This window comes from Amphiura filiformis, chromosome 20 (assembly GCF_039555335.1).
Source record: "Amphiura filiformis chromosome 20, Afil_fr2py, whole genome shotgun sequence".
Classification (NCBI taxonomy): Eukaryota; Metazoa; Echinodermata; class Ophiuroidea; order Amphilepidida; family Amphiuridae; genus Amphiura; species Amphiura filiformis.
Window position 1 is genome coordinate 7364227 of NC_092647.1, and position 144179 is coordinate 7508405.

At 36.8% G+C, this 144179-nt stretch overlaps 3 protein-coding genes and 3 non-coding genes across 6 annotated transcripts; 4 read left to right on the plus strand and 2 right to left on the minus strand.

The window, feature by feature from the left end:
• The first annotated feature begins 35604 nt into the window (after positions 1 to 35604).
• On the plus strand, positions 35605 to 46986 carry LOC140141773 (methyltransferase-like protein 27). Its single transcript, XM_072163641.1, has 6 exons — positions 35605 to 35725; positions 40461 to 40633; positions 41889 to 42014; positions 42442 to 42580; positions 46010 to 46108; positions 46802 to 46986. The coding sequence occupies exons 2-6, from the start codon at positions 40487 to 40489 to the stop codon at positions 46984 to 46986; spliced, it is 696 nt and encodes a 231-aa protein (XP_072019742.1). The 5' UTR covers positions 35605 to 35725; positions 40461 to 40486.
• A 540-nt stretch (positions 46987 to 47526) lies between these two features.
• Positions 47527 to 70956, minus strand: LOC140141772 (uncharacterized). The gene is made up of 9 exons (XM_072163639.1): positions 70739 to 70956; positions 66592 to 66705; positions 66273 to 66431; positions 64237 to 64373; positions 59981 to 60080; positions 54008 to 54108; positions 49769 to 49959; positions 48411 to 48551; positions 47527 to 47642 (listed from the first exon to the last, which is right to left on the minus strand). The coding sequence occupies exons 1-9, from the start codon at positions 70847 to 70849 to the stop codon at positions 47527 to 47529; spliced, it is 1170 nt and encodes a 389-aa protein (XP_072019740.1). The 5' UTR covers positions 70850 to 70956.
• Positions 70957 to 72589: 1633 nt separating this feature from the next.
• On the minus strand, positions 72590 to 120935 carry LOC140141766 (transient receptor potential cation channel subfamily M member 2-like). Its single transcript, XM_072163634.1, has 24 exons — positions 120504 to 120935; positions 115479 to 115608; positions 106401 to 106584; positions 102258 to 102436; positions 101143 to 101320; positions 100294 to 100477; positions 97949 to 98193; positions 97459 to 97580; positions 96690 to 96824; positions 96426 to 96491; positions 96056 to 96152; positions 95416 to 95626; positions 94146 to 94371; positions 93619 to 93705; positions 85972 to 86123; positions 85519 to 85651; positions 84931 to 85062; positions 83288 to 83390; positions 82638 to 82786; positions 82132 to 82309; positions 81367 to 81493; positions 79417 to 79649; positions 76778 to 76974; positions 72590 to 76498 (listed from the first exon to the last, which is right to left on the minus strand). Exons 1-24 carry the CDS (start codon positions 120542 to 120544, stop codon positions 76145 to 76147), a joined length of 3843 nt encoding a protein of 1280 aa, XP_072019735.1. The 5' UTR covers positions 120545 to 120935; the 3' UTR covers positions 72590 to 76144.
• Positions 109222 to 109293, plus strand: Trnaq-uug (transfer RNA glutamine (anticodon UUG)). The gene has a single exon. It is a non-coding gene; the product is annotated as a tRNA-Gln (tRNA).
• Positions 109925 to 109996, plus strand: Trnaq-uug (transfer RNA glutamine (anticodon UUG)). The gene has a single exon. It is a non-coding gene; the product is annotated as a tRNA-Gln (tRNA).
• On the plus strand, positions 110258 to 110329 carry Trnaq-uug (transfer RNA glutamine (anticodon UUG)). The gene has a single exon. It is a non-coding gene; the product is annotated as a tRNA-Gln (tRNA).
• Positions 120936 to 144179: the final 23244 nt, after the last annotated feature.

Here is a 144179-nt window from a genome sequence, read left to right on the forward strand (position 1 = left end):
TATTCTTTGATGTTTTCCCCTTTTTGGGGGCACCATATAGGCATGACTTTGTGAAAAGCTTCTAATTTCACTCTTACTAGATTTACTCCGCAATTGTTTTTTTCTCTTTCCACTGATCACACGCTTCGGTGCCAGTGCTTTTATTTTGTTTTGTTTTTATAAACAACTACTCCGCAATTGTTTTGCTAAAATTATGCCCAGCTCAGAAATAAAAACACAATATGCTTGGATTTCATTTTATTATTGTTTTCTGATATGCACGGGATAAAATGGTGTGCGTATATTCTTTGTTTAAAATACAAAATTAATGGACTTATTAAAACACCAAATAAACCGCGACCTTTGATATGGCTTAAACCAGTTTACCGCCTCTTATAACCCGATAGACAGTGACCCACACTATGAACCACAATAGCCTAATCTCAATGGCATAATCCAATAACCTCAATTAAACAATCATAGTGCAAAATTTGACCTAAGTTGCAGAGTGTGAGTTTTTGTACCTAAAGTTTCAAAGTCATTCAATGAATGTACAAATGTATTGGGGTTAAAGAACCGTGTGCTGATAGATGCGCATGTTGTGGATCCCAGTGCAAGTTGACCATTAAGATAAGCAAACATTGCTGGGTAGATAACAGCTTTAATACCAACAAGAAATCATCACCACTGCCTATGCATTATTTTTTTGATGACCTTCAAGATATGATGGCTATCAGAAACCCGGGATCAGAAACAGAGATAAGGTTGTTTATTCTACCAGAAGTATTGAGGCAGATATGAAATATGCTGGGTATGTTTTTTATTTGTGGATGCAATGTGCAGTAATCAACCAAATTTGGCGAATGATTCAATTTTAGTCCAGATTGATACCAAACACATTAAAGTTTGGTACATTTTAATGAAAATATGATATTTTCTTTTGAATTAATGCTGGGCCAAATGTTCTTCTTACCAACAAGACAGCAATGAAATCATCACCACTGTTCGAAGTTTTGTAATATTAATAGTCAATAGTCGTTATCAGGTGTTGCAATGATTTACATTTGCAGACCTGCTGGATACCAGCACAGAACGGGATATGTTAGATTGATAATCAGTCCCAGAACAACGCCAAATATGGATTAAAAGACCCTTGACCTTGGATGTACAACAGCATGTTATGATCTAATGGGAAACTGTGCACATCAACAAACACCATTTCTATCAAAAAGGCAACAGCCGATATAATTTGAAACCACATAAATTACTAGAGTTGGTTCTTCTCTTGGATTTGGACCAAGCTTTAGAATATCGACTGTTGCGTTTTGAAATAAAACAAACCAGAAATGTATCACCCATTGTAAAAGATATGGCACATGTACCGAATACATGTACATACATTGGCTGACCTTGTGGATTTCCTGGCCCAGCCATGCTAACCACATAAGGAGATTATACGATTAACCTAGTGCAGCTATTGTCATAGCAGGGTATTATTATGTAATACTCCTGATCCATATTTGGCGCTCTCTTAAACTGATAATAAATCCATTGTTCATAGGGATGTCAATTTAGATAATATTACATCCCGAATTGAAATGTTTATGAATGATATAATTAAGATCTTAAACATCAATATTGTCTTTTCATGATCATGTTACATAATTTTGTAATGACAAGTTCTTTGAATGCTAGTAACTTTTTGTGTGTGGCACAACTAACCGGGTGGGAAATATCGGTATTATTGGTTAACCCTATTCTATTACCCCTACAAAAGTGGTATATTTGAGTGGTGTGGAGGTATCATATTAACTACTGCATTGCAGTGTTATTGGTTGGGTAAAAACCAATAAGTGGCATACCATTGGCAAGCTTGGACTTTAAGCTTTTAGAAAAACAAGTTTAATATTTAATTATGTAAATTTTATGCAAATTAGCTCATGAATAACTAATGAGCTCATAGCCAAATATGATGAAAAAATCATTTCGATTTACATTTTTGAAGTGTATGAGTACATCAATGTGGTATTTTTATGCAGTTTTACATACACTGCCGTGTTTCTACATATAATAAAAAGAAATCCGAGTTACTTTGGACCATATTTAAAAAGTTTATGGACATTTTTAGGCTATTTTTAGGGCAAAATTGGGCCTAAAAATGGTTAAAATATGCAGGTTTCCAACATTTTAAACCATTTTAATGGTAGTTATATTAGGAAAAAAGGTGTTTTGTTGATAGAGAAGTGATAAATTATCAAAACTGTTCCAAAGATAAGACCTCATTTGTGTAAATAATTTGTTTACATGCATATTAAGCTATTTCGTGCCATATGGCACGAAATTGGCAGGGGGTACCACTAATACTAGGAAATACTCAAGTTTTTTCATGTTGAAAGCTGAATTAAAAAATGGGTGCTAAATAAATCAGATGAAAAATAAAGTTTTAGGCCCTAACTATGACCTTTTCCAGTTTTAGTTTTTTAACAAATAAAAACTAAACATTGGTAAATGGCAAAAGACAAAAAAGGCAAAAAGATCGAATAAATTTAGAGTTATGTATAGGCCTAAGCTGTAGGAGTTATGATATTGTTATGAACATTATGGACATAGGCGTAGATTCCGGGGGTGGGATAAATCTCCAATATTTTGATATGGGTTTCTGACCAAATTAACATCATATTTGGCCATTTTAGCCCAAAAAGTAGGAGTCATGTAGACCCATTTATATAGACACATTTTTCAAATCAGCTTTCAACATGAAAATTCCCGGTCACAGTATTTTCCAGTATATCTGGTGGTATTTATCAATACTTTTCCACCCGGTTAATCAATTATTCCACACACAAATAATTATTATCATTCCATGTACTTGTTAATGTAAAATTATGAAACATGATCTTCATCTATGGCGTTGTCTTTTTAAAGATAGTTCTTGTTACTTTTTAATGCTAAGAATCTTTTTAGATATATCAAATTGTAGAATCTTTATTTAGACTTTCAGTGTATCGAGGATGTTACAGAGGATGTATAGATGTGTCGAGGATGTTACGTTTATGAACAAAACGTTACGTTTGTATTTTCAACATTGTTAATCATTGCTAGTGTATGTTAACAAATGAAAGTTCTGTAATTTTTTTAAATTCTTCAATGCTACAAAAATGCAAGTATTCTTTTGGATATCATCAAATTGTAAATTTCTAGTCAGATTTTCAGTGTGTTAACAACTGTATCAAAGACGTTACATTCATGTACAAAACATTAACGTTCTTATCTTGTAAACATTGTATACCCATAGCTACTTTTATGAAGAATGAATGTGCTGTAATTGTTTTTTATCCTTCATTTCTATTTGATTTTCAGTGTATTAGCAAGTAGATGATGTATATGTATCACAGACGTTATACATAAAAAATTTACATTTTCTTTTTGTCAACATAGGCGTAGATCCCGGGTGGGGGACAACCCCACCCCACCCCCATATTATGCCAGGGTGGAGCTTACTTATTTGTGTCTTCTATACTATTCATCATATACCCCTGCATAATGAAATTCAACAATATTCAATATCCAACGCAATATCCTCACTACAAAATAGGCCCCCAAAACAGAACTCATAATAGCAAATCGCCACGAAAGCTTCATTCCAATTTATTTCATCCAAAACGGTCCTGTCACACACCTTCCCCAATCAAACACATTTCTCTTGCATTTGATCATCTTCTACTCTTCCCTAAAAAATCATTATAAAACCAAATCTACACACCATGGAATTCATTATATCACGTCCAAGCTCGCATCGGGCGCCCCGTTCCTTTTTTAAAAGCTTTTAAAGGAATTTTTTATTTGTCTACAATCATCTTCTTTGTATTGCCACAGATATAACAATGGAAGTGACTAGATGACGAGACGACCCATTGGGATAATCATGGAAGAAAGAAATAAGAAGGAACCACAACGACTTCGATCGGCCAACTTTTAATCCGCTTATTTATTGACGCATGAAAAGAAAAGCTATCAATGGTACTTCCTTTCATGTATAGTCCATTTACCGCGATCGATGCTTGGCGAAATCATTACTGAAAAAAACCCCATCCACGAACAACAAACGCTACCGGAAGTAAGATTCTGGAATTTCTTCGATGCTTTGAGCATGCATAGTACAGTCAGCAACCTTGACAACTGATTCTTTTGTTCTGCTTAGTCGCGCTAAAAATCGATCGATACATGTTAAAATCAGCACAATTCAGAGATATACCTTTTTGCTATGAAATTTATTTTCTCGGTCAAATATAAAGAAATTTTTTTTTCTTCAGTAATGTCAGTTAAAAACTTGGTGCTTGGATATACATTTTTTTAAAATCCTGGTGTTAAAATTAAGCATCAAATTGTGTCTTTTAGTGTGATATTTTTGATTTTTATAGGCCTTGAGTTCGCCCGCGAGCTTTTTACGGAATCCGTTTTTTAGCGTCTCAAACTAATATAGTTTGCTAAAGAAAGATATTTCCCACCTCTGTAAGGCACATCGTGTGGGTCTATATATTATAGTTTTGTCAGAATTTCCGTTTTATTTTACCCTATTTCCTTCATGCTCCGAAAATGTCAAACTCAGTACTTTTATCTCGAGCGCAACCAGCAGAAATAGTCGATATTTCCATTGTTGTCATCCAGGTCAATTTTCCATTGAAAAGCAAAGATTGCCCGACGAGCGATTTGGTAGCCCAAATCCCCAATTGGGTGTTCTGGTAAATGAGGTGAATTTTAAAAATTTGCTCCCGTGATAGCCTGCAATTTCAATTTATATGGATTCCATGATTATGAAAATCATTTTGTCTGTCTGTTTGTTTGTTTACCTAGGTATTAAGAGACGCACGCTTGAGGTCCATGGGAAAATCCACGGTCCAAACCTTGAAAAATTAGCGTGTTATTATAGGGGATTTTAATCTTCTGTCCCTCCTATCTCCAGGTGAATTTTGTATGAATTGTGTATGTAGGGAAACTTTGGGGTGGTACTTAACACACTTTTTTTTCCTTAAGGTTATTTAATAGGTTTTATAAACTTCCATGTTTAACCTGGTATTGTTTTGGCTGCTTCATTAGGGCCTATGACTTTCGATGGGTTTCCAAAAGCAGTTTCAAACAAACACAAACAAAAGGCACCATACCCAGTCACCTTCATGACAATTGAAACACTACGTCAAGTATTAACATCCAAGTTACTCTGTTTTTAGGTTTTAAGTTAACATTGATAATGAATGGTTATAAGGCACAATCTCTTCTGATGAGGAACTCAAAGCGCGTAAAGCACGAAATTTAGAAACAAACATAAAAACAATCAATTTACAAAGATTGGTTTTAAGCTGGCGTTTAAATAACGAAAGTCTGGGCCGTTACTAGGGTTATTTGGAATTGCTTGATCATAAAACATACAGCGTAATATTTATGTTTTGTAAATGAAAGTTTTGTTTAAAATATTGTCCAATTGCATGTAAGATTGTTGGGCAAAGTTGTTTTTTAGGAGAAGCAAATTTCAACACATTGTTCCGATGATCACGGTGATGATGAAATCAAATAACTAATCACTCACGTGATAAAAGATCCTCATCGTGCTATAAACATGATCAGTAGGAGCGCTATAGGCCTGGAAATTTCTTTGCTATATTGAAGTTCTGGCAACACTGTAGCCAAGCCGGTATTCCTCCACAATGCTAGTATTAGCCTTAGATTTCACGCGTTGATTTTGAAAAATGGTGAAATCAAAACGGAAATTCTGACAAAACTATGATATATCGCTCACAGTGATGTGCGTTAGAAAGTTCGGAAAACTGCTTCATTAGCGAACTATATTACTTTGAAAAGCTAAAAGGTAAATACAAAAAAAGGCTCGCGGGCAGAGTTTAAGCCTATCAAAATCGAAAATCTTACACGAAATGACTGAATTTCACGCCTAAGTTTAACACTAGGATTTGAAAAAAAAATACAGTATCAAGCACTTCAATTGTTCCTGACATTTACTGAAAAAATGAAAATGATTGCTTTTCATTTGGCCGAGAAAATTAATTTTACATTGAAAAGGTGTAACTCAAAATTTAGCTCATTTCAACACCAAATTCGATCGTTTGTATTGCCTCATTAAATGACTGAGTGAGCCTTGCATAACAAAAGAATCGGTTGTCCAGGTTGCTAACTGAGTAGCTTTATTTCGGGGTTTACAGTCAAACTGTTTTGTCGATCGTTTTGTGTAGAAAATGTACTTTAAAACATCGAAAAGTTCATCAAAATCGGCCGGATTTTTGCTGAGTTTCATCTTTATCAAATAAGGTAAGATTTTGGTGACTTCATTACGTAAATTTTCGATGAAAAATAGATGTAATGTTCTTAAATAATTCAAAATGTTCCGGTTGAGTCCGATACATGAAACCTGATTAATTTAATAGCTTACAAGTGTATAATCGTAACTAGCTAACTCGTTTCAGTGCCAAAGACTGCCAACTCTGAGAAAAAAGTCATCAAAGTTCGGGAAAATTGGGCAAAATGGAAGATAGAGATGAAGGGCGCCATCTTGTTGTCAAGTCAAACCTTCCCAGCATGCAATGTTGTGTTTTTTTTCGGAAAATTACGGTGTCGCCGAATCGATTCGATCACGCACGGAAATTACCGACAATGACCGATGATATCACGTCACCAGAGAAAATCCTGTAGTGTGCTTGCACGGAAGGTCATTAGTTCAAATCATCTTCTAGACACGCTCCAGGAGACATGCAAATGTTCCACATACACTTGGAATATGTGAAATCGATCAATCAATCAAGTTCTCAGTTTCAAGTTACCAACAATCAATGATAAACCAATGAATCATGGAATATTACTAATTACTTACTAATCTTCCAAATAAATAAATAAGTCAGTAAATAAACAAATAAATAAATAAATACGCATAGGACCCGTAAATAAATACATAATGCGGAATGCAGTTAGTATAATTTAGTTACTAAATTCCAAACATTATATTATTTATAATTTTCTGCTAATATCCGCACCTATTCAATAATGGGTATTTCACTACATAGTCAAACTGCTGTGTGCCCTGACGGATTATGTATTGACCAGTTGCTAAACCAATCAGTCTTTTATCTGTATGCTTTATAACCATGATAACAGATTAAGAGTCTTTAACAAGTTCGGTCATTGGCGGCTTGCTGATAGGTTCTGGCATTATACAAAGAGATATCTCATGTAGCGCCAATCACAGCACATGTTTGATAATGGGCAACCAAAGTATCCATAATAGTATAGCATAGGCGCTGACGCAAGCTTTCATGCGGGAAATATGAAGACACTCTCGCTTGTCGTGCCCTTTTTTGAGATATTGATACGGCGCTAAAGGCTACAGCTTTTCCAGACACAGCGACGAACCCTATAGGAGCCCTGCATGAAATTATCGATTGGCTCCAAACAAAGGATTTGTACCGGACGGGTGTACTTCACCGTAGTTATGGCGGAGTGCAGTCCATTCAATCAAATGTTGTCATCAACCTATTTGATCGTAAATTTGTGAATATTCTCAGTCATCCAGGTAGATAAACATAATAAAATGAATATTAAATCTGTTCATCTGGACTTACTAACGCATTGGTTTCGTTATGTGGACGATACTCTTGTGAAGCTAAAGAAAAGCGAACAAGCCCCCTTCTTTGAACACATTAACGCTGTTGATGAGAACATCAGGTTCACGCAGGAAGGTTTACATGACAACAAACTCCCATTTTTGGATTGTTTGGTCACAGTTGAGAACAATGGCTCGTTAAAAACCACAGTGTACAGGAAATCCACTCATACGGACCAATACCTGTTGTTCGATTCGCACCATCCGCTCATTCACAAACTCGGGGTAATTAAAACCCTATTTCATCGTGCAGAAAAAATCCCATCTACCGAGGAGGCTAAGTTGGAAGAACGTAATCACCTCAAAGCTGCGTTAGGTACTTGTGGGTACCAGAACTGGACATTTGAGAAAGCTCTCAAACCTCGCGAGAAATCAAAATCCATCTCGTTTGATTCCTCTGCCACAAGGAGCACTCGTCCAAGGAACATTACCATGGAGTTTCGGAGAAGCTTAAGCGAATATTCGGGAAACACAACATCCCCGTCTCCTTGAAACCGGGCAATACTTTGAGAGAGAAACTAGTGCATCCCAAGGACAACCCCCCCGCAATAAACAAAGTAATATTGTTTATGCTATCCAGTGCAAAGACTCTGACCGTGAGGACTCATATATAGGGGAGACTAAACAACCCTTGCACAAGCGTATGTATCAGCACCGTAGACCCAGTTCTACAGGTTTGAACGATTCTGCAGTTTACACGCACCTCAAATTTGCCAATCATTCATTTGAGGACAAGGATGTGCTAGTGCTCGACAGAGAACATAAGTGGTTTGAAAGAGGGGTTAAGGAGGCAATACATGTCCGGCGGGAGGAACCTTCGCTTAACAGAGGAGGGGGACTTCGCCACAACCTGTCAAGGACCTACGACGCAGCAATCCGGAAACTACCCCGGCGACTCTCCTGTGACGTCATACCACCAAGTGTGTCACAGATCAATAATCAACAACCTGATCAGTCAGCCTGATGATGCGTCTTAGATGAGACGCGATACTGTCGCTATCAAAAAAAGTAAGTCCAGATGAACAGATTTAATATTCATTTTACTATTTGATCGTAGTGCAGGGTTATGTGTGGGGACGAACTGTCACGGTAGATTGCAATCATGCTTTTGTTGAATGCATTTGAGTAGTCCGCCATATTTACGGGATGATACGTCACATGCAAGGCCTCTATATACAGAGGTAAGTTATCATCTTGTTACAAGGAATTCAAAGTAATTTTATTATCAATAGACCCACGTAGAGAAATACGACATCTATCGTGAGCCAACCTGCATTCTGTTGCCTGCTAAGGCCGACGATCAGATCAAAATTCTAAAAGAAGCATGACCAGAAATCCGTCTTAAAGAAGCATGAAGTAAGCTTTACGCATTGAAAATTAGAGTCACGCGGTAGCATGACCAGCAAGTTTTAAAAAAACGACTGAAAAAGAAGAATAAACAGATGCACCGCGGGACTATATTTACACGAAACAAAACGCTATTGTTCTATGATATTTTTCGCTGGGTACAAAATATATCTAAAACCATGCTAAATCTTATTTACTGTCCAAAGTGTAATATTTTAATAACTCATTAATTCAAAAAGCCTTACACCAATCTTAGAGTCAATCCGCGGTATTTCATAGCCAAAATTAGTGGCAAATCATATATAGCTAATCATACTGATATCCAGAATCTTTCGACACTGCTACAGCCATACATGGCTGTCACTGGCGCACTACTTTTTGAGATTTACTTTCAAATATACCCTAGCATTTTCCTAGATACCCTACATACAAATTCTGGATCCCATTCGCCAAAATCATCTTAATAAATACTCCACTTTCACACGTCTGTTACGAATTGGGTTGGGCATTTTGTACAAGTTTCTCACCCTCTGGTTTGGCACCATTTATTTTCAGGAACACTGCCCTCATTTTAAATTGGAGGGAAATTTAAATTGGGTTGTCAAGAGAGGGCGACAAAATTTAGTTGGGAATTGGCAATCAATTTTTGGAATCAATATTTTGCACCTGTTTTTTCCCTTTGTGTGCTTGATGGGAGTTCTTAGACAATTTGATTTTTCTCATCAGTCTGAGTTTTGCCAGCCATGCATGCAGATCTAAAGGTAAAGAGTGGTGCATTATTACTTGAGTGATTTTTGGGTATATGGAGAAATGAATTATTTTTGATATGGGTAAAGCTTTGGCTGTTTAATGTTTGACACATGTTGTTTTAACATGACTTGTGGCCTGGATTTTGTTTTTCTTGATGGACAAGATTTTTGGGCACTCCGAGGACAGTTTTGTTGATGAGTTTGTAATTTTTCTTGAGCTGTCGTTGTTCTGGAGATTGCTGATGACGCCACAGCAGTTTCGAGCAATGGTTGTTCTTTGTTGCTGAGAGTAAGAAAATTGAATTCTCAGTTTTAAATTTTTTTTGAGCCGTCGTTGTTCTTGAGATAGCTGATAATTGGCAGCAGTTTCGAACAAGGGTGGTTCTTTGTAGCTGAGAATGAGAAAATTGTATTCTCGGTTTTAAATTTTGTTTTCTTGAGCCGTCGTTGTTCTGGAGATTGCTGATGACGCCACAGCAGTTTCGAGCAATGGTTGTTCTTTGTTGCTAAGAATGAGGAAATTATATTCTCAGTTTTAAAATTTTATATTTTTCTAGAGCCGTCGTTGTTCTTGAGATAGCTGATAATTGGCAGCAGTTTCGAGCAATGGTTGTTCTTTGTAGCTGAGAATGAGAAAATTGTATTCTCGGTTTTAAATTTTGTTTTTCTTGAGCTGTTGTTGTTCGGAGATTGCTGATGTAACTGGCAGCAGTTTCGAACAATAGCTGTTCGTTGTATCTGGGAATGAGAAAATTGTATTCTCAGTTTTCAAATTTATTTTCATTCATTTCTCCAGAGACTAAAATTACTCAGGGTGTTGAGTTGGCAAATTTGTGGGGCAAATTTAGGCTTGAAAACAAATTTTTGCCTGGCAAAATTAACTGGGCGTGGCAGGTCTAAGCTTGCAAAATTTATTTGCCTAGTAAAATCTGGGCGTGTCAAGTCCAATTAAATTTTTGATTTCCATCAGTTAAATCTTCCCTATGTATTTCACAATTTGTTTGTGTTTTTGGGTTTTCATTCATGCACGTTTAACACATTGAAGGTTACAGCCGGGGGCGGTTGCCGTGTCCTTTGTGAATGATGCGTTTATGCAGTCTCACAATTTTTCTTAGGTTAAAGCGCAACTTGCATTTTTTAAAGTTCCCTGTGTATGCAAATTCCTCAAATCTGGCGCGCGGAAATTTCTTTCCGAGGCCGTGGTTTTGCACCTAATCTGACGAAGACTTGGGTTGTCAAACCGGGCTGGCTGGTTGGGATTTGGGTCCTGGGAGCGGGCTTAAAACCTTCAGTGTTTATTGTTGAGAGCATGTAAATGAAAACTAGGAATGCAATCGGTTTGGAAATTAGGTCGCAATCTATTATTTTGTTTTTATTGTCGCGTTTCATCAAAGATATGTTTAAAAGGACAAATATTTATTGAAATCTCATGTTTAGGCCTTAGTTAAATTTTTGGGGATGTTAAAATTTAGGGTATCAAAATTTCAGGCTGGGAGCTGAGTATGGCTTTCATTTATGACTACCCTACTTGAGATGTTTTCTAAATTTTTGTCTTGCTGGTTTTCGTGGAAATTTTTGTATGCACAGGTTCAGTAAAATTCGTCCTTAGTGGATTTTTTTGGGACTCTATAAAAGGAGTCTATGCTTTTTATTGACCTGTTCATATTTTATGGTTTCCTTGAGAGCTGGCAATTTTCGGGACAGAATAACGAAAAGTACTCAATATTGGAAGTCATGAATGAAAGTCTTAATGAAAGGTTTTTAGGGTGGTTTAGGTTCCGTGCAAATTTGGGTCTGCAGTACGTACTTGATCTGGCGATAACTGAGTCGTTTTTGGTCCGATGTTGCACTTCATTTTATTCTGGGTCCCATTTCTTCTCTGCTCGGAGTTAGACCACAGATTAGTTACACAATATGGGTGGTGGCAGCGCTCGGGAGCTGTGGCAGGACTCCCACCGGTATTTAGTTAGGGCGTTAGTGTTTGTGATTTCATTTGGCTGTACGTTTAGTGAATTACGTTTTTTGGGGTAACGTTAAGCCCCAGTTTTTAATGATTTCCAATTCTCTTGGGGCTGGAAAAACTTCTCGAGGCCAGTAGCGGTAGTAACGCTGCGCGGTGTTTATTTTTATTATTTAGTGTTAAGGAAAGACGCCATTTTGGATTTTAGTTGGGGCCCAGGATAGGATTGGGGTGCAATTCATCGGATTTGGAGCGATTTACTTGGCCAGATTTGGTACTGATCTGCAGGCGCGATTTTGCAGGGGATTTAGATATAAATTTAAATGGGGGTTTTATAGGTTCATCATTTATTTGCTTGCATGAGATTTCAACTAAATATCTTGATATAAAAATAGTGCAATTCATTTAATAAAGATTTCGCTGCATAAAAAAATGTCTTCAGTGCAGTATACAGACATTAATAAATTATCTGTTTTCCTTTAAAATAAAATGTGCAATATTTTAAAATGAGATTTTGATGCTTGTAAAATGAAAGGAAAGTGCAGAAATATAAATTAAAATGATTTTTGCCATTATTTCTTGTTTCATATTGATTTTTATTTGTTGTTAATTAGGCCACAAAATTCCCTCCCCTCTTCAAAGCTCTTCAATTTTTGAGGGACTTGTCCATTTTATTTCATTCATCCCCTTTTTGTCGGCCACGCTACCCACGGCCAGGGAATTGTCGGACTTCGTCGCAAGTCCGACTTTTAATCGATTTTCCCAAATCCCTGGTCTGTGACACGTCGTTATATCGGGACGTCCCCGTGGCGAAACGGTTAAGGCCATGGACTTCTAATCCATTTATGAATTTTTGCTCAAGTTCGAAACTTCCCACCACTTTTTTTTAAATGTTTTATTAACCAACTTATTGTCATAAATGAAGAATAACACCATTCGAATATCCATTGCTATTGTGATATTATATTTTTTTCCATCAAACAAACATGTTTGATTTTTTATACACATTTAGGCCTAGGCCTAGGGCCTACTTTCACCATCCAAATGCTTTCATCATGCCTGACTATCATGACATCTTCGTCATTTAAAACACATTTATCTGTTCACAGTTCAGACTGAAATTATATTTGGAATACATATTATAAATTCTCTCAAATTAAAATCACAAACCGCGAAAGATCGCCAACAACTGCCGCTGAATATTGATATCCAACTAGATTGCCCCGCAGGGCTACAAAGAATCACACACCACGAAATATGGATATCCAACAAGCTTAAACTATAAATTAGCTCCCGATAGAGGGCAGGGCTTGATAAGGGAAATTAAAATCACAAACCGCGAAAGATCGCCGACAACCGCCGCTTAATAGGGATATCCAACTAGATTGCCCCGCAGGGCTACAAAGAACCACAAACCGCGAAATTTGGATATCCAACTAGATTGCCCGCAGGCCTATCGATTATAAAGAACCACAAACCGCGAAATATGGATATCCAACAAATTAAGACCACAAACCGCGAAAGATCGCCAACAACTGCCGCTCAATATTGATATCCAACTAGATTGCCCCGCAGGGCTATAAAGAACCACAAACCGCGAAATTTGGAAATGCAACTAGATTGCCCCACAGGGCTACAAAGAACCACAAACCACGAAATATGGATATCTAACAAGCTTAAACTATAAATTCTCATAAATTAAAATCACAAACCGCGAAAGATCGCCAACAACTGCCGCTGAATATTGATATCAAGCTACATTTCCCGCAGCGCTATAAAGAACCACAAACCGCGAAATTTGGATATGCAACTAGATTGCCCCATAGGGCTGCAAAGAACCACAAACCACGAAATATGGATATCTAACAAGCTATAAATTAGCTCCCGATAGAGGGCAGGGCTTGATAAGGGAAATTAAAATCACAAACCGCGAAAGATCGCCGACAACCGCCGCTTAATAGGGATATCCAACTAGATTGCCCCGCAGGGCTACAAAGAATCACAAACCGCGAAATTTGGATATCCAACTAGATTGCCCGCAGGCCTATCGATTATAAAGAACCACAAACTGCGAATTATGGATATCCAACAAATTAAGACCACAAACCGCGAAAGATCGCCAACAACTGCCGCTCAATATTGATATCCAACTAGATTGCCCCGCAGGGCTATAAAGAACCACAAACCGCGAAATTTGGAAATGCAACTAGATTGCCCCACGGGGCTACAAAGAACCACAAACCACGAAATATGGATATCTAACAAGCTTAAACTATAAATTCTCATAAATTAAAATCACAAACCGCGAAAGATCGCCAACAACTGCCGCTGAATATTGATATCAAGCTAGATTTCCCCACAGGGCTATAAAGAACCCCAAACCGCGAACAACTGCCGCTGAATATTGATATCAAGCTAGATTTCCCGCAGCGCTATAAAGAACCACAAACCGCGAAATTTGGAAATGCAACTAGATTGCCCCACAGGGCTACAAAGAACCACAAACCACGAAATATGGATATCTAACAAGCTTAAACTATAAATTCTCATAAATTAAAATCCCAAACCGCGAAAGATCGCCAACAACTGCCGCTGAATATTGATATCAAGCTAGATTTCCCCACAGGGCTATAAAGAACCACAAACCGCGAAATTTGGATACCCAACTAGATTGCCCCGGGGCTACAAAGAATCACACACCACGAAATATGGATATCCAACAAGCTTAAACTATAAATTAGCTCCCGATAGAGGGCAGGGCTTGATAAGGGAAATTAAAATCACAAACCGCGAAAGATCGCCGACAACTACCGCTTAATAGGGATATCCAACTAGGGCTACAAAGAACCACAAACCGCGAAATTTGGATATCCAACTAGATTGCCCGCAGGCCTATCGATTATAAAGAACCACAAACCGCGAAATATGGATATCTAACAAATTAAGACCACAAACCGCGAAAGATCATCGCCAACAACTGCCGCTCAATGTTGATGTCCAACTAGATTACCCGCAGCGCTATAAAGAACCACAAACCGCGAAATTTGGATATGCAACTAGATTGCCTTATAGGGCTGCAAAGAACCACAAACCACGAAATATGGATATCTAACAAGCTATAAATTAGCTCCCGATAGAGGGCAGGGCTTAATAGGAATATCCAACTAGGTTGCCCCGAAGGGCTACAAAGAACTACAAACCGCGAAATTCGGATAGCCAAGTAGATTACCCCGCAGGGCTACAAAGAACCACAAACATTAAAACACGATTATCTTGCCTAGTCGGGGCATTTAGTATAGGCTTAAATATATGCGCATTTACCAGTTCCGACTTGAAGTAGGCCTAAATCGGACTTACTCTCTGTGTCTCTCTGGCATTGTCAACATTGGGTGCGTGTTGTTCATATTTATATTTTCTTTACATATTTACGTAGCCTTGAATAATTAAAGTATACTAGTATTAAAATGTAGAAAATTAACTGCGTCGACATTTAATGAAGAAAGCAAACACGTAGCAGAATAATTATAATGTCGTAATAGAATATTTACGACATTACATTCTTTTACGACATTATAATTATTCTTCTACGTGTTTGCTTTTTTCAGTATTAAAATGTATATTGATCATTGTATACGCCTCTTAACATTACAGTCACGCGTGACGAGCAAGTTTTAAAAATAAACGACTGATAAAATTTTGTTTAATTGGGGCCTATTTATTGTCATGAATCAAGAATAGCAACTTCAAACATCTATTTTTCGTTTTATGGAGCACTTCGTAACCGGATGGCTTTCCAAGCTTGGAGCTGCTTGGCTACATTCATAAAAAGAAAAGAAATCTATCAAAAAAACGTTGACAACGTAAAGAAATCAGCAAGTTTAAAAAAAACCACCTCTGCTCACTTTTTGAAATTTGGTCCCATTTTGAACACCAACAGCAAATCGGTGTTTTTATTTTATTTCAACAGAATACAGCGTTTCCAACAAGATTACAAGCCTACTTGTTATTCGTTTAATTCAATCATTAATCATGATTATTATAAATAATAGGATATTGGCTTACCATGCAAGAACAAGATAATAACCTTTCAGATCGTTCAAGAAAGCTTACAAATTAATATCGCATCTACGCATTAAAGATACATAACACTTCTGGAATGTTTAAAATTTATATAAATATGTTTAAATCAGTACCTTTTACAAATGGGACCAAGTTTCAAAAAGTGAGCCGAGGTGGGTTTTTTTAAACTTGCTGATTTCTTTACGTTGTCAACGTTTTTTTGTTAGATACCACATTACATTCACAAAATCTATAATATTAGTAAATCACCAAAGCGAATGGTAACGTAGGTATGTGGAAAAGAACAGCATTGACAATAACAAAGTATGTGCCCAAAGATTAGATTTGAGGAAATAAGACGTTTAAAATTGATATTCCGCAAAAAACAACTTAAGCGATGAGTTCCTTCGAACGAGAAAGATTTGGCCTAGAAAAAAATTGACGACATGCAATGACTGTGCCTGCTCTGCGAGAAGGGACTATAAACATTATCAATGCACAGAACGTATACTGTTGTTGTTCACAGAAAAAACTAAGTATTAAAATTAAGTATTACAAATTTAATGGTTTTTAAACATATGGATAAAATCAGCCGCTTTTTTTTATATATATTATGCAATATGCTATAGTTATTATAGTTTCAGTTGGATGAAATATTAAAAGCAAACGCATAGTAACAATACTGTGTGACGCTTTGTTCCCCAAATGAGAACTATAGTGTGTATATTGTTATGCAGCATTGTTATTCGTTTGGATTACCCCAAGGCTCACCTTAGAGCAGGCGACAGGACATTTACTTTATGTGCTATCACGGGAATGGAATAAACTTCCCATCACAATAAGACAATCCTCTTCCATCGCGAGTTTTAAAAAGTCAAAAGTCTTTTCCATGATGTGTTTTACTTTGTTGATCTGTATATTTTATGACTTGTATTATATAAATTTCAGGTTTGCACTCTATAATATTATTTATTTAAGGCTTTTGCTTTGTGTACCTTATAATGTTTTTATTTTTACTTTGTAAGCGCTATAAGCTTGTCATAAGGAACAGCGCACCAAAAGTTTTCTGTTCTATTATGTTATGTTATTTTAGATCTCGAACAAACTCAAGGCGGATACCATAGATTGATAAACACACAGATTGTAATTGTCCATGCCTGTGCCCTCTAAGCCGGTACAGCGTTCAGACCTGGCGATCGCTCATCATACACGCGAAGTTTCTTTTGTGTACTCTCGCGCTATTTTTGAGTTAGCTCCACAGAATTAAAGGTCCGTAACCCGATCGACAGCATCATCCCCCCGATTTTTTTCATTGTTGATGAGGTTTTGGTATCACATAATAGATATTATATACTTCATTAATATATTCTTGTTCATTGATTGGTTAAAGGCCCTTTCAGTGATTTCACAGGAACATTAAAAAAATGGAAATTTGTCAGAGTTGCTTAGAAATAAAGAATAAGTCTACAGAATTTCATTAAACCACTTTTCCCCTGAATACATCGACAAATTAGTCAAAAAACAGACGTTTTAGAAAGGTTTTCTACTTCAACTCAGATCGACTCGAGAAAATCGAGATTTTCGTACAGTGCGCCACCAATCGACTGGAAAAACTTCCTAGTCCAGTGTTTCTAACACGGGGAAGTAGAGTCTAAATTGATTTAAAACAGACGCTTAATTTTTGTAGTAGAAAACAAAATAAGCAATTAAACATGTTAAAGGTCACCGAGGCAAACTAACGGTCAATTCAAATATGAAAAACAGTTAAAATTGTGTATTTTGTTTAAAATAGTAGCTACTGATGTAATAAGTAGTAGAAACAATACGCAACGCGTGTTGGTACGTGGAGAGTGAGCTTCTTTCGATCTCGAGTCGGACTTTTTGTACTGTCAGTATCAAAAGTCCAGAATCATGCAAATGCTTTATTTTGTCTAAAATACACGGCTTTCGACCGAACCACTAGCAGGCTATGTTAGCACATCTATGCCAATTACAAAGGTACCAAAATCTGAATTTTGATGATTTTTACGATCGTCCGGATGAGCAAATCACTGAATGGGCCTTTAAAAGTGGATCACATGACCAAAAATAGTTTTACCATCAGTACTCCTATCCGTAAATAGTACCTCTAAGCCGTAAATAGTATTTTCAATGTCCCGGATGAGCCGTAATTAGTACCTCCAAGCCGTTAATAGTACTTTTGACCATGCCTTCCGCGTGCGCGCATTCGATGCGACGGAACAGTTCACGCACGCGAACCTGCCATAGCGTGATGTCGCGCTGCTGTAATTGGTTAGCCCAATTTTAGCCTATTCGATTTTTTTGAAGGGCAAAATATAGGTTGTGCTTAAATTGGTCGTGCTGTTCACTCAGGATAGAAGCTGGAGAGTCAAAACGTCAAATAATTTTCTTTTAACCAATCAATGAACAAAGAACATATTAATGAAGTATATAAAACAAATATATACTGCCTTTATTCGAAGTTCTGGTTAAAACTATGGTCCCTCGTTGAGATCAATTAATACTATTTTCCTTCGGGGCTGCGCCCCTCAGGAAAATAGTACTATTGATCCCACCTCGGGCCCATAGTTTTAACCAGAACCTCTCATGGCAGTATATATTTGTATACTATTTTCTCATTACTATCCTGAAATTTGACGCTCCAAGTCGATGTATTTCCGGAGAAATCATGAATCACAGCGGTTTTTACAGGTATACCAGTTTGTAAACAATGGTAAATACTTTGGATTTCTGGAAGGGAATTATGAACGAAATATATCAGTCACCGCAACAGCTACTTTGGTTTCGCGTCATACACATTCTGTGAAAAAAGCGAACCACACTAACTGCTGAGGAGACGGTGCGCCGTATATAGTTATGAAAACGGCAACAGTAAGTCTGGTGTGCTCAATTGACTAGCGCGTTTGTTTTTTACCCGAGAGGTACCCGGTTCAAAACCTGGTCTCGGAAGGTTTTTTTTCCTCTCCATTTTACCCAAACTTTTTTTTATATTCATTTGAAATGTACATATTGCAAGGGGAAATATATTTTGTTTCCTTTTTTTCTGAAACGGTACGAAAAAAACACATTTTCCGTTCAATACGGGCCGGGCATTGTACAGCATGTCAGCATTCGTCATTGGGTCATTCCATATGAAATCAAGGAGTCGCCCCACCTGACCCCCTCAGATTTGCTTTATATTTTAGTCATATGTTGTACCTGTAAAAAATTAAAAACCTGCAAATTTGAGGTCTGTAGCTCTTACGGATTTTCTGTGGCAGCCATTTAAAGTTGGAGTAGGGGGTCTAAATTTGGACCCAAAAGTTGCCCTTTAAATAAATTTCATCTTTGGGAGTCTGTGCCTTCTTTATAAAAAGAAAGAGAAGTCTGAAACTTTGTATACACACTAACTGCATGCCCAATTTGTCAAAAAATAAAAAATAAAAAAATTCTGTAATTGCGCGTTGTGTCACAGGGTCATTAAATATGCAAGAAAAAATGTAATATTTTGTAAACTGGCAAGTTTAGCCCCCTAAATTCACATTCTTGGTCAGATTAATTATTTTTTGTTGTCACTGATGCTATATATAGGATAAATACAATGCATATCCAAAAAAATTGAGGTCACAACTCATTTACATTTCGAACAGCGCCCTCGAAGATGAAATTTATTGCAAATTCAACATTTTCAGGGGCCCAAAGTCGATGTGGTCCACCTTCAAAATTTATAAAACATCACTTTTATATTTTTTTTTTCTCTTTTCCACTGAGCACATACTTCGGTGCCAGTGCTTTTATTTTTTGTTTTTATATACAAAAGAACAATTAAGAAAAATCACAAAAAATCACAAAGAATTACAAACGCAGCATTAATTACAAAGTGTTACTACATTTTAAACTTAAACAAAATACAAGAGCATACTCAAAAAATCATGTTATCTGAAAACCAGTCTTTAAAAATCAAATAAGATACAGTACATGTACTTACATGCGTGGTACCAAAAGAAAAATTAAAAATCAAACCTCCATTTTTTAAAATGGGCAGAAAGTTTTCCCCTTTTTTGGCAATAAAATACTCGGTTTCTCTGTTGTTTTTAATAAAAGCCTTACAGCTCAAAAAATTAAGCTTCTTTTTTTGAAATTTGCAAACATAAATATAATATTTTATACATAAAATTAAGTATGTAATGAAATTATCTTTACTAGTCCCAAAGATCATATCAAAATTTGAAATGGAAAAATTAATATCGTGTTTATCTTGAATAATTTGAACAAAGTTATCCCAAATAGGTTTAACATGCTCACATTCACAAAAGATGTGAATGATTGATTCAGGAAATTTATCACAAAAATCACAAAGTGGGGAATCTTTCCGCTTAATTTTGAATAAAAAATCATTAAAAGCAATTGCCTTATGGAAAACTTTGAAATAAAAGGAACGGAGCCTTGTATCGATAGAACATTTAAAGTTACGTAAATGAATTTCTTCCCAGTCCGTTTCTTCATGGCCATTATCATCAGAATCTTTTTCAACAACAGTTTCCCAAAAATCAATACGACTCTGTGGCATTATAGTGCCTGTCAAAATAGAATAAGAAAACCTTGGAACCTTTTGAGCCTGAAGAAGACCAGAAATAATATCATCAAAGATGTTAACATTATCAGCATTTGAACCCCGAAGCCACGAACTGGGAATACATTTCATGAGAAAATTATATTTCCTTCTGTCTTGATTTGAAATACCGAAGTCCAAAACCAATTCTTCAAACAATTTACTACCTGGTAAGTGAGGATCTAAAAGTCGTTAATATACACAATACCCATGTCACACCACTCATCATAACAAAAATACTTCTTGGTCTTGGACCTAATATTTCTATTGTACCAAAGACATTGATTAAAACCCATGTCAGAAAAATTCTTATTATAAGTTTGTTGACAGGCCCTGTCACGATAAACATACCAAGTCCTGAGAGAGTCAGCTAATTGAGTACAATCAAGTTTATTAAGGAGACTCTCAGGAGCATATGATTTCCATAATAAATCACCATACTGCTGATCCATTTTTGTGAGCTCAATTTTTTTCCAAAAATTATTAAAATCATTATCAAGAAGTAATTTAACCCAAGCCATTTTTTGAAACATCACTTTTATATAACTACTAGTCTTAAATTACAACTTTGCTAAGTCCCAGTAATTGTATAGGTTGACTTCATATAAAATGACAAGCCCAAATTTGACCATTTTCTTATGATTGCATGTAGTGCAAATTTTCCGAATTCGGAAGGCTTGAAAGTCAAATTTGTCACAATATTAAAAATAAATGATTAGATGAGTAGTTATTGGCCCTATTTACTTTTATTTCCATTTCATTTTCAATATATACAGATTTTCTATGGTAGCCATTTACAGTTGGAGTAGGGTGATCTAAATTTGGACCCAAAAGTTGCCCTTTGAATAAATTTCATCTCTTTTTTTGGGAGCCTGTACCTTCCTAATAAAAAGAGAGAGAGGTCTGAAACTTTGTATACACACTAATTGCATGTCCAATTTGTCAACAAGTAAAAAAAATGTCTGTAATTGCTCGTTGTGTCACAGGGTCATTAAATATGCAAAAAAAATGTAATGTTTTGTATACTGGCAAGTTTGGCCCCCTAAATTCACATTTTTTGTCAGATTAATTGTTTTTGTTGTCACTGATGCGATATATAGGACAAATACAATGCATATCCAAGACATTGAGGTGACCATTTATTTACATTTCCAACAGGGCCCTCGCGAAGATGAAAATTAATGCAAATTCACCATTTTCAGGGGGCCCAAAGTCGATGTGGTCAACCTTCAAAATTTATAAAACATCACTTTTATATGACTACCAGTCTTAAATTGCAACTTTGCTCAATCCCAGTAATTTTATAGATTGACTTCATATAAAACGACAAGCCCAAAGTTGACCATTTTCTTATGATTGCATGTACTGCAAATGTGCCGAATTCGGACGGTTTAAAAGTCAAAATGGCCACAATATTGAAAATAAATGACTAGATGCATAGTTATTGGCCCTATTTCCATTTTATTTTCAATATTGGGGCCAATTTGACTTTCAAGCCTTCCGAATTCGGCACATTTGCACTACATGCAATCATAAGAAAATGGTCAACTTTGGGCTTATCATTTTATATGAAGTCAACCTATACAATTACTGGGACTTAGCAAAGTTGTAATTTAAGACTAGTAGTTATATAAAAGTGATGTTTTATAAATTTTGAAGGTGGACTACATCGACTTTGGGCCCCTGAAAATGTTGAATTTGCAATAAATTTCATCTTCGTGAGGGCGCTGTTCGAAATGTAAATGAGTTGTGACCTCAATTTTTTGGATATGCATTGTATAAATCCTATATATAGCATCAGTGACAACAAAAGATTATTAATCTGACAAAAATGTGAATTTAGGGGGGCTAAACTTGCCAGTTTACAAAACATTACATTTTTTCTTGCATATTTAATGACCCCGTGACACAACACGCAATTACAGAATTTTTTATTTTTTATTTTTTGACAAATTGGGCATGCAGTTAGTGTGTACACAAAGTTTCAGACCTCTCTCTCATTTTATAAAGAAGGCACAGCCTCCCAAAGATGAAATTTGTTTAAAAGGCAACTTTTGGGTCCAAATTTAGACCCCCTACTCCAACTTTAAATGGCTGCCACAGAAAATCCGTAAGAGATACAGACCTCAAATTTGCAGGTTTTAATATTTTTACAGGTACAACATATGACTAAAATATAAAGCAAATCTGAGGGGGTCAGGTGGGGCGACTCCTTGATTTCATATGGAGTGACCCCATTGCCTGCCCAGAATGCAATTCACGTATACCAAGGTATTGGATTGCAAATTTGGCTATTTATTCACATTTACGCTGAAAATGCTCTCGTTTTTTCACAAAGCAGCATAAAGGAGGCGATATTTATTATTATTATGTAATTTTAAAGACAATCCATATCCAAAACCAATAGGGTTACCCCCCCTTTAAGGATAGAGAATCGGGACTCGACCGCCATCTTGATACAGGCATGGAGCAAAAATTGGGGGTATTCGGTTTCCATCGGAATGCACTCGAGGCATTCGTTCTCATGTAAGCGCGACATACATGGATGAAGGACGCACTTGCTGCGACCTGCACGCGAGTACCAAGACGCTTCAGATGAAACGCAGAATTGTTTTCGTTCGTCTCCGCGCACCGTCGGCAAGGACCCGAATATCCCCAATTTTCTCCCCATAGCTGCCGGCGCGATTGTATGTGGCGGTATAGGGAGTCCCGGTTCTCTGTCTTTAATTCTGTGGTTAGCTCACGCAAACTTGACTTAGCGTCGACCCCTACAGGCAACATGCTTTCTTTCCGCGGTATGGCGGATACATGTGTCATTACCTAGCTGGGGGGTTTACACCCCCCAGCTAGGTATTGTAATCGTTCGGGTTCTTCCGCTGGCAACAAACCACTGTAATCTTCCCGTTTTCTTCCGCTGGCAACTAAGTGAAATTGCACATGTTTTTGTACTTTATGCACCAAACCCTCTATCTTTTTAACCAAATATCCCACAGAGTTGTGCGATATGTCAAACTTTTCCTCTGGTCATAAGGAACAAAAAAGTCAGTGGTCACATCCCTGTAGGATCATTGGTTAATGAGATATAGTCACTTTTTTGTACTTTATGCACCAAACCCTCTATCTTTTTAACCAAATATCCCACAGAGTCGTGCGATATGTCAAACTTTTCCTCTGGTCATAAAGAACGAAAAAGTCAGTGGTCACATCGCTGTTGGATCATTGGTTAATGAGATATAGTCACTTTTTTGTACTTTGTGTACTTAACCCTCTATCTTTTTAACCAAATATCCCACAGAGTTGTGCGATATGTCAAACTTTTCCTCTGGTCATAAGGAACAAAAGTCAGTGGTCACATCTCTGTAGGATCATTGGTTAATGAGATATAGTCACTTTTTGTACTTTGTGTACTTACCCTCTATCTTTTTAACCAAATATCCCACAGAGTCGTGCGATATGTCAAACTTTTCCTCTGGTCATAAAGAACGAAAAAGTCAGTGGTCACATCTCTGTAGGATCATTGGTTAATGAGATATAGTGACTTTTTGTACTTTGTGTACTTAACCCACGATCTTTTTAACCAAATATCCCACAGAGTTGTGCGATATGTCAAACTTTTCCTCTGGTCATAAGGAACAAAAAAGTCAGTGGTCACATCTCTGTAGGATCATTGGTTAATGAGATATAGTCACTTTTTTGTACTTTATGCACCAAACCCTCTATCTTTTTATCCAAATATCCCACAGAGTCGTGCGATATGTCAAACTTTTCCTCTGGTCATAAAGAACGAAAAAGTCAGTGGTCACATCTCTGTAGGATCATTGGTTAATGAGATATAGTCACTTTTTTGTACTTTGTGTACTTAACCCTCTATCTTTTTAACCAAATATCCCACAGAGTTGTGCGATATGTCAAACTTTTCCTCTGGTCATAAGGAACAAAAAAGTCAGCGGTCACATCTCTGTAGGATCATTGGTTAATGAGATATAGTCACTTTTTTGTACTTTATGCACCAAACCCTCTATCTTTTTAACCAAATATCCCACAGAGTCGTGCGATATGTCAAACTTTTCCTCTGGTCATAAAGAACAAAAAAGTTAGTGGTCACATCTCTGTAGGATCATTGGTAAATTAGATATAGTCACTTTTTGGTACTTTGTGTACTTAACAATCTATTTTTTTAACCAAATATCCCACAGAGTCGTGCGATATGTCAAACTTTTCCTCTGGTCATAAAGAACAAAACAGTCAGTGCTCACATCTCTGTAGGATCATTGATTAATGAGATATAGCACTTTGTGCATTTAACCCTCTATCTTGTTAACCAAATATACCACAGAGTCGTGCGATATCTGATATGTCAAACTTTACCTCTAGTACGTGAAGACGGCCTGATTGGCGCGAGGTTCATATCGGTGCGTATGCACCAAATATGTATCTTGTAAACCTTAATAAGTTTTGCCTTGCCTTGCTTCGTAATCCTGTTTGGGCTGGACAAAATTTTTTTCCACTTTTCCCCAGTTTCCCCTAGGTATTTCGTCTTTAAGTTTACTGATATACAGGGATTGAATACGAGTGTCACGGCCCTGGTTAGTGTGCATTCAAATCAGAGATCCCTGTTCAAGGCCATCTTACTTAGCCGTCGGAAATGATTGCAAATTACACATTTGTAATCATTTTGACCACAAAATATGATGTGAAAACACAGGTAAGCAATGAGAACAAGTCCTCAAACATTTGAAATTTGTAGCTTACTACAACCTGATGATGTACTCATCCCAGGCAAACCTTAGTTAACACATTTGGTAGGCAGCCAAATTCGCCGACAAAATGCAAATCAAGGGGTGACACTAAATTCACGGTTGTTCTATTAGCAACGCAAAATCTATGAAAAATTCAGCTGGTTTACTAGCTAGAAAGTGAGGCCAGTTATCGATCCGTTATAGCTCGTTATGAATAATTCATGTTCGACCCCTTGGATCATGTTAATTGAGTTTCGCAAATAACAACGTTGTTAGTTTTGCGAACTTTGCCTGTTTAATGAGAGTATAGCGCGGCCCCAATACATCTGGGCACAAACCAGGCGAAAACGATCCAGTTTAATGAAATGGCGGACGGGTATTCCCATCAGGCACCAGTGATATGTTTTTTCAAAGAAAGTCTACTAATTTGATATGAAATGACATTTTGCAATTTGCAAAGTCAAAATTAGGACTTGCTGGCAATAATATGAAGGAAATATGTGACAGAGGCAATGTGGGAAATACAAGTAGTATTTAAGTTATAATAACCTTTGATACCCGACCTGACCTTCCATCATGGCGCCTTATTCGTCTTATGTATTTCTATTATGCTCTCAAGTAAAATAAAATACCAATCTGCACTGAGTAGACAATGTTACTTGGCTCCCAGCATGAATTATTGATTTTATAAGGAGGTAAAGAAATGCACAGTGTATGTGCATGATGTGCAAGCATACTCCAAATATTTACGGTAAATCTGAATAGTGGTCACATGTTGAAATATCATGTGTTCGGGAAATCACGTGGCAACATTTTAAGATTTCAGGCTTGTTTACTAGTTAATTGCCATTTGTACTCTTTATTATTTATCTTTGTTAATTAACATATATTTTAAATGCTGATAAATCGTGGTTGGCTGCCCATGATATCTGTTAAATTCAATGTTTTATGAATATAATTCTACCACGCAGAGGGGGTCACGCAGCAGAATTTCACATCACCTGACTTAGCTAGATTTCGAAGCTCTGCTTTTCAAATTCATGTAAATTTCAAAGTTTATAAATTTAATATATTTAATATGATACTAATTTTTTGTCATAACCAACTGGTACACGAAATATACTAGCTTATTACCTATACAGAAAGGTGATTATCAGCCTTCACTCAGCAAATTGACATGCCTGGCATATGCAGCCATTCTCCGTCTGGGTAACATGACTGTCGCCCTCAATACGTCTGGGCACAAATTTAAATAACAATACGCTATTTACATATCAATGTGGCCTCATGCTAATTAAAGCTGCCCCATCCAGGAGTTCATCTATGTGCATATTTACATAGAAATTTACAACAACTGGCCGAAGAAGGAAACCTACATAAATATGTTTTCTATACTTCACTTGACCCAAATATATGATTTTTATGGTGATAAGACAATGGCACAAGGAATTTTAGAGGGATTTTGATAGCAGTTCCATTTAAAAAAAAGCTGCTATCATAATGAGACTAAGATCTAGAAACACCCCGAAATGCCGTTTTGGGGAATTTTGCTAGCTGAATCTTTTTTGATGAAAGTCAATCTTTGACAAGATGTAACTTTGCTACGGAAAGTGCTATGAAAAAAGGTTTTCAGTTTTGGCTTTGTTTACTCAAGAGCAGGGTTAGCGGTGACCTGCTGAGTCCAGGGGTCCAAATTGGCAAATAAAGGGGTCCAGGCATCTAATTCTACACAGACGTACAAAATTAAGGGTTCCAAATCACGGGGACCTGCCAAATCAAGGAGTCCTGGACCCCAAGACCCCTTAAAACGCTACCCCTGCTCAAGAGCTTTAATTTGATATATAAAATGATGCAGTTTGATGGCAAATTTGAATTCACCTAGCATACCTAATATACCATGTACATGTCAGATGTACGGTATATTGTATTGGCAAATATCCATAAAAGCGTTCATTATAAAATTATTTTGATAAATTGTCACATTTTATGCCATGTATTAATATCCTTAAAAGTAACCGGTGGATTTGCGAACAATTTGTCGACATAAATGACCTTCGCGGAAAAACGGTAGCCCAAAATGGGTTATATTTGGTAATATGCAGACGAATGGTCAAATTAATAAAAAAATACCTGTGATAAATTTATCTGTTCAAATTGTCGCACTCCGAGTGACATATGGTATATTTGCAACCCTACTGTGGATTTGCAATTGACCTGGGGAACATATTGGAACATTTTGCACGGGTCAGCTCAAAAGACATCACTAAGTTCTGGGGCCAAATCTTAGAATTGCGTTATCTGGACATCTGTAAGAGGTACAGGGCTCAAACTCGGTGACAACTCATGACCAGGGGTGAATTATGGAACATCTTGCAGGGTCTGGTCAAAGGTCATCTGGGTCAAATCTTAGAATTGCATTTTCTGGACATCTGTGAGGAGTACAGGACTCAAAACTCGGTGACAACAAACCTCATGACAGGGGAACATTTTTGGAACATTTTGCAGGGGTCAGATACCTCCACAACACCAACATGCCCCAGCTAGGTTTGTGGTCTATGACCACCATTTGCCTCTAGTTTACTTTATGATACGATTAATAAGTTTGGACATTATTTTAGTATATTTTGAGGCCAGTTTGCGTTTGCGCTAAGCTAAGGAAAATCAAAGATTTTAAATTCGAAAATACAAGTCGGACAAAGTGTCCATTTGTAGCAATTAAATCCATCACAGCTGCGTGACTGCAGACTGTGCCGATGCATATGGACTTAATCATGGTTCATGCTTCTTCAGTGCATGAATGTAGCTTTAGTTTTTTTTTTATCTTTTTATTCTTTGCCAAAGATTATGAACAGTAATTGAATAAGTAAAAACTGTCCTGAAGATGTTCTTGTCATTTAAATTTAGGTAAAATTAAAGTAAACCGGCTCACTATCTTGGCAGCTTTATTTTAATGCTCTATGTAGTGATTTAAATGTCTGAATAAACAATTAATTGACCTTTTCGGTAAATCCCATAAGCCTTTGCGAGTACACATGAGATCTCGTCATTTTACGTAACGGCGATCTACGCCGATACGCACATCGTTTATGGAACATCGTCACTGCGCATTTCAAGTCGGTACGTCAAATGACGAGTTTTTTTTTTTTTTTATCTTTAACCTCAAAGAGGTGCGGCAAATTGCCTTTATTTCTTTGTTATTATCTCTTTTCCATATATCCTTATTATATCATAATTAATACATAATATCATGCTTCACTTGACATTACTCATATTATTATCATACAATATTTTTGATTTGGAATTTCATATTCAATACATCATGTTATCATTTTACAGGCCTATACATATTGGGCCTATATGTATTATTATCATACAATATTTTTTGATTGGGATTTCATGTTCAATACATTATGTTATCATTTTACAGGCCTATACATATAGGGCCTATATGTATATTATTATCATACAATATTTTTGATTGGGATTTCATGTTCAATACATCATGTTATCATCTTACAGGCCTACATTGGGCCTACATGTATTATTATCATACAATATTTTTTGATTGGGATTTCATGTTTAATACCTCATGTTATCATCTTACAGGCCTATTCATAATGGGCCTACATGTATTATTATCATACAATATTTTTTTGATTGGGATTACATGTTCAATACACCCATGTTATCATTTTACAGGTCTATACATATTAGAACCTCATAGTTTAAGACAAGATTACATAACATTCCAGTACACTTTACCGTACTGCCAACCATTTGAATCAATGTCGATTCTTAACTTTCTTTTCGTGTTTGAAATTATTTGGTCAATGTTTTTAATTTCTTGAATAAATAAACTCGAAATTGGAATGATTTTTTTCGTATCATTATATATGATTTTTGATTTATAAATTGAATAAGCGCCTAAAATAATCAAAGTATTTGATAAATTGTATTCAGATTTGTCAATATGCCATCCACAAATAACTTTTTCTAAACATATATTAAACACTCTAATATTTTGAATATGGCATATAAAGGCGGAAAATTGCTTCCAAAACGATTTATTTTTTGAACATGTTATAAAGAAATGTTCATAGTTGTCAGTACAATTACAAAAGTCACAAATATCAATGTCACTAAGTTTCCATTTGTGGAGATTTCTTCTACATGGAATGAGATTATAAAGAACATTGAATTGAAAATGCCCTAATTTATTAATCAGTCTATTTCGGATTTTAAATAAAAAGATTTTATTCCACGGCTTGTCTACAACATTTAATTGTTTATCCCAGTATTGGATGCAAACCGGTTTCTCGAAACATGTACTTAAAATATTATATATTTCTTTTGTTTTTAGTAAGGAAATGTGTTTAACTTTCTTGTTTTTTAACTCAACTAATGAACTGGGAATTCTCTCACAAGAATCTAACCTTTTTTCCTTAATTTGTAACTTCCAAGTTTTTGGGATTGCCTCAATTATTTTGTGAAGGTTAAATATATTCATAGGGCTTACAACCATTCGTGATAACTCTTTTAAATTTAGAAATCTGTCTTCTACTATAATATCTTTCAAATAAATAATACCGGCATTGATCCACTCTTTGAATAATAATATTTTACCTTTACATTTCACATGGCTATTTCCCCACAAAATTGTGTTTGTATTAACATTAGAATCTTTCATCTTGTTTCCCTGCATATAATACCAAGCTTCCAATACATCTTTGTAGAAAAGTGGAAAATCCTTGTACACCATGTTTTTTACATCAGCACTCTTACAATTAAATTCAAGTACTAACGATAGCCCACCAAGTGGTTCAAACCAGTACTTTGATATTCTTTTCCAAATCGCATTGTCATTTCCATCTAACATTCTAGATACCCATTTTATTTTAAGTGCCTGTACTTGATGTTCAAGATTGATCATTTTCATCCCACCTTGCTCCATGCAACCAGTAATAGTTTTTCTCTTTACTTTTTCTGTACCTGAACCCCAAAGGAAGGTAAATATGTGTTTATTAACTGTTTTTAAAACGTAATCAGGGACATGTATACAACTAGCATTGTACAATATTTGTGAAATACCTACTGATTTAATAATATTGACTTTACCGTAATATGTCAACTTTCTGGCTTTCCAACAATTCAGTAATTTTTCTAATTTTTTCAATTTTGGTTCCCAATTGAGTTCCTCGACTTTTTTTTTATTTTTACCAAAATATATTCCAAGGCATTTTACTGGATCTTCCGTCCATTTGATCTCTTTATTTAAACCAGGTGGTTTGTTTTTGCCCAGCCATATAGCTTCTGTTTTTTCTTATTCATTATAACACCAGATACAGAACTAAATCTTTCTATTTCTTTCATGACATTGTTTGCAGAAACCATGTCATTAACAAAACCGTAGTGTCGTCAGCTAATTGGACAATTTTAATTTGCAATTCTAGATCATTATTAAATGTGACACCTTTTATATTATCGTTATTTCTAATGCATGTTGACATATATTCAGCAGCCATAATAAATAACAAAGCTGAAAGAGGACATCCTTGACGAATACCTCTGTGTAGTTTAAACGACTTTGATAGCCACCCATTCATAGAAATGCAACTATTTATATTGGCATATATGGTTTTAACCCAATTTAAAAATTGTACCCCAAAACCAAACCTTTCAAGACACGTTAACAAGAAGTTAATTTCTAACGAATCGAAAGCTTTTGAAAATCAATAAAGAGAACAGCACATTCATTATCCATTTCGTTGCAATATTCAATAACATCTTCAATCATTCTTATGTTTTGACCAATAAATCTACCCTTAACATAACCACATTGATCAACACTAATTATTTTGTTCAGGACATTTTGAACACGTGATGCCAATACTTTAGTACATATCTTATAGTCATAATTTAACAGAGATATTGGACGAAAATTATCTAAATTATTTTTTTCACCCTTTTTGTAAAGTAAATTGATTATCCCTCTTCTTTGAGAAAAAGACATTTCACCATTTTCAAAACCTTCATTTAATGAATCAGTTACCATTACTTTAATATCCTCCCAGAAACATTTGTAGAATTTCTGAAGTTAAACCGTCACTTCCAGGAGACCGGTTTATTTTTAACTGTTGGACAGCTTTTGTACACTCATTTACAGTTATCATACCTTCACATATATCTGATTCTTCATTTGTCAATGTTTCTACACGAATATTATTGACATACGAGTCAATATCTTCATCTTTAATTTCCTTTGACTTATACAAATTACTGTAATATTCTACTGTCTCATTGAGTATATCATCTATATTCGTAATACTTTTACCATTTTTCGACTTAAGCTCCGTAATTGAATTTTTGACTACTCTATGTTTTTCAAGGCCCATAAAGTATTTTGAATTGGTTTCACCCTCTTCATACCATTTTACTCTAGCTCTAATAATTGCCCCTTTGGTAATTTCTTTGTATCTTTTTTCTAGTTTTGCTTTGGCTTCAATATATTCATTTTTGTATAAATTAGCATCTTTGTCCATTTTATTTTCGAATAGTTGAACATCTTTTTCTAATTTTTCCAGAAGATTGTTTTTACATTTGGACTTTTTCTTACAATAATCAATAGTGAAATCTCTTATTTTTCTTTTACACAACTCCCATGTTAGTTGTTTGGACAATTGCTGTCGTTCACCGTCCTTCTGGCATTTACTTATTACCTGTCTTAGATCTTGTTTGTAATTTTGGTCTTCAGTGAGTGATGAATTGAATTTCCAGTAACCAGGACCTGATTTTATTGTTTTAATTTTCAATTTCAATGAGATCCCATATCAAAAAATGAGACCTTTTCGGATAACTTCCCGATAGTCACCGGGTAGACACCGGCAAATTTCACATGCAAATTAGATAGGTAGCGGGTGACTACCCGATAAATTTTGGGAAACAATAGTGGATACCTTTCAGGTAATAGGTACCGGATGACTACCTGATGACTGTTTTGGGAAACTAGCGGGTAACCACCCGATGACTTTTTTGGGGAACTAGCGGATAACTACCCGATAACTTTTCGGGGACCTAGCGGATAACTTTTGGTGACGATATACCTGGTGACCTCTTTTGAGACTTCCCGTTGACCTTTTGGGGAATGCAGAAATACTAATTCATGCATGCACAAATTTATTAGGCAATTTAGCTTATTATTTGAATTGTAGATTTTGGAGAAATATAACTCTGCAGTCATGGCAGTTGAGCTTGTGCTATCTTGCTTTAAGAAACTTGAAAGTGTACAATGTAATTTTAAATATTCCTGATTTAATTTAATTGGTTCACTGCCGTTCACACCTTTATAAGGTACAAAACCAAATTGTTATGATATTAGCATATATTACAGTACCTACATGTGATCACATCACTGACACAGCATAATCATTTTCATATCAAATATTATAATTTATTTACAACAAATAGCTTAACATAAAGCTGATCAGTTAATTGACACATTAGCTGATGATTAGTAATTTAATTGACATTAATTTACTGTCAAAATCATGTATGATTTACTAGAAAAGATATAAACTAAAACATTCAAATGTGTCATATATTAGGTACATCAGTGTATAAAGACTGCATCAATACAAATCATTTCATACAAATTTTCCTACCTGCATTATCATATGAAATCAAGCATTCAATGCTTTATAATTCCTACAGCATGTTCCAGATTAATTAGTAAACATCTTGTAATGTCCTACATGTAAATCCATACATTTTGGACCACAAATAACTTGAATATTATGCACAAATATATTCCAACTGCCAACAGCTAGCTACTCCATTATTTGAATTCATTCAGTGACCTTTGACCATGCATAAGGACTACCATATACCCACCCACACATTCTTAAGATGCTTAATGCTATTTTCAAGGTCAAATTAAAAGCGGATAACCACCGGGTAACTCCTGCAAAGAATATAAGTTTCTGGGAACCTTCTGGGTAACTCGTTTGAAATATTTGAGTTTTTGGGAGACTTCCGGATGTCTACCCGAAAACTTTTGGATAACTTCATTAGGTATCCGCAAGGTATCCGCTAGCGGGCACTTTCGGATAACTCTGGAAAAGGTACCCGAAAGGTTTCTGATGACCACCGAATGGTCATCGGGTGGTCATCGGGAAACTTTTCTTTTTGCTATGGGATTGCGTTATGATCTGATTTTATGGAGGGTCTAATATCAGTTTTCTCAACATATTCTTGTAATCTTGTAGAAATTAACCAATAATCTAATCTTGAAGCTATACCTAGTGATAACTGACGCCAGGTAAATTGCCTTTTTTTTTTTTTTTTTTTCTCCATATATCTAAAAGCTTCAAACGCTTAATCATTTTTTGCAAGTATTTACATTGTTCATAGTTTCCTTTGACACCTTTAGTATCTTTAATTTTATTTTGAACGCAATTAAAATCGCCTCCAACAATCAAAGCATATTTTGCATGTCTTCTAATCCAGTGAAATGTCTTTTTTGAAAAACATATCTTTATACATCTTTTTTGTTGGCGCATACAAATTAACCAGTGTAAATTTCTTATTTTCTATAGACATATTAACTAAAATTCTTCTACCATCATCTGTTACACATATTTTTTCTATTGCAATATCAAGCTTACTTTTATATAGTATTGTAACACCTTTGCTTCTATTGGTTCCAAAAGAACTAATTATTTCCATGTTCCATTCTTTGGATATAATATTTTCCAAGTTTTTATCAAGATATGTTTCCTGAAGGAAGCAAATATCGGTTTCTTGATTTTTTAACCACTTATATAAAATGTTACGTTTTTCTTTATTTCGTAACCCCCTAACATTTAGGGATACAAAGTGTACGTAATTTCTATTCATAGGTATTAGAGTTTATTCACATTTGATCAACATTACATCTTTTAACACAACTACTTTCTTTTTCCTTTTGATCTTGATCCTCTGTTCCTTCTCTTTGATGGTTACTTTTGCTTTTCTGCTTTCTCTTCTCACCTATCTGGGTAGGCGACGGAGTCACTGCGCTCATACTTGTGTCTTCATATACAGATTCATCTGACTGCGAATCATCTGACGAGTCAGACTCGTCTCTAATGCTAGGGTTCTTAGTAAACTCCAGTTTGCCAGCTCTTAGTTTTAAAAGTCCTTGTTGTTGCTTTGGACGAACTGACACGTTCTCTGCCGTCTTTAACACAGAAGGTGATAACTGTGTTTCTTGTTCTGAATGTAGCTTTAGTGATTTCCTGAGCCCCAAGTGCAAGTTTAATTAGGAAATTGTTATTTGCGTGTAAATTGGGACAAAAATGTGAGTTTAGATTAGATTTATTTTAAGGTTAGCAATTACATCGACAATGATCGAGCACTAGCTAGGACTAAAAATAAAACAAGAACTGTCTTTACAAATGACAACGCCATGGATAAAAGACCATGTTTCATAATTTTATTGACGTACTTGGATTGCTAATAATTTTCTGTGTGTGGCACAACCAGTCGGGTGGGAAATGTCGGTATTTATTGGTAATTACCACCAATGACATACTAGGAAATACTAAAATATTTTCATGTTGAAAGTTGAATTAAAAAATGTGTTCTAAATAGGTCTACATACAAAGGCGATTTGCGGGCACGCTCGCAGCACAACCATAAAAAACATTGACGTCACTAGCGAACTTGAGATCCAGGTGAACAAAACAATATGAATATCAAGAATAAAGGGGGTCATAAAAGGTTTCAACCAGGGCAAAGGGCACAGTGTCATCGCCCCGATATCTTCATGGCAGAAATCGCCATGGTAGGTTGAATCCACAGCCACGCATGGCCATTTTGGTCTGACCTGTTTCATAGTTTTGAGGCACATAATGAGCCGAGGGACATCCGACTAAGGCTACTGACAATAGCCTGGTAATTGGCCTCTCTGTGTGTGAGTGAGCACGTATACGCCATGAGCCCATCTGGTTTTAGACAGCCTACGCTGCGCTATAGTTTTTGAGCTCAATACGCATGGTTCTTTCTCAATAAGCAAGTTAACGACTATCAGTATCATATCCTTTCAACACGTATGTTCAAGTACAAGGAAAAAAATATGGCTTCTTTAGAATAAAAAATTACGGGAGATATTCATCATTTTCTATCCCGGTATCCAAAGATTTATTGTCTGAATATCAAATCGTGCATAGCACATTCACGTGTATCGATCCCGTGTATTCATTTTAGTGCTACAATGTAATTATTAATCAGGCGATGTCAGTGTGCAGGGGTCATGGAAACTCCCATTAGTCATCGACACATTTGAATCCCCAACAAAATTACAGCCCTGGCCCCTGGCTTTAATAAAATAATCATCTGAAAATTATACTGTAGTAGCAACTCATTATAATCAAGCAACAGTCATAATGTTTACATGAAAATTATATTGTAGTAGTGACTCATACAGTCAAGCAACAGTCATAATGTTCGCATGGTTTCCCATGCATGTAATTCCCACACAACATTGAAAAGTTGAATTCCCGTGATGAAGTACGTGTTGATTGCCGTTTTATTCAGTACAGAGTAGCAGTGGAACGAATTCGACACCAAGCAAAATTCACAGTAAGTGTACTATTAACTCGGCTTTATAGGATTATACTTTGGCGTTATTCTTGCAACGTGAATGCTTCTATTTCGATTTCATAGTGGGATAAACTTGTAGGTGAAACTGATACAAACATTTTATTTGTTTCTCAAAATAAACTGTAAAATAGAAGTTTAAAACGATATCGACGGTTCACACCGTCATCGTCCCTATATCTTCGTGTCAAAAATTGCCGTGATAGTACGATGAATCCTCACGTTTTTCAACAGCTACGCATGGTGATTTTGTTCGAGATAGGCCGAGCGACTCAGGCTAAGCATACAATGTGAGATTTTGAGAGTCTGCCACACTGTTTCTATTCTATGTTTTTACGATTTTCGCATGATCAGTATATGGCTGGCCGTAACCGCCACAACGTGGAGCTGCTACGCGTAGCTTACTTTTCGCTTCGCGGAGCTAAAATCATATTGTTGAATGTTGTTGACTTTAAAATAATCATGATGCAGTCATGTCTACAGTAGAATTCACCACGACCTTTGAAGGACTTAAACCCCATTAAAAGCTATTAAACCAAGATAACACTCAATGAAAACAGCTCAACTATGTTACATCAGATCTTCTCTGGTTAAATACACACTGCACTTGTGTCTGTTTTACCTGTGCAGTGAGCAATGAGCTGGTATTATAGTTTCAGTTGGGTGAATGATTATAAAGCGAACGCAAGATAACAATACTGTGTGGGCTTTTGTTTACGAAATGAGACAATAGTCTGCTTATTGTTAACCAGCGTTCTTGAAAATGAGAAGCATAATGGTTTGCAGACTTAACACGGTTTAGAAATAATTTCTTCATATATTTTGGTGTTATCTGTCGTTTACATATCCTTCCTAAAACACAAAAGTACCAATATTTCCAAACACCTAAATTAGCTAAAAATTTAGGACATGTTACAAAACTATATTTTCTAGAATTTCGGAGAATACTTTAAATATTGGCCGGTTATTTTTTACACAGTGACGTCAACTAGGCAATGGCCTATACTTCTAACATACACTATTTGTAGAGGTCACGCGTCAATGGTGAGCGCACTGAGTATTGTGTATAGGAAAACGGACAGTAACTAGTACAGTATGTATGGCCTACTAGTATATAAAGTAAATCCGAACTGGTTTGCTGAAGATCGAATTCCGCAGGCCACGCCGCGCAAGTTGTACAAATTAGCTCCCGGCGATACACTGCAGATCGCAGAATTGTGTGTATGGTTTACCACCACTCTGCCTAGCTATGTAGTTATGTACAATACTGTATGAGTTTCTTATGAGTGCATGTCCATCTTAATAATAAGTCGGTTCGTACTTTTCATAAACTACTTTTTGAATCATAACTTTCGTGACCGAGGATATCTTGCAACTACGTGAAGCTCGTCTGGCAAATTCTTAATGAATAACTTCGCTTCACGTAATGAGTAAGTCGTACTTGATTGGTCAGTTTTACCTCCGAGTAATGAAAAACTCTAACATGATTGGTCAATTTAGTTCCACGGAGCAAAAAGTCAGCTACGCGTAGCAGCTCCACGTTGTGGCTGTTGCGGCCTACCATATCAGTATCCCATATGATATTTCTATTGCAAGAAAATTTTATTTGTTGTCAGGTAAATCACAGGTTTCGTTTGAATGTACTAACTGGAAATTAAATTAACTAATTAGTGAGGACCGGTATTTTGCTGTGGATATGTTTAACTGCAATTTTGATGTAAACAATTTGAAATCCACTGTAAAAATTGTGATAATATTCAACTCTTTGAGAAAATAATTATATAAAGGAATGCATGTAAAACCCAGGTGCAATACAATGTACATTATTGACACACTATCACTCTCTTTATCTACGTCAATAATAGAATAATCGATTTCAATCGAATTGAATACATTGCTCCATTTTGAGTTTGTAGTTGACTACTGAGCGACCTAAGCGATCGATTGCTAGCCAATCAGATAGAACTCCTTTTCTTGCGTTCGGTGAAATACCACTCGCCCGTCGCTCACCAACGGAGTATTACATTTATATTTATCGTATAGGACGTCGACACTGTGCGGTTGAGAGCCAGAAATCCTTAACTCACAATCACCTGCTCCAACAAAATGAGCATAAAGTCGCCAGGGCACTATAGAAGATACAGTATCCCTCTTAACCAATCAATATACACCAGGCACAAAAAGAAACTCGTCAGTTATATTCATCCTTACTGTTCAACAACTTGATAGTTTTAGATTGTTCTGAAATATACATTTTGTTAATTGGACATTGATTTCTCATTTGACACCATGTTCGTGAAAAACGAACATGAATTGACCAAGATATGCGCCTCCAAAGCCTCAAACCCCAAAATCAAAAGTTGCATTTTCAACGATTTTCAATGGGAACGTTGTATTGCACACAAGCACCACTGGCCAATCAATAAAGAACACAGTGTAACAGGCACAATTGAATCGTTAAAATTGCAACTTTTCATTTTGGGGTTTGAGAGTTTGGGGCGCATATCTTGGTCAATTCTTGCTCCATGTTCACGAACAGGGTATCAAATGAGAAAGAAAAGTCCAATTAACAAAATGTATATTTCAGAATAATTCAAAATTATCAAGTTATTGAACAGCAAGAGTGAATATAACTGACGAGTTTCTTTTTGTGCCTGGTGTACATTGTCATTGGCAGACTGTGTGAGGGAGCGGAACCAGTTCAGATATGATAAAGAGAGATTTTTGATGGTATTATCCCAGAAAAAAATATAAGCTTTAGTAGTGGCCAGGAGAGGTCGCCCTGCACTAAAACGTTCACGCGGTACCGATGCATTGAACCATAGATGTCAAATAAAGGCTGATCACTCGCTCTTGTAAGATAAGTATCTTTGAAAAGAGCGGTATTGTATTCAATCTAATTTTGCTGACATACACAGGTGATTAGTGCAATCTGCTTGTTGTGCAGGGCGGTCAATTCAAAAATCGTATTCATCTATTGCTATGGTAGTTAATCCGATTATGTCATCACTTCGACGGCGTATCAGGAGGGTGAAAGTGCATAGGAACAATGCCGGAAACTACGTCACGCTATTGTTCGACCTAGGCTACATTCGACATTGCAAAAGGGGCCACTATTGTAATTGTATAGGTGCTATAAACAAAATCGATTCATGTCCTTAATCCCATGTACCAGAATCGATGGAAGGCCATTATATGACCTCTAATAACCTAATGACTTTGACGGAAGCAATTTTTACTGCAAAAAGTAGAAGATAGAGGGGAGAAGAGATTGTGTGGTGTGTGTGTGTGGGGGGGTGGTTGGAGGGCAAGGGGATATGGGCCGGGAGAGAGAGAAACAGATGAGAGAGAGTATTGGAAGTGAAAGAGAAGGGAGAGGAGAGCTCGTGATGAAGATTATCATCTCCATGCATCGTTTATGTTTCATACAAACAAACAAATCCCCCCCACCCGCCCCATCCTTCAATATACGCGCATGTATAGTGATTTCTAGGCCTAGAACTCGTGAGTGTAATATGCCACCTACCTTCGACAGAGAGCATCAACTGTCGTCCGCGGGATAGATTTCTGATATCAATCATGATAATAATTATGTTAGCACAATAGGCTATTGTATACTTCTGGTTATATACCCTATACTGTGTCCTCCCAGCATAATAGTGTTATGATTGCAGACCAGATCAGCTCTACTTTTTAATCCCTTGATTTTTGGTTTCTGAACAAAAGAGAAACCAAAACTAAAGATTTGAAATGAGGGACTGTGATATGGAATAGCATGGATAAAGGAATCAGGATATGGCAATAGCTAATTAGCATGTGTCCATATTCTTATGCAAATAGCGTATTAGAATATTAAAATGATGTCGTGACCTTGCTAGAAGGCGCCAATGACGTCTGCAGAGAGAGCTTGACTCGAATTCTATATTGGGTTAAATGATAGAACAATCGAGTATGCACATGACAATTAACTACGTGTAAACCAGCCACCGTGAATCTTAAAATACTGCAGGTTGGCCCCAGTGCTGTTCACTCCCAGACACGCCACTGTAACCTTAGTGTGACCTCAGTCAAACATTTTTGGTTCATTTGTCCTTATAAAATCAATAATTCATGTCAAAAGCCTAATACCATTATATGTGATTAGTGAAGATTAATATTTTTAACAGGACAATGAGGAGGACATGAATGTAAACACACAGACAAATACGGCGACATAATGCAAGGTCACGTGCTGTATATCACACTGTTTTGTGACTTCACTTGTGTATTTCATATCTTATACCTGCCATGCATTTCCTTCGTATTATTGACAGTAAGTCCATATTTCGACATTACGACGCGACATTACTATAGCAAAAAGACCTTCCCTTATCAAATTATAATATAAATTATCATAGTAGTTGACCCCATTTCCGCCCGTCGTGACCGCGATTGAGGGCGTTTTTACTCTCTTCAACAGGTACGATTGGCAAAACGTACGACACCTTTATGTGGTGACCTCAATCTCATGGGCCGAATAAGAGTTGGTGTGAATTATTCATAACCGATCGTTAACTTGCCTCAACTTGTTGAAGGAAGCCAACCAAATTTGCCATAGGTTTGCATGGCTTTAAACAAAAACCGTGAATTTAGTGCCACCCACCTAGGAATCACGAAACTATTAAAAATGAAATGATGACAAAGATTATATTTTTTGTTTTGTTTGCTATTTATTTAGTTGACATTTATATTTAAAATAACAAAATGGCCGCTGAAGCATCCATCGATACCGACAAACGTCGTCCTGAAATAGTTCGGAGGGTTCGGACTGGCCTGACTGAAATCGGGAGGAATGGCACCCAAGAACAACTCATTAAATTTTATAATGATAATGCTGACGATTACAAAGAGGTATGTGTTACCATGGTTTCTGAAAATAACTTCTATACATGATGCAGTCATGTCTACAGTAGAATTCACCACGACCTTTGCAGGACTTAAACCCCATTAAAAGCTATTAAACCAAGATAACACTCATTGAAAACAGCTGAACTGATTAAATCAGATCTTCTCTGGTTTTGCACATGTGTCTGTTTTATATGTGCAGTATTGCAATGAGCTGGTATTATAGCTTCAGTTGGGTAACTGATTATAAAGGAAACGCAAGGAAACAATGGTATGTGGACCTTTGTTCACGAAATGAGACAATGGTCTGCTTTTTGTTAACCAGCATTCTTGAAAATGAGCAACATAATGATTGTTGACTTAACACAGTTTGGAAATAATTTCTTCATATTTTTTGTGTTATCTGTCGTTTACATATCCTTCCTAAAACACAAAAGTGCGACTATTTCCAAACACCTAAATTAGCTAAAAATTTAGGACATGTTACAAAACTATATTTTCTAGAATACTTTAAATGTAGCTTGTACTGTTTTTTTGTGGCATCCTTCTGAACTGAGCGGTCCGTTACCAATATTTTCGGTCAAATCTCCATTCAATTAACACAGGGAGTTGGCTAGCTATGAGCTAGCTATGCCTTGCCCTCACTCATATTTTACGAAAGTGCGACTATTTCTGAACATCTAACCTAGCTGTAATTTTAGGTCATGTTAGAGAAATATATTTGCTAGAAGTTTGGAGAATACTTTAAATATTGGCCGGTTATTTTTCACACAGTGATGTTAACTAGGCAAATGCATATACTTCTAACATACACTATTTGTAAAGGTCGCGCGTCAATGGTGAGAGCACTGTGTATTGTGTATAGGAAAACGGGCAGTAACTGCAGTATGACCATAAATGGACGTTAGATGGTTTACCTGCAGTCTTGCACGATGTTTTCGTAGTATTTCTATGCCTCTAAGTTCAATTGTACAATTGCACAATACCGGGCGATGTCCGGGTATACATATTGTTATTGTAAAGGCCTACCAAAGAGTGGTTGTAAACTCTCTTGGGTTCGGGGGTTTTGGTGAATTTTGGTGAAGTTTATGCACCAAGGCCTTTTCTCCTTAGACCTTCTAAAGTAACTCGGACATCTCAATACTCGCATGTAATTCACATTACGAATAATTTCGAACTCAATGGGTATATTCCCGTTTTTAGAACCATACCGACAGAAAACAGATAATTAAAATCTTTATTTGGTTTCTGCCTTTTGCAGGCAATTGAAATGGTAAATTACGACGAAGGCGCCCGTGCCCTGGTAACAGCATTGGCTGAACTGTTGCCAAACAAAGACGCAAGAATTTTAGATGTAGCTGCCGGCTCAGGATTCGTTGGAAGAGAGGCAAGTTGTTACCCTGGTAACTAAGAAAACTACACAGAAACCGGTGTTTATAATATGGGATTTTATTTCCCGCGTGATTTTCTTGTTATTTCTCTATTTGAAACAATTCCACTTTGTCGACTTTCAACGGCCTTATAATTATTTAATTCATAGGTGAATATAATTAAACCCAAAACCTATGATACGATGAAACTGAAATTAGAAAATAAACAGGTAATATATATATAAGATAATGACTAATAAAATAATATAGCATGGAGGAACGCGCTGCAACATTACTAGAGAAGTGAACTGCCAACAAGCACATAACAGAGACACATGAAGACATCATGCTTAGGTCTTCATTCGCTGCATGCAGTGGATTGGCAATGGCTGAAAAAGCTTAGCAATAAATATAGCGTGTATTTTATCTATTAAACCATTACAGCTTCGAAAACAGGGCTACGATAATATAGACGCACTTGATCCTGCAAAGAACATGCTTGATCTTGCCAAGGCCGAGGGCCTCTACAGAAATTACATAGTCGACTCCATTAATGTGAATAGAACAAACAGTCTCAAGGACAGTAAGTAAAATGTTTATTCAAAACACATAGAGGTATTATGTGAAATCACAGTAGCAATGGCTCAACAATGCAGTGTTAAGGTTTATAGCAACTACAGTATTTTAAACTGTTGCGATTTGGTAGTTCAGAACATCTTGCGAATGGTAGTGAGCTTTGGCAAAAAATGCATTGATCATTTCATCAGGAAAGTTGAGAAAGATTTCATCATGTTCATAGCAAGTATGTAGAAGAATTCAAATGTCACAGATATACTCTAGTAGGTCCTCTGGTTCTTGAGTTATGTTGTAAAGAGGACTGAAACAACAACACTTTTGTAAAACGTACATAACTTATTCACAACAATAAATCAAGCAAGTTTTCAAAGTATATGATTTGCAGAATGAACTTTTGCAAAACATCAAAGTGTTAATTTTCAATAATATATTGAATTAGATAATGAAAATCGATTTTTGTCTACTTTGACCAACAATAGATCGTGAAGCCTTAAGGGGGTACTACACCCCTGCCCAATTTTGTGCCTATTTTTGCATTTTTCTCAAAAATTATAGCGGATTGGTGACAAGTAAGATATGTATATTATAGGGGCAAGGACTACAAGTACTGCACTGGAAATTTTATTTCAGCACAGACAACAGTTGTGGAGTTACAGTCAAAAATGAGGGAAAACCAATATTTGATCAATAAATCAATAACTACTTGCCTTGAGTTGCTGAAATTTCAGTGCAGTAGTTGTAGTCTTTGCCCCTATAATATACATATCTTACCTGTAACCAATGCGCTATAATTTTGAGAAAAATGCAAAAATAGGCACAAAATTGGCCAGGGTGTAGTACCCCTTAAAGTATTTGAAAGCTCCGTCGGCTGTGTTGCCATGACAAGCGTCTACGGGACGACAGGTAACCTTCCGGTCAGCTATTGTTGTCACACAGTAATCCGTTGACCGCTATCCTGTCAATCGACATCTAATTGATCGATTGATCCAATATTGATATTATGGAGTACCCGCGGCGCCCTGTGATGCAGCAGGCACAGGCCGGGTAGAACCTAATTTGTCGGACGCTAGCATTGTAGTAGCGCACTGTGTCTAATAATAATAAATTAATATTAATAATACAAAATATTCTGATCATGTGGATTTTTCTTTCTTGTTTTATTTCTTATCATAATTGCTTTTCTATTTGTTAGGCCCACACTTTATTTTCTTCTTTCTCCCTTTCATTTTCTTTATTCTTCTCATCAGGAGATTTTTTCCCTTTTCTTCAAAATTATGTAGTTCTTTTCGTTCTTATTCTAATCTTTTTCTATTTATTCATTTCTTTGTACGCATTTGCATTTTTTCTTCATATTTCTCTATTCATATTAGCGTATACAATAATGCCTGAAAAAAGGAGGAGGCCTTTTTTTATTTCTTGTTCTGAGAAATAGTCCAATAATAATAATATTATATTATTATTATTATTATTATATATGTTGGATATGATGATACCAAATAAATAAATCTGAATCTGAATATTGAATTGCATTTTTTTTCACTTAGTTAATTTTCTATTAAATTTTTGTATTTCATTTCATTTAATTCAATTCAATTCAATTCAATTCATTTTAATTTAATTTAATTTAATTTAATTTTATTTTATTTTGTGTGTGTTTTATTTCAATTTCGATTTTATTTTTTTACAAGGATTAGGGCGGGCATATATAGAGCTATATACATAATTCTATTAATTCTAATGTTTATTTTCTTTTTAATTATTAATTAATTAAATTTATTTATTTTTATTTTTTATTATCAATTTATTTATCAATTTATTTATTTATTATTTTATTTCCTCTCGTTTCTTTCTTGTTTCTTTTCTTTCTTTTTTTTCCCCTCCAACTATTTTGACATATAGTCGGCCCGGCGGCAGCCGACACGTGCTGCTTGCGGACATGACATACTGGTTTGCGATCGATACCTATCATCAATGCATCGTGACCCCGACTTCCGATCGATGTCATTGAGTGGATAACGGTCACATGCACGGAGAGGGAACAATAGCGTGAGTGTTTGATTGACAAGGTTTCCTGTCATGATGCAGTCATGTCTACAGTAGAATTCATCTCGACCTTTGCAGGACTTAACCCCATTAAAAGCTATTAAACCAAGATAACACTCATTGAAACAGCTCAACTGATTAAATCGGATCTTCTCTGGTTGTGCACAAGTGTCTGTTTTCATGTGCGATATCGCAATAAAGCTGGTATTCATAGCTTCAGTTGGGTAACCGATTATAAAGGAAACGAAAGGAAACAATGGTATGTGTGGTTTTGTTCACGAAATGAGACAATGGCGTGCTTTTTGTAAACCAGCATTCTTGAAAATGAGCAGCATAATGATTGTTGACTTAACGGTTTGGAAATAATTTCTTCATATTTTTGGTGTTATCTGTCGTTTACATATCCTTCCTAAAACACAAAAGTGCGACCCTCTCCAAACATCTAAATTAGCTAAAAATTTAGGACATGTTACAAAACTTTTTTGTACCGTTTTTTGTGGCATCCTTCAGAAGTGAGCGGTCCGATACCAATATTTTCGGTCAAATCTCCATTCAATTAACACGGGAGTTGGCTAGCTATGCCTTGCCCTCACTCATATTTTACAAAAGTGCGACTATTTCTGAACATCTAACGTAGCTGTAATTTTAGGTCATGTTAGAGAAATATATTTGCTAGAAGTTTGGAGAATAGCTAAAATATTTGCTGGTTATTTTTCACACAGTGATGTTAACTAGGCAAGTGCCCATTCTTACAACGTACATCATTTGTAGAGGTCACGCGTCAATGGTGAGAGCACTGTGTATTGTGTATAGGAAAACGGACAGTAACTGCAGTATGTCGTCCCGTAGTGTTTTTCTTTTTTGTAGTCTTTTTTGAAAATGTCCGAAATCTTCAATGATGTTCTTCATCAGTCAACTTTTCAATAAAGCGTAAACACCTTGAATGGGTTGTTGCCCAGTTTAGTACTAGTACTAGTAATATAGTTATCCATAAACGTACATTTGTCGTCTCTTTAACAAAATTCAAGCTTGCGCTAACTAAATCTATGGCAAAATTCATATAAAAAACTGGCACCCAAAGTCTACTTTTAAAATGTAGGTGGAATATCACTTCAACCTATCAATCATTCATATTTATGTGAGTCATGGGCTTTTCGAAAAAAAAAAGGATCAATATTCGGCCTGTTTTAACATAAGGCATATTTACTCCCGGGTATTTACTGTCAGAAAATCAACAAAATTCTTATTCGATCACCCACGTATCTTCTATTGTTTTGTATTGTAGACAATTTATCGTCAACAAGAGTGATTATGCATTTCTCAATATGGTGTAGGTGTATTTATGTATAGCCAGGTTGGTAAATGGTATTTTGCATTTTGAATGTTTATACAGATATATACGACGGTCTCTGTATAGGAGGTACTGTGACACTGATGAATGGACACATAACAGTGGAGTGTTTGCCAGAACTTATAAGAATAACTAAAAAAGGTACTAATGCCTATCAATCCTGTTCTCAATCAAAATGATTAAGACATTAATATTCTATAACGGAAATGACGAAAATAACAACATGACTGTGTGATTTTTGATGTGAAAATGGGGAAGGGGTTTGTTTTCAATCAAAAAACCACGTAATTCATGCTTGATAATTATTTTCCTAACATAAGGCATAATGTTGTATAATTGCCGGTGTTGTTAAAGTTTCTAGGCTTTGTTGACATGCATCGTGCCTTCAGGAAAGAAAGATTCTTATTACAACGATCTAACTTTTTAGACGTTTTTTATGTTTGAGGGTACAACATTAATCATAAGCTGCGCTGTTTTAAGCGCCGTGTTCAGAGACGCAATCATCACGACACTCGTAAACAAACCATGCTCGAGTTTGATTGACAGATGACGTCACACGGAAACTAGTCCTTTTAATTTTGTCTTTCATTATAGTATACGTCCCAGATTGAACAAATATGATTTTTGTTGCCAGTAGTCAGACCTTTAGAAAAAATGGTATTGAACAGTGAATAAAGCCACTTCACTTAAACAATAATAGATCAAAAAGAATAATTACAAGGAACAAAAGTTTGATAAAACAATTGAATAAAACATTAACATCTGTCCTCAAAACTGATCATACATGTACTGATCTGCTTAATGAAATAATTTCTTCGCTTCTTGTTTTAACAGGTGGGATAATAATTTTCAACATTGCAGACCACCATCGCAAAACTCCTGAAGGATTTCAAGATGATTCATTGGCGGGAATGTTTCAGGCTTTCGTAGACAACGGAGAGTGGTCAAAATGGGATACATTCAGAGCTCCTTATCGAGACGACGAAGATTGCACCATATTTAGGATCATTTTATCATAATAATTCCTCAAGCTTTATTATCGTCACAAAAATATACATCAAAATCAATTAAATTACACTTTCAAACTGATGAGATAAAACTTCTTTATACATACAGATAATCTTGCTGAAACGAACGAAGCCTGTGTTTCAGTTGTTTGAGATCATAGTTTAATCACCAGGCGCGCTTGTACAGTTGTATGTGATTAGTGCTTAACTTAACCACTCATCCCACATTTAAACCCTGCGAGGCTTCACAGTGGTAATTGTTTTTGGCTTAAATTGTACACCATTTCAAATCAATGTTTGAAATACCGATGCCTTTTAACACTAGAATTTAGACATTAAGCAAACTAAAGTATATCATTCCTCGAAGTCTCCAGAAATCCAATCATAATGATCATGAGAATGATGAATAACGTTAAAATACATTGATAAAAAGGATAAATAAATTTATATACTGTAAAATTAAAATTAAATAATCTAGATACATGATCAAAATGCGGTCATGGTCAATGCCTTTTTAAGTATGACAAATAAAACTATGCGACACTATAATCTTCATTGCACTTGAAACGGTACATCGTCGGACAGTTCCATCCAGTTGTGTATGTTTTTGGTTGTGTTTTGCTTGATCACGGAGTCCATACGACCGTCAAATAGACCAAATATACCACCTGTTTGGAAGAGTGAGCAAGAATATCCGTAGCTTTATCGGGAGCTTTATACAAAGTGCGTTTAGTTAATCTATTGAATTAGCCATTACCTTTGTTTCAGAGGCACATTTTATATTAAAGGTCAATACATACAATACATTTAATAATATACTTTGTATTATCTCCTCTCAAGAACCTGTACATTACATAACGCACTTGCTCAATAAGGGACCGTTCACAAACACTTGTAAGGGGGGCCTGGAAAAATTGAGTTTATATGCTTTTTTTTGGGGTTGACACATAATTTTCATGTCAAAAGGGGGGCCTGAAATTTTTGAGGTCTGTAAGGGGCCCCGAAAAATTTCGCGATGAAATTTTTTTGCATCAGGCCCCCCCCCTTACAAGTGTTTGTGAACGGTCCCTAAGTATTTGACGGGATTCCGTCAATACCGTATTTTTTGTCGCGTCACAGACTGTTTATCCCCTCTACTGCCGCATCACGGGTTGTATGGTTAAGTGGCTGTGATCCTCGGCCACACGGCTTCATGGCTTTGACCAGCGCCCGTTTATATTGGTAATTGATATGACTGAATAGCTCAGATGGCAGAGCACTGGACTCGCAATCCAGAAGTCGCCGGTTCATTTTATTTCTCCCCTAGTTCTTCGGTGCTTTTATTTACATAGATAAACATGATACAGACAATGTAAAAGAAAGGGGAGACAAGCAAAGGTTTTAGGACTCGTATGTTTTAAGGAAGCGGCATTTTGATTATTTAGAAGAGCACCTACCAGTATGCATGAAGAGTATCTTGTTGCCTTGAAACCTTCCTGGATTCTCTTGAAGTTGTTGAACTAAGCTGAATGCAGCCTTTCCTGCATATGTTGCATCTAATACAATGCCCGTTGATTCGGTGACATTATAAAGAAATTCTGTCATGATAATAAGAAATAAAAAATGTTACGTCAGTGATTATTCTCTTCATCCTCATCAGTTAAATCGTAGCAATTCACAATTTTGATCTCTACATGACCTTTGACCTTGGAGGACCTCTGCTAGTATTTGCCCAATCATAGCCATTTTCATTCAAATCGTGTATATGACCCCCTGTCATATCCTTGAAACCCACAGAGGAGAAAGAAACAGAGCGCGTACAACCAGTCAAAGTCCCCGTGTATTATATGATGTCAGTTCTCGCATATTCATGAGGGCCGATTTTTCGATCGTGCCGTGTCTAACAATCACACCAGCGCTGCGTGCCTTCGCGTATACGCGATAGAGCGTTGCGTACTTTTGCGATTACGCGATAGACCGTGAAAATACGCAGTAATTGTGTAGCAGTCTCGCCTGTCGCATTTCATGGAACAATCGGCCATCATTATCGGGTGATGCTGAGACTTTGACTGGTGGTACGGACTCTGTTTTCTTTCTCCTCTGTGTTGAAACCCCACTTGACCCTTCCCATGTATTTTGACCGACCTTTGAGCACACAAAAACACAATTAATTTGACTTATTTATCGGAAAGTTTCCTGAAATACGTATCTTGGGCTCCCTAAACAGCATTACTTTAGGAATTATGGTGTAAATTTTTCTGATTTTAAAAACACTTAGAACCAAGATTTCTCGATGGCGTTAAACTTTTTGAAAATATTACAGTAAAGATCTGTCAAGTTCAAGGCCATCTACATCAATGGAAAACACCCATCAATCGACCTCAATGAACTAAGAACATGATTACGACCCACTGTTTGGTGCAAGCGACTCTTGATCAATATTTTCACATCATTTTCAGTGGCGTACCGTGGCCGCCCCAACCCCGGGGGGCTGAAGAAGAAACAATTTTGCCGCCCCTTCCTTAACAGCCCGAAAAGGTTGACCCAACGGTCGTGAAAAAAAAAAAAAAAAGATTTTAGGCGCTAGCGCCCTAAAAGCAACCTTTTTTCAAATTTTTTTACGCTTTTTCAATTTTTTGCGCCCTTTTTTCTTTGCTAATTCGTTTTGCCGCCCCCTTCGTTTTTGCCGCCCCTCTTTTTGCCGCCCCTTCTTCTTCCGCCGCCCCTTCGTTTTTGCCACCCCCTGCTTTGACCCCGGGGGGCTGGCGCCCCAAAGCCCCCCCCCCCAAAAAAAAAATACGCGCATGATTTTCACCTAATTCTTTCTGTTCGGAAACAGTAAATCCCAAACCACGTGCGTCCTCTACGATATAAATTATATCTTGTGCATTAACAGGTCCAGCGGAAGGTGACTGGGTCGACTTGCGTAGTCCTAATTCTTCTAACAGTCGATTAACCTCGTAAATTAAATGCGGTCCGTCATGTGCCACACAAAAACCATGAATTCTGTGGATAAAATGCGAAAAGAGGTCAAAAAACAATAATTTGACATTTTGTATTTCCTTACCTATGTGCTGCTGACAAAATACGCAAAAAAGAGGGGGTGGTTACAAAGTTGTCAGATTCTAAGCAAAACCAATTCCAAAAATGGCAAAAATTCTACAACAGGCTTCTATGGAAAAAAATATCAAAATGTTGTTTAGAATCGTTCATTGAATTTGGATTATTATTTGGGAGTAAAAGATAAGACAGCAATCTTTTATTATTTTTATTACTTATAATCTTTATTCAGGGTAGGCCCGAATCAGCTAACCGCTGGTCTTACCCGGGGCCCTGCAATAATACATATATACAAATTTAAAACAACATAGCATAAAATATTTAACTTCAACCACCATATCAACATAACATATCAACCATATTATAACAACAATATAATAAACTCAATACAGTGAGGCAACCTGCATAAGCACCACACAAAATATTAATTAGTGCTGTTTAAAGTGATGTCTCTTATACATCTCCTTAAAAGAAAGCAAATTTAGAGAATTTCTAACACATAGATCAATATGGTTCCATACTTTAACACCACTATGACTAAAAGAATGTTTAAAACACTCGATATCATAACCATTATTGAGTGGTGGAAGAGCTAGCTGACCAGAAGTAGCTTGTCTAGTATTACGATCATGGTTATCACTTACAAAATTGAACTTCTTAGATAAGTACTGCGGTGCTAGATTATGCAGAGATTTATATACCATAAGTGCTTTAAAATACTGATTGCGGACTGAAAGCCGCTCCCATCTAAGTTCATTAAACATGTAATCCGAAGGAGTGAAAAGTCAACACCTAAAATAATTCGCGCACACCGTTTCTGTAATACATCAAGTTTAGCAGTGTCATTTTTAAAGCGACCATACCAAGCTATGTTACAGTAATCAAAATGTGGCTGGACTAAAGCTTTGTAAAGAACATTAAGAGTGTTTATATCCAAGTAAGGTTTTACACGACGTAAAAGAGCAATCTTACAAAAACCTTTTGGATAACGTTCTTAACTTGCTTATGCCAATTCAATTCATTGTCAATTAAAACACCCAAACATTTCATATTATGTACACTTTCAAGTTCACAACCATTAATCATAACAGAAAAATCATTTCTTTGCACATTCTTAAGTTTAGCACCTGTACCGAGTAACATAATCTTAGTTTTGTCAGTGTTGAGAATTAATTTATTATTGTGCAACCACACCATAAGGGCGTCAATATCAGAACTTAATTTGTTAGAAATGTCACTGACATTATCACCATCAACAGACAAAGTGGTGTCATCAGCGTACATAGAAATGCTACCATGCTTAATTACATCACACATATTATTGATAAAAATTATAAACAACAAAGGACCGAGTATACTGCCCTGAGGAACACCAGTATTGACAGCGAGTGACTCAGAAATGGACCCTTTAAAAGAAACTTGTTGCGTCCTATCCGTTAAATAGGACCTAAACCACTTAACAGTGTTCTCGGTAGAACCAATGCCGTGCAATTTATTTAACAAAATATCGTGATTGACCGTGTCGAAAGCCTTACGAAGATCTATAAAGGCGACTCCAGTCAGTTTACCTGAGTTCATATTACCAAGCCAACCATCAATCATATCAGTGAGAGAAGTTTCAGTGGAGTGAAATGGTCTAAAACCTGATTGATGCTGATTAATTAGGTTATGCTCACTGAGATAAGAGTAAACATGCTTATGAACTGCCTTTTCAATTATCTTACTAACACATGATAAAATGGAAATTGGCCGATAGTTGTTGGTGTTATTCAAATCGCCCACTTTATGAAGAGGCACAACTTTAGCAGCCTTCCAAGCATTTGGAAAAATACCTGTACACAAAGACATATTCATTATGTAGGTTAGACTGTCTACAATGACAGGCCTGGCAAGTTTAAGTAATTTACAACTAATATCATCAAGACCAGTTGCCTTCTTAGTATTCATACTAAGAATTTCATTGTTAACAAACTCACGAGTAATATATGGTAAATTGAGTTTAGGTATTATTACCTCAATGTCATCCCCACAGTCTGAAATATCATCAATATTATTAACACAATTTGTATTTACATCATGGACTTCAACATTATCTTCAACATTATCAATCAATTCATTAGCAATATTGGCAAAGTAAGTATTAAAACCATTACACATGTCATCATTAGAAGACAAAACTTTACCATCTACAATAACAATAGATGACGGGTTTGCAGATGATTTAGATGGAAGGATATCATTCAATGCTTTCCACAGTTTATTAGAATTACCAGCACCTTGACTTACAGTATGATTAAAATACTGCTTTTTAGAAGATCTTAACATTGCAGTTACTTTATTACGGCAAACCTTGTATGCATCCCAGTCTGATTTTTCACCAGACCGTACAGCTTTTCGATGCAAAAAGTCACGGGTTGACAAAAATCTTTGGTTTTTTACCACAAAATAGTGAGATTTGAAGAGAAAATATTATCACTTTTCTAATTATTTGAAAGTTGTTTACATCAAGTGACAGTGCGAATCGCGGGAAAATTGAACGCGTATCAAACCTCGCGTATTGCTCTGCGTAGAATGTGCAATCAGAGCACATTATTTCAAATAAAGTGCTTTCACGTGTCGCGTTTTGACAAATCAAGCTGAATTTATACTCGATCGCCGAGCGATTGCGATGTTACGCTTTTGGAAAGCGATGAGCAATCGTCGAATTTTGCGATGCATCGCCCGTCGCTTTTGCATTTATACTTTATCACGGCGATAGTGATTGCAGACGACAATTAAAATATTCTAAATGCCACAAAATACATTTTTTAAACATCAGTTGCTGTCAATAATTATTGTTTTGAATGAATTCATAACCAAAAGTTAATAATCGAGAAAGGTAAATTAATCAGCAAAATAATAGATCCAGTTGGCTGTATATGATTGTTTGACGCATTCACGTGTCAAGCGATATCGCTGGGAAGTTGAGATTTTTTCAACTTGCAAATGCGACGTCGTTTTTGCCTCAGCGATTTGAATTGATTGATCGGCGCGGCGCGACGCTCTGGAAATGTAAGTAAACACTGAGCATGCGTGAGAATCGCTTTTCATAAAAGCGATCGAGTATAAATTCAGCTTCACACTGCGTAATATTCAATTATAGGTCATCCTAGTGCCAGTCTCACTACACAATTGAAGACTTAAAGGGCATGTCTATTGCAAAAACAAGTTTATATTTATTCGAAGAGAATAATTATTACATTACAAGTTGACACTCGTTGCAATTTTTTTATGCGTATTTCTCCTGAAAAAAAAGAAAGAAATTGTGTGGGTAAAGTTCGGGCTCACACGTGTTCTTCCCCGTTTGAAGCGAAATTACTTTTCAAGGCAGCTGGCTGATGACGTAAGTAAATGAAGCGGACACTATGTCATGCTCTCATTTACTTGTGTGACACAATCACAATCACTTTGACAAGTTTGACATTAGCAACAATGAGTAATTTGTACTATTATTGACCATAACAATGCTGTATAACAATATGCAGACTATTGTTCTCATTTGGGAAACAAAGGTCAAATCTGTCTCGTTCGAAGGAACTCACCGCTTAAGTTGGTTTTTGCGGAATATCAATTTTAAACGTCTTATTTTCTCAAAAAGAGTCATTTTCATTGTCCTCATAATATTAGCTTGCCAATGATATGATGTTGTTCGAGCAATATATGACCTTCAAGGTTAGCAACTAGGCTATTTTAAACTGTTACGATTTGGTAGCGAGTGTGTAGAAGAATTCAAATATCACAGATATACTTTTGTAGGTCCTGTGGTTCTTGAGTTATGTTGTAAAGAGGGCTGTAAGTTTTCAAAGTGTATGATTTGCAGAATGAACTTTTGCAAAACATCAAAGTGTTATTTTTCAATAATATATTGATTTAGATAATGAAAATCGAATGGCTGAAAACACTCAGTCACCTGTTGTTATAGCTTAATTTATTGTCACATTCCAATTTCACTTACCTAACCTTTGACCCGGTCAGATAATTACCTATGGCAAGACCTGCTACGTTCCCGGCGCTCCCAACACCTACGGCTATGTCACTATATTTGTCAAATAAACCCTAGGAATGAAAAAATTATGCGATTGTATAAAATTTAAGCGTTCCTAACATGATGTGGAATATAGCAAACATGATTCGACCTTTGCAGTACTTAAACCTGGTTAACAGGAAATTACTCCAGCAAAATCAATCGATAAAGTCTAGCTCATCCTCCACATTGAATGACGGTGAGTGTTCGGGTATTTATATGCTTGATAGAATTAAACCGTCTGACTAGACTATGCCATAGTCGATTTTATTAATCTTGATGAACGCATTCAGTTGAACTCGAAATTATACTAATATTTATTACATCAAAATACTAGTATAAAATGGTTATGAAAGAGTTTATATAATTATATTTGTGACAGTAAAAGTAAAGTATACGTAGGCTTATATTATTGAATGCAACATATCATAATGGCATAACTATAATGGCACTTCAATACTGAACAATTCTAATTTTAGAATCTGCCAGTTTATTATCCGAGTTAAAAATCGACTATGGACTTTTACTTTTAAGCAGAACTTTACCCCGGGACTACGTCCTCTGAAACACACTGTCGATCATACTTGTTTATCAATCAAATCTAACCACAAGACTAAGCATGGTGGCACAATACGCGCTAGATGCATAGGTTCATCGACCAACTTTCGCGCCAGCACAAAAGCGCCGCATTCCATAGATAGTTGTGTACCATGTATAGTTAATGGTAATGGTACGTGTCGGGAGGATTTTTAAAAACAATAACGAGATCTGGGCGACCAATCACAAGCAAGATTCATTTAAAGATGCATTACATCATGACCAATTTTAGTTAGGCAAGAAATTGGCCTAACTCTCCATAGAGTCCCGTGTTAAAAATGTTAACCGCAGGTCAAAGTCAGTAGTCCACTTGGGAAGCTAACAAACAGGGAGTGCGGCGACTAAAAAGATCAGATGTGAAAATCTATCAATTGTGCACAAATAATTGAATCAGAGTTTTAAGCTTAAATGTAATAGCCAGAGTATGCACAATTGGCAAGTGGACTACGGAGAAGTCTACCGTCTGACCAGCTAGTATTCTCCTCCGCCGTCAGTGTGATTCCAGTCACTCTACATACCGTGTTGGGAAGGTGGCGGAGACTAAAACTGTATTGACGAACACGCATGCGTTAAAAATGATGTAGCCTAGGTCGAACAATAGCGTGACGTAGTTCCAAACATTGCCCCTATGAACAGGCACCCTCCTGATGACATGTGGCCCTTTGGGTATCACTGTCGCTAAAGGAATCCGATAGCAACGTTTGCAAATTACTTATGGGATCTGAATACAAGGAATGTCCTATCCTGATAATATCAAATAATTTTGATTTTTTGACATTCGCGATATAATACAAATTTTGTGGCAAATTATTGAAAATTCACATTTTTCATATTTTTGAGAGTCCTCGAAGTAAAGTTTATAAATCTAATGATGTATACTTTTTGTAGGTCTACTAAACATTTTTAGGTCTTTTGGGGATAAAAATGTGTATCTTCAATACGAAAGGTCAAACTTTCCAAATGATGGACGGTTTTTTTCTCCCAGCTACATACACCTTAAGGTTATACACAATTTTGCCATTTTCAGAAGCAAAATGGGATGCACGTAGCCCCTTTAAACTTATCTATTTCTGGAAATAAATATCGGAGAGAGAAAAACGCAAACTACGTCTAAAAGCTGAAAGTGTAAGGGTCATTATTATGCTTGAATTTTCCACTTGGCTCAAAATGAAATGTACTTTTCAAACATTTCAATTTTTTTTCAATATCCGGAGCATCAAGATTTTTAGGAACACGGCCATAATTTCTCATTGGAAGTGGCGATTTTGTTGGGAACTTCGACGCACATTACAAACAAGTCAATAAAAGAATGTGCATATTCATTCTTGATATTGGTTGTCTCGATTTTTATGTAAGCTTAAAATGTTAGCCGAATTTGAAGTAAAATGGCCTCCACTTGTATGTCGTTTTGTAACCAGTAATAATAATTCCGTGCAAGATTTCATAGACAAAATTCTGACCTACATTATTTCTATAAACCCTCCTCTGCATGCAGGTGCTATTTAAATTTTTATTTCGATAGCAGAAAATTGAGATATTTGCTATTTTTCCGACTCGCTGCTGCCAAATTGTCTAGTTTCGCGATAAAAAGATACAGCGAAATCAATTTTTTTTCGAACCATTTCACCTCGTTTCGGCTTGTGCTTTGAAGTACAAACTTCAAAATTGATATAGTGATTCTATATTTCAAGCTGCGTCATACTGTGTTTTTCTTACCTCTGATTGTCGCTGCTCAAGGCCAAAATTCGAAATTTTTTGGACAGAAGTGACACTCTCATTTTTTTTTTAAACACGTTGTTTACGTACGACGGGCTGTATTTGCCTGATTCCTTTCGTCACAAAGTGGTGTTGCCGAGTTTGGATTTTAAGATATTTAGGTATTTTCTAGCTTAACATCTAGCGCCAATGCTGCGCTTGCAACAGGTAGATATTTAGAAATCCATTTAAGGTATGGGTATGGGTATGGAAAGTGGGGATACCAAAAAATTGGCATATGCCTATATATAGGCTATATGCAAAGGGATGGGGCATTTTGGCAGGCCAAGGGGAGGGGCCACAAAATTTGGCAGTCCAGGGGGTGCGGACAAGCGATTTTCGGCTGGCCGAGATGGGAGGCAAGCGATTTTTAGCGAGTCGCTTGGAAATGTTGGCTTATAATTAGTAGGCTAATACCGGTACTGATTGCACAGCCTTTCGAGAAAGCAATTTTTTGGCAAGCCGGGGCCGGGCAGATCGAAAGGAAGAATGACTTTACCTAGCACACATTAAAGGGGCATTTCGTGATCCACAGCCTCATACAACCCCATAGGCCTACGTCCTTTCTCACAAGTTAAGATTTTTATACCAGTCATCCTGCTCTGGCCACATGTTTAGGCATTTTCACGCAGATCAATTCATTAAGCAATGGAAAATATTGCCAAATTTGAATTTCGTTTTAAAAGCCTAGTCCCCATTAAAAAAAACAACACTAATTTTGGGGGATTAAAAAAGTTCTGTAAAATGAAACATAAGGCTGCCTCAATCCTAATTATTCATTTAATAGGCCAGGCCTTCATTTCTGAAAATAGCGGGAGCTCAGTTAGTCACTCTCCTATGTGTATAGGCCTACTGAGGAGCTTGACAAGGAGCTCAATTATATAATATCAATATTAAACCATAGGATTTTCAAGAAGTGAGCAGCTCAATAAATGCCATTGGTAAAATTATTGGGCCTACGATTTTTATATTTTATTTGACTGTGATCCGTTTTTCTATAGGCTATATACATGCCTACACTGTATATATAGGCCTACCTTTAAAATTTCTAAAATTGGCGGAATTGAACAAGCTCTAAGTTTCTCATACGTCCAGCATAACCAAGGGCAACGGGGGGGGTGGGAAAGCCCTCTAGCTATGGCCATACCCGTAGTGGCGGAACCAGAATTTTTTCGCGGGGCATGGGGCCCGGGGAAGTGAATTTGAGACGGGGCACTTATTGCACTTGAAATTGCCGCAAAAAGTGGAAAATTACATAATTGTGGGATTTTGCCTAAAAACTGGATGGGAAAGAAAAAATATTGGGGGAAATACTGCCCCCCCCCCCTAGCGGCGCCACTGCATATCCATCCATGATGCTAGAATGACGGAAGTTCTGGCGCTGAAATTCAATTTCAATATCACGAGTTTTTATCAGGGATTTTACCAAGGGAAGGCGATAGGTGTAGGATTTTGCTGATATACCAGGCAACACGAGAAAGGTGTGGCTAAATAAGGGAGTGTTCATTATAAATATTTTCCATTATCATACTTTTGACGCCGAGAGCATAATTATTTGAAGCGTACATCGTGTCAGTCACATGGTCACATTATTTTCTGTTGAAAGAGAAACGCACATGTCTCTGATTAGCTCGGGGATTAGCTACTGCGCGCTGCGTGCTGGTCTGTTGTTGTCGAGTGGAAATGGTAAATTTATGAATGAACTTCCGCAACTTTGCAACATCATCACGCAGCGGCGTAGCTGGGATTTTTTCCAGGAGGGGCAAGACTGTAGGCCCTATGGGGCGGGGCCCAAATCCACCAAATTTCCCACTGGGGGCGGGGGCCCAAATAGACAATTTTTTTTTTTTTTTTGGTAGGCCTATTGAGCTGTATTTCATATCGTTTGGATTCGCCATCTCTCTGCCCCTCCTCTCACCCTCTCTTTTTTTCCTCTTCCCCCCCTCTTTCCCTCTTTTTTTTCTTTGCACTAGGGGCGGGGGCCCAAATAGGCATTTTTTGCAATTGCCCCCCCCCCCGGCAGCTACGCTACTGTCATCACGGTAGACATACGCGGTAGGCCTACAAGCAAGGCTGTCAACTCTCACGCATTAGGTCACTTTCTCACGGTCTCACGCCAAGGTAGTATAATCTCACGCCTAGGTAATAAATCTCACGCAAAAAGCTGGAAAATGAGTAAAATCTCACACATCGTCATGAATAATTTGTTGCTCCTAGAGAGGATAGGGGTTGATATTTTTAGCAGGGTACAATTTGTCTTGTTTTTTGACGTTGAAGTTCCAGATTCTTTTTTTTATATGTTATTATTCATTTATTTATTTATACCCCGGATTTATACCCTGTACGTGGGGAAAAGTACACACGGCAGCTACAGAGAAACCACGAAAAACTCCTGTGAAGTGCATGAAAATGCCCCGAAAATGTGCCAACCGAAACACCCGAACAGGAAGATAAAATAAAAAATAAAAACCCAAAAACCCAGGAAATTTCCCGAAATAAGTTCCAAATTCTTTGTCCCCCACTAAAATATATTATGAACACTCCCTTATGAAGTCTGCCCTCTTCCGGCTATTCTGGTAGTAGGCGTTGACAATTACCTTCATATTTTTGAAGCATGTTTGAACCCGATTTGTTCTCTATTCACATTTTTAACGTTGCAAGTAACATTTCAAGACCTCTATTTGTGACAGGTATTTAATTATCTTGCTAGAGATGTGCCTAAAGTTGAAATTCAATATAATTCGAGAGATATAAAGTTGTTGAATATCAGTTTAACACCATGGATCATATGGGCGTCTTATATGAACGATTACGATAACTAGGCAAAAATGGCTGGGATACAGGTTGTGTAAATACTACATAAATATTCATGAACTATACAGATTCCATTCTTCTCTAATAATAAAGATGTCAATCACTCTCCTAGACGACAGTTGCTTGGCGCTTGTAAACAAATCGAATAATAGTGCTTGATAACAGCTAAAAAAGTAGGCTAAAAACACATTTTCACACATTTTTTTCCGGATTTTTTTAATTTCACATGATAAGTAGACATATTTTCTTACGTATAAGGTAATAATATATTTTTTCTGGAGGTAAAGCCCTTCAACACTTTGTTTAACCTTAAGTACATATCATTTGATGCATAAAATTTACTTCGAGGACTGTTAAATGTCAAAAATATAAATTTTAAACAATTGGATATAAAATTTGTATTATATCACGAATTTAAAAAAGAATCAAAATTATTTGATATCAGAAGGACATGCCTCGTATCCAGAATGTAATTTTGGTGTGTCTGATGAAGATGTGCTCTCATGTCCCACAAAAAATACCGTGTTTTAGATTCTTCTATGTATATTGATAGTACAGAGAAGTTTAGATACACTCTCCACATATGTTTTCTTATTAAGCATTACAGTTGATCTGCCTTTGTTGGCAGCGAGAACAAGAATGCATGAATCTGTGTAATAAAAGCTTGAAAAGTAGGCATATGACGCGGATTGTGTCCATCCTTAAACATCAATAGAATTAAACTTAAAAACCACCTACCTGGTCCATGAGTTCCCTAAACCCTTCTATGCAGCCGAATACTCCTATTGACGTCGAACCACCCATATCAATTGGATACGCATCCACTTTTTTGTCTTTTCTGAGAAATTAAAGATATGACATAAGTATAGAACATTTGCAGTACACCATTGTACACAGTGTTGGGCGATATTATATTTATTTATAACATTTGGCACAAGGCCATGCAGATCCAATATTGATTACACAATAAATTGAAGGATTGCCCTTACATTAAAATCAGAACATTACAAGAAAATACATATAATCAATACAGAATAAAATAAAACAAAAACTAAATTATGTGAACTGGTTAGAGGAGGAGGCAAACGGATAAAATGATCTCTGGGACAAAGAAAGCCGGCGGAAAGGAACTTGAACAGCGTGGGAATTGAGGTTTCGTAGACCGGGTCTGGGAAGAGACTGGAAAGGGTTGGGATAAGAACAAAGATTGGCAAAGATTTTAAATAAGTGACACAGAGAAGCAACATCACGACGCTTACTAAGAAGAGGCAGGTCGGAATCCAATAGAAGATCCTCATGGGAGAGGTTCCAAGACTGAAGAATGACACGACAGGCGAATCTTTGAGTAGACTCAAGACGGTTGGTAAGGGTTATATTCAGAGGATGCCAAGTAGTACAACCATACTCCAGAATGGGGCGAACCAAGGCCAAGTACAAAGAACGACGGATGCTGAAGGGGGCTGATTGGAATGATCTATGAATGAAGCCGATGAATTTGCGAGCTTTTCTGCATATGTGATCAATGTGAAGATTCCAGGAAAGCTTGCCAGACAGCGAGACACCAAGAAATTTCGCAGATGACACACGTTCAATAGGCAGGCTGTTAAGAGTGAGATTGAGATCCGGAAAAGGGTCCTTCTTAGTGGAGATGACCATGGCTTTTGTTTTAGAGGAATTGACAGAAAGGTGATTAAGGGAGAACCAAGAATGGATGGAATCAATGTCGGATTGGAAATCAACCAAGTCATCAGGAGCAGAGATAGGCTTGAAGAGAGTAGTATCATCTGCATACAGAACAAGAGAACTGTTTAAAGAAAAGGAAGAAAGACACAAGTCATTAAACAAGAAATAACAGAGGCCCCAGGACAGAGCCCTGGGGAACTTCAGAAAGCACAGGAACAGATTGTGAGTCCACACCACGGATAGCAACCAACTGGGACCTGTTGGTCAGGTAAGACCTGAACCAAGAGAGGAGTGGACCGGAAATACCAACAGCTCTGAGTTTATGGAGCAGAGGGCTGTGGGGGACGCGGTCAAAGGCTTTGGATAGATCAAAAAGAGCCATGGCGATGCTTTTGCGATCCTCTAGGCGATTGTACTATTCATAGAAAGCAGTTGAGAGTGCTTCCGTGGTGGAAGACTTGGGTAATAAACCAAACTGTCTGTTAGTGAGAATATTATTGCTGATGAGGTGCTGCAGAACTTGACTATGAATAACCTTTTCCAGAAGCTTACTGCAAATTGGTTGCACATGATGCAGTCATGGTCCATGGCAAAGGCGATTCGACCTTTGTGGCATTAAACCCAGTTAACAGGAAAGTAATCCAGTAAATCGATTCAGTAAAGCAAATAAGCTCATGCATTCGATCACTAACGGCAACAAGCTTCGGTCGATTACCCCAGCTGCAGCGTGTGTAAACTCTAATTTGCATAGAGGCTGTACGTGAAATTATTGATTGGCTCCAAACAAAGGATTTGAACCGGTGCACGTAATCATGGCGCAGTGCAGTCCATTCAATCAAATGTTGTCATCAACCTATTTGATCGCAGTGCATTGTTATGTGTGTGAGACGAACTGTCGCGGTTGATTGCAATCAAACAAACGATGTCTTATGTATTACTTTGTTCTGTGATGAAAATCGTGATGTTTTATTCAATCACTCTTAAAAAATGTATTTCTTTTGTAGGCCTATTACTTTGTTTTGTGATGAAAATCGTGATGTTTTATTTCATCACGCTTTAAAACAAACGATTTCTCATGTATTACTTTGTTTCGTGATGACAATTTTGATGTTTTATTTCATCACTCACGAAAAATTGATTTCTTATGTATTACTTTGTTTCGGGATGAAAATCGTGATGTTTTATTTCATCATCACGCTCTGAAACAAACGATTTCTTATGCATTATATTTGTTTTGTGATGAAAATCGTGATGTTTTATTTCATCACGCTCTAAACAATAATTATAGTTACATGCATTTCAAGAAAAAAATCTTATTAAAACGGTAGGCCCTATGTTGTTTAGAAAAAATGTAGAAAGTGATGATGATGATGATGTCGATGATGATGATGATGATGATGATGATGATGATGATGATGATGATGATGATGTCTCCAAAAGTGTCCCGGTTTGTTTTTCTTGCCCTAAATCGTGCGTATCTATTAATAAGGCACTTCAATAATCAATAATCAGTCCCGTGACGGCCTCCACTAACTAGCTACTAACTTGGGTTTATGGGCGCTGATATTTCATGTTCACTGTCACTTATTTATCAGAAAAGTGCGACCATTTGTCAATCACCTACAGTACCCAATTTCGGCATACTATATAAGAAACTCATCATGATGATTGCCAGAGAATAGTTAAAATGTAGCTTGTACCGTTTTTTTGTGGCATCCTTCAGAAGTGAGCGGTCCGATACCAATATTTTCGGTCAAATCTCCATTCAATTAACACGGGGAGTTGGCTAGCTATGCCTTGCCCTCACTCATATTTTACAAAAGTGCGACTATTTCTGAACATCTAACCTAGCTGTAATTTTAGGTCATGTTAGAGAAATATATTTGCTAGAAGTTTGGAGAATAGCTAACATATTGGCTGGTTATTTTTCACACAGTGATGTTAACTAGGCAAGTGCCCATTCTTCCAACGTAGATCATTTGTAGGGGTCACGCGTCAATGGTGAGAGCACTGTGTATTGTGTATAGGAAAACGGAAATTTGTTTCTGATCATTTTGTATTTGGCATAGATTTCATCATATTTGTTTTGTTTTTTCTATTTTCTGAAAAGAATATATGTTTCTTGCGACACATTTTTCGCAAGTCCCCATTTAACCAAGGTGGATTTTTTGATTTACACGAGACGGTCTTTTGAGGGACACATTCAGTGATATTAAACGTCAATGAAAAAAGAATGGAAATTATTCCATGCACTATCAACATCCTCCCCTTTGGTGAGTTGGTAAGTGGACAATATATAATTGGCCTTTTCCTAGTCGGCTTTGCTGTATTGCCAGATTTTGCGGCATACAACGTCGGGTTTGGTTAGCTGAATATCAAGACTGCAGTGAATAACAGAATGATAACAAGCACCAACAGATGAAGGTAATTGACATTGGTAATCAAATCAGGATCATTACAATATATGTGATCAATGAGAGAGGGAGTACTGTTGGGTGAGTGAACGTTATCTGACCTGTAAAGGCCTATAAATCATTTTTGAGACAGGCTGTAGCATGAACACGATAGAGTGCCGAGTAGCAATTCACTATAAACCCTCCCTATTCTGGTGTATGAAGCGCTTCAGGCGATTCACCGTGCGCGAGTAGCGATCAAGCTTTTGTATCAACAGAGGGCGGTGTTACTGATTTTTTTAGCAGCAGAAAGTTTGTACTTGGATTTTATTCAGCAATGTCATCGCCCCCGATATCTTCATGGCAGAAATCGCCATGGTAGGTTGAATCCACAGCCACGCATGGCCATTTTGTTCCGACCTGTTTAATAGTTTTGAGACGCATAATGAGCCGAGGGACATCCGACTAAGGCTACTGACAATAGCCTGATAACTGACTCTGTGTGTGAGTGAGCATATATACGCCATGAGGTCATCTGCTTTTAGATTGCTTCCACGAGTGGCCTACAGCGCACTCTAGTTCGGCACAGAATTTTTGTCAGTTTTTGAGCTCAGTACGCACGCTTCTTTCTCAATACGCAAGCTAACGACTATCATATCCATTCAACACATATGTTCAAGTGCAAGGGAAAAAAATGGCTTCTTTAGAAGAAAAAATTACGGGAGATATTCATCATTTTCTACCCCGGTATCCAAAGATTTATCGTCTGAATATCAAATCGTGCATTGCACATTCACGTGTATCGATCCCGGGTATTGAATTTAGTGTCTCTGCTGTACCAAGTAATTATTAACCAGGCAATGTCGGTCATGTTGGTGTGTGCCGTATGCCGTGATCACAACAATGATAAATACTAACTTTAATTTATCAGCAAGCTGTTGTATCCGTGGAAGTAATTCTGTATAGATGTCAGCTTTATGAGGGGCCAGGTAAACTTTTGCTCCAGCCATTCGGTATAAAAGCGTATTTCCGGTGCACGGTACTTCATCAGGATTCTGAAATAAAACATGTGCAATCATTTTAATTAAAATTACAAAGACTTTTAGTCACAACACACCAGTTCCGTTTGGTGCGGATGGGACCGAGTTATGGCCGTCGGCCGAATGAAATCTAACCATACCTTAGCTTGTTGATTTGTCTACACGACTGAGCAGTTTTAAAATCTCTATTATGTGTGCCGCACAGCCGTCCGCGGCCGGTACGCGTAATTTTATTCTGCAACCATAACAGGACGCAATACGAAAACGCATAGTAGGCCTGCCCTACATACATGTAAATATGAGGCTAGAGTTTGTTTCCATTATTATTTCCTCTTTCTTAATAAAATAAAAAGAAATTTTGTAGAATTAAAATTCTACAACGGTTTAGCTGGGGTTCGAACCCACAATATATGGATTCATAGTCCACTGCCTACACCACTGTGCTATGAGTCGTTGAGCCAGAAAGGTATTTGTTTATCATACTTATTGATTACGGGATAAAGTGCATACACACAATATACTATTAGTATATTGTGTGTATGGTCTATTACTAGTATAATAAATACGTATCATACTGCAGTTACTGTCCATTTTCCTATACATAATACACAGTACTCTCACCATTGACGCGTGACCTCTACAAACAGTGCATGTTATAGCCTATGGGCATTAATAATAAAATAATAATAGTTAAAAATAACCGGCCAATATTTAAAGTATTCTCTGAAATTCTAGAAAATATAGTTTTGTAACATGTCCTAAGTATTTAGCTAATTTAGGTGTTTGGAAATATTCGCACTTTGGTGTATTAGGAAGGATATGTAAACGACAGATAACACCAAAAAATATGAAGAAATTATTTCCAAACCGTGTTAAGTCTGCAACGATTATGTTTCTCATTTTCAAGAATGCTGGTTAACAATAAGCAGACTATTGTCTCATTTCGTAAACAAAAGCCCGTTTGCTTTATAATCTTTCACCCAACTGAAACTATAATACCAGCTCATTGCTCATTGCACAGGTAAAACAGAAACATGTGTAGTTATCTTGGCTTAATAGCTTTTAATGGGCCCGGGGGTCACTCACTACTTAACTTGCTACGTACCCGTGTCCAAGAAAAACGTCTAAAGGGTATGTTTTTCACCACACAACGTCATCGACGTCTTTTTGAAAAAGGGGTACTTTTTCAGAAGGCATCGCCATTTAGAGGTCCTTTTTCAGCCAAATCCTTAGACGTTTAGGGTTAGTAATATTATTGTTTGAGTGAGTTTGCACTAATTTGATAAAAATCACCACTTTTTAATTGATTCTTGTTACTTTTGTGCATGTTTTCTTCAGGATCTATATGTCTGCAACATCAAAAAGACACCTTGAGTATCAAATTAGCTCATTTCCCTGTTTACGCCACTTAGGGTATCAATATAGATATTTCTCAGTTGACGCCATTTAGGGTATGGTTTTTGCATGTGCTACGCGGGTGCTACACCATTTAGGATAGGATTTTGCATGTGTTTCGCCATTAAGGGGTGCAATTTGGTTATGTGAAAATTCGCCATTAAGGGTGCATTTCAGAGGTGTTCGGACGCGGGTGGGAGGCACTTTTGTGTGAGAGTGACCCCCCCCCCCCCCGGGAATGGGTTAATGGGGTTTTTAAAGTCCTGCAAAGGTCGTGGTGAATTCTACTGTAGACATGACTGCATCATGTATAATCTCCTAATCCTAACCCTAACCCTAAACCCTAACCCTAACCCTAAACCCTAACACTTACCCTAACCCTAAACCCTAACCCTAAGACTCTAACAATAATGAACGTTGCCTCGGACTATGCGGTTAGTAATATATTGCGCCTTTTTCTTCAGATAAACAATTCTTATATGTTTTTCAAAAGTTGAAACTGACTTTTGTTATACTAACCGATGTCGGCGATCTGACAATGAGATGCGCCTGGAGACCAAGTCTACGGCATGCCAAGGCAGTACATCGGCAATGATTGGACACTATGCTACCTGCTGTAATTACGGTTGTGTAACCTCTATCGACGACATCTGCCAATATAAATTCCAATTTTTTAACCTGAAGAAATAACAGACAGTTCTTAATGTGTTATGTGGTGTCAAAGCAAAATCCATTTTTTACCGTGCAGGTTTCAGATAATATTGCTATGAAGAGTAGTTCGTAAAATTCATAGTACATGGCGGTGTAGTGAATAGAAATGGCCAATAGAAGTTTATACCTTATTACCAGAAAGTTCTGCTCCAGTCATGTCTTCTCTCTTAATATAAACTTCAAAGTCATCCGGGATATTAGGAAGATACCATCGATGTATAGGGGTGTCATCATTACCAAGCTGTTCAAGAAAAATAGAAACATTTCGTTGTTGCCGTTATTTCATCTAATATATAATTGAATACCAGAGTGGAAGAAGGGCCCAACTCCATCAAACATTTTTTTGAGATATTAAGAAAAAACTTAATATTTGGAAAAGTTTTATAGACAGAATGTTTTCATCTTCAGGGGACCTTTAATACATGAACATACAATATTACATACATTCGAAATTATATATGTTTCCATGGCAACAGTACAGGTCTTAATACGAGCTGGAGTTGGACCCTTCTTCCACTAATATAATGAAAGTGCCAGTTCAGTGTTATAAATAGCTACAGAAATTTGGTAATCACCATTAATTGCACAAGTAGAACTCATGTATAAATATATTAGCAAGAAAGTTTATAGTAGAGAAAAGCAGATTTCATGGATGAACACAAATTCATCTTTAACCCTATATTTGTGGAAGAAGGGCCCAACTCCACGGAGTTGGGCCTTCTTCCATGAAAATCATGATTAAGTGTTCATGGAAGACTATTTAGAGAGTGGATAAGGAAGAACAGTCTGCTGGCAATAAAATGCTGGGTCTAACTCATTTTTGTAAAAAATTAGAGTTGGGCCCTTCTTCCACTCAGGTATTCAATTATTATTTAAGATACTAGTAATGTATTCTCAACCCACGGAGCTTATGGAGCACATGCTACAGTCTGCATGAACCGGGGAACAGATTATTGCCTGCTGTATTTTTTGTGGAACGAATATGGCTTGTATATAAAACACCGAGGCAGTCAATAAATTCTAAAGTGTAAAAAGTACATTATGAAAGTTGTTTTATTATGAAATTTAATGAAGTAGGCTTATAAAATATTATTTTGTTTCACAAATTTAAAATACTAAAAATTACACCGACGGTGTTTATTTACTTTCAGAGACACCCTGCATTCATTGTCCGGCCTACTTCCACGGTGCATGAAGCAACAATCCTGGAAAAATTGTGTTGGGACACTTGCTGCATCATTTGCATGGTTTTCCTCGTCATTTGCGTATTTTACTTGGGTTTTTTTCAAACCATGTTTTGCATGTACGTTAAAACCTCCTTGAAGCCATAATCTTCCCCACCCCACCAACCAATGTCGACTCCTGGTAAGGGATACATTATTTGTTTCTCGGGGGGGGGGGGGGGGGCAGGCGGAATTTGTTTTAAATTCTAATGTATGCCTTTATGTTAGAAAATAATAATCAAGCACGAATCACATGGTTTTATTTTTTTAAATCAGATTGGCCATAAAACAGTCGGCTCTCAGCACGCGATATTCAAAATTCCCGCGCCGAAATTGTCTAAGTGAAATGACGTAGGCCTAATGGCTGTGCTCAGTTATCACCAGCCTTCATTGTATTACTGGGAAGTCATTGCACTCAACATTTTCGGCACCCGGGAAGTTTTATTGCGGTAGACTTCTTTTAAAGCGGAATATAAAGTATAAAAATCCAAGAAAGGTTGAAACCATGGACATGGTAAAGTGCTCAACCAAGAAGGGAGCTTAATACATGATAAAACTTAGATGATCCTGCTACATTTGTTTTACAGAACTGTTTCGTAAGGGCCGTAGCCCTCACTTTGTGCGGAATATAAAGTATGATTTTTTTTTAATTCTACCTAATTGTATTTATCTTTATTTTGTAAACTATATAAATTAATTAATTTTTTTACATGCATAGAGCTATAATCAGTGGTCCAAATCTTTGACATTTTTGATGACTGCAAAAATTGAAGAGGAAGTTATTCCATATTTTATTATCGAAACTAACTTTAAAAGTCCTAAGTCTACACTCATAGAAATGACTTGTTCGCATTGTTGGCGCAATTCAAAAGGAGTAAGTTTGGACAACTCAAAAATAGTGTAAAAGTTGCCAAAACAAAATTCATTTTAGTTATCCGAACTTAAAAAATGCTGAAAAAGCTTTAAAAATTCCGTCAACTAATCAACTTTGTTGGCATTACTTAAAAAGTTGATGTAAGTCGTTGCGTCAACTTTTTAAGTAATGCCAACTTCTGAATTCAAGTTCAGGGAACTTAGAAAATAAACAAGGTTCAAAGAACCGATTAGTTGAGTTATTGTAACTCAACATGTAAGTTGATGTAACTCGTTCATATTAAGTTACTGGTACTGTTTTGAGTTATTCCAATTTGGTACTTTTTGTTACTTTCTTACTTAATTCACGTAATTTCATCATTTTCTGCACAATTAGCAGTATTCAAATATTTATTTTTGTAATCAGTGCAAAATTTTGTATACTATAACACACCTATAGAAAATTATAAGCTAACCTAGTGCATCATCGTTTCCTCGAGCACTGTTGGAAAAGACCGAAAACTACAGACAATGCTGATTTTACACTGGAAAAAAAAAAAAACCTCCCTCCCTCATCAATTCATGAAAATCCTCTGGACGAGAACCAAAATATTAATTTTATACGGCCTTAACTCATTTCAGTCACAAAGACACGAAAGTGGCCCACGAGCTGATTTGGCACTACTTTGTACAATTGCCAATATCCTCGCTTGTAGAGCACCGATTTTATTGGAACAAAGCTTATGTAGAAGTAGAGTACTACACCTGGTTAATTTGTGCCTATTTTTGCATTTTTCTCAAAAATTATAGCGCATTGGTGACAAGTAAGATATGTGTATTATAGGGCAAGGACTACAACTACTGCACTGAAAATTCAGCAACTCAAGGCAAGTAGTTATTGATTTATTGATCAAATATTGGGTTTCCTCATTTTTGACTGTAACTCCACAACTGTTGCCTGTGCTGAAATAAAATTTCCAGTGCAGTAGTTGTAGTCCTTGCCCCTATAATATACATGTTTTACTTATCACCAATGCGCTATAATTTTTGAGAAAAATGCAAAATTAGGCACAAAATTGGTCAGGGGTGTAGTACCCCCTTAAGAAATTACCTTGACGACCAATTCATTGAAAACTTAATATAATGCATTGTTGGAACCCGTAGCTGGACCAACGTCATGTCTATAAAATTAATATTTTGGTTCTCGTCCCCTCCCTCCTCAATTTCTGGGATTTGTCAGATTTTTTTGATTTTTAGATTTTTCAATTTTTTCAGACTTTGGAATGATTTATGAAGTCTTCATACATATAAATAAGTTTATTAGAGAACAAGCATCACTTCCAAGTCTTTTTGTGGTACTCTAGGGGTTTATCCTCAGAATCTCACATTTGAAAAAAAAAAGGGCCTCATCGTTTCCTCGAGCACTGTTGGAGAAGACCGAAAACTACTGACAATGCTAATTTTACATTGAAAAAAAAAAAACAAAAAAACACCTCCCTCCCTCATCAATTCATGAAAATCCTCTGGACGAGAACCAAAACATTAATTTTATACGGCCTAATGTACTTCGATTGCGCTATAGGTACACTCTAACTTTTGGCTATAGGTAGCCTACACAATCCAACTTGAGGTAAAATTTTGAGATAGGCCTATAAATGTATTAAAATGATAAAAGAAGGCTAGGAACTTTGGCATGTCATGCGCACCTATTTATCAGGGGAATAAAAGCGGCCCTAAGGCCGTGTAAAATTAATATTTTGGTTCTCGTCCCCTCCCTCCTCAATTTCTGGGATTTGTCAGATTTTTTATTTTTTTTAGATTTTTTCAATTTTTTTAGACTTTGGAATGATTGATGAAATTTTCATACATATAAATAAGTTTATTAGAGAACAAGCATCACTTCCAAGTCTTTTTGTGGTAGGGCCTACTCTAGGGGTTTATCCTCAGAATCTCACATTTGAAAAAAAAAAAAAAAGGGCCTCATCGTTTCCTCGAGCACTGTTGGAGAAGACCGAAAACTACTGACAATGCTAATTTTACATTGAAAAAAAAAAAACAAAAACAAAAAAAAAACACCTCCCTCCCTCCCTCCCTCATCAATTCATGAAAATCCTCTGGACGAGAACCAAAACATTAATTTTATACGGCCTAAAGAAAATAGTGGTTAATACATACTGTATAAGAAACTCACACACTTACATGCACTTTGTACTTCGGAACGCTCTGTAATTCAGCTGCCCATTCTGGAGGCTTATAAGGCACAAGAAGGTCTCTGGCATTAAATGATGAGGTCGATTTGTGATCCGCCATAGCAATGCATAGACCTGCAATTTGTTATGCAGTCAAATGGTACACAAGCAGTACAGGCCAATAAACCTAAACAAGGCTTTCAACGAGTGTATGAAAGTCTTTGTATTTACTCGTTCACAGTGTATAAGCTTATACGTAGGCGTACATGCATGACATGTATGTTTCGCTCGCTTGTATCAGCAAGGTCAAGTTCTTGACCCAAACGTATAGGGCGCACACCACTAAATAAACGCCATCGAAAACCACGTGAAAATACAAGAAGGTAGGTTTGTTTTCAACACCATGTAACAATGTTTTTAACTTGTGAGCGCCCTTTATTAGTCCATCTAGAAGGAGGAGGATAGTCCGTCTAATCTTTATAGTAACTTTTTGCACAAGATTTGCAATTTAAAGTGAATTGGCCATTGCTCATTATGAAGCTAGTATCCCGGGGCTAGTATATGGACAGTATATTGTACTCTTTCATTTAATGACATAAAAATGTGAAAAAATATTGTAAGGTACACTTGAGGTTTTGACTTTTAAACCTACATTTTGGTCAACAATTGTGTTTAGATCGTTTTAAAAAGATTTACCACATTCGCCTTGCTATAAACATTGAATTTTTTAGGGTGACGTGTTAGCTTTGGAGCTCTTTCCTTCAATATAAAAGAATTTCTGATTGGATGAAGGGAGCACTTGAGGTTTTTATAAAAACCAACCACAGATGATATTTTCCACTAGATCTCACACAGCTCTTATGATGCTATGCACTCAACCGTGTATAGTATAAACACAGATTGCGTAGAGGCTAGATTCGATATGCTATCTGTGTACTCGGTTGTATCGAGGTAGAAACTGCGTAGATGCATTTATAATAAGAGAATCATTTTGTTGCCAAACCATTTCATATGTTTTGATCGCACCAATGTGTTAAATATAGATAATTTTTTATTTAAGTTTCATAAACTTTCATAAATCGTGACCGTTATTAGGTATTTGGTACAATGGGCTTATTGTACATAACCAGCTATTTGAATATCAAACCAGTTATGTCATTTACCATAGAAATTCTAATGCCTTCATAAGTCCCTGGCAACAGAGTACAATAGGTTTGCAAGCTCCTAAATTTGGACTAAATATCATAATAGTTGTTCCCGGTTTTCTCATGTAGAAAAATGGCAAACCACGTGACCAAAACCAATCCTAAAACTGATAACTTGAAACGACCGAATCTCAATAGGAGACTCAACAGGTCTTACGTAAGCTGCCAAGCATATTCAATGGAATTACAAAAACCAAAACTAAACCAAACACTTGAACTGCATCATCATATAATATGATAATTGCAACAATCACTCATTCCCCACCACCACTATACCACACAACCACCACGATGCATGATTTATAGGATAGACTGTACAAGGAATTCTTCATTCGTATAATGTTATAAAGGCCTGGAGATATCATGGTTAAGTTAGGTTAACACATCGGACTGCAGACGTTCGAGTTTATAAGCGACTCAACACACGATGAAGATGGACTTAAAAGACATTGGGACGATGATCCTAAATAATCATTTTATCATCGTCTTCTTAGTCTATTGTTCTGTTTGTCTATGTGCGTGTTTTGTGTATTCGTATATGTATAATTTTGTATAATTGTTTTTAATGCTTACACATTAATGTTGACGTTAAAATGTTGCCACACTTCACAAAACAAAGCACGTGTATAAAAGAAAGAAAGTAATATTGCAATATCTGATGAAAATACATTTTGTCTAAATGCACTTAAAAATTTATTCGAATATAAGTTGATTGCCATTTGCTTCATAAAATAACTTAATATTACTATTACTGTTAACAGAGTAACAAAGACAAGATACCAAACAAACAAAAATGTCAAACAAATACGAACATAGTCAATAGACACACAATATTTTATAAATTAATTAACATGATTAAGGCAAGGAAAAAAAAGCGTGCTGCGCGCAGTGCTTTCCAGCGCGTTCGGATCGCGTATTGGATAATTCATTTTCCTTGGCAGGTGGATGCATTTTTATTGCTCGTATTTTCCAACATTTTTAGTGAAAATTTTTGTTACAAAAATAACAAAAATCACGAGATTTATTCCTCGTGTATGAAAGAGTTGAAAACTGCGTATTACTTGTTGCTCGAAAAATTGTACAAAATGATGCACATGCATCTAATGCACTCACGACTAATGGCTCATGTACTTGTACTGATGCGTCAATTCATTCTTCCTGCGGGACTCATGCATTAGATGCATCACCATTTCAATACGCGTGCATCATTTTGTAAAATTTCACTCTCAACAAGTCGTTATTAATCTTAATATTAAAGGAATGGAGGTTTATATCCCTGATACGGAGATAACCGCTAAAGGCCAAGAAAAGTTTTGAACTTTGCCTCTTAAACTCGCGCGTACATGGGCTCTTATTGTATTAAATCAGTTTTAACCCCCCCCCCCCACCCCTACGCGACGAGTCCATTTTGCGCCTTTTTAAAAAAATTAAAATTGCCAAAAAGGAGTCTTCAGGAGACTACCAAATCACAATCTTCCATGTTTTATGGACGGACGGACCTTTCAAATGACTCTAAGAATCACCAATATCTGTAAATAATTGCAATTATTTTGTTATTTGTTTCCCTTACTTCGCTCTCGTTTTATCAATCAAAATAAATCTGCCTTTTGGCCAAAATAACTGATTGAACATGAATACAATAATTTCCGTCAAATTCAATCAAATTTTGGCCAAAAAAAAACCCGTCTGATTTTACAGCAAAGGCAGGGTTTTTTTGTCGCCGGGGCGAAAAAAAAGTGGCTAAAACACAATGGGCTTGTATATTGTACAATAATACATTGAAAGAACTGTATCGTCGGAAACTTAATTGTTTGGGTATTTTAACGCCACAACTAAACATAACTAAATAAAAAGTGTGGTTGACCACGCCGTTCTTGAAATATAAAAATTTTACAAAACTCCCTTATTTTCAAACCTTTCCACGGATTCAAATAGCAATCGATGATTTGTATTCGGAGTGCTTATCACTGCGCTTGTATTTCAAAAACGGAGTGGTCAATTGTCAAAATTCAAAAAGTATGTGATAGATGATTTATTCCTTAACCACACCAGTTATTTATTTATGTTAAGTTGTGGCATTAAAATACCCAAACTGATAATTAAGTTTCTAACGATACAGTTCTTTTAGGGACACCCTGCACAACCAATGTTGAAGTCGTGACCTTACTTTTCCACATAGGGATTGTGAATTTCAAACGGGGTTACCTGAATCCCGGGACCTGAATGTCTTCCACAGGATGGATTTTAACTGGAACAGGCTAATAAAAATCACGTGTTTCGCATAGCTTTGTTTACTGATGTTTGAAAATTAATGTCCTTGAACTTTTCTTGGATATAACGTAACATAAAGAACAGGTTGCATAAGTTGTTAACATTATTACATTGCCTTTCCTAGAAATTCTTGAATAGTTAATTAATATGCAATAATCTTGAAAGGAATAAATAAAGAATAGAAAGCTTAATTATATACGCAAACCATCATTCTCCAAGAAAAAAGGTAACCAAAATAGATGAACATAATAATTCAATTTCGAGCGAGTAATTAAATAGCGAATAAGGACCAGATCAAAATAATCATTCATCAATGTATAACCTATTAATATGTTGATACCCTGTAGGCAAATATACCTTGCAACATGTACAACAAGTAAAAATGATATACTCTACACACTTCTTGGGGATCTTTGAAATAATTTTTTTTTTAAACCCATTATTAAAGTAGCCTGACAGGGGTTTGAAGTGTTAGTCGACCCTTTAAATGTGGGCACACAAGATATATCCTTTTCTCCTGGGTCTTTTCTGCAAAATTAGGACATTGAATTTCACGTCACACGCCATGCGAAAATGAAAGTTAATAGTGCCCTTCCATTCTGCTTAAGTTATGTCAGAAAGCACTAACAAGAAAAATTAAAGAAGGCACATTTATTCAAGTTGTAGCTATTTTGGTTTGTGCACATGACAATAACCTCATTCAACATGTACAATCATAGCATGGAAATACATGATCATAGTGAGTGCCACGGACAATGGGGTTTGCTATGATTAACATTGACTATGTTGACGAAAAGTGAAAACTTTAGCTCGATAACTTCCTTATTTCTCATACTTTGCCGTCACTGATATTTCAAATAAAATAAAACATTCTTGTTGTCATTATGGTCACCTTGCTTTTCAAAATCAACCCTCACTTTGCCTGCAAAAGCGTGTAAAGTCATGATTCAACTGCATATCTTAAGGACAATGTCGGGTGACCCGGGTCACCACGGCCATTTTGTTCATTCTAGCGTTTCTAGTACATTTCCATTTAGAATAATTTTAATGTCCAGCACAACAAGGTCACTGAGGTACATGAACATTTTTATAATTTATTTTTTAAAAATATTCTTCCAAGATGCGTTCAGGTCCGTTGATCCCATCGTCTCTGATCAAGCACAACGTCCTCTTAATTTTACATCTCATCAGAATTAGATTACAATAAATAATAAGAAATCACACAAGGCAGCTTTTCAGATACGACAGTATGTGATGCAGATTGCAGATGACGATATAATACCTCAACAATCACCGTCGTATTCCATCGATGTATTGCATAAGTGGATGTGTAATGATTGTAATGAGGGGGGGTTCCAAACGGCGTGCCAAAAAATACTTGTTCCCACTCTCGGCCTGCCAAAATATCTTTGCCCATCCGCCCTTCGCACATGCCAAATATTTGGGATCCCAATTTGCAAACCTTAATGGTCTAGATATATTATATTGCGACCGCAGCATATTTAAGAGTTTCCGTACTGTTTTTCTAGGCTTTTTGGAGAGTTTTATTTAAAGGCGTCCCGTGAATTTGTGCCAAAAATTACTTGCCCACCTCTCGGCTTGGAAAAGTTTGCTTGCCCCCACTCTTGGCTGGCTACAAAATACTTACACCCATCCACAAATTTACCCTCTCCATGGATCATAATTATTCCACAGCCACTAATCTACTAATATTTTAAAATCGTAAATATGTTAAGAAACGTATTTTTGTATCCAAGTTTGACTACACGTAAGTCATATTGTAGGAAACAAAATACCGCCTATACCGAGAAGGACTGACCTATGTCAATTCGCGTCACTCGGCCGAATAGAGCTACACCTTCCCTAACTGTGTTTCATTGAATTTTCAGGCCTCTTTCCACGAAAATATTTGAATTCCAGATACTTCTTCCTGTGACAAATTATCCTCTATACGGGTGTGTACCTATTTTCTGTGATGACATTATGTTGATTTCGTATGCAATGTAATCATGAATCAATTGTATCTTTTGGTTCGGTTTCATCTTTTGGTTCAGGTTCATGAGTTGTATCACCGTTAACAAGGTTAGAGGCGGAACTGTTTCTTTCGCCATTGATAAGCTTTCCACAGCTTTTTGAAACTTTAGACGAGGCGATTTGCGTTCTCCATTTGCTGCCTTTGCGTACAGGGCAAGTGTAGGCGCGTCAGGAATGTCATGAAATGCGTCGTCTGCGCACATGTCTAATTCCTTTGGTGGGCCAAGTTTTTGTATAAGTAGTGTTTGCAGGCTTTCAAGCTGAATAAAAAGATAATAAATAGGAAATCAATGATAAACAATAATAAATAATAAAGAATGAATGTCGTTATAATTATGACAAACATCAATATAAGTAATGAATGAATGAATTAAGTTCCATTACAGATCAATTAAAAAAATCGTAATGCATAATTGATTTTTACTCTCTCATTTTCTTTTATAACTTGTTTGCGCCTCTTATCCCAATTGGAAGTTGAGGAAAAACTAAATATGGTTTAGCTTAGTATTATGCTTATGTTTAAAACATCAGTAGGTTACCTTTTCATGAATTAAATTCACGTCTCCAGCTAATTTAGCCACGCTTTCTGTCAGTTCAATTATTCGTCGGTCTGTATTCTTCATTCTCTTATGCGTATCCCGTTGTTCTCTTTCCTGTTGATTCGCCAGGTAATCTTCTCCTTTCACTGACTCCCATGTCGTTATTTCATGCAAACTGGCTTGTGTAAGAGGCGGCGCTATAAGTGATAAATATTAATCAATTGTACCAAAGGCTTTGAAATTATCACGTTATTGCACTGGAATTAGGTAATAAGCTGCATTAATTAGAGAAATGATACCTTTTGAACTCAAGTACAGATCTAAATGAACTATTTATTAAAAAATGATAGACAGTTTTCGACATTTTTTGAATGACAAACTGGGGGTCGAAATATTTTGTACGGGGATGTGCTACGCAGACTTTCGGATGCTGACTTTCTCTATTCTTACTTTCTGCAACTCGCCAGCATACCAATCTTTCACTAAAAGCACCCAAATTTTGCCCGCAATTGGCGCTTTTAAAGGCACTTTGCCCGAATGCCCCCATTGGGCGCATTGGACTCAGCTGAAAGCCCACATTTGTTTTCAGGATCTGTGCATCGATATACCAAAGTCTGTGCGAAGGTACCCCAAAACCGTGGCACATCCATGTATACTTTCAACCAGGAAGAGCCCCTCCCCGGGGTCAAGCACTCGCAACTCTTATCATAGTTGTGTTACGGGTCAAAATGGTGCCATAAATTGATAAGTAATTCTTAACACCCTCTATAACTAACCCCTTATTTCTCAAAAATCGACTGTGACAAAGTCTAATACACTAGCCACAGACTGTCCAGTGGAAGCGTAAACAAACACGTACTATGCATGTGTTAGAATAATATCGAGGGTTCAGAACCAGAAAGCCGTAACTCACTGTGACCAGATCTCACAAAATGAGCATAAAGTTGGCTCCTTACTTTGGTCTTCAAATATCAATATTTCATCCTTTTTGCTCATTTTGTGGGACCAGGTGATTGTGAGTTGAGGCTTTATAGCTCGCAACCCTCGATATGATGGTCCTCTTAAGGTGGCTGTGTACTCTCAGACATGCATGTAGTAAAAGTTCAATAACTTTGTAATTATTCGCGCAAAACATATAAAAGTATACATTTTTATGAAGGCAAGACATCAATAAATCTTAATATAAATACAGATTTGGGGTAAAAACAACAATTTTGAAGAAAATCACAAAAAGTGAGTTTTGGCAATATTTGTTAGGTACATCATAACAAAAAACACTCTTTCCAAAATATTTTATTTTGTTTTTAGCTCAATCTTGAGGCTCCATACCAAAAACGGTTTTTTTATTCTTTTGATATTGGCCTTATTTTTTGAGATATTGACCATATAAGGCATCAAAATGAACTTTTAAAATTCAAAAACGCCTATTTGCACAAAATGATGCCCAAAAACGGAAATAGACCAAAATATAAAAAAATGAGAAAACTGTTTCTTGAGTCGATCATGCTTTTTACGATGATCATATTTGCTTACCTGTAGATGCTGTATTTATTGAGTTATCGTGTACCTAAATCGTCATTTTACCGAGAAAATGATCATTGAAATAATGGCCGTTGAAGTTTAAAGTGGTCACATTTTGCACTTTCATCGAATCTCACAGGAGAATGCGACAGTTGTCGTTTTTGAAACTTATATTACGTGAACATCGGGTAAATCCACAGCCCCTTGAGAAGTTTGAGCGAAATCCATTCATAACTTGATATTTAAATCGGGGAAAGAACTTGAAAAACCCACATTTTATCAGCTAAAACGGAGCCATTTGACCACTAGGTTTTTGTGAAATCAGTGCTTCCGTGGTGTTTCCATAAGATGCGCCGCGCATGCAGATAAGCGTCGCGTATTTGTGCGTTAACAAATTGCGCGATACGCAACGCGATGAGTTGTTGCGCGCGTGTACCTTGCTGGTACAACAAAGATTTTCTTTCCTTTTCAATTTCAAACACGAGTGGAATAGTGAAATAAAATCCTTAAAATATTGCAGTTGGAGTTTACAAATCTGGATTTTCATTCCTTGTATTTATAAAAAACATAACAAGGTACAAACATATCATAAAAACACAATTTTGAGAAAGAAACAATGGCTAGAGTACACAGCCGCGTTAAGTGGGGATTAATATTAATGGTTGATGTGTGGGTAGGCTAGTCCCAAATTTCGTGACATTTCTAGAGAGCCAGAGGATGATTTAAGCACTTCCCACCACGCCACTGTGTTGACTTGCGGTTAGCACAGCTGTGTGAGTGAACATGACACGACTGCTCGCACATATCATTGACGGCCATGGTTAAATTTGAATTCAGACTGATATATTTACAATAAAAACGCATTCACAATGCTGGTCGATTTCACATTTTATGTTACCTACAGAAGGTGTGAATTATCCTTCATGCATACATCACTTTAGATCTGAAATCGACCAACTAATAATGACACACGCACAATTCTTAAACAACATCTTTTGCACAGAGTTCAATGGGATTTGAAAAGTAAAGTGGCAGTTGAAACTCTGGTGATAACACGTTTGCAGTGCATGATGGGGCTTCCTTAAATCATCCTCTGCTAGAGAGCTAACATGACTTACAATCGTGGTTATAAACGTTTCTCTTGCGGCAGCAGGTGCAGTAAGCCGATTTTTGGCATTCTTTGCATGCCAGAACCAGTTTCTTACACAGCTCTTTCGTTAACAGATACAGGTGACTCATGATAATGAATGGTGGTGGAAGAGGTGGTCTTTTGTAGTACTCTCTGATTAGCTTGTATCGTTGGTATTTCCAATATACGTCCGTGTTTTCTTGCACAGTTGTGAATGTATAACTGGATGGGAATATTAGAAGAACAGGTTAAAAGCAGGAGGGTGAAAGTGCATAGGAACAATGCCGGAAACTACGTCACGCTATTGTTCGACCTAGGCTACATATTTTTTAACGCATGCGTGTTCGTCAATACAGCTTTAGTCTCCTCCACCTTCGCAACACGGTACGTGGAGTGTCTGGAATCACAATGACGGCGGAGGAGAATACTAGCTGGTCAAACAGTTTAATTTTATCAAGCATATAATACCTGAACAATCACCGTCATTTGATCTATTTACTACAGAATATACTCAAAATATAATTTTAAAATAGTAAACCTGTTAACTTATATATTTGTGTACTAAAATATAAGGACACGTGAATAAAATCATGTCGAAGACAAAATGGCCGCTAATCCGCCTATTGTGAGACCTAGGATACATATTTCGAAAGAGGGCAGCAGACTAGGATGCCTATCCCATTGTCTATTATTCCTGTTAAAAGCCTATAGATGAGTTGACCTCAATGTTTATCAACAAAGGCAAGGGACTGGTATATCGATATGCTTGAGTGAACCCCATGCATGCACTACACTGTTCAATAGCCTTATTGTGATGTGGCGGGAGTTTTAAAAGCATGGGTCCTGAACAAAATATGATGCGCGCGCACACTGTCAAGCAAAAAACAATTGAAATTGTGATGATGCGTTCGCATACCGTCAGGCATTGACGTCAGAAATCAACTCATCTATAATAGCTTATAATGTGGGTATATAACTATAGAGAGACATACATGTATCATAATGATTCATAATACTGAGAGCGATTGAGAGTCTGAGAGCGATTCATACTTATGCGCAACAGAAAATCGGACGCCTGGTTCTGGCTCCTACAGTTTCATTATTTATTTAATGTAATCGTACTATATGAAATATTAGATAAACTAAGCCACGTATGGGACATCGATTAAGTTAACACTATCATAATCTTACTTGAACATTGCAGAAAAGCCATGTTTGTGACATTAGTTCAGTTACAGTCTGATAAATTGAAATTTGCAATGAGATTTTTGTTGCGTCGATTTGTTATTAAGTTTGTACATTTTAACTTGAAGAGCCATTTTTGACATTGATTAATTTACATCGTGATGCAATCTTACTTGAACATTTCAAAACGAACCACTTTTGTGACATGATGGACATCGATTACGTGACAGCTTCACGTATGCGTTAACTTTCACCTGGGAACCAAGGGAGAACAGTGCCAGTGCATTGATTGGTCACCCCAGGTTAAATAAGAATAATTATAGGGGGTATTACACCTGCCCAACTTTAATGCCTATTTTTGCATTTTCTCAAACATTATAGCGCATTGGGGACAAGTAAGATATGTATATTATAGGGGCAAGGACTACAACTACTGCACTGGAAATTGTATTTCAGCACAGACATCAGTTGTGGAGTTACAGTCAAAAATGAGGGAAACCCAATATTTGATCAATAAATCAATAACTACTTGCTTTGAGTTGCTGAATTTTCAATAGAGTAGTAGTAGTCCTTGCCCCTGTAATATACATATCTTAATTGTCACCAATGTGCTTTAATGTTTGAGAAAAATGCAAAAATAGGCACAAAATTGGTCAGGGGTGTACATGTAGTACCCCCTTAAATTAAATTAAATTAACTTGCACATTCCAATAAAAAGTGCCACGTATTTTTCATAATATTGATGTAATCTTACTTGAACATAGCAATAAGAAGATTGAGAAGAAGGACGTTGCTAAGAAACAGGTATATAACCAGCAGGATTGCAGCAAACACTGGATTCTCAGGACAGTCTTCATCAATATCCCTGTTGCACTCAAAATCTAATGAAGACAATAGCGTTAAAATGGATTTTTTATTAAAATTAGGAATAAAACACGGGGAAACATTTATTTGTTCATCCACGTCTGTGGGCTCACCTCAAGTTCGGTAAGGACGTCAATGCCTTTTCGATGTTGCGCCGACATCCTTTGTACGCGTGCGTGTACACTGTGCGTAATTTAATTTACGCGAGTGATTCGATGCTGCGATCAGCGAATACACACCTACGTCACCGAACATGAGACGGAAAACCAACGGGGTATGGAGAAGAACGAGACGGATATAGTGGAAGTGAAAAAGAGTAAGGAATGAAAAATGTTGGTTTAAGAAACCGCACTCTAGAAACAAAGGCAAGGGACTGGTATATCAATATGCTTGAGCGAACTACACTATTCAATAGCCTTATTGTGAAGTGGCAGGAGTTTTAAAAGCACGGGCCCTGAACATGATATGACACAAAATATGATGCGAGTCAAGCGGGGATTCAAGTCACCTTTACTATCTTGATGAAAAGACATTAAAGGTTGTGATCAGATGTTTTCATGTTGTGTTTCTAATTTACATTGAGGCTTACCATTAAAAGAATGTTTCCAAATTTTGAATTAAATTTAGTAAAATTGATAAATAAAATCGCACTTACTATCTTCAGCTTCTAATCCTTCACCAAACATCTGAATATATGGACGGTAAAACACGCGTTGCAATGTCTTTTGGTGAGTCGCATTGTTACTTCCTGGATGTAACACAGCTTCACTGGCTACGCCGTATGCTACGAGAAATACCAATAAGATACTCACGAACACGGCCAGATCTGCAAACTGAAGAGGATAAGAAAATTAAATTGCGAAAAAGAACGACAAAATCCAAGATTTAATTGGCTGTTACCATGGTTACAGGACTTAAAGAAAGTGGGATTTGTTTCGGAAAAGTGTAAAATGGCGCCCAAAGATCCACTGATTACAAGGTACAACCCATAACGCTGCGCCAATGTACATTAACAGTGTGACATATCATTGTTCCCAGTTATACACAATATCTGTCTAAATTATAAACAAAAACGTACGCTAATTGAGTTGTGCTAATCATACGTCAATGCTGCGAGAAAAGTAGCCGCAATTCGAGGCCTGAAGGATTCAGGGTACTTACCATTTTTTGTATCATGATAAGTTTCGGTCCCAGATGCTTATTCGCTGAAAAGATGTGTAATAATCTCATATAGAAGATAATGAGCGCTATAGCGAGCGTTATTATTGTGGCGTCTTTTCTGGCGCCGGGAATAAGACGTAACACACATCCTAAAGAAAAACAAACAAACAAACAATGAATAATATTACTATAACTTTGTTTCACGTGGTTTACCCCCCCCCCCACAATCACACACCCCGCATTTCCGACCCACAGCCATTATGTTTCTCATTTTCAAGAATGTGGTTAACAATATGCACAGTATTGTCTCATTTCGTGAACAAAGGCCACACAGTAATTGTTACCTTGCGTTTGCTTTATAATCGTTCACCCATCTGAAACTATAATACCAGCTCATTGCTCATTGCACAGGTAAAACAGAAACATATGTGCGTGGATTTAACCAGAGAAGATCTGATGTAACATAGTTTGGCTGTTTTCAATGAGTGTTATCTTGGTTTAATAGCTTTTAATGGGGTTTAAGTCCTGCAAAGGTCGTGGTGAATTCTACTGTAGACATGACTGCATCATGAGCACTGCAAAGGTCGATCATGTTTGCTGTGCAACATAACTGCACTATGGTATACTCTCAAATATGGTGTAATACCTACCTGTAATGAACACGACACTCTTAACAACATCAACGATATTCCAAAAATTGCTGAGCCAAAGAGACAAACGTTGACGCAACGATTTTGCGTCTTCCCTCCATATCTGGAGATTAAATAGAAATATGAGTGAAAAAGAGGGTTTCTGCCATACCGGCTGGTAAATGAAACAATCCATCTTTCACCTCGTGAATAGAAACACATCACATACAAACTTACTCGCCTTCATTATGAGATAACTCAGAATATATGCATTTTAACACTTTCATTCTAACACTAGCTGTGTTGTTAATATTGAACTACATTTGACAAGTGGGGTAAATAAAAAATAATAAGTCTTTATTTTCCACATCATCATCATCATCATCATCATCAGTCGGCTGCGGAGCAGGCGACTACAATCTTTCTCCAACTATTGCGATCTTGGGCAAGCGAAACAATTTTGTTTGGCTGCAACATCCCTCTAACATCAACATAAAACAACAAGCAAGGATATAAGTATATAAAAAAACACGAAAGAGACCAAATGACAAGTAAAATGACATGGAGGAGAATCATGAGATGATCGAAAGGCCATGAAGGCCAGAAGTGGTCATCCCCCAAATATCTATCACAAACACGATTTAAATAATGTTTTCGTCACCACAAAGGAAATTATCACCAATGAAATGACCTAAGCCTTGAAAATACCCGTAAATAAATTCGCCTTCTTTCTATGTTTAAATACTGTGAAAACGATTATTAGCTCTGAAGCAATAGGCGTATTAATAACAGCTGCGTTACTTTTTGTGCAGACTTTACATCGATTTTGACTTCGGTGCACGGCTTGCGAGATACCATTTTTCTTATGAAGACACTATCGATTTTTTCACAAAAATTCCACATTAACCATAATTTCAGTCTTCATTTTCACTAAATTCAAAATCATTTTTGCCGTAAATAAAATTAAAATAAAAAACTCTTCATTTTAAACAAGATCAATTGTACCGCGATTGGGTATTACGAATCGTTATAGTAATGATGTACATTTGATATTCATGTTATTGTTTTATACTTAGGATGCTTCAGTTTCTACACAAGAAATATTTCATTGAAAATTCTCACACTCGGCTATTTCTAAAAGGTAACCAGGCTTTCTAAATCTGTGCAATAAATTAGCATAAAATAAATCTTATTTTAATATTACTTTCAGAAACATTTCATTATGGCGTATATACTGCTGTGTATTGAACCCATTACAAACAAGTTTTCAAACCACTATGTCGCGTTCTCTCTCGATGTCAGGTTAGTGAACCACAGCAGTGCCTTGTCCTCCGGCTAAATATTCGCTGTCGAATTGACGTAATAAATCGGATTAACTACCATAGCAATAGATGAATACAATTTTGACCACATCGCCCTTCACTACAAGCAGGTTGCACTCATCACCTGTGTATATCTGCAATCATATATTAAATACAATACCGCTCTTTTCAAAGATACTAATCTTACAGGTGCGACCGCGAGTGATCAAAATGACATGGTTCAATGCATAGGTATCGCGTGAACGTTGTAGTGCAGGGCGATATAGTCAAAAACTGTATTAATCTATTGCTCTGGTAGTTAATCCGATTATTACGTCACTTCGACAGCGAATAGTCACATACCTGTCTGATTATTTCCGTACACAGTGATATAAACCACACAAAGATAACGTATTCCAGTGGTGTCGGGTAGTGAGTGTTTAAGCCTTGTAGTAGTACGTAGCTATACAATGCCAGGAATGCAAATGTAGATATCTATAAGATATTTATACAGATAAAAAGTTGCGAAATTATGATAGACTTTTTGAATTCGGCACCACCAGAATTGGTTCCATTATTTTTCCATACCCTCTGTACTCCCCACGAGGAGTCGAAGATCATAATGATAGCCCAGTCAAACTTGGAATATAAGGGGCTAATCCACCACTGATTGCAACAGAATCCATTTAATCACCATTCCATTCATAAAAGCATGTGAAATATTGTCCCAAATAGTGCAAAAGTGCCTAATTTGCAAATCCAAAATTACCACTTATGCAGGGATGTAATTTCATAGGTGGTCAAATCTGGTTAAACGACATGGCCCAATATCCAGGACTATTCTGCTATTATTGAATCCGAGGAGTGCTCATTGATGCATATCTTGCATTTATGCGGATCTTGCTCCAGTGTGGACTCGCCCTCTGTTATAGTAAGTAAATTAAATCTTACCACGTTGTAGAGGAATATAACCATCGGTACAAGGAAAAATGCTTGGACTCGACGCATCATTGTTACTTTGTATGGATCTTCTTCAACCTTCTTCTTTTTACTGCTTTTTATTGCTCTCCGCCGAGTGAACCCGCTGTGAAGAATGAGTCAGATATGATTATATTATTAAAACAATTCTGAACAGAGAATACGGTATATAAAAAAAAAAATACGGTGATTGAGCTAAGCAATCAAGTGAGCTCAATCGGTAAGACTCCGGTGCATTGATTTTTGGCGATGCGAGTACGAACTCCGGCACGCAGTCCATGTTTGTCTAACTTGAAGAATTGTGAATACGATTAATAGTTCTGTAGCTATATGCGTATTTGTAACAGCTGAGTTACTTTTTTGTGAAGACTTTACGTTGAAATATCCTTCCCACATATGCAAAGTAACAAACATGAAATGTCTTACCTGGTCTGTGCGGTGTCCTCGACACTGCCATCTCTCGAGATGCCTCTTGCTAATAATGATGGTAGCCATCGCGGTGATCTGGCAGATGTGGAAGTTCGACGCACAGGCTTACGTATCAGTATTGTACCCTTTGATGTACCTCTGGGAAGGCTCTATCAATAAAGCACAATGTTAATCTGTATATCATCGCTATTATGTCACTGTATCTGTTTATGTCAGCCAGTTGGAGAGGCGGGGTCGCAAAATTGCTGATTTCATGCCCACTCATTTCCCCTCTATTTCTTTATCTGTTTCTTCATCAGTGGACTTCGGTTGTATATATAAATGCGCATATATAAATGCGCACGTGACATCTACAAGTCGCCATACCGTATTAAACGATATAAGGTACCCGGATGTACATAAACTCCCCGTGCAAAAGTATAGGGGAAAATGACAGGTCGCAAGGAAAATTGCTTTTGCAAAAGAGTGGCATTGATTGCAAAGGGTAAAATAACTTGACCCGAAAGATAAACTCTTTATTAACGTTTTCCATCACGGAAAAAAAATTAACTACGGAAAAGCTAGATATAGCTGATTTACAAACTTATATTTCATAATTTCCGTGCTAAATGGGCGTGCCAATTGGCCATATCTATGACGTAGTGCTGGTTTCATACTATCATGCTGCTTGCCACCGAGCGGCGTGACACACGCGCATTGTAGACAAACAGACACAATCAAGACTTGTGAATGGCTGATAAGTCATGCCTCTTGTCGCAACGGCATGAAAGTATGAAAGGGGACAAGGTCAGAACTGTGCAGGCGGCGGATGACATGATCGAGCCGGCAACTTGTGAAACCGCCCGGCCGTATGGCATTTTCCAATATGGAGGGTATTCATTACTACGTCATTGGTGTGATTGCTCATGCATACAATTCCTCCACATAGGCTGTTTAGCTTATTCATGAAAGTGGCCTCTTGACATGATATAACAGTAACCTTTATGTCATTAGTGAGGCCCACTTACAATGTTCAACACAAAGTGAACAATGCTATAACTTGGAGGACAAACAAACGAACACCGCCAAATTCGACTGACGTGTGTACAACGTGGGAAGCTATGGGGAAATTGAAGACTCGCTCTCTGATCATGCATGTGTTTATGGTTCGGTTATAGCGGTTACTTAGCAACTCTCGTTCCGCTTGGGTTTATTGCATACACTCTATAGTCGGTTAATTTTGTGGGGTTCATTATCGAACCCCAACGGTTTTAGCTTGTATTTATATTATTTATCAACATAGGCCTATTTGTTTGTGATATTTCAAGCGTTTTAAAATTTCAAAATAATCCCATCCAATTAGACGGTTGACGATGAAAATTTACTGAATTTAGAGAATGCAATGCGGACAATGCTACTAAAAGCGGACAAATGGTAAACGTGAAAGCAATCTAATACAGACAAAATCGGGCAGATTCCGCTTTTCAATATCACACCACAACGCTGTCGAATTCGGCACGGTACAGCGCTAGCAGTAGATACCCCCGGGGGTCACTCCCATTGTGGCCTGTACACCATCCGCGATAATGAAAACCATAGGGCCTGCACTTTGGCTCGTTTTTTGCAGGTTTACATGGTCCAATAATCACAAGATGACTGACATGTGGTAACAAAGGAAGCAGTCACTGCAATTTGATTATGTCCCATATGATTGGCCATTCAAGACACCCATGTGAATATACTATAGCGGGCTTTTCAAAATATAATACCTGTTTGCTTGATTGCATTGACAATACCCGGGAACAATAGGCCTACACACAGTATATGCATTGGACAAACTTTTTACAATAAGCATGATAAGTGATGATGTGCCCTCCAGATTTATACATCGTTCGTCTCGCACACTGACAACATTTGATTGAATGGACTGTTACGCTACTGCGCCGTGATTACTAAAAGCATGCAGGGCCTCTATACCCATGTACAGTTTATCCCTTACATAACCTATGTCTTGAATACGCATAGTTATGTAATAATCGGATTAATACTATATATATAGCAGTAGGTAAAAACAAGTTTTGAATAATCCGCGCTACAAAGTCCCATTCAGTGATCCCAGCGAAAGTGAAAAAAAATCAAATTGTTACGTTTATAAATTTTTTTAATGAAAAACAAATGGCAAAAAAACAAAACAGGAAAACGACAGTATTGACGAAGTTGAAGCCCCATTCAAATACATGTAGCTTATTTATATACTGTCAGTACCGGTATATAAATTACAGACTCACGTAAATGCATTATTTTTTGCCTTAGACACACGGCTTTCGGCTGAACCACTGCACTAGCAAGCTTTGTTAGCACATCTATGACAATGACGAAAGGTACAAAATCAGCCATATAAGGCCTTTAGATAGCAGAAGACACCAAATGACCAAATTGGTGTTTTATGACCTTTGACATTCTTTTGTGGCGAGTGACATGGTCTTTCAATTCACGGCGAGTGTCCTTGACAGGTTTGACTATGCTTCAGTGGTCATGAAAGAATTCAAAAGATAACCTCTGCCCCAATAATCCCAAGCAATTGTCTGAAACTGCTCCTCGGATCATAAGAACTCAGTCCTCAAATGATAGTCATAGTAATGTCCAAAATATAAAAATTACTGACTATCATTGAAGACCGAGTTCCGCAGTCTAGTATCCAAAATCTGAATTTTGATGATTTTACGATCGTCGGGATGAAAAAAATCAAAAATCACTGAATATTCCTTTAGTTCCCTCCTCTCCTTACCCTGGCAATATAAATCAAAGAAAAATAAATAAAACAAGAAAAGAAAAAAAAAAAGACAAAGAAAATTAACCAAATTAAAGACTTAATGTACGATTTCCTTCAAATTTTAAATTTGTCATTATATACTCAAAATGCTGAAATAATACTAGTAATAATTATCGGGAATGGTTTCTGTTAATTTTGAGCTGAAATAATAAGGTAAAGTGAAATAAACACTGCTTGTTATTTTGGCCGTTTAACACGCAGTTCTATGGGAGGACATTATGACTTTATGTCGAACTTTGCTCTATTTACCTACAAACACAAGCAATTTGGCTGATTCCATTTAGGTGCAAGTTGTAAACATTACAAATATGCTAAAAAATCAGGTTTGAAAAAAATTAATCAAATTCATATTATAAGATCGTACATTATGACTTTAAGGGATCTGGAATGAGCGTTTTGAGCGTTTCGATAGTATTTTTTGTGGGACATGAGAGCACATCAGACATTTCGAATTGCATTCTGAATACGAAGAATGTCTTTCTGAGATCAAATAAATTTCATTGAAATTTATGATATAATACAAATTTTATGACAAATTATTAAAATTTGATATTTTTCACATTTTTGATATATAACAGTCTCGAAGTAAATATCATAAATCTAATGATATATTCTTAAACAGTCCCTGTCATACCATACATGTATAGTCCTATGTATAGTAATTGTGCTTTATCTGTTTTGTGCTGTTTAAACAAATAGTTAAACATAATTTCCATAAAATGTAAGCTTTTACTGTCAGATATGTCCCTTTTAATTTTGAGCAGAACAAGTGAGGTAAAGCAAAGAAAATTGGAATTTACTACTACTACTACTAGCGCCAAAGAATGTTATACGATTGTAAAACGGTACGATCCTTTGGGTGTGTGTGTGTGTGGGGTGTACGTATGTGTGTCCTGCACGCGTATTTTTTTCTGTAACTATAATGGGACGCAATACGATACCGGTATGTTATAAGAATCAAACTTACAAGAAAAATGGCTCTTGTCAAATCCTACAATTCTGTCAGAGAAAATATGCATATTTGCATTACATTTTAATTAATTGACATAATTGATTAATTAATAAATATTTTATTTAATGATTTACCATAATTCCAAACATGTCAAACAATGTGTCAAATTAAAGCTAATGAAATGCTTTATAAATTGGTCAGATAGAGCACATTTTGCAGAATGCATTTAGTATTTTAGTTACATGACTCCAAACATTCTATTCCAATTTTTTGCTATACACGCATAGGAGCTGTACTTTTAAAATCCGCGCCTAATCAATAACAATAGTCTTTCACTCCATTGTCAAACCTAGAGTGTGATGGTTTTGTAGCAGATGACAGTGCTCATTCAAGCCTGTCAAGGTCAGTTAGTAGCCACTTGCTGAATGGATGGCCATTATCAGCTATCAAAGAGATGCCTTGTGCAGCTGCCAATCACAGTAGAGGTTTGATAACATTTTGTTAAAAACCAAAATGTGATATAAGGACAAAGCTGTGCATGTTGGTACTTAATTGTTTGGATTCTTATGTTGAAATGCCCTTGTATTAGTATTTTTATGTGTAGTGTATATTGTTCATAAATTATATAGCTTAAAGTATGGGCATTTTTGCTCTGTTGCACTGTACCATTATGGAATATGAGCAAATCAATTACCGACACAAGCAGGTATACAGTGTATTATTTTATTTTTATTTCGTATCTCAGGAGCATAGCTCACTTGGTAAGGCATCAGAATTTGGTACACGAGCGCTTCGAACTTTAAATCGGAAGGTGGTGAGTTCGAGCCTCATCACGGTCACATTAATTTTATAAACCAAATATTGTTCGAACTTTTCATATTTGTTTTTCTTTTGTTGTTCCTTTTTTTGTCTTTTTTTTCTTGTTTTATTTAATTGTTTCTTTATTTTCTTTGATTCATATTGCCAGGGTAAGGAGAGGAGGGAACTAACGGCCCATTCAGTGATTTTTTCATCCGGACGATCGTAAAAATCATCAAAATTTAGATTTTGTACTAGACTGCGGAACTCAGTCTTCAATAGTGGAAGTAAAAACGGATACTATGGCCAGAGTTCTAGGGCTAGTCTTCAATGATATAGTCAGTAATGATCATTTGACGACTGAGTTCTAAACTGAGTTCAAAACTTGTATTCACCTACTGTTATAGCATTAGTCCGATTATTACCGTACACAACTTCGCCAGCATATTCAAGACATCCAATGCAAACAATCACCATAGATTATGACGTATCACTGAATGGGGCTTTGTAACGCGATATATTCAAAACTTGTATTCACCTACTGTTATAGCATTAATCCGATTATTACACAACTTCGCCAGCGTATTCAAGACATCCAATGCAAATAATCACCTAGATTATGACGTAGCATACCGTAAATATGGCGGAGTACTCAAATTCATTCAACAAAAGCATGATTAGAAGCTATTCAGTATCGAAGTTACGTAATGTTACTATGTCAACGGGATCACGCGCTAGAGTAATGAACCACGATCGAAATGATCACCACATAAGGTATATGGCACTCGAAGGCATACCAAAGTAGCGTGATCCGGTAACCAAGAGAATTACGTAACCACTTCGATGCTGAATTGCAATCTACTGCGACAGCTCGTCTCACACACATAACAAATGCACTATTATACGATCAAATAGGTTGACGACATCGTTTGATTGAATGCACTGCATTGCGCCATGATTACGGTGAAGGACACCGGTTCAAATCCTTTGTATGGAGCCAATCAATAATTTCACGCACATCCTCTATTATTGCCCAATTATTGCCCGGGATGATTGCACACTGTAAAAGAGCTATTGTTATAATGTTTGATGAAATCGTGTTTAACTATTTGCTTAAGAACGGCACAATACAGATAAAGCAGACAGATTTACTACATGTGGTACATGTATAACCATGGAGGTATATAAATAAATGGAGAGTGATCGCCAGAATTCTAATCTCCTAAGTGGAGATTATCCCGTTACCTCTATTCAATGAGTCACCAAACTTGAATTGACCAGCCACTTCAGCCAAGCTATTGATCTCCACGATGGTTATGAGCCTCTACCATGGTTCATTGATTGTCACTCCCAAAATTTCCTCATAGGAATTGACCCTACATTGACCCGTATCGTAAGCCTTGTAAAGGAGACTGTATAATGACGTCAGCTAGTCAACCAGCTAGTTCAAAGTCACCAGTTTTGATAGCTTATAGTTTCAATGTATGATCGTGCGAAAACCCGAAGAAATTCTGATGTTCTGTTCTCAAGTTATGAAACTGTTTTCTACACTAGTTGTGCCGTAACTTGACAAATATACTTAGTTTTCATGTTCATATATCAAGCTTTTAAGGGGGTCTGAGGGAGTTCAAATATAGTGCAAATGAAAGCGAAACGTTTTTACCTTCCGATTGTGAAACAATTATGTTGGGCCAATTTGGGCCATTTGAGTTACGAGCGAGCAAAATTTACCGGAAGTACTTCGGAATTCAAGCAAAAGTGATGATCAGACAATCTTTTCTAGAGAGAAATTGATTTACAGAATGGATAGGCCCTATATACTTTGTTTAAACAGTTTCTCATAGTTTAGTGTATGATAATCGTGATTTTGGTTGAAGCTTCGGGTCAAATTGATTGAGTGCCATGACGGATATGTCATGTTATTGTTTTTAAACTTTTAATTCTGTAGGCCTATTGTCATGAAATCGTATAGGCCGCCTAAATCATCATCATTAAACTTCTCATTGTATAATAAATAATTATCAGTATTTAGGCCTAAATGATTATTAATATGATTAGGAGGCTATCATTTTCTTTGGAGGAGGGGTTCCAAATATACGGGGTCATAACTTTTGGAAAAAAAGTCATAATTCAATTTTTCATGACCAAAATGTAGGGAGTCACGAGATGACAACAGACAAGGTGTTTCTTTTTTCAAAAAGACTGATTTCTTGATGCAATTTAAGCACTCAATTTTTGGCGAAAATGAGATTTTGATATCAAAATGTTATGAAACATGAGCACTTAATTTCCAATAAGTATAAACTTCATTTTACCCCATTGAAATCAATAATAGTGAAACAGACTTCACAATGTAATCAGCTTAGCATAATCAATATAAACCTGAAATTGCCTATTCAACAATAATTGGTCATAACCAACGTAGTACAAAAGAGGCTTGGCTGGATCAGTCTCCATTTATTTATATACCTCCATGGTATAACCGTATAGGGAATGTGTGTGAGTCGAGTATTACCTAAATATAATAGGGGCGTATCCAAAAATGAATTCACGCCCCTTTCAAATGTCGAGCCAAAGTGCAGGCCCTATGGCGTAAAAAGGGTCGTTTTTCGTGGATATGCACGATACGCACGTATCGCGTTTAGGGTGTCAAAAACATGAAAAATTGGAAAAAGGGGTAGCAAAATTGCAATTTCTAAATACGCGGAAATGAAATTTAGGGTATGAAATTTGATGTTAGGAATGAAATCCCTGTTTAGGGTGTCGTTTTAGCCAAGGGTTAAATCCTTGTTTAGGGTGCTTTTCAAAAGTTGATTATCGCGGATGGTGTACAGGCCACAATGGGAGTGACCCCCCCCCCCCGGGTAGATACCGAGGATAGCAATTTACACTTTGAAAGAGCGGGTTGTTTATTATCTTCATATACCATGATTTTATGATTATTGTGGTAAAATCCGCCTATATATTAACTGTCGATCGTTTGGTGGTGGATTTAGAAAACATATTTTGTACACAAAATCTCTGAATAGGCCTGACTTTCAGCAGGCCTATTTAAGCCATGCATGCAAATTGTTCGCTTTACCTTGACTACCAGAGGATCGGTCTCCTCTTCTTTCAGCTTCAATCGAAATGGAAGTAAGGCTGGTGGAAAAACCATGCAAAGCCAAACCTGACAAAGAAAATAATGACGAATATGTTTTTAAAATATTGTGTTGACCTTGGACATGTTGGGTGCAATCTTAATGATGACTTGTAATAAACAATATTCTAATGCATTCTGTGGCGGTTTTGGCAATTTTTGGTACAGCTCAACTCTGACCTATCGGTACGATAATGCCGTTACTACGTTATGTTTTGAATTCAGTTGTAATAGAGAATTCATTTCATACTACATAGAACATAATGAATGAATGAATCCAATCATTCAATGAATGAATCCAATCATTCATGAATGAATGTATTCTTAAAGAACATTTAGCGAATCGAACATTTAGTGTTTCCAAACACTTGCTTTGACAGATATGACACAGGGCTCACAAGATCATGACACTGTAACTAAGGTATGTTCAATTTTAATCAAAATAATATAATACTTTTTGCTGTATTAACCTTCCAATTTGGATTCGACAGAGATAATTTTCCCATCCAGAATTCTTTCAGCATATTCTGTACGGCAGGATGAGCGATGAATTTCAGATTGCCAGCACTATTGGCCAAATCTAAGCAGTTTGTTGAGCCCCATGATGTAAGAGTTCTGACGATAATCAACGAAGTGCGTTTCCTATCGCTGAGGTAGCACTCGTCTAACACCCCAACGGCTAGCTCCTGATACAACCTGCATGTTTGGGCGGGAAATGTTTGTATAAATTATGTTAATTGCCACATGTTGAAATCAAAGAAGAACAAATTTATTGATATAGGCCTATGTATCGCACAATGGGTTATCTACATGGACATAAAGAAATGATATAATTCATGTCATTAAGGGGGTACTACACCCCTGTGGTAAATTTGTGACTATTTTTGCATTTTTCTCAAAAATTAATAACACATTGGTAATAAAAGTTATGTATATTATTGGGGCAAGGAATCCAATTACAACAGTGAAACTTCAGTGAATCAATACAAGCGGTTCAGTAAATATGAGAGGAAATGAGGTACATCCTAGCGGTACCTCATTTTCTATCACAAGTATCGAACCGCTTGTCTTGGGTCACTGAAATTCCAGTGTAGTAATTGAATTCCTTGCCCCTATAATATACATAACTTTTGTTACCAGGGTGTTATTAGTTTTTGAGAAAAATGCAAAAATATTCACAAATTTATTGAGGGGTGTAGTACCCCCTTAATCCAATACCTAATCACCGTTCATGGATTGACAGTGAGTTGACGCAAAGTGGCTAAATTAATATCGAATGTTTGATTGATGGCCCTTAGTGTGCAGTAGAAAACATAACGTATTACAATCGAGCACAATCTGATCACAACCCTTTGATGCCACCCATCGTTGAGTTAATTGACTAGTGTTTTGTTTTAAAAACATCCCCGAGGGGGTCACTCCAATTGTGGCCTGTATACCATCCGCGATATTAACTTTTGAAAAGCACCCTAAACAAGGATTTAACCCTTGGCTAAAACAATACCCTAAACAGGGATTTTATTCCTTGCATCAAATTTCATACCCTAAATTTCATTTCCGCGTATTAGTAATTGCAATTTTGCTACCCTTTTCTCCAAGATTTCATGTTTTTGACACCCTAAACGCGTTACGCGCGTATCGTGCTTACCCACGAAAAACTACCCTTTTTACGCGTTTTCATTATCGCGGATGTGTACAGGCCACAATTGAGTGACCCCCCCCCGGGAAAACATCACATACTCTCCGCCTTCGCTGTATTTAACACTCCGCCTGGATTCGTGTATATCGTGCTCTTTCTTCGCCATTTCTTTCAGCAGTTTACTGGCTAATAATGCGCCTCCAATTGGCGCCTTGCTTTCCCGCCAGAACACATTGGCCATTTCTAGACGACCCTGTAGTACTGCCCATATGAAAAGCTCTCGTGCAGGATTGGGAAACTTGTAGTAATGGTCTATAAACAGAACAAAATAAAAAAACATCATACAGGGTGTCTTTGAAATTATAATATTATTTAGTATTTTATTTTCTGAACCAAAGAAGATTGAGTAATATTATGCAATTGTATTTAACAACTTTCATATTCTTTTTGAATTTTGAAAATTGACTTTGTTCCTAAAAACAGACTTTCATCGAACTTTTTCCAGGTCGGGGTGACGTGGATGTGGGGGGTGTGAATCAGTTACTTTCCTGCAGAATCGTATCCGCATGCTTCTTAACAATAATTTAGGTGTACTTATTATAACGGCGAAAACAAGCAAGCCGCGACACTTATCAACATACTGCCGAAAATACAATCGATTAAAATTTCTCCAGCGACGTACATGTACAAAGATATATACAAAAGTACAATAAATAACTTGCCCCTTATCACTATACGTACCTGCTATTGTATCACTACAGTACAGTGGCTGGTAGCTCCACGGTGTCAATTTCTTGATCACGTAGCCAACGTCTCGTAATGCTACAGCAACTAGAACCTATATCAGCAATATAAAAGAGATTCCAGGATAGTACCGTATTATTAGGGTTTTAAGCTACGGGGATCAATTGGTGAGCATTGAGATTCGGTTGAGATTTGGATGAACCTTAATATATAGGCTACCGTACAATAGTAAATCAGACTTTGCCATTCATTACTAGGCCTAACTGGTATCCATAATTCTTGTACAATTGTACAATTTGCAATAAAATGTATACTAATTATATCACGTAATCCTATAACGAACATGTTTTTTAGATTATAAGCTTACCGGACCCCGCTCACGTTTGCCTAATTCTTCTTCAAGGAGTTCATATAGCAGTGTGTCTTTGTTAATCTGAAATGAAGGTGAAACACATTTAACAACATAAAATATACAATCAATTTAACAATATTAAAGTAGTTGTCAAAGTAGTTTATGTGAGTAGTTCAAACTATTTTCACACCAACATGCAATTGTTCACATAAGCTTTTCTGTTTGTCATAATTATTGGTGTTCAAGTGATATGTTCTTATTTGTTTCTATATTACTTACCAGTTTGTACAAACTTGTCAGTTCACGAGTGTTAAGATACTCATGAAGGTTCAAACCTTTATTCAGAAATAGACGGACGAGTTTCACTTGGTCATTAACAAGAGCAAACCGCAGTGATTGTCTGATGGTTGCTGTCTGAAATGTTGTTAAATAAATGAATAAGTAAATGACTGTGATTTTGACATTAAGATATATCAGCACACTTACAACGATTTATTCCGCTACCACTTGGATACATCAAAATTATTTCACTTTAACAATTACCGAAGCTCCTCTCAGTACTTATATTGTAATTATCCCCGTTACGCGTATGTGGGTTGAGGCAAGTGAGGTAAAGTGCCATGCCCAAGTGCCCGGCACTTTGCCGCTGCAGGGATTAGAGCCCACGACTTCGAGCTACCCAGCGATTATGAGTCGAGGCCTTTATATCTGCATCTCCATCTGTACGCCACTGCAGAGTCAATCTCGTACAGGTTACGTTACATGGGCACTTTACCGCTACGCCACTGTGCTGTCAAATGTGACCATTTAAAAAAATATATTTCCGACCTGAGTTGGATTATTAAACCTATAAGTTTTATTGAATAATTATTCCAAAAGAGGTTCGTTTGGAAACATGTATAACTCTTGGCAGATAGATTGTAAGTGTTTTCTGTTCAGATTTTTTGATGAGTCATCATGCCCGGTCATCATGGTCATTGTCATTGAATGTCAACAATAATATAAAAGCTAAACTTGTATACTGATTTAAAGTAAAGGTAGTACGCACGTTAAGACTCGTCTCGTCTTTCAGAAGTTGCTCAGCTAGATCTATCCTATTGAGTATAGCTGCCAGGTGTAACTGTTCTCCGTAATGGGAGCCACTCCCGCTCTTTGCTCCTCCACTTTTTGCTATGTAAGAAAAATAAGGAGAAGAACCATAGAATGAACGTATTTGTACTGACACGATTTCCTACAGAATGCAGGGCTCTTTCAATAAACGTTCATCTTTAATATTTCAAATATTTATACCAAAGCAAATTATTTTAAAGTAATTCTATCTATGCTGCACCACTTGTTTAAGAAATAAAATATATTGACTATCGATATGTTTGAAGAAAAAAAGGGCGAGATATAAAAGAGGTTTTACTTTCGTCAGCATTTCCTCATTAATAGTTTGTTATTCATAAGTGAGTATGAATGGTACACTAAGGTACATGTATTAAGTTATAACATAATCTGGTACAATTCATGCCTTCAACTGAATAAGATTGTCATACATTTCAAGAGGGCGTTGAGAATGTTTTCCTCGATGTTGATGCTCTTCACTCCCTGCGATTTGATTGACAATACCGTCACCAAATCTTTCCTTTCTGCGATTTCTCGACACCATTCGAGCAGACGGTTGTCGTTCATGGACTCCATTTTTTCACGACCAAACTCTTCTGCCAAGATCTTGTTGAATGATTTGATCGCTTTAGCCATTGCTTTTGATAAGCTTGCTGTTAGTGACCACGTCATTCCTCTGAAATATATAAAATGATCAATACGATATTAGCAATGCAAAAGTTATGTAACGCTGCTTTTTGTCATAGTGACGAATCGGGTAAATCAATCACTCCTTTTATTATGCCGCTTAATAATGAGGGCGACATCATCGGATGCTTTGTGATAAACCATAGGATATTACTTTTTTACAAATTCATTATAAGTCTGCTCTTTGGGTATTTTGATAATAATATCCTGTCTAATGACGCTCTGCTCAAAATCCTATACCGTCACACCCAGGACAATATGCAGATTTCATGTCACAGATTACACACATCACATTCCTAATCCTAACTCTACACCTAGCCCGAAACACAAACCGAACTTTACCCCTAATCCTAACTATCAGACCAGCGAACCATTTTTACTTGTCGGACTGTACTAGCGAACTCTTTCTCGGACTAGCGAAGCTTTTTTTTTTTTATTAAAATAATTAAAATCAAAACCACGCCAAAGATGATGACAATCTTTAAGTGAATGTTCATGCGTGTTGGTAGTTGAAACAGCAATTAAGGTTTAAACAGCCATTCAACACAAAAAAACACAAAAATAATTGAGATTATTTCGACGTGATGATATACGTCCTTATCAGGAGAACTCCAAAGATGTTGTGAAGGAGTTGACCTTACGATTGACCTGAGATGACCTGAGATGACCCTGAGGTCGAATCAATAAAGTGTAAGTGTCGGGATCTCGAGACGGTTGAGTTGCGGCGAGTATATCCTGATTTGTATGGCTTTCCTCACTATGCGTGGGTACTCTCTGCCTTCTCTGCTGAGCACTTTTACATTGTCACAATCTATGGAATGGCGTGTGTCTAAACTTTGTTCTGTGACCGCCGTGGAGTCCTGCTTGGGGCAGTAGATTTGCGTTCTTCTAAACGTTGCCCCGGTTGACGGCCAGTTTGTCAATTATAAGATTTTGATTTAATACACAAAACCTGCTCGTTTTTCCAGTTGGATTGGATCCTTTGGCTAAACAAGTAGTTCCCTCAAAGTGGTGTGGGGTTTAAAGGATGTTGATACCCCGTATGACTTAAAATGCGTTGCAGTTTCTGCGACAGTCCATCAATGAAGGGAAGGGTGATGAAAGTCTTGCTCTTTTGACTAAGTAGTCTGGGTTCGGAGGCTTGAGTGGTAAGTTCCCACGGCTTTTTCTGACTATTGGCCTAGTCGAAAGCCCATTAACGATAACCGTAGTTACCCAGAGCACCCTTTTAAAATGTGATCTATTTCTTGAGTCCTTTCTTGTTGATCAGTTACAGATGTTTGAGCTCTATGAGTTTGTGAGAGACCTGGTGGTGAGAATCAAAATGCAGATACTGATCTGTATGGGTGAGTTTTCTGTGTATGGTGACGTCAGGGGAATCATCTTCCGTGCTTCCGCCTAGCCAAAAGAGCAAGACTTTCATCACCCTACCTTTCACTGCAACGCATTTTTAAGCCATACGGGATATCAACATCCTAAACCCCATACTACTTTGAGGAAACTACTTGTTTCGCCAAAGGATCCAATCCCACTGGAAAACTGGAAAAACGAGCAGGTTGTTTGTAACAAATCAACTGCACTGACTGCCCAAAATCTTATATCGGACAAACTGGCCGTAAACTATAGGGCAACATTTAAAAGAACACAAATCCACTGCCCCAAGCAGGACCACATTGGCGGTCACTGAACATAGTACAGACATACGCCATTTCATAGATTGGGACAATGTAAATGTGCTCAGCAGAGAAGACAGAGAGTACCCATGCCTAGTGAGAGAAGCCATACAAATCAGGAGACACTCGCCGCAACTCAACGGTGCAGGGCCTCGAGATTCCGACACTGTACACTTCATTGATTCGACCTAAAGTCATCTCAGGTCAATCGTGAAGTCAACTCCTTCACAACATCTTTGGAGTTCTCCTGATGAGGACGTGTGTCTTTACATCGAAATATTGAGGTTAGTCTCCATTATTTTGTGTTGAATGACCGTTTGAATCTTAATTGCTGATGACAATATTGTGTTATCTACATGTACTATACTATTATACTGCTCTGTGAATCATTTATCACAATACTACTGTGATCATACCCGCTTCTGTTGACGACGTCTTTAGCATTCATATGTCTGCACGCAAATGCCAGCACATCTGCTGCACCTCCGGATCCTTCCAATATGATGACAGGGGTTTTGCTCTTTACTACTGCCTCGTGAACAGCCTGGATTCGTTTGTGGCCACCACCTAATACAATACTCACTACTGGGATACCGGCAGCTTAAAACGAATGGAAAATGTTAAGAGGTTAAATGCATACTATCACGTGGTTTGCTACCAGAAGCAGAACACACTCAAACACATAAATGTTCAGATATAATTATTTCTGGAACATGCATGTGGTTATGAAGCTAGCAAATAATAGAGTTGAAAGCAATCCGGTAAAAACAAAATATGACACTCTAATTGAAAGAGGGCAAAACTTACTTTTTGATATTCTGTTTTACCATCGTATCTTTCGGTTCTTTCAGGGACTTATTTTACAACGATTGTACAAGGTTTACTTAGTAGGGATGAATTCTCATAAATCTAAATCATGATCAATAAGAAATATTGGCATTAACCTCCCAATGCATTATAGGATGGTTTTGATTCAGTTGAACTCTGACCTCTTAGGAAAATTACTTTTTTTTGCTTACAAAATATTATTTAAAATGCACTAAAATTAACAAAAACAAACAATATTGGAACTGATATTAATTTGTATTAATATCTTTATTTTAGCAAACATCTTTTAAGAAAAAAAATATATTGTAAGCACAAAAAAGAGAGTTTTCTCAACAGGTCAGCTTTACCAAGTCCGTCCCACAATGTATTTTAATAATTTAAAACTTAACTCGCTTAGTGTAATTTTAAGTTATTACTGAAATTAGCACCGAACTAACTGTTGCTTCCTTCGATCATTCTCCCAGATATTTCTCGGAGTAGTTTGCTCTGTGCCTCAATTTCCGCACCAGCTCCGTCTATTCCCTCATCATTGACTATGATAAAATGTGTGTGATTCGGGTCTAGGTTAGCTTGAGTTGTGCTGCCACTTGCGTCCATCTTGTATTTTACAGTTTTCTAGTATAAAAATTCAAGTGTGTTTTGGTTTTGGTTAAAACGTTTTAATACATTTAAATATCAGATTATATTTATATTCTTAACATTTAAATGACAAACAACAACTATATAAGGCCAAAAAACATGTTTGTTTTCTGTAGCAGGTCAAAAATGTCAAATGCGAAATTGCGTTTTTTTTACATCCATGTCTTCAAATGACTTTTTTGCTGCAAATTGGAATGGGAACTTACAGTGGGTCTCTCCGACATACACACAAAAATCATATTCAAGAATATTTATGATCCCCTTTCAACCGGCAGATAAGGTATAAAAAAAAATATGTGATGTTTGTTGTGTAATGTGTAAATGTTTATTTCGTAGTGTTTTACATAATTGTTTGCGATTTGTCCAGTTCTTTGATTTTTTTTCTTTGAAAAGTGAAAAAAATCCTAATGCGCAAAATAAGCCGTCAAAAACGTAATGCGCGCTACTGGAAACAAACTTGTTTTTATTTTGGCCTAATACAACAACATTCTAAACATTATTGTAAAATATTTTGTGGCAAACATTTCTGCAAAATTTCTGTCAACACTTTTAAGTGTTGACAAAATATTTTGCAAAAATGTTTGTCACAAAATATTTTGTTACAGCGTTTTGCAGCAAGTTTTGAATGTTATTAAAACGGTTTTTTACCTTTATATACCATTATTAAATATAAACGTTGCATATACGCACTAAAATTAATTAATTAATAACAACAGAGGGCGCTATCACTTTTTTGATTTGTAAACTGACTATATACGGCAGCTTAGCTTAGTTGGGACACCAGGTTGACATATGACGTCATCATCATTATAAATCCATAACTATCTTGCACACATGCATTGCTATTACCCAGTTTCTATGAATCATACACAGATTTGAGGTCAAATGTCATTAAGGGGTCACTTATAATTACCTGATCACCCGCTGTAAGTTTCTGTTTGTGCTGCTGCTTAAGTACCGATAGTGGCGCTATTCCCATCACCACAACACTCCTATGTTCTGCCATTGCTCTCCCGATGGCATAATCTCTCAAGGCCTCTCCGACGTCCGACATCACACCATGATGCAAACCTCCCGTGGTAAGCCATGCTCCTATAAATCGAGTACAGGTAATAAATCTAATTAGAAGACAATTCAAGAAACGGAGCTCAGGCAAACTGGCATTATAATAAAGGAGAGAAAAAATCGGAACCGTTCGGATTCGAACCAGCGTTCACTAACGATTAAATGTCAATTCGTGTAATTTCGCATACTGACAAATAAGTTCGGTAGTGATGTCAATGCTTTTTAGCTGTTGAGCCACAGAATCGTTATTTTGATATTACAATTGTTGTCTCCAAATGAAGCTTAACTATAAGATAATAGGATATTAAAACATCACTTTGTCCTAAATCATATGCAGTTATGGGCTCGTTCGAAACACGGTACAAAAGCTCCAAAACTCGGATCCATTGTGCACTTTTTAGTAGAAGCATGAGAGTTTCCACATACGAAGTTCAAGATCCAATGTTGATTTTAAGATGTAGAGCCAATTTGGTAAAAATTTGGTAAAAATTGAAAATGCTCCGATCTTGTGAAAGAAATACCAATTTGATCACAATGATTAATGTATAGTTTGTGCTATCTACAACCTATCGTTTTGGAGTTCTACAAAACCTCATTTTTTGGGTTAAATGTTACTTTTTTGGTTGTACACGACAGGGGTGAAATGTTAGCTTGCTCCGATTTTGAATAAAGTGGTAGCAAATTGTTCGTAAAGCTGACACGATCAGAAAACGAATAGCTTTGCCTGTACTGTGTTCACCTACTGAGATAGATAGCAAATAAGGTCACATGCCACTGGGTGGCCATAAGCCACTGGTACCATTCGAGAAGTTCTATACCATTTCTTGATTATTATGTCAAGAGGAGCAATCAATGATGATTTTATACGAAAACTCCATAACGATAGGTCGTAGATATAATAACACAAACAATACATTTTTTAATCCCTGTGATCCGACGAGTAATTTGGTATATATCTTCAACAAGATCGGAACATTTTTAATTTTTATGACGTTTCGTGACATTTAGCGGTCACCAGGGGTCAAATCCAAAATGGCTCCACATCAATATTGCACCTTGTACGTCATGGGTGTAAATCCGCATGCTTCTACTAAGAAGTGCACAATGCTTTAGGTTAGCAGCCGTACTACTTGTATAGCCAGTTCCGCTTGGTTACATGGACATTTTTTATATCGTCAACCTGGTACGATCATTGACCGAGTCATTAATTTTGAGAATAAAAACAAAATATAGTTCAAACAAGCATTTAAACATATTTTTGAAATGACCTGAATATTTTTCATTCCATACTTCTCCTATAAAATAGTTAAACAATGAAGGATAGTCAACCATTGACAATGTGATGTTGAGAACTGAAAAGTTCTCGCAAAGTTTTAGAAATTTAGAGGCTCATGTATGCGAGTGTGAGAGGCTGTATATTTAAGTCACGTTTAAAACAACACATATTACCGGGGTGCCCGTTATATTAAAGAATTATACCACGATTACTCAATAACCATGCGAGGCTGATGCCCGTTATAATTCAACAATAGCAATAATTTTTTTCTGCTGTTTGATTTTTATGATAGTGGGTTAATGATGAATCATTGTCGCCTATCCTGTATTTTTCTGAACTTTTTTGTTACCTAGAAGTTATATAAATTTAGTACAAAACCAAGAATGACTATACATTTATTAAACTTACGTCCGCTTTTTCCATAAAATGTCTTTAACTTTAACCCATTTTTTCAATCTTGATATCAACTACACCAGGCACAAAAAGAAACTCGTCAGTTATATTCATCCTTGCTGTTCAATAACTTGATAATTTTGAATTATTCTTAAATAAACATTTTGTTAATTGGACTTTTGTTTCTCATTTGACACCCTGTTCGTGAACATTGAGCAAGAATTGACCAAGATATGCGCCTCCAAACTCTCAAACCCCAAAATGAAAAGTTGCAATTTTAACGATTCAATTGTGGCTATTACACTGTGTGCTTTATTGATTGGCCTGTGGTGTTTGTGTGCAATACAACCATTGAAAATCGTTGAAAATGCAACTTTTGATTTTGGGGTTTGAGGCTTTGGAGGCGCATATCTTGGTCAATTCTTGTTCGTTTTTCACGAACAGGGTGTCAAATGAGAAAGCACAGTCCAATTAATAAAATTTATTAAAATAATCCAAAATTATCAAGTTATTGAACAGCAAGGATGAATATAACTGACGAGTTTCTTTTTGTGCCTGGTGTAGTACAATTACTTCCTAACACTATGTAGGCTATTTTCTTCTAAAGTACCGGTTATTTTTTCATATGCAATTTCTATATACTTTCATGACTGGGTCGTGGGTTGGCTATGGATTGACCCTGCTATTTTTCTACACGATTTTGTTGTAAATAAAATGACAATCTGTTTACAATTCAACTGTACAACCAACAAACACAAAAATGTTATTGACTTCGGTCAAAACGTTTGAATAACATTAAATGTTGGATTGTATAAAGATCATGAAAACATTTTAAAATGTTTAATATGAAAAATACCACATCAACATTTTCAAAATGTTGTCAAAGTGTTAATTGTAAATATTTTTGGCAAACATTTTTGTAAAATATTTTGTTAACTCTTTATGTTAGAACGTTTTGCAGCAAGTTTCAAAAATATTTTATTAAAATGTGTTATTAAAACGTTTTATACCCTTTAAATACCCCGACATGTAAAGACAATATTTTGTACAATTCATCGAGTAACAAGTGATACGCATTTATTAATCTCAATTAATCCCAATTGAGCACATTTTTGTGCTTTTGGGATTTTTTTCGAAGACCCTCCCCCGCCTAAAAATCTGGAAAAGGGTGAGCAAATATCAATGCATCAACCCGCATAAAAAATAATTAACAGATTAACGCGACGCAAACGCGCCCGTGCAAGGGTAATGCAATATCCGTTCATAATGTGTCTAAAGCAGTAAAAGGTATAGGCCTAGTTTATACTCGCCAGTTTTTACTGCCAAGGACACATCATTTGGGTGTAGAGAATAATGCCACACTTTATTTCTATTCTATTTTTACAAAATAGCTCGATCTCATTAGAGAATGAATTTGGAGAAAACCTTCTGATAATTACAAACACTCGCTGAGTAGCAAGACCTTCCCTCTCAGCTTTTAATCCGATAAGCTGATTAGTTATTTGTTTTCATGAATTGGAAGACATTCTTTGATGTATTACTGAGCTCAATCATCTGAAATTACTGGAGCGTGAGCCACCCAGGCTGGTGGCTCAGCATAGTATTTTATTACCAGAAGGTTTTCTCCAAATGCGTTTCCTAATGCTAAAGGATGTCTCCGACGCGACAATCATAACATTGTTAAATGTTAAATGTTAGAAAAATGTTTATCAAGCACGAAACATGTGGTTTTATTTAAAACAAACTCATATTGGCCATAAAAACAGCCGGCTCCCAACACGCGATATTCAAAACTCCCGCGCCGAAATTGTCTAGTGCAATGGCGTCATGGTTACAGGGTGTATCAAAATCAATTTTGATGTTTATTGAAAAGCCTGCCTCTACCAAATACATCATTGAATACTCTTGAAATGTTCAGAATGTATAGCTTATGACATGTTTTATAATTAATGTATAAATTTGTTTGGATCTTATGTTGAATTTTGATGTGTCAGGCTCATCCATTATCAATGAAAACTGATGGGTACCAATCATTTTGATACAGCATGTACTTGTGCTCAATTGCCAGCCTTCATTGTATTTACTGGGACGTCGTCATTGCACTTGACAATTTCGGCGCCCGGTAATTTTGAATATACGCGTGTTGAGACACGGCTGTATTAATTCGTTTTTATGGTCAATATGAGTTTGTTTCAAATAAAACCACGTGATTCCTGCTTGATAATTAATTTTCTATCATTTAAGGCATAATGTTGTGATTGCCGGAGTCATCCTTTAAAGAGAAAATGTCCTTTTTTCTCAAATATTTACGTTGTAACTGACCTGTACTTAGTACTGCATTCACCAGTTCTCTCCTGAATGTATTTTTGACGGATGTCGTCATTTGTTTGATAGTCCGGTAGCCACCCACAAGAGAGATGACTAGTTTCGGAGCACCTAAATTCCATCTTCGTGTGATGAATTCTAAAGTCTCCCCAGGATCGTCGGTTTGATTGACTATAACGTACTGTGATAATAAAAAGAAATTGGTAAAATGAACTGATAATGTAGATTGCATGCAATTTTAAATGAAAGCAGACACTTATTTCCTTACTAGCTCGCTCAACATAGTGCACTTACGTCCACGGCGAATTCACCGTGACCTTTCCAGCCATAAACCCGCTTATTGAAGATTAAACCGATATATGCAGTACTTAACCATTATATAGTAATCTATTGTCCAGTGCAAATTTATTACCACCTGATAATATTGATCCAATGAGCGACCGAATTGTCCGCTACGGACGAATAATCCAATCGATAATGACTCTATTGACATGTACGAGCGTATCTCCAGGGATACAAAGGGATAAGCATCCTAGGTTACATAACCAAACCGGAAGATGTAGCCTAGGTCTAGACAATAGGCGGATTAGCGGCCATTTTGTCTTCAACGTGATTTTATTTACGTGTCAATATACTTTAGTACACAAATATATAAGTTAACAGGTTTACAATTTCAAAATTATATTTTGAGTATACAATATATTTTGTAGTAAATCGATGAAATGACGGTGATTGTTCAGGTATTATATGCTTGATAGAATTAAACTGTCTGACCAGCTAGTATTCTCCTCCGCCGTCATTGTGATTCCAGTCACTCCACGTACCGTGTTGCGAAGGTGGAGGAGACTAAAGCTGTATTGAAGAACACGCATGCGTTAAAAATGATGTAGCCTAGGTCCACACCACTCCACGCCATACGTAAATTCTCCCAGTCACATTTCCCCAATATGAAATTTTTAAAAAGTAAAATTGTAATTTTAATTCTTTTAATGTTTGGCAGAGGCGGGGTTCGAACTTACGGCTCACCGCTTTGGCTAGTATCACGTATACCATACGTCCAGCGCCTTAGACCGCTCGACCACGAAGAACTTGATAGTGTCATCGTGAAAATTTATACATAATATTAATAAATCGCAACTTCATTACTGCATCATATTTTGGATTTTTATCTGCTTAAAACATTAATGTGTATTATAATAAAGCTACCATTATTTATATTGTTGAATTCTCAAGCGCATAGAGACAATTAGTACAAGGGTCCTATGAATAGGCCTACATACACAATACATAAAATCGATTTTGATATCGGCCATGTGCTCTGCTGTGCATGTGGTTTCCCGCAGTGGCGGAAGTTGTATTACGAAGTGCATCCGAACTCCATTTTGAAGCAAATGATTTTGACAAGGCATTGGATTGTTCCAGTTTGCATCCTAAATCCACATTAGACCCTAATTTTATTTACAAAATCAAAAGATTAGATTATCATAACAACAAAACGGTAATCTTTTGTCGGGTCTAATGTGAAAATTACATTAAAAAAATACAGTTTTTACAGAATTAATTTTCACTTAATTCCAAAAAAAAAATGGCGTATATAGGATTGAAATAAATTATCTACCTTCTATACTAGATCAATTGTGACGCAAGTTGTTATCAAAAATTGTTGTGATAGATGTACAGTTAATATTCATATATTCCATTACCTATCTGATGGTACAGTTTTTACACAGAAAATATTTATTTGAAAAACCTGCCACTCGGCTTTTTCCGGAAAGGTCACAGGGTCGCCGTGACCTGTGCAATAATTACAATTAAAATTTTTCTTATTCTAACAGCAAGCGTTTCTAGAATATATTATGGCGAAATGTGGTGTAGCCTAGGTCGAACAATAGCGTGACGTAGTTTCCGGCATTGTTCCTATGCACTTTCACCCTCCTGGTATCTCCACTGACCGAGTTTTGGGATATTTTTCACTGGTTTGCAGCTGTTTGCTATCATTTACTCATCAAGGCGGACGACCGTTATTATAAGGACTATGCCAATTATTTAAAGATTGACATGTAGAGAATAAGCCATAATTGATTGACAGAAAGTACTAAATTTGTACCTATGACGGTTTTATGACACCAATCTTCAAAATACGATCAAAAAATGGCTGCCCGGTGAAGTAAAATGTGCATTGGAATAACACGGCGAGTTTGGATAGATGGTAGGATTTCATTTTAATAAAATGTATGTTCCCCGTTATTAAAGCTTGTACCGGGTTGAAGATTCAGATATTTGGAAAAGAATAAGTAATTGAAACATAGAGAAAGTACTAAAATCATAGCTTTTATACTTTTTGAGTTCAACTCGTATAGCTACAACACAGCGCTACCAGTAGGGTTCAATTGCCTATTGTGAGTGCCCCTGTGTTGTGTGCATACATGTAGTTAACAATAACTGCATGATGACACACCGTCATCAAGAATCTAGATTGGTGGGGGGGACAAGCCATTTTACGACAATTTTCCTATGGGATTTTCTAAATTTTCAGATCTATGGGGCACGGTGCTCCCCCTGGCCCTATTACGCTACGTAACTGCACCCGGCTCTCACCAAAATGGTTGAAAAATGTTCAAATCTGCCAAAAAATCATAAAAAGGCCGGATGTTCGGCGTTGTTCGCCTAATTTTGATCAACAAGTCTGTGCAATTCTCTATACATTTAATAATAATTTAGACATACAATTTAACAGTTTTGAGGCTCAAAAGTTTTCAGGGTTAAGACCAACCTTAAGATATGTATATTGGTTCAGGATAAACTGTTCACAGTCAGCGGTGCCGTGGTGTAATGGTTAGCACTCTGGACTTTGAATCCAGCGATCCGAGTTCAAGTCTCGGCGGGACCTCTTTTCTTCTTTTTTGTCGTTCGTTTGTTTTTGTTTTCTCCTTTTTCAAGCTTGATTGATAGTTAAAATATTCCACCCATCAGGGTTACACTATGGTTTTGAATTAACTGTGTTTTAAGCGCACTCTTTGTGCACCTCTTTAAACGGCATAAAATGTGCGTTACGTCTGTACATGATGAACATGAAGTGCAGACACTCATTTCCTTTAATACTCGCTCGATCACCACACCCTCTCAATGTTGTAGTATCGGTTATTCTGGGGAGGGCACCGACCATGATTGGGGGCACCAGGCCTGATTGGGGCACAAAGCAGTTTTCGGCAATTTTCATACGCAACTGCACCCTCTCACTCTTTGAGACATTTTCACTAAAAATGGTTGAAAATGGTAAATTTTGCCTAGAATCATCAATTTTGGTTTTAAAAACCGGGTTTTGTCATTTTCTCCAAAACCGAGCATTTTTGACCAAATTTGACCTCACATATGGATTTGACAAGTGTTTGCAATTCTAAATATGTTACTTTTTATGATAATTTAGACCTACAATTTAAAAGTTTTGAGGCTGAAAGTCCAGAGTTAAGACCAACCTTAAGATATGTATATTGGTTCAGGATGAACTGTTCACAGCCAGCGGTGCCGTGGTGTAATGGTTAGCACTCTGGACTTTGAATCCAGCGATCCGAGTTCAAGTCTCGGCGGGACCTCTTTTCTTCTTTTTTTTTTTTTTTTTGATTTATAATAAATACAATATTGATATGTCGTGCTCAAATTCTGCTCTTACGGTGAAATCGATCTCAATATTTTTTTTATTATTTTTTAGTCCAAGTATTTCTCATCAAGTTGATACATATGAATTGCAATATCACAATTTACTAATATATAATATTTCTAGTTTTCCTAAGTCCAGAGGTAAGACCCACCTAAAGATATGTATATTGGTTCAGGATAAATTGTTCACAGCCGGCGGTGCCGTGGTGTAATGGTTAGCACTCTGGACTTTGAATCCAGCGATCCGAGTTCAAGTCTCGGCGGGACCTCTTTTCTTCTTCTTCTTTTTTTTTCAAGCTTGATTTATAATAAATACAACAGAGGCCTTGCATGTGACGTATCATCCCGTAAATATGGCGGACTACTCAAATGCATTCAACAAAAGCATGATTGCAATCTACCGTGACAGTTCGTCTCACACACATAACCCTGCACTGCGATCAAATAGGTTGATGACAACATTTGATTGAATGGACTGCACTCCGCCATAACTACGGTGAAGGACACTGGCTCAAATCCTTTGTTTGGAGCCAATCGATAATTTCATGCAGGGCCTCTATATTAATATGTCGTGCTCAAATTCTGCTCTTACGGTGAAATCGATCTCAATATTTTTTTATTATTATTTTTTAGTCCAAGTATTTCTCATCAAGTTGATACATATGAATTGCAATATCACAATTTACTAATATATAATAAAGAAGCGGCCTGATTTCAGCCATATGTGTAAAAACCATTAAATTTTTAATACTTGATTCAGAGTTTTTTCTGATGACTAAAGTAAAACAGTAAAGGCCACGTTCTGTGCATTGAGAGTGTTGGCAGTCCATTCTCTCAAAGCTGGCCATGATCATAATTTTACGTCACTGTAATTTATAGGTCAAATCTATCGTTCGAAGGAACTCACCGTTCGCTTACAGTTGGTTTTTGCGGCATATCAATTTTAACGACTTATTTTCTCCAAAAAGGAGTAATTTTCATTGTCCTCATAAATAGCTTGACAATGATATGATGTTGTCCGAGCAATTCCCTTCAAGCGCACTCTTTGCGCTCCTCTTTGCGCACCTCTTGCAAATCATGTCTTTAAACTGCATAAAATGTGCGTTATTAATAATGCACAATATGCATTGAATATACTGTAATGATATAAAATTAAACAGGTTCGTAAATTCGTTTCAATTTGCTGCAAGGATCGCGACTTTCATGGTTGAATAGAGACGTTTATGCTTATAAAATGTATAACTTAATATGTCAGGAATGTATACGTGCAGTAAGGGACTGTGTATAAATAATGTACAGGAGATTGAATTCCCAACAAAACTAACATGTTCTGCTATTTTCTACGAGCAAGAATATTTTCAACGTTTTCGTACTGTTTTCGGCGTAACATTGGAAAAGTGCCTCTAATAATTATTATTTGTGCCAAAATCACTCACAATTGCAAATGGCTTCTCCGATTCTCCTCCCCTGAGTGACAAATACTTTCCCCTCAACCCAGGTACATTATACACCTCACACCGACATCGCCTGGCTAATAATTATTTGGTGCAGCAGAGACATTAAAATGAATACACGGGATCCATACACGTGAATTGCTATGCACGATTTTGATATCAGACGAAAATCTTCGGATACTGGGTTACAAAATGATGAATATCTCCCGTAAATGAATTTTTCTCAAGAAACCAGATGTGGTCTCATACACTTGAAAATACGTGTTGAACAGATATTATAGTCGTTAGCGTGCGCTTTGAAAATTGGCCGTGCGCTTTGAAGTCAAAATTTGACCAAAACTCTCAATTTTATAGTGCGTTGGTCCTATATGGACTACAGCGCGCAGCAGGCTATAGCGGCACTCACTCAAGTGGAGAGAGTATAACCATTGACCGCAATGTCGTATACAAGCTTGCTCACAGAGCGAGAAATCAATTACCCCGTCTATACAGTAGCCTTAGTCAAGTCACTTCGCTAATAATATGCATCTCATAAGGTCCGAATAAAATGGTCATAGGTGGCTGTGGATTCAACCTACCATGGCGATTTCTACTATGAAGATATCGGGGCGATGTCACTGTGCACCTTCCCTAAAACAACCGTGCACATTATAAAGAAGGGATTTTTAACATTAACGAAGAAAGACTTCAATTACAATTTTTGCAAAATTTGCTACATAAGAAAACAAAAAACATAATTTCAATCAAGCAAATATTTGGAGACCATTTGGTTGAACAACAATTATTTCATACGTTTGGCTTGTGGTCTCCAGACATATTGGAGTGTTTGATTTACAGGTATGCTTTTCTCTTGGATAAATGAAATTGTTTGAAAAAAATCATGCTGAGATATAATTTGATTCCCGTTGTTGCGTGCTTTAAAAATCGGCAAATAGTAGAAGGTTGCTATAAATATCTTTTAAAATGAGTTATAACTTAAAGGAGAAACAGCAACAAGGTATATAAGGTAAAGTTATGCCTTCCTATAGCACTATATTATTATGCCGCGCCGGTACCCATTATACACCTAGGTGAGAGTAAGAGAGACAATAAAGGTTAATTGCCTCGTCTAAAGGCAATAGAAGATCCCACCACCGCCGGGGTTCGAACCCACAACCCTCCGATTTTAAAGCGTCTGTCCCCGAACTGCTACACCACCATGTCTCACTAAATATAGAATATAGGCTATACAGTTTATACAAGTTTTTCTTTGCAAAAGTGGCCTTGTTGGTTTAACCTTTAAAACAGTCACGCTTTCAATAACAATTTCACAGCAAATATATTGGGTAAACATTGTCAATGACGGGATAAGAGCAATCGGTATTATTGGGCATAGTATTAGTAAGGCCATTTTCTTTCCAAGGTATTAGGACTAACCCACTATTGTTTTTAGTTCTAATACTCCGTGATTGTAACATTTTGACCATTCCAAAATAATTAAGACTGTTGTTATTTGACCAAACGATGGGGTATCTGTTTTGTGTTTTTATTTTATTTTGTTTTTTATTGGGGTTTTTATCATCATCATGTTTATCACATTTATTGCAACAATAATGCGGCATGCAATATTGTCTTGTGGATTTAAACCATTTATTCATGTTACACCAAAATCACTATGTACTATTACAATCTACAAAACAAAGGCCCAAAGTTCTATAATACTTGCTGATTATTAGCTGGCTTTGTTTTCTGACAAGCATTTCGTTATAGAGTTGTGCGTGATTAAAGTTTTTCATTGTGTTTAGCAAAGTCTCACTTTGTTAAAATGCTCAACTTTGTTAAAGGCCTATGACAGTGTTGATATCATTGCAAAATATTTGCTATAAAGTATTGTATATAATACTCGTTTTTAATATTTTTTAATAATTACATAGCTTAAACTTATTAGAGTAACTGGTTGTGATACCCGTAGAACTTATCAAAACACGTGAATTTTTAATAAAATACGATTTGAGTTAATTCCTTTTTAGTGATGAGTAAATGGAGAAATTCATTACTTATTTCTATTGCCATGATTGCAGTTTACATTGACAACAGAAACATATCACTAGTGGTAAATGGTGGTCATAGACCACAAACCTAGCTGGGGCATGTTGGTGTTTTGGAGGTATTTCACCCCTGCAAAATGTTCCAAAAAATGTTCCTCTGGACATGAGGCTTGTTATCACCAGGTTTGAGCCCCGTACCTCTTACAGATGTCCAGAAAATGAGCTTCTAAGATTTGACCCCAGATAACCTTTGACATGACCCTTGCACAGTGTTCCAAAATGTTCCATTGGTCAGTAAGTTTGTTGTCACGGAGTTTGAGCCCGTAACCCTTACAGATGTCCAGAGAATGCATTTCTAAAATATGACCTCTTCATGACCTTTGACCTGACCTCTGCAAATTGTTCCCCTGGTCATGAGATTAGTTGTCACTGAATTTGAGCCCCATACCCCGTACAGATGTCTAGAAAATGAGATTATAAGATTTGACCCCAGATAACCTTTGACCCCTGCAAAGTATTCCAAAATGTTCCCCTGGTCATTACGTTTGTTGCCACCGAGTTTGAACCCCATACCCCTTACAGGTGTCCAGAAAATGCATTTCTAAAATTTGACCCCTGCATGACCTTTGACCTGACCCCTGTAAAATGTTCCCCTGGTCATGAGATAGTGAGGGCTTGCAACTAATGGAGTTCCAATATATTAATAGCCCCGCAGGGCATGAAAGCAATAATGAGAGAATAAAGGTATTGTTTTTAGCCGTGGAGTGCATCTATCGTCTCATATAACACGGGCGACATCATTATTTTAAGTAAAACAACGAGGCGAAGCCGAGTTGTTTTACGCCAAAAATAATGATGTCGCGTGTTATATGAGACGATAGATGCACGACAGCGGCGAAAAACAATACCCTTATTCTCATTCTTAAACATTTCAATGAAATTAAATATATTAATCATAAGTATACCAAATTTTAACCAAATTAAATCCTACATTTTACAAGAAATTATCTGGGGCTTAGAATCGATCAGTCCTGTTGTTGCTATGCACATTCCGATTGGTTCAAATAGCGTGTACGAGTATCGCGTCGACACGCACGCGCTAAGGTGTGTGATATCGTGTCATATCACACGGGTAAGAACCAATAAGATTGCAAGAACATTCTCAAGTGTTTAAGAATTTATGATTAAGACTTTGAGTCCTTCTTGGACTCGAGTTTGATATCAAGTCCAGAATAAGATCTGATAGCGAATGATGAAACCTAACTAGGTTGGGTGGCGACTGTAACTCCTGTGAGTCCTTTTCTGGACTCGAAATTAATACCCAGTCCTGACTAGGACCCGATACAGAATCTTATACAGATTGTTATTTGCCATAATTTGTTTACTTCGTCTGGAAATAAGCCAGTTTTTAATTATCGACAGAAATGTTGAAAACTCACATATAAATACATGTATATAGTTTTCTATATTATTTATATATTGTATATGTAATTTTGCAATATTTTGATGTCTTTTAATTAATGTAAAAATTGCCCAATTTGGCCTTAGGGCCACGATGCTTTTTTCCGAAGTCGGAAGTCGAAGTCGGTGACGTCATCAAGTGTGATGTCACCTGATCAGGTTGGTCTCTAGCCGTTTCCAAGAAAACAACATCGGCTGATGACGAGGAAGTCCAATATATATTCAACCATTGGACTAAACATTTGGACTAAGTAGGTGATAGGCTCACGTTTTTCCATTGTTTTTTAAAAGTTTTTTGATAAAAAAATCACATTTTCGTACAAAATCTCATTTTTGACCAAAAATCACATTTTTGACCAACTATCACATTTTATTCACCAACATGACAGTATAATTATCCGTGGTTCGGAACTATGCGTAATCACGATTTTATAATAATTGATATTATAAGATCATATTTTTGATAGGATTCCTACCTCTCTTTCTCTATGTCCCATATCACTCGAGTCCAAGTGTAGAAATTTGATTGTACCCAGTGTATATTCCTTCCTGCCACGGTGGCGAGTAAGAGGTGGTGTGTGACTGACATCTTTGAGCTCAAATGATCTGAAAAGAAATATCAAAATAGATTTGTTAGACTCTTTGTATACAACACATATTTATACAAATATTTAATAAACACGAGGCGAGTCGTATTGGAGCATTTGCACTGAAATATTGAAACAAATAAAGCTGACACACGAGAGGAATGTTATGAGTTCTATCAAAGGGATCACAAGGCTTGATATAAGGGGTGTTTTTCTGCTCCACGTGCATGAGGTTTCTCGGGTTGAGGGGAAACGCCATGAAAGCTTTCGTTTGACAAATATTATTGGCCTTATAAACTCAAGAACCGCAAAACATGGAAAGGAAATGTAATACGATTATTGACTTCCTTGACTTGTTTCCTATAAGATCAATGTATTTTGCAGTTTAAGGTAAAATTGTAATTCGACTGCATGCTTACAAACCAACAATGGTTGGAATAATTATGGGCTACAGCGCGGGGCACTTTTGGTTTCATCGGAAAATGAAGCTCTCTAAATTTAGCTTCATCATCGGAATATGTTTTTTTTTATTGTTTCCCGTATTGTATAGTTGAGTAGATAATCTTATAACCAAGGAATTTACGCTCAAAAATTCCGTAACGTCAATTCCATAGATATTATATGTATAAGCAGAACTCAGCACTAAACTGGACGATTTATTAAACAGGAAGAATGTACTGAATGTACGCAAACTTGGTTTTCTTCGCTTGCGGAGTGGCTTTAGAAGTCTTTTGCGTTAAAAAATTGGGACAATTTGTGAATTTTGATTGACAAAATAGCAAGTAGAAATAGACTTTTTCCAGCTTGCAAAATCACGTCGAATTGTCTGCATTGACGAGATTCATTAAGGCATATGCCCTTTTCCAAAGTTGGAAGTAAGTACCATAATTATTTCTTAGGAGTGTTCAACACACCAAGGCAAAGTTACAGAAAAATCGCCGCACGGGAAATTTATGAAATCGTGGCTGCAAAAAAGTGCATGAGACCACGGATTGTGGCTTTTGTTAAGACAACATAAATATGTTTGTGGTATTTCCCTGAGCGGCAGAGGTGAGTAATCATCTAAAAACAGTGCCCATGCATCCGATTACAATCTGGACATTGCTACCGGTCAGAGGGTATATCAGATATAGATCAAAAGTACATAATATTTACTCAGAGGCATGCAATTTAATATAGGTCCAATCATAGATTTTAAATAATGCATGCATAAACCCGGGGCATAAATACTTCCTTATAGCATACCTAGTATACCATATACCAAGTATACCAAGTATAATATTTTTGAGCAAAACCAAGCTATAGAAATTTATGATCAACACAATCAATACAATACCTAAACTGTGTCACAGTCCTAACTTGAACTTTTGAATTATTTTGGCTTTCACAGAATAGGCAATAATTTCATTCCTTTTCAGCACTATTTTAATAGTTGGTTTAGCAATATTTTAATAGTTGGTTCAGCACTGTTTTAAAAGTTGGTTTATTTTGAAAGGTTACACAAATTATCCTGCATGGAATTGTTATTCACCATCAACATGTCATATAATGAACCCTCAGAATCAGGGGAAATGTTATGTTGATGGTGCCTTTATATCTAGGCTATCATGAATTTTCTAGAATGAATAGCAAAAACAATTGGCCTGTAAGAAGTAAGCTATGCAATACCGAAATATTGTTGCCCGGGATTGTTGCATGAATATACATAGCAAGTAAAGTTTCAACAGTCAGTCATTAAAAGGAGAACTCCTTCACAACATCTCTGGAGTTCTCCTGATGAGGACGTGTGTCTTCACGTCGAACTATTAGTCTCAGTTATGTTTGCGTTGAATGACTGTTTAACTACCAACAAGTATATGAACATTCACTCGAAAAATAATTTTCTGTTGCATGTTGTCATTCAGTCCTTGTCATAATAAACTGCTCAAATAAAGAAAGTCCGCAGTCATGTAACCCGTCCTACACCAAATCCTGATCGTGTTATGAACATTTAATTGATAAAGTCGTGTACAGAATCTTGTTAGCTCCAACTTGATACCAAATTTGCCACCAAAAACTCTAAATTCAGAGAGATTGAGACCAGTATATGAAATTTGGTGCATTTTCAAAAGTTGCAAATTAAAAATGGACAACGCGGAGCTGTAGAGGTGAATGGCACAGCGCGACCATTGGCATAGCCCGAAACAACCGCTAGGTCATATCGATCGCATCGTGCCCTCGTATTCATCAGTAAAGCACTGTAGCAATCCATGCGTTTTAAATTAACAATTGAATAAAGCGCGCACTTGGGATAGTCGACATGGGTTCATCGTGGGCAAGCAAGCTTGACCACATTGCCACGCTAAGCAATTTCGACCGTGTTATCGTTTTGATTTGCAACTTTTGAAAATGCACCAAATGCCATAAACTGGTATCAGTCTTTGTCACTTTTGAGTGTTTGGTATCAAATTTGGTATCAAATTAGAGCTAACAAGATTCTGTACACAACCGTATCAATCAAATTTTCATAACAAGATCAGGTTTTGGTGTAGGACGGGTTACATGACTGCGGACTTTCTTTATTTGAGCAGTTTATTAAAAGGTTATGCATGGGTTACCGGATGGGTAATACAGGTCTATGTGCCTACGTAAAGAGCTAACATAGCAACACAAATAGAGCGAACACTGATAGCCACCTTTATATTACACCGTACAAGTTGTATAACAAAATCATAGACAAAATATTACATGATAAGAACATTACATCAATTGACATCTCACCTGATATTTTAGATGGCCAATGTATATTATAGCCTTATTATGAAGCGTTAGAAATCTTAGAGAATGTTTGGACTACCCCATTCCAGAAAAATACAGCATTAATTTTTTGGGATTAAAAAATATTATCAAGTTCTGCCAAATGAAACAAAGCTCAATCCTAATCATTAATTTATTCCTAACTGGAGATAAAAGAAAAAGTTCACTATTTTACAAATTTCTTGAAAAAAGAGCAAAAAAACGTGAATTTTTGGCATGTTTTCTGACAATCGTGTCACAAAAATCAAAGACTTGGAACAAATCTAAGCATTCAAAATCTTGAGTATGTGCCACAATTTTGCTCTAATTTTCACTTTTTTGTGTCACTTCAATTAAAACGACATTTCGTGATCCACAGCATCATACCCCCACTTTTCTCCAAAACAAGTTGAGATATTTTTATCACAGGAAGCCGCTGGCTACATAACGTTTATGTATCAAAATTTCTTACAGATTAGCAAATATCGCCAACTTTGAATTTTGTTCTGGCCAGAACTGCATGGTACGTAACAAAAGTTGTGTATATATCCAATTACTAAATTATTACTTCACTGAAATTTCAGTGATTCAAGACAAGTGGTTCATTATGAAATGAGGTACATTCTAGCGGTACCTCTTTTCTTATAATAAAAAGTAACGCTTCTCTTGAGCCACTAAAATTCCAGTGTAATAACTGGATTCCTTGCCCCTATAATAATAACTTTTGTTACCAATGTGTTATTATTGATTTATGTGAAAATGCAAATCAAGGGGTGTAGTACCACCTTAAAACAGTCCTTTTCTAAACATAAGTGAACTATTAAAAGAACAATGTTTCACTTACGGCAGTGACCCTGGCCATGGTTTTGGACTGAGAGGACTCTCTGGATATATCACATATTCTTTTGTCAATGTTGGACGCTTATTCTCGTCCATACATGTAATGCCGATGGGAACATCCATGATGTCCAGTCCCGTGTCCAGTTTGGTCACTTGTGAATGTGACAGGATATAGGCTTGAATCTACTCATCCGCTTCTCGCATTAATTAAACCAGTAAACACGATAAACGGAAGCTAATGGTGATGAATTATCACCAATTAGCTTCCGAGTTTGATAATGATACTAAGCCATCATCAGGGAAGTGTTCGACAATCATAACATTGTGCCTTGTTATATGTTAGAAAAATAATTATCAAGTACGAATCTCAACACGCGATATTCAAAATTCCCACGCCGAAATTGTCTAAGTGCAATGACGTAATGGTTATTTGTGCTCTATTGTCGTCAGCCTTCATTGTATTACTGGGACGTCATTGCACCAGACAATTTCAGTTCCAGGGAATTTAGAATATCGCGTGTTGAGAGACGACTGTTGTTATTCATTTTTATGGCCATTAAGGGGGTACTACACCCCTGGCCAATTGTTTTGCCTATTTTTGCATTTATCTCGAAAATCATAGCGCATTGGTGACAAGTAATGCATGTATATTATAGGGGCAAGGACTACAACTACTGCACTGGAAATTGTATTTCAGCACAGACAACAGTTGTGGAGTTACAGTCAAAAATGAGGGAAAACCAATATTTGATCAATAAATCAATAACTACTTGCCTTGAGTTGCTGAATTTTCAGTGCAATAGTTGGAGTCCTTGCACCTATAATATACATATCCTACTTGTCACCAATGCACTATAATTTTTGAGAAATATGCAAAAATAGGCACAAAATTGGCCAGGGGTGTTGTACTCCCTTAATATGAGTTTGTTTAAAATAAAATCACGTGATTCGTGCTTGATAATTATTTTCTAACATATTATAAAGGCAAACTGTTGTGATTGCCAGAGACTTCCATTAAACTTCTGTAGTCGGCAAAATGGCCTCTGTCACAATATTGACAAATAGATCCGGGACTAGATCATGCAAGAATGATTACCGATCATTTAATAAGCTTATATTTTTATGGAAACAATTATCTTTCTCATATTTTTCTATTACATAAATTATAAGCCATTTGTACTTTTATATTGGTGTAGCCTATATGTGATACCAGGGCCACGTAAACTCCACTAGATAAATAGACTACCAAACTGATATATTATTGACATGATAAGAACTGTAAAGTAATACAAAACTTACAATGCCTGAACTCCTGCCTTTTTTGTGTGATTTTCCGCCATATCTCCCTATTGCTGCAGGTTATCATCAGTAATATAATAAGGTCAGCATAGTTTTTGTAGTAGTTGTTGTCTGTCTCTCTCTAGCTGCATGTATGCATTTTTTCAATCACATGTTGTCCATTGACAGTATAATAATATTATTATTCCATGATTAAAATCATTATTATGCCAAGTTCCGCTTTCTGACAAACGAGTGGAGTATAGTATTTGATTAATTCACCATCAACATCCTTGTTTTTAGAAAGGCACACTCGTAAATGATTGTAAAAGTCCCGTCAAAAGTTCGCGAAAACTATACTAAAGTACATGTATAAATGGTATAAAATACCACCAGTAATACCAGTTAAAAACTTCCGTTTCCAGTCAAATCATACAAGACCACCACACACAAAATCTACACTGGTTTCTATATACCTGAATATATACCTGCACTTGTGGATGAGGTAATGCATGCATAGTTCACGGTCAAAGGTAAACCAAAGAATTGGTTCGCACTTTCAATAGATTTCCCATTTGTACACCCCGTGATGCTTGAATTCATAATGTGCACTGAAAATTGAGTTGTACTGTGCACTTACGGTCAAAAGAGGTTAAACCGGTATCTTTTTCAGTTTTTTGACAAAATAAATATAGGTTTTGTTTATAGTGCAGACGCATTTTCATGATTAAAAAGAAAACTATGTGGTTGACTTTTCACTATGAACAAGCGTTGGCGGATATGCACCAAACTTTCTGTCGTGCATGTTTTTATAGTTTATACATTTGATTTTCATATTATTTCATCTAGATTAATGGCCTATGGCCAATAAACATGTGTGTACAATCTGATAAGATCTGATATAAAGTGTGGCCTAAAGAGTATGGCCTACATATACGATACCGGTAGCTACTAGTACCAGGAACCAGAGTAACGCAGCCTATTTTCACGACTCGGCTAAAGTTTTGCTGAACCATGGTCTCAATTTGACATACTATACTTCCTTCCTTTACTTGTTAAAGTTGCTGGGCAGCAACCGCCCTTTTTTTGTCTTATTTAAAATCCCGGTTTAAAATGGACATATCTCGAAATGACAAGAAGCTTCAAGAAGCCCCGCAGGCCCGTACGCACGAATTTTTGGGGGTGCTGATTTTGAAAAAGTGGACCTTTTTTCCAGGGGGGAGTTTGTGAAAAAGCCTTGAAAAGTGGACTTTCTTTCCAAAAATTGGACTTTTTTAGACTTTTGCAAATTGGGGGTGTCAAATGAAAGAGAGAAAAGTGAAACATGTAATATAAAATATTTCCCCCACCCGGGGTGAAACTCATTAAAAGAGCCGGATCAATATTCATATGAGTCATTTTCATATTTCGAAATGCCAAGAAAGTACGTTCAATTAATGAAAGATAAAAAAATAAAGAATATAATAAAAAATATTCCCTGGACAATATTCATATTTTTTTCTACATTGAATATCTTGTAAATGAACCAAAGTGGTGTCAGATGAGAGAGAAAAGTCCGAAACGAAACAACAAGACTGAAGCCCAATGGTTCAGCTATGGCGTGGTAAAGTTAAAGTTTTCCTCTGGTTACTCGTAGTACTACCTTGTAAACCACTAACAATTAATTTTCTTTAAAAAGAACATTAACATCATAACTGGCACTCTTCACATTTTCACTGAGCAAGAGGCTCCGTAATATTTTGAATTTCGAAAATAAAGGGGGCATTTTTATTTCAGGAGTGGGAGGTGGAGGAAGAGGATGACGATGATGACGATATTCCGACGATGATCAGTGGCGTGATTTCTTTTTGAAAACATTTGCAAAATTTCAACATTGAAGCTAAACTGGTGAAATGAGGTAAAAGGGGAATACATGAGCGAAGCTCGCGAAAATTTACACTTTTTAGGCTAAAATGGCCAAATATCAGGTAAATTGGGTCACTGAAACCCACATTCAGGCGTCAACATTGGGGGGTGGGGGGTGATTGTTACATAGTTATGCCGTGGTTGATTATTTAGTTTAGTTTAGTGTATTACCTTTATTGCACAATACAAATATCAAACCCGGACATGTTGCAAGTGCAAAAGGAAACCCCATAACAGGCACAAAGCCCGAGAACTCTCCTTGAACCACATGCCAAACCATGCACCATAAAATATCGTACAGATTTAGGCATTTTTATTTATAGTTTAAGGGATGGGGTATGAACGTTTGGACAGTATTTTTTGTTGGACAGTAGAGCACATCAGACATATCGAATTGCATTCTGAATACGAAGAATGTCCTTCTGATATCAAATAATTTTGATTTTTTGAAATTCGCAATGTAATACACATTTAAGGAGGCTGTGTACTCTCAGACATTCATGTAGTAAAAGTGCAATAACTTTGTAATTATTCGCGCAAGACATATAAAAGTATACATTTTTATGAAGGCAAGACATCACTAAATCTTCATATAAATACAGATTTGGGGTAAAAACAACAATTATGAAGAAAATCACAAAAAAGTGAGTTTTTGGCAATATTTGTTAGGTACATCATAACAAAAAAAACACTCTTTCCAAAAGATTTTATATTGTTTTTAGCTCAATCTTGAGGCTCCATTCCAAAAACAGTTTTTTATTTTTTTGATAGTGGCCTTATTTTTTTGAGATATTGACCATATAAGGCATCAAATTAATCTTTTAAAATTCACAAACGCCTATTTGCACAAAATGATGCCTAAAATCGGAAATAGACCAAAATATAAAAAATGAGAAAACCGTTTCTTGAGTCGATCATGCTTTTTACGATGATCATAGATGCTGTTGAGTTATCGTGTACCTAAATCGTCATTTTACCGAGAAAATGAACATTGAAATAAGTTTAAAGTGGTCACATTTTGCACTTTCATCGAATCTCGCAGGAGAATGCGGCAGTTTTTATTTTTCTACCTTACATTACATAAACATCGGGTAAATCCACGGCCCCTTGAGAAGTTTGAGCGAAAGCCATTCATAACTTGATATTTAAATCGGGGGAAAGAACTTGGAAAAACCCCACATTTTATCAGCTAAAACGGAGCCATTTAGTACAGGAGCAGCAACCTAAAAAAAAATGACTTCGTTCACCCCCCACTACATACAAGGTTTGACACCATAGGTAGTTAGTATGGACCCTCTAGATCACTGCTAGGTAGGTAGTGGACTCAAATTGTGGTATCACTTTTTTTTTACAGGTCATTTTATGTATGGACGTATTATAATCGCATAAAATCACAAAAAATAGGACAAAATTAAGGGTAGGGGAGATATAAACTCCAAGAACTCAAATTTTACTCGTGATTTTGAATTCATTTTGGTATCAATATGTAGCTAAATGATTTTCCTAACTTTCTAGTATTATTTTTAAACAAAAACAGGTTTCATTTGAGCATATATGGAAGTATATAGTCCATAAATGAGTGGTAATCTGATTTTTTTTAAACCATATGTGTAAAGTTTGACATTGGCCTCAAATCTCACAACTATACCACTTTATATTTTCAAAATTGATTCAGTTTCCATTTTTAATTTAAATTTTAATGTTTTATTTTGTTTTTAATGTTAAGCATATCAAGGGAAACATTATTGTAACAGTTCCAATAATTTTAATATGTATGAGTTTGTTGGGGTGTCTGGGACGAGGTGTGTGTGTGTGGGGGGGGGGGGGCTGGGTGTACATAGGGTATGTGTGGGGGTGAATGGAAGAATGTGTGTGCATGAATATGTCACTATACACTGCACCAACTTCCATTTACAAAATCCGTTAAGTTTCCATTGATGTAATATTTTGAATATTTATGTGTAGGACGTGAGTAACCACTGGGAAAAGGACAACAATTTAAAAAAAAACACCAAAAAACCCAACAAAAACTGATGTTGATTTCCCTCGTATATCAGCATAACATAGAAAAATATTAAGGGGTAGGGGAAAATAAATCATCAGAACTCAATATTTTACTCATGATATTGACTTCATCTTGGTATTAGTTCTATTCAATTCAATTCAATATGTATATCTAATTGATTGTTCTAACTTTTTAGTATTATTTTAAAGCAAAGCGACCATTAGTTGTCAGGTAGATACACAGAAACTGTGAGAAAAGGGTACGTTTTCTATGTCTAACAGATGACAATATTAAGGGTTAGGGGAAATATAAACTGCCATAACTCAACTTTTACTCATGAAAATGAATTCATCTTGGTATCAAAATGTATCTAAGTGATTGTTCTAACTTTCTAGTATCATTTTAAAGCAAAGTATCCATTAGTTGTCAGACAGATATACAGAAACTGTGAGGAAAAGGTAACTTTTCTATGTCTAACAGCGTGAAGATGACAATATTACGGGGTAGGGGAAATGTAAACTGTCATAACTCAACTTTTACTCATGAAATTGAATTCATCTTGGTATCAAAATATATCCAAGTTATTGGTCTAGCTTTCTAGTATTATTTTAAAGCAAAGCGACCATTATTTGTCAGGCAGATATACAGAAACTGTGAGGAAAAGGTAAATTTTCTATGTCTAACAGCGTAAAATGACAATATTAAGGGGTAGGTATCAATATGTAGCTAATTGATTGCTCTAACTTTCCAGTATTATTTTTAACAGAAAAACCATAAGATAGACATAAAATATGATAAAAATGTTAATTTTCCAATGTGTAACAGCGTAAAATTTGACAATATTAAAGGTTAGGGACGTACAAACCAACGTAACTCGACATTTATTCATTATAATTCATTCATTTTGGCATTAATATATAGCTATTTGGTTGTTGTAATCTTTTAAAGCAAAATAACAATTAATTGTTAGCTGGAAAGACATAAAATGTTTTAAAAATGTCAATTTTTCATGTGTAGTACCGTAAAATATGACAATATTAAGGTGTAGGGGACATTCAAATCACCAAAACTCAAGTTTTACTGATGAAAATGAATTCATTTGGTATCAATATGTAGCTATTTGATAGTTCTAACTTTCTAGTATTATTTTAAAAGCAATTAAGCCATTAGTTGCCCGGTAGATAGACATAAAATGCATGAAAATGTTAATATTCAATGTCTAACAGCGTAAAATATGACAATATTAAGGGTAAGGGACATACAAATCACCCAAACTCAAGTTTTACTGATGAAAATGAATTCATTTTGGTATCAATATGTAGCTATTTGATAGTTCTAACTTTCTAGTATTATTTTAAAAGCAATTAAGCCATTAGTTGTCCGGTAGATAGACATAAAATGTATGAAAATGTCTAACAGCTTAAGGGATCTAAAATGAGCGTTTATTGCGTTTCGACAGTATTTTTTGTGGGGCATGAGAGCACCTCAGACCTATCGAATTGCATTCTGAATACGAAGCATGTCTTTCTGATATCAAATAATTTTCATTTTTGAAAATCACAATATAATACAAATTTTATGACAAATTATAAAAATTTGATATTTTTCAAATTTTTGATATATGACAGTCCTCGAAGTAAATTATATAAATCTAATGATATATTCTTAAAGTGTATGTAGCAGGGAGGAAAAGCCGACGGTCAATTGAAAATTTGACCTTTCATATTGAAGATATGGATTTTTTCCCAAAAAGACCTAATTTTTTTGGTGTTTTGGGGAAAAATTCCATATCTTCAATACGAAAGGTCAAAATTTTCAATTGATCGTCGGCTTTTCATCCCACCTACATACACTTTAAGTATAAATCATTAGATTTATGAAGTTTACTTCAAGTATTGTTAAATATCAAAAATATCAATTTTAATGATTTGCCATAAAATGTGTATTAAATTGCGAATTTCAAAAATCAAAATTATTTGATATCAGAATGACATTCTTCGTATAATTTCAGAATGCAATTCGATATGTCTGATGTGCTCTAATGTCCCAAAATAAATACTGTCCAAACGTTCATACCCCAGCCCTTAAAATATGACAATATTAAGGGGTAAGGGACATACATATCACCCAAACTCAAGTTTTACTGATGAAAATGAATTCGTTTTGGTATCAATATGTATTGGTTATACATAGAAAAGTAACCTTTTCTCACATTTTATGGCTATCTACCTGACAATTAATGTTTGCTTTGCTTTAAAATAATACTAACACGTTTGAACAATCAATTAGCTACATATTAATTCCAAAATGAATTCATTATCATGAGTTGAAGTTGAGTTATGATGGTTTATATTTCCCTACCCCTTAATATTGTTACACACGCTGCTACATATGGAAAAGTAACTATTTTTTTACATTTTCAGTCTATTTTCCTGACAAACAGCGGTTGATCTCACGCCACACATATAAATATTCAAAATATTACATGAATGGCAACTTACCAAACAATTTTTTTTAATAGAACTTATATAGTTCAGCCGAGTGACATATTAAGACATGTAAAACACCCCAACCCTGAACCCTATACACACCCCGCACCCACCCCACATACCCACCCCCACCTACCCCAAACCCACACAACACAAACCAACATGCAAGCAAACATGCACATACATAAATATTTGAACCAGAACATCAAAGTTTGCCTAGATATGCTTGATATTAAAAACAAAATTAAAAAATGGAAACTTAATTAAATTTGAAAATAGAAAATGGCACAATAGTAAAATTTGAAGCCAATGTCACAAAAACACCCACCCTACGCGTTGTGAAAAATCTGATTTTTCACTAGTGTATGGACTGGCCACTTCAAATCATGATCAAATGAAACCTAGGTTTGCTTTCAAATAATACTAGGCAGTTAGGACAATCAATTAGCTACATATTCATACCAAAATAAATTCATTATTATGAGTAAAAGTTGAGTTCTTGGAGTTTATATTTCCCCTACCCCTTATTAATTTTGTCCTATTTTTGGTGAATTTATGCGATTATACGTCCATACATAAAATGACCTGTAAAAAAAAAGTGACACCACAATTTGAGTCCACTACCTACCTAGCAGTGATCTAGAGGGTCCATACTAACTACCTATGGTGTCAAACCTTGTATGTAGTGGGGGGTGAACCAAGTCCTTATTTAGGCCTCCTGTGGGATCTTGCTCCTGGACTAATTTGACCACTAGGTTTTTGTGCTTCCGTGGTGTTTCCATAAGATGCGCCGCGCATGCAGATAACCGTCGCGTATGCGTAGCGTATTTGTGCGTTAACAAATTGCGCGATACGCAACGCGATGCGTTGTTGCGCGCGTGTACCCTGCTGGTACAACAAAGATTTTCTTTCCTTTTCAATTTCAAAGACGAGTGGAATAGTGAAATAAAATCCTTAAAATATTGCAGTTGGAGTTTACAAATCTGGATTTTCATTCCTTGTATTTAGACAAAACATAACAAAGTACAAACATATTAAAAAAACTCAATTTTGCGAAAGAAACAATGTCTAGAGTACACAGCTGCCTTAATGGCAAATGATTAAAATTGATATTTTTGATATTTAACAGTACACGAAGTAAACTTTATAAATCTGATGATTTATACTTAAAGTGTATGTAGGTGGGATGAAAAGCCGACGATCAATTGAAAAATGTTGACCTTTCGTATTGAAGATATGGATTTTTTCCCAAAACACCAAAAAAATAGGTCTTTTGGGGAAAAAATCCATATCTTCAATATGAAAGGTCAAAATTTTCAATTGATCGTCGGCTTTTCCTCCCAGCTACATACACTTTAAGAATATGTCATTAGATTTATAAATTTACTTCGAGGACTGTTAGTTATATATCAAAAATGTGAAAAATATTAAATTTTGATAATTTGTCATAAAATTTGGAATAATATCGTGAATTTCAAAAATGAAAATTATTTGATATCAGAAAGACATTCTTCGTATTCAGAATGCAATTCGATATGTCTGATGTGCTCTCATGTCCCACAAAAATACTGTCGAAACGCTCAAAACGCTCATTCCAGATCCCTTAAGTAAATTCAGCTATACGGCCCTTGAAACTCGATTTCCTGCTTCCCGTCACCCGCACGCGTTATGAAATTTCGCCGGTTTGTGAACCACCGAGAATCGGAAAAATAAATCCTTAATTGGTATAATGGTACTTTAGAATATTTTTTGTCAATATTTTAGTGGTCTTCGAAGTGAAAACGGGCCGCAAAATCCTTTCGGTAACAGGGAATAAACAATTCAATCTTCGGTCGTGATCCCCTATTAAGTTCACCAACTCTTTCAGATTTGATGTATCATGTGCAACAGTACTATCACAGGGTGGTAATTGTAGGTGGGCGGGGGGGGGGGACAAAGATTTTTTGGCAGGCCAAAAGGTTGGAGGGCAAGCTAGGTTTCTGCCATGTCGAAAGGGTGCAAGTAACATAGGGCCTGCACTTTGGCTCGTTTTTTGCAGGTTTACATGGTCCAATAATCACAAGATGACTGACATGTGTTAACAAAGGAAGCAGTCACTGCAATTTGATTATGTCCCATATGATTGGCCATTCAAGACACCCCTGTGAATATACTATAGCTGCCTTTTCAAAATATAATACCTGTTTGCTTGACTGTATTGACAATACCCGGGAACAATACACACAGTATATGCATTGGACAAACTTTTTACAATAAGCATGATAAGTGATGATGTGACCTCCAGATTTATACATCGTTCGTCTCGCACACTGACAACATTTGATTGATTGGACTGTAGGCTACTGCGCCGTGATTACGGTGAAGGACACCGGTTCAAATCCTTTGTTTGGAGCCAATCGATAAAAGCATGCAGGGCTTCTATACCCATGTACAGTTTATCCCTACATAACCTATGTCTTGAATACGCTGGCAAAGTTATGTAATAATCGGATTAATACTATATAGCAGTAGGTAAAAACAAGTTTTGAATAATCCGCGCTATAAAGTCCCATTCAGTGATCCCAGCGAAAGTGAACAAAAAATCAAATTGTTACGTTTATAAATTTTTTTGATGAAAAACAAATGGCAAAAAAATAAAACAGGAAAACGACAGTATTGACGAAGTTGAAGCCCCATTCAAATACATGTAGCTAATTTATATACTGTCAGTACCGGTATATAAATTACAGACTCACGTAAATGCATTATTTTTTGTCTTAGACACACGGTTTTCGGCTGAACCACTGCACTAGAAAGCTATGTTAGCACATCTATGACAATGACGAAAGGTACAAAATCAGCCATAGGCCTTTAGATAGCAGAAGACACAAAAGTGGTGTTTTATGACCTTTGACATTCTTTTGTGGCGAGTGACATGATCTTTCAATTCACGCCGAGTGTCCTTGACAGGTTTGACTATGCTTCAGTGGTCATGAAAGAATTCAAAAGATAACCTCTGCCCCAATAATCCCAAGCAATTGTCTGAAACTGCTCCTCGGATCATACGAACTCAGTCCTGATAGTCATAATAATGTCCAAAATATAAAAATTACTGACTATCATTGAAGACTGAGTTCCGCAGACTAGTATCCAAAATCTGAATTTTGATGATTTTTACGATCGTCGGGATGAAAAAAAAATCAAAAAATCACTGAATGGGCCTTTAGTTCCCTCTCCTTACCCTGGCAATATAAATCAAAGAAAAATAAAGAAAGAAAACAAGAAAAGAAAATTAACTAAATTAAGGGATCTGGAATGAGCGTTTTGAGCGTTTCGATAGTATTTTTTGTGGGACATGAGAGCACATCAGACATATCGAATTGCATTCTGAATACGAAGAATGTCTTTCTGATATCAAATAAATTTCATTGTTTGAAATTCACGATATAATACAAATTTTATGACAAATTATTAAAATTTGATATTTTTCACATTTTTGATATATAACAGTCCTCGAAGTAAATATCATAAATCTAATGTTATATTCTTAAACAGTCCCTGGCATGATACCATACATGTATAGGCCTATGTATAGTAAATTTGTCTGCTTTATCTGTTTTGTGCTGTTTAAGCAAATAGTTAAACATAATTTCCATAAAATGTAAGCTTTTACTGTCAGCTAGATATGTCCCTTTTAATTTTGAGCAGAACAAGTGAGGTAAAGCAAAGAAAATTGAAATTTACTACTACTAGCGCCAATGAATGTTATAAGATTGTAAAACGGTACGATCCTCTGGGTGGGTGTGTGTGTGTGGGGGGGGGGGTGCGTATGTGTGTCCTGCACGCGTATTTTTTTCTGCAACTATAACGGGACGCAATACGATACCGGTATGTTATAAGAATCAAACTTACAAGAAAGATGGCTCTTGTCAAATCCTACAATTCTGTCAGAGAAAATATGCATATTTGCATTAAATTTTTAATTAATTGACATAATTGATTAATTAATAAATATTTTGTTTAATGATTTACCATAATTCCAAATATGTCAAACAATATGTCAAAATAAAGCTAATGAAATGCTTTATAAATTGGTCAGAGCGCATTTTGCAGAATGCATTTAGTACTTTAGTTACATGATTCCAAACATTCTATTCCAATTTTTTGCTATACACGCATAGGAGCTGTACTTTTAAAATCCGCGCCTAATCAATAATAATAGTCTTTCACTCCATTGTCAAAGTACTGTGCTCCCTGTAGCTGCAGCATTATGGAGTGACCAGGTCCTAGAGTGTGATGGTTTTGTAGCAGATGACAGTGCTCATTCAAGCCTGTCAAGGTCAGTTAGTAGCCACTTGCTGAATGGATGGCCATGATCAGCTATCAAAGAGATGCCTTGTGCAGCTGCCAATCACAGTAGAGGTTTGATAACATTTTGTTAAAAACCCAAATGTGATATAAGGACAAAGCTGTGCATGTTGGTACTTAATTGTTTGGATTCTTACGTTGAAATTCCCTTGTATTAGTATTTTTATGTGTAGTGTATAGTGGTCATAAATTATATAGCTTTTAAATTTTGGGCATTTTTGCTCTGTTGCACTGTACCATTATGGAATTTGAGCAAATCAATTACCGACACAAGCAGGTATACAGTGTATTATTTTATTTTTATTTCGTATCTCAGGAGCACAGCTCACTTGGTAAGGCATCAGAATTTGGTACACTAGCGCTTCGAACTTTAAATCGGAAGGTGGTGAGTTCGAGCCTCATCACGGTCACATTAATTTTATAAACCAAATATTGTTCGAACTTTTCATATTTGTTTTTCTTTTATTGTTTCTTTTCTTTGTCTTTTTTTTTCTTGTTTTCTTTATTTTTTCTTTATTTTTCTTTGATCCATATTGCCAGTGTAAGGAGAGGAGGGAACTAACGGCCCATTCAGTGATTTTTTTCATCCGGACGATCGTAAAAATCATCAAAATTCAGATTTTGTACAAGACTGCGGAACTCAGTCTTCAATGATATAGTCAGTAATAATCTTTTGGTCATTATATGACTATCATCATTTGACGACTGAATTCTTATGATACATCATCCGAAGAGCAGTTTCAGACAATTGCTTGGGATTGTTGGGGCAGAGGTTATCTTTTGAATTCTTTCATGACCACCGAAGCAGAGTTAAACCTGTCAAGGACACTCGGCGTGAATTGAACTGACCATCACTCGCCACAAAAGAATGTCAAAGGTCATAAAACATCAACTTGGTGTCTTCTGCTAGTGGTTCAGCCCTAAGCCGTGTAGGCCTATTTAAGACAAACATAATGCATTTACGTGAATCTGTAATTTATATACTGACAGTATATATAAATTAGCTACATGTATTTGAATGGGGCTTCAACTTCGTCAATACTGCCGTTTTCTTGGGTTTTGTGCCAATTTTTTCATTAAATTTTTTATAAAAGTAACAATTTGATTTTTTTTACTTTCGCTGGGATCACTGAATGGGGCTTTGCAACGCGATATATTCAAAACTTGTATTCACCTACTGTTATAGCATTAATCCGATTATTACACAACCTCACCAGCGTATTCAAGATATCCAATGCAAATAATCACCTAGATTATGACGTATCATACCGTAAATATGGCGGAGTACTCAAATTCATTCAACAAAAGCATGATTATTGCAATCTACCGCGACAGCTCGTCTCACACACATAACAAATGCACAAATACGATCAAATAGGTTGACGACAACGTTTGATTGAATGCACTGCATTGTGCCATGATTACGGTGAAGGACACCGGTTCAATTCCTTTGTATGGAGCCAATCAATAATTTCACGCACATCCTCTATTATTGCCCAATTATTCCCCGGGATGATTGCACACTGTAAAAGAGCTATTGTTATAATGTTTGATGAAATCGTGTTTAACTACCGTATTTGCTTAAGAAGGGCAATACAGATAAAGCAGACAGATTGACTACATGTGGTACATGTATATACATATTAATATAGGGAATGTGTGTGAGTCGAGTATTACCTAATTATAATAGGGGTGTATCCAAAAATGAATTCACGCCCCTTTCAAATGTCGAGCCAAAGTGCAGGCCCTATGATTTTTGGCACTCGGATGTTTTGGGCAAGTTTCGATATTAGCTGATATTGCACGTACCCTGAAAATGTATAGAAACAAGTTTGAGAGAAATAAGGGGTAACGGTGGTCTTTTTGATGTGTAGGCCTATAAGTGGACATGATGAGGAGTATAATATTTTAATATTTCGAACGGACAGGCTTTCATATTTTTCTTTATTTTGGCTTGGCTACAAATGCCAAAAATCGTGACCGCTGCCATTTTTTTAATTGAAAATACCATTCAGGTTATTGGTATAGCGCCAACATCACCTCAGAATAACAATAATAGGGCGCACTATACCAAATCAGTATACGCAAACGGTGCAATTGGTAAGGAGTTCATATAGGGTTTTAAAAGTTTCTCACAATACTGATATACTTTTACCGAGAGAGGATCTAGAAGCTTTCATCCAGTTTAGCCTACTCTAGGACGTCTTCAGCACCAATGGCACGTAGGGCGCTGTTGAGCTATTCTAACCATGATTCAAAACCATTTGTATCACCAGCGGGGTCACCAGACGGTGCCAGTCGGCTCAGAAGAGAGTCAGGCTACACCGTTGGTAGATAGTAGGCCTATCTCCCGACACGGTGTCTAGTGTATCGTATCGTGTTGTGGCATCATGCCTCAAGAACTCATTGTCCGAGATAATATTCACCCGGTGATATTCCTTGAATCCTCAGTTCCATGATCCTCCTCAAAATATGAGCACATGCACTTGCACAGCCTAGGCCGGTACGTCCAGGTCTGACCCGCCTGAATGTTTACTGAGAATTACCCAATTAATATGCATGAACCGTATAGAGCTTTAGGTTTTTAACTTAATATGTAAACTTCAAACAGTTCTGTTGCAGTCGAAACACAAACGGAAGATGAACGAAAGAACAATGTTTCACTTACGGACTCCGACTGCGAAGAGGAATCTCTTGATATATCGGACACTCGTCCCAGTTATCGTTTTCGTTCGCGTCCATAAATGTAATGCCAAAGGGAGCGTCCATGATGTCTAATCTGCCGGGCCGCGGTCGGGGAACTTGTAAAAGGTGACATGTACCTGATGTATCTTGAATCTACTCATTAATTAAAAGAGTAAACATGATAAAACAGAAGCTACCATACCATGATACCAGTGCTGATAAAGGTGTATCAGCATTAAATAGCATTAGTTGCTTCTGCTTTTTGATAAGCCACCATGATTCATGATATCAATATTTGACAACTAGAATTATTGTTGTAGTGTGGTTGTGGTAACCCTGTTACCTATGGCTTAATTAAGTTTCAGTGAAATAATGTCGCTAGTTAAAAATACAAAATATAGCTCAGCAATGAAAATAGAAGCATTTTAACCAGTTCGTCTTTTGATGAAAGTCATAAAAGAAATCAGGAACCACTTATTCCCATTTTACATATAAACATTATTTCTCTAATCATGATGCGTTAGCAACACATATCCAAAATTTTAACGAAATCCGTTGATAGTAAGCTTTCCAAAATGAAGTGAATTTAAAACATCAGTGATGTACCACCTTTTGGCTTCTACCTTTAAAAGCATGTAAGCTACATTAATACCGATGCCACCAATAGAACGAGAAGATTTGCCCCCTCATTTGGCATATACCACCTTTTTTCTCATTTCTTCACAAAATGCAAAAAAATGCAAAAAAAAACTGCAATGGGTGTAGTACCCCTTAAGCTTGGCTACAAATCGACATTGGCATAGCGACGAGGGGGTGGGGTGGGAAAGGGGCACGTGCCCTGGACACCACCTTATCATGGCACGGAATTGACCAATGCAGCAAGCGATAAAAGTGGAAAATTTCGCGCGCTTCGCGCACAGTTTGGCACATAGGCCTACACTCAATTGAAAGATAAATTGTTTCAAGTGAAGAATGGGGCGCCATTATGTATTCTTGGCCCCGGGCGCCACAACCCCTAGCTACGCCATTGCAAATCGACCGGGCAAATCGAAAGGCCAGAATCGTGACCGGTGCCACTTTTTGCATTGGAAATACATTTTTAGTTTATTGGAAGAGCGCCATCATCATCGTTGTCATGGCATTTTATGAAATAAATTAAGGCCATTAGTGTTAGAGTAAAGCACTATGAGCTAGGGGAGACCGGGGCAAAGTGGACCAAAAATTCCAGCCCAAACAGGATTACAAAGCAAGGCAAGGCAAAACTTTTGGTTTAGTTTCTTAGGACATGAATAAAGTTGATCTGCATCTGTTTATAACATTCAACTTTAGAGGTTGCCTTTTGATTGCATTCTCTCTCATAAATTAAGTTGATCAATATTTCTATCGTTTGCAGCATCGATATAATAGGCACTACTCCATAAGCATATACAGTGGCTCCGGAACCGGGGGGCCTGGGGGCCCGGCCCCCTCAATAATTTTGGGGAGGGGCCCAAGTACCCTAGAGCCCCCAATAATCTGAGGTAAAATTCATAATTTTAGGATAAAATTCATAATTTTAAAGTAAAATTCATAATTGTAGGTATAATTCAAAATGTAAGGTACAATTCATGTAAAAATGTATACGTGCATTTCAAAAGGTTCAGCGTTTCACACCTCGGGGCGGACCGAATACTTTGCCCCCCCCCCCTAGTATTGAAAATCTTCCGGAGCCTATGATATAGGTCCATATTCACCGGGGGCATCAGTTCATTGTTACTTAATATGAAGGTGTTTAGCCTATATACTCTAAATAGCACGCATATGCCCGTGTGCATGTCAGCACACATTCATTGAACATTTGGTATTTATTTTGATTTAAATTTGCCATAATTAGTTTGCCAAGATTTAGCCCAATCGGACAAAGTTTGAAATTTGACCTATGATCTCCTCATTCCCCTCATATCAAGGATTCAACTCACCAAGTTTAAGCCCAATCAGACGAAGTTTACATTTTGACTCGATCTCCCGTATGAATTTGGCCAAGTTTAATAAAGGCCAATCAGACAAAGTTGAAAATTTGACCTCCGAATTCCCCTTATATATCAAGGATTCTACCCACCAAGTTTAAGCCCAATTAGACTAAGTTTAAAATTTGACCTTTCACCTTCGACCAAACCGTAGCTAATTAGAACACTCCTCGTATTTTTCTCAATCTCGATCTCCCGTGTGAATTTGGCGATAGTATATTAAATGCAAAACTACTGGAATAAAGAAAAATTCGCACACACGAACCATCTATGCATGTCCCGGAAACATGACGAATTTTACATTGTAGAACCTCTGCAACAACAAAAATAATGACATCCCATTGAATTTGTAGCCCTACTGGTTTGTCTTCCATGTTGAACTACATTGCTGTGTTGCAAGCAAGCAGTAAGCAAACAAACAAAACAAACAGACAAACAAACACCTCAAGTACCCCATAACGACACAAACAAAGACGCACCCAGGGACAAACTCACAAACAAGCAAAAAAACAACAACATCATAATAGCCTCAAGGACGTTCCCACTTTGTGTGTACTTCGGAAGTGCTATTCAAAGGCTTGTCATGTTTTAACCCCCCCCCACATTGTATGCACGTGTTGTATGGTATGTTAATTGTTATGAGGAGTGTCATCATTAACGCCATTGTTAATTACATAGAGACTGACTAATTAAGGTATGTTGAAAGCAACAATATTGAACTTATTTAGACTCAGTTCAATTTGTGTGAATCGTCATTTTTATGGTATGTTAATTGTTATGAGGAGTGTCATTATTAACGCAATTTCACTAATTAAGGTATGTGTTGAAAGTAATAATGTTGGACTTATTTACTAGGTTCAATTTAATATTTGTGAAGCATTTATCATTGTTATTGTATAAAATATTGTTGTATTGAAAAGACTATCCTCCCTTCGAGGTTACTTTTTTTATGTTTTTGTTGTCTTTTGATGTTCTTTCTATTTTTATGGAAATAAAATTTGAATATTATGAATATGATCATGAAATACCATTTCCGTATCCTGTTCTTATCCTCTTGCTTATCTCCATCGATAATGATTAGCTGAAAGCAACATGAGGAAGCAATAGATGCTTTCCGAGCACAGGATTGCCGCTATGAAATTATACACATACATGTGTGCTGATCTTGACATACTAGTACTACTGTCTTCAAACACAATAGCAACGTAATTAACAGTTTCTTCTTCATCCAACTCGTTTTTTTTATCCTGGCAAACACCAAAGTTTACAGGTGTAAAGGTGTCGTGTAAAAGATGTTACTTTGTTATGCATAGTATGTAATATAAAAAAAAACAAGAAAAGAAAGAGAGCTAAAGAGAGAAGCGGAAGAGAGAGAGAGAGAGAAAGAGAGAGAGAGAGCGCCCACCGATCCGTTAAAGTGGGGACTCGTGTAGGAGTTTTCACCTACATAGTGGGGACACGGCGGGGGGACACGGGCGAAAAGTGGGGACAGTGCGATGACCCCACTTCAACGGTGAGCTTCTTAAATGTATTATAGGAGGGACTGCAATTTGGGGACTATAGTAGGTGCCCCCCTACTAATCGTAGAAGAGGGGGAGAAGAGAGTGAAAACAGTGCAAGACTTTGTATGTGTAGAGCGACCTCTATCGACGACTACATGTACATGCTTTACGTTATTATCATGATTTATCAACTTCTTAGTACGGCGTCGCGGTGTTCAGCAAATCTTTCCTTGGGTTCCGGTTACAAGTTATTATGTTATACTAGGGTGTCCCAAAAGCACACTTTAAACTGGTATCTTGGCAGCATATTTAAGACGTCTTATGTTCAAGGGTGACGTAGGTGCAACCAGTGGCGGTGCCAGGACATTTTTGGGGAGGGGGCATGGGGGGAAAGTGAATTTCAGGGGGTCAACAAATTTTGCGCAAAGTTGCTGCAAAAGGTGGATATTTTCGGGTTTTTTTCCTTCGGACAACAAGAGTTCTGACTAGGGGCATTTGCCGGATATGCCCGCACTCTAAATGCGTAGCTAAGCGACATGTTTAGATATCAAACATCAACCCAGGCCCGTACGCAGGGGGTGCGGGGGGTGCGACCGCACCTCCCCAAATTTGCAAAAGTATGCAAAAAGTCCCAAAATTTAAGAATTTGCGAGCGTAGCGAGCCAAAAAATCATGTTTTTTACAGTTTTTTGGTCAAAAAGGTCCAAATTTGGGGGAAAAGTCCACTTTTCACAAAATCGCCCCCCTTTGGCAAAAAAGTCCACTTTTTCAAAATCAGCACCCCCAAAAAAAATCCTGCGTACGGGCCTGCATCAACCTGTATATAATCTAAACACAAGCTAAATAGTGGTGTTTAGCTTGTGTTTAGGATGGGGTATAAGTGTTTAGGATGCGATTAGATACAAATTCAAAGTATGATAACTTGTAAACCAAAGCTATATATGGTGTTGATTTTATTTTGGATTTGTGATGTGTAGGAGAATAATTATGAAACTCTCTTCTGAAAAGGTTCATGTAGATAATAATCAAAATTTGGTTATTAAAAACGCCAAGCGTGTTTAAATAGTGATGACTTGGGGCTCGAGCAAACTGGCATATGAAAGACAATTTTGAGAGAGAAAAAATCAGGACTTAGCGGGATTTGAACCCCGCGGTCGTCGCTGGATTATCGGTCCAGAGTCTAAACCACTGTACTTGAGTTGGTACTTGGGCAAAGTCCCCATGATAACTCTCTCATTATGTTTAAGCAGGTAATTATGATATTAAATAATGAAGAAGGAGGCTGCCTATATGCTTCATCCTCTAGCAAGGCGTAAGACAATACGAAACACAATTGAAAACTAGAAGGCTATATATTTGTACACAAATACGGCTATACCCGCATGTTATCGGTGTACCCAAACTTACAGTCCTTTTTTGCTGAGGACTTAAAATAAAGAAATTGTATGTGTAAAAAGTGAAAGTCCAAGTCACAAGCTTTAATTGAATGTAGGTTGCACTGTCGTAGCACTTAAAATAAAGAAATTGTAAAAGTCCCTCCCAGGGGAGTCGTCTCTCTTACTCTCCATAGGTTGCTGTTGTCAGTCTCTCTTACTCAGGTAGTATGTAAATTACATGGAACAGCCATTTCAGAGGGAGTATGTAAATTAAATGGAACAGCCTTTTGGGGGCCATTTCAGAGGGAGTATGTAAATTAAATGGAACAGCCAATGGGTATGTAATTTAACTGGAACAGCCTTAACGCTTCACGCTGGTATTTCCAATTATGATATAATACGATCTGTCTGTTTAGTCCTACGTGTATGGGGTGGAGGGGTAAGTGCGTGGGTGTTAGTAACAATATAATTCTCAGGTGCTATATGTGTACAAATTGCTGAGAACTTAAAATATAGAAATTGTAAAACGTTGCCCAATTGGGTGGAAAATGTGTAAAAATTGAAAGTCCAAGTCACAAGCTTTAATTTAATGCAGGTTGCACTCTCGTAGCACTTAAAATAAAGAACTTGTAAAAAGTCCCCTGCCAGGGGAGTTGTCTCTCCATAGATTGCTGTTGTCAGTCTCTCTTATTCACAGTGAGGCTATGCAATATGATTAGGGAAACTATTCCAGAGGGAGTATGTAAATTAAATGGAACAGCCATTTTAGAGGGAGTATGTAAATTAAACGGAACAGCCTATTTTGGGACCATTTCAGAGGGTGTATGTAAATTAAATAGAACAGCCAATGGGTATGTAATTTAACTGGAACAGCCTTAACGCTTCACGCTGGTATTTCCAATTATTATATTAATAATTATAATATGGATATGTCTGTTTAGTCCTACATGTGTAGGGTGGGGGGGTATGTGGGTGTTAATAACAATATAATTCTCAGGTGCTACTGTGTACAAATTCTGAGCCCGGAAGCTGCTTTATTTGATGAGAAACGGCCGGCCCTTTGTTTTAACATTTGGGGCCATGGGGCCCATATAATGTAATATATGGGGCTCACATGTGCATATAACAATGTGATTTTCAGGTGCAATCTGTGTACTAACTCTGAGCCCTAAAGCTGCTTTATTTACAGAGTAACGGCCGGCCCTATGTTTTAGCGTTTGGGGCCTTGGGTCCCCATATAATGTGACATATGGGGTACATATATACATATGACAATATAATACTGAAAACCTATCTGTGTACCAAATCTGAGCCCTGTAGCTACTTTATTTGCTGAGAAACGGCCGGCCCTTTGTTTTAACATTTGGGCCCCTGGGGCCTCTAGCCTTGTACATCTGGGGCCAAAATGGGCAAAAGGCACATCTACAATTTAGGGCTTATACATGTGCAACATATGAGCCCTAGTGCCCTTGTAGCTTTAGAGCTAGGCTTGTCAATCTGTTGCCCCATATTTTTAACATTTGGGGCCCTGGGGCCCATAATATATAACATATGGGGCTCATGTATACTTGTATTTATAGAGTACCCCTGGGGCTACCAGTGTACCAACTCACGGCCCTGAGGCTGCTTCATCTGATGAGAAACGGCATGGTTTGTGTTTTTAAATTTGGGCCCCTGGGGCCCGTGACCTTGACCTCTGGGGCCAGAAATGGGCAAAAGGCACATCTAGGGTAGGGCCCATAAGTGTACCACATATGGGCCCTGGGGCTCTTGTAGTTTTAGCGCTAGCCTTGACAGAATGATGTGTTTGATGAAGGAGGAGAAGGAGGAGAAGGAGATGAAACCCAACTAGAAGGCTATATATTTGTTCACAAATACGGCTATACCCGCATGTTATCGGTGTACCCAAACTTACAGTCCTTATTTGCTGAGGACTTAAAATAAAGAAATTGTAAAAAGTCGCCCAATTGGGCGGAAAATGTGTAAAAAAAGTGAAAGTCCAAGTAACAAGCTTCAATCGAATGTAGGTTGCACTGTCGTAGCACTTAAAATAAAGAAACTGTAGAAGTCCCCTCCCAGTAGGGGAGTCGTCTCTCTTACTCTCCATAGGTTGCTGTTCTCTTACTCACAGTGAAACTATTCCAGAGGGAGTATGTAAATTAAATGGAACAGCTATTTCAGAGGGAGTATGTAAATTAAACGGAACAGCCTTTTTGGGGACATTTCAGAGGGAGTATGTAAATTAAATGGAACAGCCAATGGGTATGTAATTTAACTGGAACAGCCTTAACGCTTCACGCTGGTATTTCCAATTATGATATAATACGATCTGTCTCTTAAGTCCTACGTGTGTGGGGTGGATGGGTGTGTGGGTGTTAGTAACAATATAATTCTCAGGTGCTATCTGTGTACAAATTCTGAGCCAGGAAGGAAGCTGCTTTCTTTGATGAGAAACGGTCCGCCCTTTGTTTTAATATTTGACTTATGAGGCCCATGTACATAATTATGTTGAAGTATAATTCTCAAGTGCTATCAGTAGACTCAAGCTGGGCACTGTAGCTGCTTTATTTACTGAGTAACGGCCGGCCCTATGTTTTAGCGTTTGGGGCCCTGGGGCCCATATTATGTGACATATCGGGCTCACATGTACATATAACAATGTAATTCTCAGGTGCAATCTGTGTACAAACTCTGAGCCCTGAAGCTGTTTTATTTGATGAGAAACGACCGGCCCTTTGTTTTAACATTTGGGGCCCTGGGGCCCATAATATTTGACTTATGGGGCTCATTTACATATGTTGAAGTATAATTCTCAAGTGTTATCAGTACGCTTAAGCTGGGCATTGTAGCTGCTTTATTTACTGAGTAACGGCCGGCCCTATGTTTTTAGCGTTTGGGGCACTGGGCCCATATTATGTGACATATGGGAGTTATATATACATATGACAATAATACTAAAGACCTATCTGTGTAACAAATCTGAACCCTGTAGCTACTTTTTTTGCTGAGAAATGGCCGGCCCTTTGTTTTAACATTTAGGCCCCTGGGGCCCCCAGCCTTGTACATCTGACACCAAAATGGACAAAAGGCACATCTACGACTTAGGGCCCATACATATGCAACTTATGAGCCCTAGTGATCTTGTACTTTTAGAGCTAGGCTTGTCAATCTGTTGCACCATATTTTAACATTTGGGCCCTTGGGGCCCACAATATATAACATATGGGGCTCTTGTATATTTGTAAATATAGAGTACCCCTAGGGCTATCAGTGTACCAACTCAGGGCCCTGAGGCTGCTTCATTTGATGAGAAATGGCGTGCTTTGTATTTTCACATTTGGGCCCCTGTGGCCCGTGACCTTTGACCTCTGGGGCCAAGATGGGCAAAAGGCACTTCTACGGGGTAGGGCCCATAAGTGTACCACATATGAGCTCCAGGGCCTTTGTAGTTTTAGCGCTAGCCTTGACAGAATGATGTGTTTGATGAAGGAGGAGAAGGAGGAGAAGGAGATGAAACCACAGGATGGCAATATACCCGTCCATGCTTCGCATGCGGGTATAAGGATGGCAATATACCCGTCCATGCTTCGCATGCGGGTATAAATATATGCGAGGATCGGAAATAAATGAAGCAAGCCTGAGACATTTTGATATGAATGATTTGGGGGCGCGAGCTCGAGTTTAAAAAGAGTTACAGCTAAGGATTCACAATGTTAGATTCCAAAAATTTTCAGTATTAAAGTGAGCCATTATAATTATGCAAGATAATGTTGCATTCAATTACTTTTATTGTCACTAATCATCTGATATTTTTAACTCTTTATGACCATTTTACTATTGAATACTTTAATTTTAATAAACATCAGTATAATTTTGAGTTCAATGAAATGGGTTCATCATGACTATAGAAAACGCATGCAGTAGCAGACAAGTTGCATAAAGATGAAAGTGCACATAACCCAATTTACCCTTAATTATAATACATGACCGTACAACAGAGAAAGAGAGATTGAGATAGAAAAATGATGAAATTAACAAGTTTAATTAGTAGTATGACCCCGAGTATGACATATAATGTCCTTGTAGCGTTCTAAACTTGGGCAATCTGCGATTAGGGTTCATCAGTACTTGTTTCATAAATTCTGTCAGCTGCTGCCGCTTGTTGACCGGAGGGAGATACTCCTTAACTTTTTTTGGGTTGGTACTGTCAGTGTCAGCAACTAAAAAGTGGCTCAGGTTTTATATCCTTAGTGTAAGAGAGCACGAAATATTAATAAGATTAGAGTTCGGGTTAGGGTAGGATTAGGGTTAGGATTAGGGTTAGGATTAGAGTTGGGATTTGTTTGGTATCCTCTTACACGAAGGATACACCCTAAAAAGAGACGGTGAGGTTTGTGTGTGTGATGAATTTTTACCAATCTTCCATTCCAGTGAAATGGAAAATGAGTAGAGTCAATGGAGTATTACACGGCTTTACACTCTACTCTAACGTGTACTCTGCTCTTTGAAAATGAGTAGAGTGCAAGGGAGTATTGCACTCTACTCTAATTCTGCATGTGTAGGCCTACTCTGCTCTGTCCTGCTCTGCATGCTCTGTTCTTTTCTGTTCTACTCCGCTCTGCTCTTCTCTTCTTTGCTCAGTTCTGTTCTGTTTTGCTCTACTTTGCTGTTCTGTTCTGTTCTGCTCTGCTCTGCTCCGCTCCGCTATTCTCTTCTTTGCTCTGTTCTGTTCTGTTTTGCTCTACTTTGCTGCTCTGCTCTGCTCTGCTCTTCTCTTCTCTTCTCTGTTCTGCTCCGCTCTGTTCTGCTCTTCTATGCTCTACTCTGCTCTGCTCTTCTCTGTTTGGCTCTGATCCGCTCTTCTCTGGTCTGCTCTTTCTGCTCTGCTCTGCTCTTTTCTGCTCTGTTCTGTTTGCTCTTTTCTGCTCTGCTCTTTTCTGCGCTTTTCTTTTCTGCTCTGTTCTGTTTTGCTCTGTTCTGCGTTGCTCTGCTATTCTCTGCTTTGTAGTCTGGAACTGAAGGATTCCGAGAAACAATAATATTCTTTTACTGTTCTTTATAATGTGTATAATGTGCGTTCGAATATCTCCGTTGAGGAGTCTTTTCTAAGCCGTTTGTAACAGATGTATTGAATGCCTCCCCCGGTCTTGCTGATTAGTATAATACCACCTTTTAACTGAGTCTGTTTCCATTTTAATTAGTTTGCTAATAAACGGGCCAATTACAGTTTCAATTAATTTCTCTCGTTTGCTAATTTTCAACCGACCGATGAGAAAAAAATGCTGATTATGTTAACCAGTTAATTGAAGGTGTCAGAGCGGGCATAATAACGCGATTAAGAACAATTTGGATAATCAGTTTTTAAGACATCGATTTTGTGGT

Coding starts and splice junctions, on each gene's coding strand:
- LOC140141766 (XM_072163634.1), bottom strand. CDS start 120,544: ATGGCGGAAAATCACACAAAAAAGGCAGGAGTTCAGGCATT. Junction 100,478..101,142: donor AATGATCGAAGGAAGCAACA/GTTAGTTCGGTG, acceptor ATTCGTTTTAAG/CTGCCGGTATCCCAGTAGTG. Junction 83,391..84,930: donor GTACGGAAATAATCAGACAG/GTATGTGACTAT, acceptor TTTAATCTCCAG/ATATGGAGGGAAGACGCAAA.
- LOC140141773 (XM_072163641.1), top strand. CDS start 40,487: ATGGCCGCTGAAGCATCCATCGATACCGACAAACGTCGTCCTGAAATA. Junction 42,015..42,441: donor CAGGATTCGTTGGAAGAGAG/GCAAGTTGTTAC, acceptor AAACCATTACAG/CTTCGAAAACAGGGCTACGA. Junction 42,581..46,009: donor AACAAACAGTCTCAAGGACA/GTAAGTAAAATG, acceptor ATGTTTATACAG/ATATATACGACGGTCTCTGT.
- LOC140141772 (XM_072163639.1), bottom strand. CDS start 70,849: ATGGCGGATCACAAATCGACCTCATCATTTAATGCCAGAGACCTTCTT. Junction 64,374..66,272: donor TTGTCAGATCGCCGACATCG/GTTAGTATAACA, acceptor GTTTTATTTCAG/AATCCTGATGAAGTACCGTG. Junction 60,081..64,236: donor CAGCTTGCTGATAAATTAAA/GTTAGTATTTAT, acceptor TTAATTTCTCAG/AAAAGACAAAAAAGTGGATG.